At 53.6% G+C, this 139,114-nt stretch overlaps 4 protein-coding genes and 1 non-coding gene across 9 annotated transcripts; 3 read left to right on the top strand and 2 right to left on the bottom strand.

Annotated features, from left to right (window-relative positions):
* Positions 1-1,940: 1,940 nt before the first annotated feature.
* PLPP2 (phospholipid phosphatase 2) lies at positions 1,941-8,948 on the top strand. The gene is made up of 6 exons (XM_038740616.1): positions 1,941-2,106; positions 5,737-5,888; positions 6,387-6,664; positions 7,413-7,470; positions 7,745-7,921; positions 8,065-8,948. The coding sequence occupies exons 1-6, from the start codon at positions 2,055-2,057 to the stop codon at positions 8,200-8,202; spliced, it is 855 nt and encodes a 284-aa protein (XP_038596544.1). The 5' UTR covers positions 1,941-2,054; the 3' UTR covers positions 8,203-8,948.
* Positions 8,949-19,287: 10,339 nt separating this feature from the next.
* LOC119950280 (transducin-like enhancer protein 1) lies at positions 19,288-37,048 on the top strand. Of its 3 annotated transcripts, none has more exons than XM_038772539.1 (21): positions 19,288-19,418; positions 20,149-20,287; positions 21,024-21,178; positions 21,704-21,767; positions 22,049-22,093; positions 28,243-28,305; positions 28,506-28,580; positions 29,339-29,534; positions 29,836-29,867; positions 30,143-30,247; positions 30,604-30,648; positions 31,223-31,387; positions 31,535-31,667; positions 31,759-31,928; positions 32,020-32,096; positions 32,770-33,019; positions 33,264-33,511; positions 35,479-35,626; positions 35,739-35,889; positions 36,349-36,425; positions 36,594-37,048. In XM_038772539.1, the coding sequence occupies exons 2-21, from the start codon at positions 20,264-20,266 to the stop codon at positions 36,699-36,701; spliced, it is 2,331 nt and encodes a 776-aa protein (XP_038628467.1). In that variant the 5' UTR covers positions 19,288-19,418; positions 20,149-20,263; the 3' UTR covers positions 36,702-37,048. The 3 variants fall into 3 exon arrangements, with proteins under 3 accessions (XP_038628467.1, XP_038628465.1, XP_038628466.1); XM_038772537.1 differs by lacking the exon at positions 19,288-19,418 and adding an exon at positions 19,582-19,664; XM_038772538.1 differs by lacking the exons at positions 19,288-19,418; positions 28,243-28,305 and adding an exon at positions 19,582-19,664.
* Positions 37,049-39,509: 2,461 nt separating this feature from the next.
* Positions 39,510-64,844, bottom strand: TLE2 (TLE family member 2, transcriptional corepressor). 2 transcript variants are annotated; one of them, XM_038772268.1, is made up of 20 exons: positions 64,614-64,844; positions 64,368-64,465; positions 63,387-63,450; positions 62,213-62,257; positions 58,911-58,973; positions 58,470-58,544; positions 57,382-57,577; positions 56,042-56,058; positions 52,209-52,313; positions 51,864-51,908; positions 50,927-51,067; positions 49,857-49,992; positions 45,301-45,461; positions 42,722-42,798; positions 42,088-42,337; positions 41,606-41,853; positions 41,297-41,444; positions 41,034-41,184; positions 40,483-40,559; positions 39,510-40,039 (listed from the first exon to the last, which is right to left on the bottom strand). In XM_038772268.1, the coding sequence occupies exons 1-20, from the start codon at positions 64,635-64,637 to the stop codon at positions 39,932-39,934; spliced, it is 2,229 nt and encodes a 742-aa protein (XP_038628196.1). In that variant the 5' UTR covers positions 64,638-64,844; the 3' UTR covers positions 39,510-39,931. The 2 variants fall into 2 exon arrangements, with proteins under 2 accessions (XP_038628196.1, XP_038628195.1); XM_038772267.1 differs by having other exon boundaries at positions 57,382-57,574; positions 64,614-64,725.
* A 25,161-nt stretch (positions 64,845-90,005) lies between these two features.
* Positions 90,006-100,120, bottom strand: TLE5 (TLE family member 5, transcriptional modulator). Of its 2 annotated transcripts, none has more exons than XM_038772471.1 (7): positions 99,999-100,120; positions 98,973-99,070; positions 97,374-97,437; positions 95,924-95,968; positions 94,444-94,506; positions 92,090-92,164; positions 90,006-91,333 (listed from the first exon to the last, which is right to left on the bottom strand). In XM_038772471.1, the coding sequence occupies exons 1-7, from the start codon at positions 100,023-100,025 to the stop codon at positions 91,112-91,114; spliced, it is 594 nt and encodes a 197-aa protein (XP_038628399.1). In that variant the 5' UTR covers positions 100,026-100,120; the 3' UTR covers positions 90,006-91,111. The 2 variants fall into 2 exon arrangements, with proteins under 2 accessions (XP_038628399.1, XP_038628400.1); XM_038772472.1 differs by having other exon boundaries at positions 90,006-91,330.
* An 18,096-nt stretch (positions 100,121-118,216) lies between these two features.
* LOC119920308 lies at positions 118,217-118,354 on the top strand. The gene has a single exon (XR_005448064.1). It is a non-coding gene; the product is annotated as a small nucleolar RNA SNORA7 (small nucleolar RNA).
* The last annotated feature ends 20,760 nt before the right edge of the window (positions 118,355-139,114 follow it).

Below are 139,114 nucleotides of genomic sequence, written 5' to 3'. Positions count from 1 at the left end.
CTGCCACCGCCTCCCTCCCTGCGGTTGGTTGGTTGTAGGTTGGCTGCCTCAGCCCCAGAGAAATGCGAGATGGAAAATGCCTGGGGTGTGCATGGGGCCAGAGCTGAGCCGGCTGAGATAGCTCAGGAAAAATTGAGGCAGAGCAGTTTCCTATTGAACAGCATAAGGCAGACGGGGGTGGGCTGGGGGAGAGGGGGAGGTTGGAGCGGGGGAGAAGCCAGCTAAGGCTGGCAGAACCCAAGGGCCCAGTGGCTTCTCTGCCCCTCTCGGGCGCCTGACTTCATTAAGCTGAGGTGGTCCCCGCGGCTCCATGGCACGGACATGGGAAAGTTGAAGTCAACAGTGAGCTGTCATGGGTTTGGATTTTGAGCCTGTCATAACAGCCCTCTTTCCCCTACCCCCCTTCTCCCCCAACCACCAGTGCCCGTTCCCCAAAGCTGCTGACTCAAACATCACAGCTACCGATGCTATGGTTTTTTGCTCCAAATCATAGGGTTTCAAAAGGTCAATTTGTCCATTCTCTTGCCCCTGCTTTGAAATCTCACCCAGATCCTACCCCTCCTCTTTCATTGTCCATGGGTCCCTGCCACCTTGATCTCTGCCCCTCTCCCTTTAGTGCCCCATTCCCTGCCTCTTTCCCCCAAATGCCCCTCTGTTTCACCTTGTGCTGCCCTAGTTAACACCCAGGTCCAAATGGGCTCTCCCTCACCAGACTCCACTTCCTTTGATCTTCCCTGTGACTCAGTCCCTTCTCTTGCTCTCTTTCTCAGCCCTGGTGCTCAAGGAGGTGAGGAGGGGAGAGCCTCACTCTTTTCCCCCCTCTGACCTGTCAAATCTCCCAGGCCTAAGCCACTGTCCCTGCCTTTCTAGGGCTCTCCTCATCCTTCCCAGCCTAGCACCAAGGGAACTGGGGATTTGGGCAACCATCTGGATCATTTAAGCCTCTATAGACAAAGCTTGCCCCAACAGTCTGGGTGTTCATGTCAATTTGGGGCTTCTAGGGCCCAAGTGACCCCGATCATTGTGATTGCACATACCTGACCTGACCTGTCCATCCCATGGGAGATTGAAATTTGGGACACTTCAACCTTTTGCTGAACCAAGGGAGAGCTGGCCTTTACCCAAACCGTTCCCTTCTGCCTTGTCATCTTGTGGTGCAGTTCTGACTCTGGAGCTGGACGCCAGGACTCCTGAGTCCTCCATCCAGAAGACCCCATGGTCCTGGGGAGTGGGAAGACTCAGTTGTCCCTTCCCTACCTTTAGGGGTGATCAGAAGGTTGGGAGCAGAGGGTGTCCTCCAGAGGGTCTGCTTTGGAGTTAGGGCTTTCTGTTGGGAGAGGAGGGGTGGAGGAGGAGATGGTCTCCTGCTGGGCTATTTCATCTGCCTCCAACTAGGATTCATACGTCCTCTCCCTCACTCCTGGCTGGATGACTTTCCTTCCTCTCTGAGAAGTTCGACGTTCCAACTCTTCTGTATCCCACCCTAACACGCCCATGGGGCAACACCTACAACTCTGGGACCCATCCTGCCTGGAAGCAGGGGGTTGGCCCCGATGACCCCCGTCTGGCTTTCTAACCCAGAAAGTCTTTCTCTCTCCATCTTTCCTCCTCACGCCCCCTTCTCTCCTCCCTCTGGCCCCGCCTCCACCTGGCCACCTCTTACGCCTCCTCTCTCTCTCTCTCCTCCCCGCCCTCTCCTTCTTCCTCCTCCCACTGCCCCTCACCTCCCTCTTCCCCTCCTGCGGGTCGGAGGTGGGAGCAGAGTCCAGCCCGGGACCTCTCCAGCGGGCTCCTCCCCTCCGGCCGGCTCGCCGCCTCCGCCCTCTCCCCACCCCGCGCTCCTCGGCCCTCCCCTCTCCGGATCCGCCCAGGTTTCTCGGCCATGTGACACCCCCGCCACCGCCGCTCCCTCCCCATCCCCGCCCCGCCGCCGCGTCCTGTGCTGAGCTCCCGGCCCAGAGGGACCTGCAACCACCGCCGGCTTCCTCGAGACCCCGAAGTAGCAAGCGGCGTCGAGCCGGGCCGGGCTAAACCGAGCCCAGCCCCGGGAAAGCATGGAGCGGAAGAAAGTGTTCGTGTTGCTCGATGTGCTGTGTGTAGTGGTCGGTAAGAGAACGGCGCCCCCTCCCCACTGCCCCTCCCCTTCCTGGGGCTGGCTCTGGCCCTCTCTGCACGCCCTCAACCGTGGCATCCCCTTCCCCTGAGGTGCTAGAGTTAGCCCCCCCACACACCCCTCCTCTCAGAAGTTTAGGTCCCGCTGGATTACCCCCACTCCCTTCTCAGTTCTGCCCACGGCGCCCCACCCCTATACTGGGTGTGGGGCTTGGCTGGGGAGGGAGGCTGCCTAGGGGGCTCTCCCAGGGTGGTGACGGGGCTCATGGTACGATCCTGTACCTCAAAAGGCCCTTCCTCTGGCCCCCTTGCTCCTCTACTCAGAGGGTCAAGGAGAGGGAAAGGGGCAGTCTGGGGAGTGGGGCCAAGAGGGGAGCCCCAGGCTGGCAAGGGGACGAGCCTATCAACCAATGGTATTTATTGAATACTTACTGTGGGCAGAACCTAGTATTGCGGGGAGTGTTACAGAGGTTCCTTTCCGTGGGTTGAGGAAGCTAGCACATGCCTTCACTGAACAGCTGTAGCCCCTTGACCCCAGGGAGCAGCCTCCCCCAAGAACAGGACATGGGACCAAACAGGGGTGATTCAGGAAGACAGATCAGGCAAACCCTCGCCAGGCAACCCCCCACCCCGCCCCCCACAAGCCCAGCAGGCTCACCCCTGAGTTTCTTCAGTTTCCTCCAGGTAAAGGGCAGTAACTGCGTTCCCGCTCATCCCCGCCTCCCTCTCCAGCCCCTCCTACCCAGGCCATGAGGGGGGCAAGCCTGGATCTTGGGCCTGGTGCCCTCAGGGCACCTACCTGCCAAATGCCCAGATTGTCTCCAAGAATATGCTTCTAGGGGCCTGGTCCTAGCGCCCCACTAGGAAATTAGCCTGCTGGGCACTAGGACCAGACCCCCTAAGACATGCAGGATCCAACTTTGGAGGGTAAAGGAGGGAAGACCCCAGCAGTTGAGGTCGCAGACTCTGTGGACACCTGCTGTGCTCCCAGCCGGTTGGACTCTCTGGCTGAGCCTTGGGCCATCTTTGGAAAGGCCTACACAGGCACAGAGGACTTTTGAAGTGTGTGTGTGTGTGTCTCGGGGGTGGGGGGGTACTTTCTTTATGAGTGACTCCTAGAGGTTGAGAAGGGAGGGAAAGGGCAGATATGAGGGGCAAGTTCAGTGGACAAGCTGGGGAGGGAGAAGCATCGTGGCTCAGTGGAAAGAGCACGGGCTTTGGAGTCAGAGCTCATGGGTTCAAATTCCGCTCCGCCAATTGTCAGCTGTGTGTCTTTGGGCAAGTCACTTAACTTCTCTGTGCCTCAATTCCCTCATCTGCAAAATGGGGATTAAGACTGTGAGCCCCACCTGATCACCTTGTATCCCCCCAGCGCTTAGAACAGTACTTTGCACATAGTAAGCACTTAACAAATACCATTATTATTATTATCAGGCACCACCCTTCCCTCTCCCCGAGGCACCAAGTGCAGTTAAGCCTGAGGGGATGAGCAGGGATCCGGTCTCCTTTATTCCCCCTCTGTTCTAGCAAAGATGTCCTTCCTCTGCGTCCCCCACCCCCACCCCCACCCCTTCGTTCCCCCGAGGCCCAGCAGGAGTCAAGTCCGTGGCGTGGTCCAAACCTCTGGCCCGCACAGGGGTGGGAAGGTGAGTGCTGGGTCTGAAATAGCTGCGGAGAAAGACATAATTAACCCGGCTGCCCGCGGGGGAAGCTGCAAGCTTAATTTGAGCCCTGCACGGCCGAGAGAGGCAGCTCAGTTGCCTACTTTGGGCCTCTGTGGTTCATTGCCTGGAAAGAAAGTGGTCACTCCCGCCCGCCCCCAGGTGCCTATGCTTCCGCCTGATCCCCGGGGAGACGGGGTTAGCCAGCTTGGGACCCTTGTACCAAGTCCCTCTTGGCCCCACCTCTGCGGGGTCGTGGGCGAGAAGGGCAGGGCGCACGGCCCGGTGAGGGGGAGGGTTGACTATGGGGGCTCCCATCCCTCCTTCCCCTCACCCCTCCTTCCTCCTTCTCCTCTTCCCCCCCAGTGCTCGGAGGAAGACAAAGGTAAAGTGTTTGCTCTGGGGCCCATCGAACAATAGGCTAGATGGGAGCTAAAGGTGGAACGGGAAGTTCAGTCCTTTTAAGGTGGATTTGAGGGTCGGGGCTTCCGACCTAGTCTGAGAGATCAGAGGTTTGGAGGCGTGGGGGCACCTTCTCAGCCTCACCAGGACCTAGGATGGCAATGAGGGTTAAGGTTTTCCCCATAGCAAAAAAAAAAAAAAATGGTTTTGGTCCTGGAGATAACACCCTGTAACCCTTGGGACTGCCGACAGAGCGGAATCTAGGATTTGGTTTTGCTGAGAAAAAGATTGGAGTTGTGGGGGGAAAGGGGGAAAGTCACAATGAGCCTAGGGGTCATCAGGGTAGTGGGGGAGGAGGGAAGGAAGGCAGAGCCTAGCCCAGGCTGGCCTGAACCCACTGCTTACCTTCCTAGCCAACAGACAGATGTAACAATAGCACCACTCCCGAGTGGGAGCGGCCCCAAATGGCTATTTTTGCATCCCAAAAAACTGCTCCTTAATTTATCCAAACAGTCTTGGTGACTAGAGAGGGATTGCTGAGGGATGGGCTGGCAGTCTCCACCCTGGCACCCTTTAAGGGTCATGATGGATATCCTTGGGGAGGTGGGGGGGAGGGGGGCTTTCAGTGGAGGGAGCATGCTACTGACTTGGGCCCTGGCAGCCACCTCTCCCCCTTTTCCTTGTTACCTCAAACCCACCCCATCAGGTTGAGGAGTGCCAGCTTCCAGGAGGACTCAGAAGGTTAGGCTCCCTGTCCTGCCTGGGTTCTGGGTTCAAGAGCCAATGGCTGTAAAGGGATCCGGGAAACTCCTGAACCATCTGGCCTGGGGTCTGGATCCGAGCTGCCCACTCTGGGTGGGTGGAGAGGGCTGGGGTGAGCAGATGGGGTTTGGGAGATTGGCAGCCATTTCTCTGGCCTTTTCCAAGTTTGCTGCCCTCCCACCCCCATTTTGAGGATCTGGCTTTCAGGGTTCTTTGCCACGTGGGGACCTCCTGGTGGCTCTAAGTCCAAGGCTGGCACAGTGGGTGAGGCAAGCTCCAGGGTCCTGTCCAATCTCAGTGTCCTCAAATCACCATCTGCCAATTGGAGCAATGACAGCTTCCTAGGAGCAAAGGGCACAAGGGGAGGGGAGAGGGAGTCCATTGGAGGAGGACGGACTGTGGACATTGCTGTGCCTCTGGATGGCGTTGGGCTTTCTATGGCATGGGGTCAGCCCCAGCCTGGACCCCTCAGAGGGTGCAATATTTCCAAGGTCTGCTTCCTCCCCCCACCCCATCGCCCCAGAGGATTAAAAAAAGGCAGGTTGAAATTGTAGCCAGAGAACTAGGTTAGGCAGTAGGGAGGATTTTCTAAATGCCAGGAGAGACCAGGCAACTGGGGGTGGGCACCATCTCCCTGGGGATTGCTAAAGTTGACGGGCACCTGACCACCTAACTCATCTCTGCCTGGGATGGATTAGGCCAGAGGCAGGGGGAAGTCCCAGAATGGGGTTCATGGGATGGTCCCTTCCAGCCCTGGACTCTGATTCTGTCTCGGCCTCTCGGCCTCTCTCCCTCTCAGCCTCCTTACCCTTCGTCATCCTGACCCTGGTGAACTCCCCCTACAAACGTGGCTTCTACTGCAGCGATGACTCCATCAACTATCCCTATAAGCCGGATACCATCACCCACGGGCTCATGGCTGGGGTCACCATCACTGTCACTGTCCTCATTGTAAGGCTGCCTCGGCCCCTCCGCCTTTTTGCCCCCCCGCCCCCAACCTTGGCCTCCACTGTTGGCATGAGAAACCCAGGCACCACCCCCCTTCCCCACCCAACTGGGGATCAGAGCTCACCCAGTGCCACCTTTCCATCCAGCCCTAGAAGCACGCCTTTTAGGGGGTGCTAAGCTCAGCCCTTTGGAACCAGGGGTTGGGCTACTCCAGGCAAAATCTGGGCATTTGCCCAGTGGCTGGGAGAGTAGCCTGAACTTTTTCCAGGGGGAAGGGCAATAGCAGCTGGACCACCTTGGCTCCACCCCCAAATAATGTCACATGGGCTATCACCACTCCCTGAATGGCCTTGTCCATGGAAGTTCCGCCCAGTGGCTTGGCATCTTGGGAATTTCCCTGACCCTCTGGGCAGACGTCATCATCTGATCCCACTTGGGACCCCACGACCAGTGTTCCTCTGCACCCCCCCCCCCCCGCCCTGAGCCGCCCCTCCCTTGTAGATCACGGCCGGAGAGGCCTTCTTGGTCTACAGAGAGCGACTCTATTCCCGCTCCGAGTTCAACAACTACCTGGCCGCGCTCTACAAGGTGGTGGGCACCTTCCTGTTTGGGGCAGCCGTGAGCCAGTCGCTGACAGACCTGGCCAAGTACATGATTGGCCGCCTGAGGCCCAACTTCCTGGCTGTCTGTGACCCCGACTGGAGCAAGGTGAACTGCTCCATCTACATTCAGCTGGATGCCGTGTGCCGGGGGAATCCCAGGAACGTCACAGAATCCAGGTACACGGAAGTAATAATAGTAATAATAATGGTATTTGTTAAGTGCTTACTATGTGCAAAGCACTGTTCTAAGCGCTGGGGGGATGCAAGGTCATCAGGTTGTCCCATGTGGGGCTCACAGTCTTAATCCCCATTTTACAGATGAGGTAACTGAGGCTCAGAGAAGTTAAGTGACTTGCCCAAGGTCACACAGCAGACATGTGGCGGAGTGGGATTCGAACCCATGGCCTCTGACTCCCAAGCCCGTGCTCTTTCCACTGAGCCACAGAAACTTCGATTGGGCTCTTCTCAGCAATTCGAAGCCCTTCTGTCAGTCAGCCAGTGAGGTTCTAGGGGCCCACTGGAGGCAGGGCCTGTCTCCTGCTCTAGGACTCCGTGATTTAAAAAAAAAAAAAATGGGCCTGGGCCCTGCTCTCTGGACTGAGGGAGAGGAATGAATCACAGGTGGTGCTTGGGGGAGTGGATGATTGGAAGCTGAGAAGGCTACAAAAGAGAAAAGGGATATGGAGGAGAAAAATTGGGAGGCTGTTCTTTTATCTGCTCTCCCTGGGAGACAAGATAAAAGGGAGGAGTAGCATGCACCCCCCCCACGGCCCCCCCAAACCACCACATCCACTTTCATCCCAACATGGCTAATGTGCTTACAGTGACGGTCCCCGGGATTGGGTGGTGGAAGGGCACTGGAGTGGGAGCCCCTGAATTATGTGAGGTTGATTTCTTCTCTGTACCTGTCCCCTCTGGATCTCAGGTTATCCTTCTATTCTGGCCACTCTTCCTTCGGCATGTACTGCATGGTGTTCCTAGCGGTGAGTGTCATGGAGGAGGGAGACGCTTGGGTTCTTTCCTTGTCACTGTTCATGCCTCCAGGCCTGTCTGGATCTTCCCTCCCCACCCAAGATACTTCATGGGGTACCAGTTTCCCTTTAGGGGAGGAGGAGGCCTGGAATGCCTGGGTCCCTAGGGGGTGAATTTCCCCAACCTGGGGGCCCTTTGTCTCCCTAAATGGGGTGGGGGTAGGCCCTGACCTGGGTGCCCCCCCTCCATGAGCTTCCCCCCACCCACCTCCCGTGTGTCGGGCAGTTGTATGTCCAGGCCCGGCTGTGCAGTAAGTGGGCCCGGTTGCTGCGGCCCACGATCCAGTTCTTCCTGTTCGCCTTTGCTGTCTTCGTGGGCTACACGCGTGTGGCTGATTACAAGCACCACTGGAGCGATGTGCTGGTGGGCTTGCTGCAAGGGGCCCTCATCGCTGTCCTCATTGTGAGTGTTGGCCCTTTCTGGGCAGGGCGAAGGGTTGGGGAAGAAGTTCTGGGGCTCGGATGACTTCCCCACCTGGGGGCTTCCCCTCATATCATCCCTCCTCTGATGCCCACTGCCTCCCTCCCTCCTTTCTTTCCTCCCAGGTCCGCTACGTCTCTGACTTCTTCAAGGCCCGGCCCCCTCTACAGAGTGCCAACGAGGACCTGGAGCGGAAACCCAGCCTTGCGCTGACCCTGAATGAGACAGATCGCAATCACTTCAACTACCGAGGGACCTCCTGAACTGGGGAGCCTGTGCCCCTCTGCCCCTCCCCAACACCCCACCCTCCCTTCAGACTGCATCCTCACCCTAAATCTCAGACTGTGGAGTTGCTGTTTCCTCTTTGCCCTCCATCCTGTTCATCCCGTTCTCCTTCCCCCACCTCCTTGTTTCTCCCCACCCCTCCAGACTTCTGGTAGGGGGGAGTAGAGACTTTCCTCCTGCTGGGGAAGTCTGGGCTGGTGAGGGAAAGAGGTGGGTGGAAAATTGGGGCAATTGGGAGGATGCTAGGAGAGGGTCTGCTGACGTGGGGCCTGCCTGGGCTGGGAGGGTCAACCCAACCAACCTAACCTTCATCACACTTCTGGGGCCAGGGTTTGGTGGGCCACCCTGCAGAGCTCTTGCCCACAACATAGTTGGGGGAGGCTCTCTTTTCCCTCAGAGCAAACCCCAAGAACACAAGGCTTTCCTCTGTGATACCCCCGTCCCCACCATCCTTTGCTGTTTCCCACTGCTCCTCCTGCTCAGGGGCCCAGGGACCAAGGCCCAGGCTGGAGACTTCCACAAAGTTCCCTCCCTGTGGGGACATCCCCTGTTCTGGAGTTGATCTCTTCAAGGCTGGGATGCCCTCTAACTCATCTACCCCACCCCTGAGCCCTGGACATCACCCCACAGCCCACACCCCAGCTTTCTGGACACTGCCCTGAGTTTTGTATCTATACTTTTTTGTAATGTATTATATGTGTGTTTTTTTAATTAGATCAACTGTAAATAATGGCCCTGTGGTCTCTAGCCAGAGCCCCCCATATGCTCTGGCCTCCTGAAGAACAGAGATAGAGGGGGACAGGGCCATCAGCTGCCCCACCCCCCACCCCCCAACCTTCCCTCCCTCTTCCTGGAGTGGGAAGGGGCAGGGCTGGCCCAGGACAATGGGCCTGGCTCAGCATGGTGCCGTTCTGGGGGAGCAGGGGGGAAGGGAAGATGTGAACGTGGACTTTTCCCAGGAGCCTTCCTGGGAGTGCAGCTTGGCTCTTCCAGTGCCAGGCTCAGTGACTGCAGGCACAGAGGAGGGCCCTAGTGGTCTCTATAGGAGGTGGAAGTGGGGTGACTGCCCTGAGGCTCTAAGCTGGTAGGAGTGCTGCCCTGGAGGGCTCTCTCCTGGAGAGAAGAGGGCAGAATGGGGGTGGATACAGTGAGATTTGGGGGGATCCCCTCAAACTCCAGGGTAGGGATCTCCCAGGGGCACAGAAAGTCCCTTTGTCTCAGGAGCACTTCTCCCCCATTCTTCATTCCTTTCCTCCTTGCAGTGGAAGGAGGAAAGGCTTCTCAGTGGCCAATTCCCCACCTCTCACTTATCTGACCCCATCTACTTCTGCTCACTCCCCGGGAGCTTGGGGGCTGTGGGTAGGGCCTGGTTAGCCCCTTACCTCACTCCCGGGAAGCCCTGAAGACAGTTAACCTTATGCCCCAAATCTTTCTTGGGAATCTCCCCTCTCCTAGAGAGAGGGTGCTGGAGTCAGGGTTCTGGGGTACCACCTGAAGGTGAGAAGGAGGCCGATTTGGGCTCTGGTGCCTCCCCCACCCTAAGAAGAATGTGCTACCTCCTCAAGTTTTCTGCTTGAAAGATTCTTCCCCAACCGCCACCCCCCTCCTCCCTCAGCTCGGAGCTGGAGAAACCAGCTGGGCCACCTGGCCTCTTAAAGAGACAGGTCAGGGGAGGGGGGGAGTGCCCCAACCCAGGAGGGAGAGGGCGGGGGCAGCCAACTTGCTGGGGTCTTTGATGAGGGACATGAGGTTACTGGGTAGGAAGGGGGTTCCCTGGCTGGGTGGAGTGGGGCCCCCCTCAGAAGGGGGTGGCACTTCTGCAATGGGGTTGGGTGAAGAGTAGCAAACTTGCCTTGGGGAAGGAGAGGAGGTCTAGTACTCTAGCTGGCTTCTCACCAGAGGTGAGTGCAATGGGAGCCCACCACACCCACCAGATCTCCTGGCCCTCCCTCTTTCCTTCTTCCCTGCTGTGAGGCCTGGAGGGGGGTGCGGCTGTGAATCCCAGAAATTGCTGACTGTTTCTCTGGGGAGGCGGCAGCCTGAGGCTGATTTTTTTTTTTTTCCTCCCTTTGTAAACTTTCACTTTGAAAACCTCCCTGCCTCCTTCCTGCTGGGTTCCAACCCCCAGTCAACAACAGGATTGGAAACCAGCAGAGACAGGACTGGGGCCAATGCTCCCTCTTTTCCAAAATAAGTTGAGCTCGGAGAATTTGGCAGGGGAAAAATACGCTTAGCAAGCAGTCCAGCTCTGCCCCCTCTCCACCCTAGCACTCCCTGCTTACCCCTCCTTGCCTTGAAGGGTTGCCTCCTCCCACCCTAGGAAGTGGGAGAGAGACTGGGATAAGGGGAGGCTTCTGGGGGTGGGGGTATAATGGGGGGAGACATCTGAGTGAAGCGAGACCAGAAGAGCAAAGCAGGGCAAAATGACATGGGCTGCTGAGGCCCTCCTTCTCTTCAAACTTCCAACCCACCTCCAGTCAGTTCTCTGTTTCCTCTACCTGCTTTTTTGTGGTTGCTGCATATGATAGGGGGCCTGCAGTTAGTGCTGTTCCCTCTTCCCTCCAGCCCGTTTCTCCTTGGATAAGGTCAGTGACCCCATATGGGCTGGGGCTTGGGTGTAAGGGCAGCTGGTAGGGCTGGGTCAATTTCAGCCCTGGAGCTGGAGGCAACCACGGCCCGAAACAATCTTTTCCAACAACCACTGGCATGCACAACTCCCCTTGCCTCCCAGGAAAAAGCTTCGAAATCTCAAAGCACTGAATACACAGGGCTCCCTGCCTTAAGGGCCAGAACTCGACTCAGGAATTATGCCTGGCAGGCCTGAGGATTTCCAGTTTTCTCCCCTGGGGTCGGAGGGGTTCCTTCCCGAATAAGAGTTAGATTGACGACTTTCTTTTTTTGCGGGGGGGGGAGGGCAGCAAAGCATGCATTGGACTGAGGTTAGACTTGGCTTCAGACTCTGCCACTCGTTCACAAGGGGCTTGAAGTCCAGAAGGGGAGGGAGGAACTCACATAGGGACAGGTGCCGGGTGGGTGGGGAGGATTTGGGCAGCCAGAGTTGGGGGGGGGGCGGTCTAACCATTGCAACAGGGTAACCATAGACACGTTCTGCCTTCCCCTGGATCTAACGACTTGTTTCGAAGTGGGGTGCAGAGAGGCAGCTCTCTCCGGCTCATTAGCAAAGCCACAGGGCTCGGCTGAGCGCCGTGAGGAAGTATGCGGTGGGGGGGGGGGGGCGGCTAGCCCCCCGCGACCCCTCCAGGCCTCGCCCCTCCCTTCAGCAGCACCGGCCCGCCCCCTGGTGGCCAAAACTCGAAGGACGGGGGAACCGCTCCCGTCTCGAGTTCTCGAGGCAAATAAAGTCTCCCGGAGGCGGCGGTTGTGGAGCGGCAAGGCAAACCTCAGAGCCCTTTGCAAACTTAAACTCATCCCTCTTTCCCTGGCGTGGGTCAAGTGATGGCCTTGCTTGGAGGTAGGGGATGAACAAGTTGACCTCTAGACCCCTTTTAGACTGTGAGCCCACTGTTGGGTAGGGACTGTCTCTATATGTTGCCAACTTGTACTTCCCAAGCGCTTAGTACAGTGCTCTGCACACAGTAAGCGCTCAATAAATACGATTGATTGATGGGGGTATGGGCGACAATGATGCCAGCAGATGGCAGCACGAGAACAGTTTTTCCGGGCTGGGGCGGGCAGAGCCCGCATCTGCTTTTCTCCCCCTCCCAGCGCCTTCCGCTTCCTGTGCTTGGAATCGGCTCCTGGAAGACGAAGCCTTTCTCCGCCCCGAGGGAGTCGGGCAGGCCGAAGGGGTCGGGCCCAAAAAAGGACTCCTCCACGCGATCCACCAGATTGGTGCACAAGAAACGGCCCTTTTGCTTCCGGGACCGTTTTACTGCTGGTAGTTACTGTGGTTCGAGTCCAGAGCTGAACTACTAACCAACCTTCTTGCCCCTCTTCTCCTTAAAAACAAGACAAAAAGCTCACCCCTCCAGGAAGCCTGCCCAGATTGACCCCACTTGGGCTGGCTGGGAGTGACCAGAGTCCTCAGTACTTATCTCCCGTTATTCCCCACCCTATTTATTTTTAATGGTATTTGTTAAGTGCTTACTATGTGCCAGGCACTGTTCTAAACCCTGGGGCAGATTCAAAGTAATCAGGTTGGACATAGTTCATGTCACAAATAGGGCTCACAGTCTTAATCGCCATTTTATAGATGAGGTGACTGAGAGAAGTTGAGTGACTTGCCCAAGGTCACACAGCAGACAAGTGGGGAAGCTGGGATTAGAACACATGTCCTTCTGATTCCATGTTCTGCCCCCTAGGCCATGCTATTTTATCCACCTTTCCCACCTCTAAGCTCTTCTGGCCTGGAATACCCTCCTCTCTCCTCAGCACCACACCAACTCTCGCTACTCTTGAAACCTGCATCCTCCAGGAAGTCCTCTGAGATTACTCCACCTGGCCCTACTCACTCCAACAATCCATCAGCTTCTCTGCCTCTGGAAATAGTACATTTATGTCCCTTGTGGTCTTGTGTCCCTTGGAGGTGTTTCTATGACTGCGACTCTTATTCTGTCTCCATCAGGCTGTCAGCTCCTTGAGGGCAGAGATCATAGCTTCTCCCTCAGTTCTACTTCCCCAGCCCCTCCAGGTCAGGAATGGTGTTTCGTCCTTCCTCTGTCCTTCGCAGCCAGTTCTTCTTCTTCTTCAATAGAATTTATTGAGTGCTTACTGGGTGCAAAGCACTGTACTAAGTGCTTGGGAGAGTACAACAACAAACTGACACATTCCTGCCCACAACGAACTCACAGTCCAGAGGATTCAGCTGCAGGCAAGAGGGTTCAGGCCTTCTCACACCCCGGGCATCTCCGGTGGTCGCTACATGCGCCCTCACCCCCCGTGGGACTAATTGACTGACACAGGGTGCAGGACAACTGAAAATGAAATGAGCTGATCTGGGGAGAAGCTGCAGCCAGAGCCTGCCATAAGCCTGGTGCCTGACAATTCTTGCAGGGATGCCCTGGTCCCGCCTTACAAATGTCCACCCCCAGCAATATCTCCTACTCCAGCTTGAGATGCTAGTACCTGCTGTTTGTGTTCTCCCAGGTGGGGTCTCCATGGCACTTCCACAACAGCCTTCCCTGGGCACAGCCTAGCTGAGCTTGGGGTCCCCCGAGTTGGTACTGGGTGATAATATATCCCTAATGCTGCATCCCCTCAGTGTATTTCTAATCCAGCAGAGTAGTGCTAGGGTCGATCAGTAAACAAGTCCTGTGCATTCAGAAGGGACAGAGCTCTACATGGAATAAGCACCTAGTACAGTGCTCTGCACACAGTAAGCACTCAATAAATACATTTGAATGAATGAATTTGGGGTCCCTCAGTTGAGAACAGCCATGGTTCTTGCCCTCAGGAAGCTCCCTCGTTTTTTTTTGTTTGTTTTTTGTGGTATTAAGTGCTTACTATGTGCCAGGCACATTGGGGTAGATACAAAGTAATCAGGTTGGACACAATCCCTGTCCCACATAGGGCTCACAGTCTTAATCCCCATTTTACAGATGAGGGAACTGAAGCACAGAGAAGTGAAGTGACATGCCCAAGGTCATACAGCAGACAAGTGGCCAAGCTGGGATTAAAACCCAGGTCCTTCTGAGTCCCAGGCCCATGCTCTATCCACTAGGCCACCCTGTTGACAGCCTCCCTCCAACACACACAGACACACACAAATCTGGTGGGCCCCCATCCACATAAACAGACCACACCCCTGTGACAGGATTGACGGAGGGATGAAAAGGGATGGGTTACAGATGGGGCTGAGGGGTTGGAGAGTAGGTGGACTGAAGCAGGGAATGCTGCCTGTAAGTGGGGGCCTTGAACAACCACCATGTACAGGAGGGGAGGACAGTGTGGCCAAAGAAGGTGGCTGAGTTTGGGGAAATTATCACTAGTGGATTGCCTTGCTTCCACAAATGACATGATTGTGTTTTTCCTTCCTCACATGATCCTCTGAGCCCAGAAATCCCAGTGTAAGGCTTAGCTGGGAATCAGCCCAGAATACACCCCCCCCCCACCCCCCGCCCCAACCTCACCCGACACCACCAGGTGTCGGCCCCTGGATCAGGCTCCTCTCCAGGTTCTGAAACCAAACTGACCCATCCCTTTCCTGGTCAGGAAATCTTTCCCAGAGAGGAAATTGTGTGCGGGGGGGTGGGGAGAGGGGGATGGATAGACATTGCTTCAATCTATACTGCCCTCAGACCAGCCCACTACCACTTTCAGAGGAAATTCCCTGGACCCAAGGAAGGGGTCGGAAGGGGGCTGGAGAGAGGGTTGCTGAGGGGCCCGGAAGGAGTTGTTCAAATGAATAGTTTATTTCTGGTTTGCAGCAGCGTCTTGGGTTCTGGCACCGGAAAAGCCGGCCATTTCCGCTGTCAATCCCCTTCGTGGAAGGTTAACAGCTGGTAGCTGCACAGCTGCAGGCTTGTTTATTTGGTAACTCTTTCCTGCTTCTCCCAAGAAAGGAAAATGCTATTCGGGGAGGGGGGGGGGGGGCTCCTTGGCCACAAAGGGAGGGGCCCCAGGAGGAGGATCCCAGAAGCACGGCTCCTGTTTCCGGTTCAGCTATTCACCAACCCTCCCTGATCACTGTCTGGGCAACTCTCGATTTTCCAGACCCTTTCTTCCTCCTTCTCCCGTTGCTGCTGCTGCTCTCCTTTTGACTGAACTCAGAACTGTTCTTTCTGCTACTTAGCATCAGCTCGGGTGGGTAGGTGGATGGAGGAGGGAGGCAGGAAGGAGGGTGAAACAATTGCCTAAAAAAATTTTAACAAAGAAAAACTGGTTGTGATTATCCATGGATTTTAGCCTCCACCATGAACTAGGTCCTGAACAAAGGTAAAGACTATCCAGAGGACCGCATGGGTGCTTATGGGTCCCTGGAGTGATGAAACTTGCTGAAGACAGGTGGCATTAATCTAGGAGGGCTTCCTGAAAGAGATGGAGTTATATATTTTGAAGGAGGGGAGGGACCTAATTTGGGGAGAAAGAGCAGGGAGAGCATTCTGGTTAGGGGAATGACTAGAGCAATGATTCCAAGGTGAAAGAACTGTGTGTAATGAGCAGGTTGAAGACGGAACTGGAATGTAGCTATGGAACCAGAAGAGGGAGTGGAGCAGCAATAGGTGGAGGATTCAAAAAGCTGCTAGGAGGGCAGGGAACTTTTCTTCCACTGTATGCTCCCAAGTGCCTAACAGAGTATGATCCTTGACTCCTCCCTCTCTTCCAACCTCTATATTTCAGTCTGTCACTGAATCCTGTACCGTCCTTCTCGACAATATTTCCAGAATCTGCCCTTTCCTCTCCACACAAACTGCTGGTCCAGGAGCACCTCATAGCCTGACAACTACTGAATCGGCCCCTTTGCCATCCTCCCCACCTTCAGTCTCTCCCTTCTCTAGTCCATAGTTCATTTTGCAACCCAGGTTACTTTTTCCAAAATATCTTTACCCATTTCCCCACTCCTCAAAAACCTCCCATGGTTCTGCACATCAAGCAGAAACTCCTCATCATCGGCTTTAAAGTACTCAATCACAGCTTTTTACCTACTTATCCACTCTCTTCTCCTACTATACCCCAGCTTGCACTCTTCACCCTTCTCAAATTAACCTACCCGCTGTGTCTAGTTCTTGTCTCTTCTGCTCTGACCCCTGGCTAGTGTCCCTTCCCTTTCATATCCAACACACCAGAGCTCTCCCTCCTCAAAGCTCTTCTGAAATCACATCTCTTCCAGGAGGCCTTCCCTGATTAACCTCTCATATCGCCACTTTATATCTCCCTAAGTGTCACTTCAGCCATTCCTGCCACCTAAGCACTGTAAGAACTTAATACCCTGACCGGCCCTGACATGCTGATGATGAGGTTGATGATGGTGATAAAGCCCTGATTTCCCAGCCCTATTTCTCCCTTAACTGCCACTTACAAGTCACCAAGCACTTAAGTACTCACCCCTACCCCTAAGCAGTTATCTACACACTTTGATATTCTATTGTTTAGTCTCTCTCTCTCTCTCTCTCTCTCTCTCTCTCTCTCTCTCTCTCGATTGTAAGCTCCTCCAGGCCAGGATGGTGCCTACCTCGGGGAAGCAGCATGGCTCAGTGGAAAGAGCACGGGCTTTGGAGTCAGAGGTCAGGGGTTCAAATCACAGCTCCGCCAATTGTCACTTGTGTGACTTTGGGCAAGTCACTTAACTTCTCTGTGCCTCAGTTCCCTCATCTGTAAAATGGGGATTAAGACTGTGAGCCCCCGTGGGACAACATGATCACGTTGTAACCTCCCCAGCACTTAGAACAGTGCTTTGCACATAGTAAGCGCTTAATAAATGCCATCATTATTATTATTATTACCTTCGCCATTGTACTCTTCTGAGTGCTTAATGTATGTAGAAGGCTATTTTGTGTGCATGTTGAGTGTTCAGTATAGAGTCTAAATCACTTAACAGAGACAATACTACAGCTGTTGCAACAGCATCGTCCAGCTGGTGAGGCCCAGGCTGGCATTGGGACTCCTGGGTTCCAATCGTGGCTCTGCCTCTGACCCTCCCACACTGACTCAGGCTGCCCTCTCCTCTGCCAAGCAGTAAAGCTGGCATTGGCTACCAGAAACGGTTGCCGGGCCAAACTGTAGGACAGGGAATGAGGTGAAAGGTCATGGCTCCTGGCCAGGTCCTGGTTGCAGCTCCAGACACCATCCATCAGTCAATTAATCATATTTATTGAGCCCTTACTATGTGCAGAGCATTTGGGAAAATATACTATAACCAAGTTGGTAGACACAATCCCTGCCCACAAGGAGTTGACAGTCTAGAAGGCACACTACCACCCAGATATTAAAATAAATTATAGATAGGGGAAATGGCAGAGTAAAAGGACGTGTACTTAAGTGCTGCGGGGCTGAGGATGGAGTACTGCTGATCCATTAACTTTCCCCTCCCTATCCCCCAAAGGTGTTCTAGATCCCACAGAGGCAGGAATGGAGAGGACCAGGGCAGCAGCACAGAAGTGGACCTCAGTGTCCCTTGCATAGCTAGAGGCTAACCAGACTATCCAGTCCTGAGCCACCCTCTGACACTCAAGCAAGGGATTGCTGACCCCTAAACTAGAGGATCCTGCAGATGTCGGGTTTTTTTCTGCCCTAAGTAAATAGGCTAGAGGGGAGGTCTTGACGTGGTGGTGGGGGCGGCTACCTATTCTGGTGTCTTTTAGCCCTCCTCGGGGGCCCCGTTGTTTAGCCAGAATCCCGCCTGGGTTCAACAAGGGCCAGGATGGGAGTGGGTGTCGGGGTGGGGATAGTGAGGGTAGTACCGACGTCTCACTCCCACCCCTTGGCACCCGTTTCTCCCACTAATTAGTGAAAGAAGAGGGGGGGGGGGGGGAAATCTCCTGGAGGCGGAAGATTAAAAGAATAGAACTTCGGCCCTTCTCCCCTTTTTCGGGAGTGAGAGGAGGCCCCGCCACTCCTGCGTTCAGTAAAAAGGTGGGGGGGGGGGGCGATGTCCCCCTCCAAGGCCGCTCCAGATTGAACTCCTCATCTGTCCACGCCTCATCGATGTCTGCGGCCCAACCTCATCCCCGCGGAATACCAATCAGCCGGAGGAGGAGCACGTCTCTTCTTTCCCCCCACCGACCCCGCCCCGTCGGCCTTGGGAAACAGGCAGCCTCGCTCTCCCCTCGCTAATTCAATAGGAAACGGGAACTCGCCTCGGCCGCCCCCACTCCTCCTCCTGCCTCTCCTCTCCCCCGCCTTTCTTTAAATGAGTTACTAATATAGACCAGAGTAATTCCCTAGGGGAAACCTGGGGTGAGTGATGGCTCTGGAACGGGAGCTGAGGATCTGCAGGGCGGCCAACCTTACCGCCACCTCCCCCCGCCCTCCGAAAGTCGAAATGGGTCGGGGGAACCGCTCCTTTCTTCCTGGGCGTTCACACGGATGACAAGCGTCCCGCCCCGGATGAGGGGAGTCGAGAAGGGTGGGAAATTCATAATCATGATAGAAGAGAACCACGAGACGCAATGGCAAAGTCGGTGGAGATGGGGTCCAATCGCAGAGGGAAGATTTCCCCCAAGTCTCCTTAGAATCCCTTCTTTTTAAGATCACCAATTTCTTGCCTCTAAGCACACACACACACACACAACACATTATTTTGTTAGTATGTTTGGTTTTGTTCTCTGTCCCCCTTTTAGACTGTGAGCCCACTGTTGGGTAGGGACCGTCTCTATATGTTGCCAACTTGGACTTCCCAAGCGCTCAGTACAGTGCTCTGCGCACAGTGAGCGCTCAATAAATACGGTTGATGACGATGATTCCCCAGCCCCACAGCCTCAATGTAAATAATCGGAGCACTCACATACACAGCACAGCCCTCTACGCGCGCGCGTTATCACAAGCACACCACACCCCCGCAGGCCACAACATTCCTGACCCCACAATTCCCTTGAAATGAGCAGTCAAAACATCTCAAACACCCGGCACCTCTCACCTCCAGCCTCCCTCCGGGTCCTGACCCCCACACCCTCTCCCCCAACCCCTTCCCGCCTCACGTTTCCCATCCCAACACCTTCCCCCACCTTCTTCCCAGTCCCTCAACGTAACAGCCTTCACCCCAACACCTCTCCCTCCCTACGGGCGCTCGCCCATTTGCCGCCTCGCCTCTTCCCCCCCCACCCCCCTCCATTCTCGTCCCCCTTTCTGCCTCCCCCCCACCCCCACCCCCTTCCCCGCTCAAGGGTTAAAATCGAGACGGCTTCACAACATTCCACTGATTGACACATTCGGCGGACGGAACGGCCGGGCCGACCAATCGGAGGCGCTGGCGCCGGCGCCCCACGTGGGGGAGAGGCTGCTCCGGAGGCGCCCTGATTGGCCGGCCGCCTCGGCGATTGCCAACACGAGCCAGGACCCACGTGGAGTTGGCGCTCGTTCATTGATCAGTTTCCCCGCAAAGCTGCTGCCTCCGCTGCTGGGAGAAGGGAGGTTGGAGCAGCGCGGGTGGGAGGGGGCGAGCGTCGCTGTGCAACCCAGCCCCGGTCCCCGGGGCGCTTAGGGCGCTCCCGGCCTCGGCTTTCCCCCAGGTGCGGAGCGGATCGAGCCGGCCAGCTGCGGTAGAGGAGTCGCCCCCGCCTCTTTTCTCCCGGGCTCGGTGAGTCCTGCCCCAAGAGCGGGGATCTCCCCCTTCCCCATCCCGCCAGTCCTCCTCCCCACCCCCATCTCTCCGTCCTGGAGAAGGAGGGGCGGGTAGGCGGGTCCCTGGGCCTGGCGGCGGCGGCAACAACAGCGGCGGAGCGGCCCGGGAGCTGGGAGCGCTCCGCTGCTGGGGCCTTACCTGCTGCAGACGGCGGGGGCGGGGAGGAAGACGAGGAGGATGAGGAGGAGGAGCCCATTGTCTGTATGGAACTAGGGAAGGGGGGCCCCGGGAGCCGGAGCAGGCCGGGCAGAGGATGGAGTCCTGGTTTTGAAGGACTTGGGGATGCGGACCCGGACAGCGAGATCGCTGATAGAGGGGAAGGGGTGGAAGCCGTATCTGGGACGGTGCGAGACTTAGTAGTATTTGGAGGGAGGGCCAGTGGGCCGGAAGGGCATATATATATGCTGGGGGGAGGTGGCATCAGGCCAAAAGGGCCCAACCTTGAACTGGGCCAGGGTCCTTGGCAGAAGCGATTGGGGATGGCAGGTGGAGTAATAGTAATGAGAGTTAGTGGGGAGAGAACAATGAATGGGAGCCAGACAGGGTCCCAGAACAAGATTGTCTGTGGGCACATTATGGGGCCTGGGCTTCACGTGGCCCGCCAGGTGGAATACCGGGTGCAGGAGTCCCCTTCTTTTCCAACCTTTCTCCCCCCCTCCCCCCTGCTCCCCCGTATTCATTTCAGAACCCACTGTCCACAGGCTGGAGCTGCGGGCCAGATTCCCTGGGCTTCTGGCCAGGTGGTGGATCTGGTAACCAGAGAGGTGGCTGGGAGATTAAGGCGCCCCAGCTCTCTAAAGATGTTTCCCCAGAACAGGCCACCGGTGAGTGTTGTTCTTTCACTGAACCCGTGGGCCGCAGCCAGGGGACCCAGTCGAGTCCCTCTAGGCTCCCATGACTTGGGCTGTGCCGTGTTGGGAGGAGTGGGGGGGGACACAACCCTGGATCTGCTAAAGCCCAAAGCAACATTTGCCTATCGTTCTAGAGCCTGGCAAGATGGTGAACATTCTAGAGCCTGGCAAAATGGTGAATGTCAGAATAATAATAATGACAAAGATTTTGCCAAGCACTGTACTGACTGCTGGAATAGATACAGGATAATCAGGTCAGACGCAGTGCCTGTCCTACATGGGATTCACAGTCTAAGGGGAAGGGAGAACAAGGTATTGAGACCCCATTTTACAGATGAGCATACTGAGGCACAGAAGTTAAGTGACTTTTCCACGGTCACGCAGCAGACACGTGGCAAAGCTGGGATTAGAACACAGGTCTCCTGACTCCCAGTCCCGTGTTCTTTCCGCTAGGCCACATTGCTTCTCAAGAAGCAGTTTACTGGCCAGAAACCACGTTCACTTGTCCTCAAGTGTCTTTTGCAACAACTGTTGTGTCCCAGGCTCATCCCAGCCGTCTCCTCTCTGAGCTGCGGATAGGGAGATTAGCAGGCTGCACTGGCTGGGCTCCAGCCTTGGTCCTCAGGAAGCAGCCTAGGGGTTCTGAGGGTAGTGGAGGGAAGGCAGGGCCAGTTGACCACACTACTGTCCCCTGCCTCTCCTGCCTTAGACCCACCTCCAGGCTCCTTCTCTCGCCTCTGCGGCGGCTGTGGCCGTGGCCACCAGTGCAACCACCACCACGTCACAGTCCCTGAAACTGACCTACCCAGAGACCCTGGATCGGATCAAGGAAGAGTTCCAGTTCCTCCAGAACCAGTACCACAGGTGAGGGGGTATCCTTGGGCCCAGCTGACCTTTGCTAAGCCTCTGGCATTAGACATCAGACTGAGAGGAAGTGACAGTGGCCAGATCCATGGGACCTGGGCCCATTCCACTTGCCCCTGCATTTGCTCCTGTCTTCAGGAGTCCCTCTTTGGGGCCAGTTACCACTGAGTACTGCAGGAGGGTTAGGAACCACCAGTTGTAATCCCTGCCCCCAACACAAGCACATACACACCAGACCCCAGTCTCCCACAGAACCAGATTCTTCTTGCAGGATGCTCTCAACCATTGACTCAGTACTGTCAAAGTGAGAAATCTTAGATCCTTCATTTGGGAAGCAGTTGGCTGTGAGAAAAGCTGTGTTCTTGCAGGATTGGAGTCTGCCTTTTGCCCTCACCACCATGACCTCTCCCGAGCTCTTGGCATGGAGGATGTCAGGGGACTAGAGAGCGAGGAGGTTGAATGTCTGATTTGGTGGGGTGGGGTGATATCCTGAATTTCCCTCAGGACTCCCTTCTCCTTCTACAGCTTGAAGTTAGAGTGTGAGAAGCTGGTGACGGAGAAGACTGAAATCCAGCGTCACTACGTCATGGTGAGTGATGGCCCACCTGGAGCCCCTGGCTGGTTCGTCTGGAGGCCAGGAGCCCCTTGGAGTTTGGGTTTCCCAGCTTGACGTTGTCTGGCACTGCCACTCCTTCCCTTCCCCCTGCCCCGCACACCCAGCGGACACCTGATTGGCTGGGATCACGGAACCTGGCAGACACGCTCCGGCTGCTCCCCAGCCCGGAGCGTTCAGCACGGACGTGGCTCAGGAGAGCTTCCTGTGGTGGGCTGAGTGTCTTCTCCACTCAGCTCGCTCCCCTTCCTTTGCAGTACTACGAAATGTCCTACGGGCTGAACATTGAAATGCATAAGCAGGTGAGTCTCCGGCTATCCATCCGTTTAGCTTCTCTGCCTTGTCATGAGCCCTTGGTATCAGCCCCTCTCTCTCCAAAGCACTCGGCCAGGAACAGCTAGAGCCGGGACCTCGGAGGTCCCTCTTCAGCTGCCCCTGTCCCTGCACTGCCCGCTGAGGTGGGACGTTCCACATGCCCTTGGGGTGGGCAGGAGCACGGGGCGGCTCTGCTGGCTTTGTTTTGGTCCAGCTGCAGCCAGGGCCTCCCGGGCCAGCGGGTGTCTATGAGCTGCCATCTGCTCACAGGGCAGAGAGGATTGATTTGGGACCCCGAGAGACACATCTCACCTCCCCCGTCCCTGTACACTCTGCTGGCAGCAATGCCCCATCTTCCTGCTCAGCTGTTGCTCTGCCAGATCGTTCTCCCACAGTCAGGAGTAGAGTGGGCAGAGTCTTCCCTCCCCCATCCCTTTTCTCTCTCACGGACTGCCAGCCCCAGGTGCTACTTGAGAGCCAGAAACCCGCAGCCCCTATATGCCGTCTCTCCCTCCCTCTGCCCCATCAGGCGCTGAAGGAGAGCTGAAAGTGAAGCGGGCACCGTTTTTGTGTGCGGCTTTCTTCCCCCACAACCCGTCTGACCTCCCTTCCACCGCCCCCTCCATCCTCCCACCCTCCCTGTTCTCATTTCATCTGGCGGCTCTGAGCAGAGCCTTGCAGACGGCAGTATTTACTGCTGATTCCAGGTGCTGCTGGCCCGATGCCAGTGTGCTGTCTGCACTTTAACAAGGGCCCGTAAGTCTGGGCTCTGACAGCCAATAGCCGCACAGTGAAAGAGGAGAGCAGCTTCCACAGGGACTGAGGGGGTTATCACTGCTGTCGCTCTTCCACCCCCACCCCGCCAATCAGGCCGTGAGAGGGGAGGGATTTCTCTGTCAACACCCCCACCCCCCAGCTCCAGTGCAAATTTAGCTATGGTCTTGGGAAGATGAGCAGCTGTGGGTGTCGGTGTCCTGGGTGACCCTGAAGGGGTCATGTGCCCTGGGACAGGGCTCCATGCTGACCCAGAGTCATATTGGTGGCCCCTCAACCCCCTTTCTCCTCCAGCCCCAGAGAATCTCCTAGCCTCCTCCCCCCAGACACGGAGACCAAGGCCCCAAACCACCTCACCCCTGCAACTTGTCCCTTTATCCCAGCTGCTGCCGTTCTTGGGGGTGGGAAGAGAGGTCAGACGGACTGGAGCCTGGCTACTGTCCCAGAAGAGGTGGCAGCAGTATTCTGGCCCATATTGCCCTGTCAGTTGGAGAACTGGGCCTAAGCGGTGAAGGGGAGACTTTGTCATTCTCTGAGCGGAGCAGCTTTCAGGAGCCTATCCCCACTCCTGCTCCTGTCCCCACTTCTAAGAAGCAGCATGGAGTAGTGGTTAGAGCATGGGCCTGAGAGTCAGAAGGTCATGGGTTCTAATCCCTACTTGGCCACCTGTCTGCTGTGTGACCTTGGGCAAGTCACTTCACTTCTCTGGGTCTCAGTTACCTCATCTGTAAAATGGGAGTTGAGACTGTGAGCCCCACATGGGACAGGGACTGTGTCCAACCCGATTTGCTTGTATCAACCCCAGCGCTTAGTACGGTGCCTGGCACATAGTTAAGTGCTTAACAAATACCATTATTATTATTATTACTCCTTCTGTCCCCAGTCTACTTACTACTCTTACTGTTGGCTGACCCCATGAGCCACTGCCTTTTGGTTTGGAAAGGTCTGAGATATGGGGCCTGGAGGGTCTGGAGACAGAGTAGTTGTCTGGTCTTAGTTTTCTGGTTGCTGTAAGCTTTCAGGATCAAAGCCCAGGGCCAGGAGTCAGTGATGAGTTGGATCCCGTTGCCAGGTCTCTCTGGAAGCAGGGGAGTATGAGGGTTGGAAGGGGTGGTCAGAGACACCCAGGCAGGGGATCCCTTCCCCTCCCCTGCACCTCTCTACCCCTTCATTCCTGCCAGCCCAACTCTAGACTCCACCTGTTTCCCACACAGTTTTTTGGCTTATTTTTCAAGACACCCCCACCCCCCACCCTCACACCCCACCCCCCTTCTTCTGACTTCTCCACTGAGTAGGGGTGGGGTTGGAGATGGGGGAGAGATTGCCTAGAGAGGAGAAAAAGCCCAGCAAACAGCACGATCATTTTTCATGCTGAGAGCGTTAAAGTGCCAGTAAATTGCACATTAACGAGCACGAGTGAATTGGAGGCAGCACTCCCCAAGGAGCTGCTGCCCATCAGAGTGTGAGGGAGGAGAATCCATCATGTCTGGCCCCAGGAGACAGCTAAATCCTTCCCAGAAACGACCCACTGCCAATCCAGCGGCCCCCCCCCCACCCCCCATGCCCTGCCCACCCCTGGGCGAGGTGGGGGGTCTGCATGCATTCAGAGGCTGGGGGGGAGGGTGCACAAGCAGCGTGGCTCAGTGGCAAGAGCCCGGGCTTGGGAGTCAGAGATCATGGGTTCTAATCCCGGCTCCGCCACTTGTCAGCTGTGTGACTTTGGGCAAGTCACTTCACTTCTCTGGGCCTCAGTTCCCTCATCTGTAAAGTGGAGATTGACTGTGAGCCCCACATGGGACAACCTGATTACCTTGTGTCCCCCCATTCATTCATTCAATTGTATTTATTGAGTGCTTACTGTATGCAGAGCACTGTACTAAGCGCTTGGGAAGTACAAGCTGGCAACATATAGAGACGGTCCGTGCTTGGCTCGTAGTAAGCGCTTAACAAATATCATCATCAGGCTCAGAGTCAGGGCTGGTCCTATCCTTCATGTCTTTCATTTTACTCCGCCACCCTAGAGGTTTGAAGGGTCACTAGTCACCCCAGTGTGCTTGGGCTAGTGCCTGGCTGCTAGTTCAACCCACAGGGGCAGGAAGAGATGGTAATCAGGCAGCAGGAGGGATGAGGTGGGAGAAGGGTGGAGAGGTTCAGTGCTCCAGCTCAGTCCCAGGAGGCTGCTTGGTACCCAAAGGGGCCAAAGCAGGCGGCTGCTCCTGTTTGCCCGCTGCTGCTGGCCCTTTAATTCCCTGCCCCCAGCTTGGATGGGGAAGCAGTTGGCTGGAGAGGGGAGACTTCTCCCAGCTCTGGTGTGGCCTTCTTAGGGGCCAGGACGTTGATTGAAGTGCAGAATGCTGTCTGTCCTCTCCTCTATCCATCTTGTGGGGTGCCCCCTCCTCCTCTTCCCCCAGCCACCCCCCTTTCCTGCATTCAGGGCCCGTGATTGCTTGTCGCACTCAAGTGTTGCAGAAAAACAGCAGCTGTAAGGAGCAAGCCTCTCCAGGGCTTCCTGACGAGCTATTGAGAGCATCAATTAGCACTCAGCAGTAAGGGTGAAGGAGGCCGCTCATAGTTGGGGGGGAGAGAAGAGGATTGGGCCTCCCCCCTCTATCCTGTTGTGTTTTTTTAACAAATCTTCCTTCCCGACCTCTGATGCTATTTAGGCCCTGAACTCTGTCCCTTTGCCTTGGAAGTGTCAGAGGTTAATAACTGGCTCAAGATCCCTAGCCTCCAAAGGCTCTCAGTCCACTCGGGAAGCAGGACAGGCACATAGACAGTTCCCTTACATACGCCTGTGTAGATGGAGTGGGGAGAAATAGGTCACGGATGATGCTGGTGGGTTGGAGAGTGGATGGGGTGAAGCTGGGAAGGCTTCCTGGAGGAGGAGGTGGTGCATTTCAGTGTTTGGGAAGTGGGAGGAGGGGAGGAAGGGGGAATGGGGGGGAGGTGGGAGAGGCCACGCTGCTGAGGTCAAAGTTGGGAGGGAAAGGGCAGCCCAGCCACAGGCTGTTCTTTGTTTAGACTACGAGTCACAGATGGGACGGGGGCTATGTCCAGTGTGGTTATCTTGTATCTACCCCAGTGCTTGACACAAAGTAAGTGCTTAACAAGAATTATAATATTATTATTATTATCATTACTAAGCTACAGGAAGGTCGACCATCAAGGGGGCAGTGGGCTAGGTGACAGCTGGAGTTGAGAGCAGACAGGAGGGGTGTGGTCAGCTGGTAACGAGCCCTGAAGGACCCCAGCCAAAAGGCTGGGTTGGGTCCAGATGATAATGGAGCCGTTCGTGGGCTCAGGAGGATGAGGGTGGGGGCGGAGTGGGTAAGTGTCCCTCTCCCTCCCTCTCTATCTCTGGAATCTGGCCTAAGCAGAGGGTGGGGGAGAGCCCTGGGGATCCAGCCAAGCACTCAGACCTGAGGTAACTTGTCCTCCCGTCCATTTTCCACTCAAAGAAGGAAAATTCTGAGTGTATCGAACAACTGCTGCAGGATATTTGAAGAACAGACTAAAGGAGTGAAAGATGGGCTCCCTGCCCTTGAGGGACTTACAATCTAATGGAAAGGCAGTACCCCCGAGATAGACAGAGACCATAATTAAGAGTGAGAGGATAGGTATAGTAGGCACATTTATAAATCAGTAGGGACTAAACAGAAATTCATGAGTGTTGAGGAAATAGCATGGCGGAGGTGAAGGCCTTTTTGGAGGAGAGGGCTTTTTAGGAGGGTTTTGAATGAGGGAAGTAGAAGGAAGAGTGTATATTGAGTGCCCACAGGATACCATGCGTTGTACCTAAACCCTGGGGAAAAAATCCAGCAGTAACACAAAATACGTTTCCTGTCCACAAGGAGCTGGGATGTGGCTTGGTGAAGCTGAGTAGGGAGGATGTTCCAGATTGGGGATAGGTGGGCATGATATATCAAGAGTGGCAAAGCTGAGAATGAGGAACAGTTGGAGCTTTGCTTGGGCCAGGGAAAGAGCGGGAGCTGGGGTGGGGCAGGAGCGAGAGAGCTCTGGGTGAAAGGGTTTCTGTTCTATTCGGGAAGCAGGGGGAACCACTGGGTGGGGATGGGGGAGTTAGGGGGAGGATAGTGGGCTTTGATTGGTGTCTGAGATGGTCCGGACAGCTGTGTGCGGGACAGACCCATGAGGGAGGAGGCTGGGGACAGTGAGGCCAGGAAGGAGGCTGCTGCTATCAGTAATCCAGCCGGGAGGTGACAAGGGCTTGAACCAGGAAGGGGCAGATTCATGAAATACTAGGAAGAACCGATGGGATTTAGAGACTGTCTGAATGCAGGGAAGAATGGGGGTAAATGGCCAAAAGGAGTCAGAAGTGACCCCAAGTCTGCAGGCTGTTGGGACGGGAAAGGCCTGGTGGTGCTGACTGTGATGGGAAAGCTGGGGAGAGGGAAGATGGGGGATCAGGCTGGTTACGGCTCCGTGGATGGTGGCGGTCAGAGGTCCAGATGGGGATGGCCTGGAGGTAGAAGGCGATGTGGGGCCTTGGGGGTGGCATGCAGGTGAAGGAGAGAGGGGTCAGGGCTGGGGTCGCTTGCCAGGTGTGGAGGCTGGAGCTACGGGAGAGATCAGCCCCCCAAGAGTGGATGCGGAGTGGGAAGCTTGGTGGGACCCCTTTCCCCTCCTACCCAAGAGAAGCAGTGTGGCCTAGTGGAGAGAGTACAGTTCTGGGAGCCAGAAGGACCTGGGTTCTATTCCTTGCTCTGCCAATTGCTTGCTGTGTGTCCTTGGGCAAGTCACTTAACTTCTCTGTGCCTCAGTTTCCTCAACTGTAAAATGGGGATACCTGTTCTCCTTCCTACTTAGACTGTGAGCCCCATGTGGGACAGGGACTGTGACTGGCCTGTCTAGCTTGTACTTGCCCCAGGGGTTAGAACAGTATTTGACACATAATAACCACTTAACAAATCTTGTCTTGTTATCTTATGCTGTTGAGATACCATTTGAGAAAGAGAGGGGAGGGAGAGAAGGCTGAAAAGGAGCAGAAGGAGAGGCAGGAGCAGACCCAGAAGAGAACCGAGTCCCAGTTGGTCTAACCTAGTCCAGGGTGGCTGTGATTATTGGGCAGTGGGGGAGTCCCAGCACCCTACCCACTTGAAAATGGTAGCTGGGGAGATGGCCTAACAAGGGGTTTCCAAAGCCCTTGGAGAAGTTGGTCTAGGACAGAGCTGGCAGTGAGATGGTGCAGGCTAATCACTGGCTCTTCTGGGAATGTCGCTCCTAACCCCTTGGCCTCTGGGGAGCCTGGCACTTCCCGCCTGACCCCCTCTCCCCCCGCCCCCCCACCGCCCTCCAAGGGAAATAGCAGACGCCCCTGACAGCCACCTCATTCTCCTTCCAGACAGAGATTGCCAAGCGTCTGAACGTCATCTGCACCCAACTCATCCCCTTTCTGTCCCAGGAGGTAGGGGGCCCGGGTCCCACTGAGGGCGCCCAGGCAGGGCGAGGGAGGGAGGCAGCTCTTGGTAGGTGGCTGGCACCAGGCTGGAGGAGGGGGACCAGGGGACCCTTCTGCCCAGCGGCCAAGGCCCTCTGGGGTGTGGGGTTGGGGCGGGCCGGCCCTGGCCCCCTCTCTCGCCCTTGCTGATGCCTCTGCCCCCGCAGCACCAGCAGCAGGTGGTCCAGGCAGTGGAACGAGCCAAACAGGTCACCATGGCCGAGCTGAATGCTGCAATTGGGGTAGGTGGCTGAGGTGGCAGTAGGGGGGGACCCCTGGGAGTGGGGTTACCTTGGGGAGCAGAGAAGGGAGCGTGTGTTGCCGCCCTCTGTCTCTGGAGGGCTTCTACTTCAGCCCCCTGCCATAACTGGGTGGGGGTGAGATGGGAGTTGCCATCGGGATCTGGGAGGAATGGGCCTTCAGAGGTTTCTATGTCCCAGCCCTGGTTTCCGTTGCCACCCCCAAGGGCTGTCATTCTGGGGGCTTATGGGGAGGGGCAGCCATCTTCCCCCAGAGCCTCAAAACAGGCGGACCCAGGAGTTAGGGCAGCTCCCAGCCCTTTGATAGGAGGAAGAGCTCCCTATTCCTTTCAGGTATTTTGGGGGTCCCCAAGGAACCATGTCCCCCTCCACGGCCATTGCTGTGGTCTCTTCGCCGAAGGGGAAGGGGTGCTGGCTGGGTCTCCTCTGCCTGGCAACTGGGTCCATGAGGAGTGTTTGAGGAAGGGAGGGAGGTGACTTTTCTGGCCCCCTGAGATGGTTCTGGCTCCTCCAGACCCAACCCTAACCCTACCTCAGTGCTCACCTACATTGAGGTTGGCCCAAACCCTGGCTTCCAGGACCCTCCAATCTCACCACCTTCCTCCCCAACCAGTTTGCCTGGCTGCCCCGAGGACCCCACCACCAAACTGTCGCTTGCCTCTCTGTCTCTGTCTGTCTCTGTGTGTGTCTCTCTCTGTCTCTGTCTCCACTCCTCCCCCGACCCCTTCCCTCTCCCTCAGCACCAGCTCCAGGCTCAACACCTGTCTCACCACGCCCCGCCCATCCCCCTCACCCCCCACCCCTCGGGCCTGCAGCCCCCCAGCCTGGCAAGCCTGGGCAGCACCTCAGGGCTCCTGGCCCTGACCGGGGCCCTGGGGGCCCAGGGACAGCTGGTCCCCAAGGAAGATCGAGGCCTGCATGAGGCTGAGCACAGAGGTGGGTCCCTGGCAGGCGAGGGGGGCACTGATGTGTTTCCCCAAACCCCTCAGCCCTGCCCACTTGAAAAGGGTGCCAGCCCGGCTGGCATTGGGGTGGGGAAGAAGGAGGGGGCCATGGAGCCAGGCACCTGCTGGCTGCTGCTCTGTCCAGGGAAGGGGAGGCCTCTCTGGGCAGGTTTGGGGGTCAGCAGGTGGAGAGACCAGATCCCCTATGCATAACTATTAAACCTGAACCGTTTTCTCTTCCTCCTTCCTGTCCCTCCCCCTACCCACCCCTCTACCTTGCCCTGCTGCTGCAGTTGCCATGGTTACAGAGAGAGACCCAGGCCCGGTAAGTGCCGGCTGGCGTTCATTGTCTGCTCAGCTGCAAGCTGAGTGGGAGGCGGGGATTTACCCCAAGTTGTGTGTTATCTGTCCATCCGCCTCCTGCCAGCTCATCCCCTGCTGGCTGTCCCTTATTTTCCAAAGCTGGCGTGCGACTCCTGCCCAAAGGCCTTCTGTCCCTCCCTCGGGCATCTTAGGGGCTTGGAGCAGCACAGCCCGGTGGGGGGCAGCGGCTGGACCTAGAGTCCAGATTCACCCTCCTGACCCTCCGCTCCCCTCTAGAGCTCCGTGGCATTGCCCAATGGAGAGCGGCCACGCACCCTCTCTGAATACCTGAGCGGCAACAAGAAGCGGAAAGCGGATGAGAAGGACTTCGTCCCAGACTATGTGAGGAGTGAGGGGATTGGGGAGGGAGGGATGAGTAAGGGGAGGGGAGGATGGATGGCATCTCCTGGGAGGCAGTGTGGTTTAGAGGGAAGAGTGCGGGGCTTTATTGCTGGCTCCCTACCACCACCCTGCTGTGTGACCTTAGGCTAGTTGCTCACCCTGTCTGGGCCTCCCATCCATGAAGTGGAGAGAACTGTCCTTGCCTTCCAGGGATGTAGTGGAGCTATAATGAGCCAGTTGATAGGAGCATACTTTGGGAAAGGAGAAGCATACAGGTGTGGAGGATAGTGGGAAGAGGATCGGGATGGAAGGGGGCAGGTAGGAGGATAGTCATGTGTCTCCCCTCCTGGTTCCAGAGCAGTGACGCTGACAAGAGTGAGGACAACCTAGTAGTGGATGAGGTGGGTGTCTGTTCTCTACTTTCAGGAGGGTCTTGGGGGGTGTTTCGGGGGCTAAGCTCGGGGACCCTCCCCGACCCAATGTCAGAGCAGGAAGAAGCCGGAGACTGTGGAAGGGGCAGAGCTGCAGCGTTTGGCCAGGGATGGGGGTTGTCTTTGGGGGCAGCTCTTTGCTTGCTGCTCTTTTAGAGAAGCAGCGTGGCTCAGTGGAAAGAGCATGGGCTTTGGAGTCAGAGGTCATGGGTTCAAATCCCAGGTCCGCCACTTGTCAGCTGGGTGACTTTGGGCAAGTCACTTATCTGGGCCTCAGTTACCTCATCTGTAAAATGGGAATTAAGACTGTGAGCCCCCTGTGGGACAACCTGATCACCTTGTAACCTCCCCAGCACTTAGAACAGTGCTTTGCACATAGTAAGTGCTTAATAAATGCCATCATTATTACTATTATTTTGGCCAGTGTAAGATACCTGTGTCCCTCTGTCCTGGGCAACTTGAGGTGGGTGGGTGGGGGAGTTGATCCCTCCTCAGCTGGAGAACGCAGCAAGCCAATGGCCCCGTCTCCTCTCTCCTCCCCCAGGACCCCCAGTCCCCACACAGCGTCCACTCGTATTCCTCGCGGGAGAATGGGCTGGCCAAAGGGACCTCACAGAGGAAGGAGGTGGTGCCCCTCAGTCCTCCATCCGTGGCCTCCTCCCGAAGCACCTCCCCATCGCGGAGCAAGGAGCCGCCCCCACCCCCAGTGGTATGTCTCCTGGAAGGGAGGGAGTGGGCATGGGACCAGGGCTGGGGGTGTGGGGGGAGGGAGCTGGTGGCAGGGCCCTGCCCTGGACCTCAGTGTCCCCTTGAGGGCAGGAAGCAGAGCCAGGAGGCACCATCTCCCCCTTGGCAGATGGAGAAAACCGGTACGCCCGGCCTGAAATCCAGCACCCCAACTTCCCAGGGTGACGGGTTGATGCCAGGACTCAGCAACAGTGCCCAGCCTTTCCGAGCTGGCACAGGCAAGCCCAGTGTGGACTCCTTAGGTGAGCGTCGGGATGTCAAGGATGCCGGGGTTAATCCCTGTCTCTTCCCCCATCCCCCTGACTCTGCCCACTTGCTGGCCCGTCCACACAGCTCTAAGCCTGAGGAACCCACTGGCGGTCCAGACCTCCTACCCCAGCCCCTTCAGTATGGCCCACCCTGCCCTGAACGGTGAAGTGTCTGGGACTGGGGCCTACGCCAGCCTCCACCTGGTGTCGTCACAAATCAACGGGGCCTCCGCCAGCTACAGCCGCTCACCTCTGGTGAGTCTGGGCCTGGCTCTCCCCTGGTCCTCCCTCCCCCAGCCAGATGGCTAGCTGACCATGTCCCTTCTCCTCTGCCCCCTCCTCCCAGGTCAGCTACGACTCACACACCCACATGCGGGTGCCAGGGGGTTCTGCCAACCTGCCAGCCAGCTCCTCGGGAAAACCGTGAGTGGCCAGTTCGAATCCCTTCAAGGTGGGATCAGGGATGGTGGGGGAAGCTGCCGAAGGGAGCTCAGCTGTGGGGCTGGGGCATTCTCCTAGGGTCAGTGGGGCTGGGGCCAGTGCTCCCTGTTTGGGACTTGTGGGCATCAGCACTCTGCATTTGGCTGGAGGAAGAGAAGGCTGCCGGGGTTGGGGCCAGGCCCTATAGGCCCAAGGAAGAGAAGTGACCTTAGGGAGTACCCCAAGCCATTAGGGGAGGCAGGAAAGGCCCACAGCTGGCTGGCCAGCCCCCACAGGAACAGCTGGGTGGTCACAGCAGGGCAGGACGGAGCAGTTTGAGGGGTCTGGAACTGTGCTGGGAAGCCAGGAGGAGGGGTTGGTGGAAAGGGGCAGGGAAGGATGTTGACCTCTGGGTAGGGCCCAAGGTGTGAGGCTCAGGACCGGCTCTACCCTGCCTCCTCCATCAGATAGGGCACAGATTTGATCACTGTAACCAGTGCCCCGGGTGGAGTAGAAGACCCTCAGCTGCTTTCTGATCCCTAGAACTAGGCACGGCTCCAGGGCTTGTGGCCCTAGGGAGGATCTGACTGAATCTAGCAGGTGAGGGGAGGCCAGGGCTGGTCTCTGGGGTGACCCTCCATTTTGCTTCCCTCCTCCCATCTCCTGTTCCCCCCAGGGCCTATTCCTTCCACGTGTCGGGTGACGGGCAGGTGCAGCCGGTGCCCTTTCCGTCGGACGCCCTCATTGGCTCGGGCATCCCCCGGCACGCCCGCCAGCTGCACACCCTGAGCCACGGTGAGGTGGTCTGCGCCGTCACCATCAGCAACTCCACCCAGCATGTCTACACCGGGGGCAAAGGCTGCGTCAAGGTGTGGGATGTGGGGCAGCCTGGCACCAAGACGCCCGTGGCCCAGCTGGACTGCCTGGTGAGAGGAGGGGGCTGGAGGGACTCCGGGCATGGGGAGGGCAGGCCCGGACCGGTGGCCCCTGGGAGCCCCGACCGGTCCTCTCCCTCTTCACGGGCCCTCGCTGGCCCTGGGCCCTGGCGTGTGCCAACGGCCAACTGGGCCCGCCGAGGCCTGGGCGTCTACCCCGATGTGGGGCGGTGCGGGACAGGGCTGCGGTCGGGCCCCAGGACTGACCCCTGCCCCCATCCCTGCACCCCCCCAGAACCGGGACAACTACATCCGCTCTTGCAAGCTGCTGCCGGACGGGCGGAGTCTCATCGTGGGAGGCGAGGCCAGCACCCTGTCCATTTGGGACCTGGCCGCCCCCACCCCCCGCATCAAGGCCGAGCTGACCTCCTCTGCCCCTGCCTGCTACGCCCTGGCCATCAGCCCTGACGCTAAGGTCTGCTTCTCCTGCTGCAGTGACGGCAACATCGTGGTTTGGGACCTACAGAACCAGACGTTGGTCCGGTGAGCCGTCTGCCTACCCAGCTCCCTGACTTCTGCCTCCGATTTGGCACCATTGCCCCCGTTTGCCTCTTATCCCCCTGCCCCCCGTTCGTGCCCCCCACCCCCTGCACACTCCTGAGCCTGTAGCCTTGGGGTCATCTCTGACTGACTCCTTCTATCACTCCATTGGTAGGATTTATTGAGCACCTATGGCACTGTACTAAACAATCAGGAGAGTACAGAAGAGTTAGAAGACATGAGCCCTGCCCTCAAGGACCTGACAGTCGAAACAGGCAGAAAGACATTAAAATAAATTATCGGTAGAGGAAAGCAGCAGAGTGTGAAGACGGTTCCTTTCAGCAGTGAATATATCACTTAGTTATTCTGTGTTTCCCAAGTGCCCAGTACAGTGCACCGCATCAAGTGGGTGCTTAATAAATGGTGCTGCTGCTACTACTACTAAAGTGCAACAGGGGAGGTGCAAAGTATTCCAGTGCTTAGGTGATAGGGAAGTGCTGAAGTAGCAGTTAGGGGAGAAATAGGGTGGGGAGATGACAGTCTCTCAAGATGACATTCTCTAAAGCCTGCTGGTTCTTCCTCTCCAATATTTCACGAATCTGCCCCTTTCTGCCCCACCCCCTTATTGCCACCATCTTGGTCCAAGCCCTTGTCACCATCACTGCCCAGCTTGATTACTGACTGCAACAGTCTCCTTCCCGTCCTTCATTCATTCATTCATTCAATCAATCGTATTTATTGAGCACTTACTGTGTGCAGAGCATTGTACTAAGCGCTTGGGAAGTACAAGTTGGCATCATATAGAGACAGTCCCTACCCAACAACGGGCTCACAGTCTAGAAGGGGGAGACAGACAACAAAACAAAACATATTAACAAAATAAATCGACCTCCAGCCTCCCCCATCAGAGGTCGGTCCTGCACATAATTGCCCAGATTGTCAGATGCTAATCAGAGCCTGTCTTTCCCTCCCATCTCACCCCCCTCCAGTGGCTCTCCTGCTTCCTGAATAAAACAGAAACCCCTGACCCTCTGCCGGTTTCCAGCTCCACCCCCTTCTGCCCCCACTTCACCCAATCTCAAAGCCCACCCCCCACCTTCTGAGCTCTTTGACAGAGCCTCCTCCTCCTCCAGGAAACCTCCCTGATCAATCCCTCCCCTTCACTGTTTGATTACTTCCAAGCCACCCATGCAGGTATTTGTTTCCTTATCAGATATCGATGTATCCACTTGCTCCCAATCTTATTCTCTTTTAACTATTGAATATTTGTCAATTTGTGTATACTGCCTACCAGTTAGATTGTAAACCTCTTAACAGCTGGGAGCGCATCTCTTGTGTTCCCCAGTAGAGCTTTGAAGGCAGTAAATACTTGGTTCAGTGCTCTGCCCTCAGGAGATGTTGAGGATATGCACAGTTCAGGGCCTGCCTCCCAGAGGGCATCCAGTCCGTACCAGTGTTCATTGGAGACAGTCCCTCTTCCTCTGCCTTCTCAGAGGACAAGCAGCTCGTCCTGAGCTCCCCCACCCCGGGAGGCTGAGCCCAGGAGTTAGTGGCGGAGTCAACCCCTGCCCCTCAGTCTAATGAAGCCAAGCTCAAGTCTATCTTCCAAAAGCCAGAGAGCGAAATTATAAAGCTGGGTTCCAACCAAAAGTAATGGCTGGGGGGTCTCAGGGGGTCTCAGATTTAGGAGCAGCCCTTCAAATCCCTCCTCCTGGAATTCTACTCTGGTGGAGCCAGGGACAAGTCTTCTGTCCCATCCATGCCTTAGCCCAGAGCTGCCGGATGGCCTTCTGTTTGGGTTTGGTGAAAACGCCTGGAGGGAGAGAGGTGGGCTGGCAGATAATGGGGTCAGGGCTGCTGAGTCTGTCCGGCCCTTATGGGTAGATCTACCCTAGTCGGTGTGCCCATCGGGGTGGGTGGGGTGTTGGGAGGTGAGGGGTAGCCAAATGCCTATCCCTCCACCCCCCCAGGCAATTCCAAGGCCACACGGATGGTGCCAGCTGCATTGATATCTCCAATGATGGCAACAAGCTGTGGACAGGTGGCCTGGACAACACTGTGCGCTGCTGGGACCTGCGGGAGGGGCGGCAGCTGCAGCAGCATGACTTCAGCTCACAGGTACCCGGGGCCACGGGGCTGGAACAGAGTGGGAGGAGGATGTCTCTGGCGAGGTCCTGGCTGCTGGGGGCTGACTGCTCTGTTGGATTTTCTCCCTCACCCCCACCCACAGATCTTCTCCCTGGGTCATTGCCCCACTGGGGAGTGGCTGGCGGTGGGCATGGAGAGCAGCAACGTGGAGGTGCTCCACGTCAACAAGCCCGACAAGTACCAGCTGCACCTGCACGAGAGCTGTGTCCTCTCCCTCAAGTTCGCCTCCTGCGGTAGGAGCGGGACGGGACCAGGGACCGGGAGAAGGCCCCAGGCTGCCTGGACTTCTCCACTCCCCCCTCTCCCTCCTTCCTTTTCTCCCTTTCTGCCCTAAAGGCCAGGGCCACTGCAGAGTCTGGGGGGAGAAGTGGGAGCAGCCCTCCTGTGTGGGCCCAGATGGTGGGGAGCCCGCCGGCCACTTCAGTTCACCCCAGCGGGTGGGCCACCCCGGCTGATGGCTCCAGACAGAATCGACTTCCTCCCTAACCCTCCCCCCCAACCCTGGGGGGCAGGAGGGGAGTGGAGCCGGTGGAGAGAGGTGCTCAGCTTGCCTTCTCTGGCTCTGTGATGAATGCCCCCTCGCGATGCGGGGCAGGAGCAACTGGGCCCTGTAGGAGCCAAGCTGGGCTCCCTTTGTGGGGGGGGGGGCTGACTCCGCTGATCTGGCCCCTGCCCCGCGCTCTGACCCGCAGGCAAGTGGTTTGTGAGCACGGGCAAGGACAACCTCCTCAATGCCTGGAGAACACCCTATGGGGCCAGCATCTTCCAGGTAGGGCAAGGGGGCGTGCCCCTTTTCCATCTGCCCTGTTAGGGCCACCTCCTCCTTCTCCTGCCTGCCCCCCCACCCCAGTTCTGCAGTAACTTTGTTCCTTTCCCTCCCCACCTCTCTTCTCTGCATCCCCCTCCCCCCATCTTCTCCCCCCCAACCTCACTGCAGTCAAAAGAATCCTCATCTGTCCTGAGCTGTGACGTCTCCACGGATGACCAGTTCATTGTCACCGGTTCTGGGGACAAGAAAGCCACGGTGTATGAGGTCATTTACTAAGACAGCAGCCAGCCCGTCAGCGACGTCCCAAAGATCTGCCCCAGCCGGCTTGGGTGGGGGGCAAGAAAGCCCCCAGCGGGTCCAGCCGGCAAAGGGGTGTAGGCAAAATCTGACCAACAACCCTCCCTCCCCCCCTTCCTCCTTTGCTTCTCTTTCCCCTCTCTCCACCCCCACCCCCCCACCTCCATGTGGGGGTTTCTCTGAACCTGAACTGTTTAGGTTTCCTGTGATTGGGTTATTTTTTCTACCTTTTAATTTTCACTTCTTTTTTTTGGAAGAGGGTTTGTGATCTCTTGGCCAGGATTTTAGTTTGTATTTAATAAAAAATCTGAGGTGTGTCAGCCACAGGTGTCTGCAGCCGAACCAGGTGCTGGCCTCTGCCCTCGCCCCCACCTTTTGGTCCCTAGCTTGTTGCCCGTCTCCATGGACTCAAACCACCAGCTTCCCTAGCAGCTCCACCTCCAGGGGTTAGTTTTTTCTCCCAACTCTCCCCTTCTGCCCCTGCTTGCCCCACCAGATCCCCCGTGCCTGCTCGTGGCTTGCTAGTTGGGGCCACCAGGATATGGTATATACTGGCTATATGGGACCAACCCCTCTGTCGTAACACCCCCGGGCTGCTTATTCTACCCTTTGTGGGGAAGGAAACTTCAAGTGGTGTTAATTGTTTCGTGCTTGCTGAGGGGGCAGAGCATTGTACTCAGTGTGTGGGAGAGTACCACAGAGTTGGTGATCCTTGTTATCAAGGAGCTTACAGTGTAGAGGTAACCATAGCTCCCAGACCTGGTTTTGAAGTGCACTGAGGGGGTACCACTGTTGAATTGTGGTTATACACGCTCCTCTGCCCACCCCAATTCAGGGGGATGGCAGCTTCCATGGGTGAAAGCCTTTACGGGAGAGCTGGGGCAGAGAGGGCAGGGCTGGGGTTCATCTGAAAAGGCTTTGTGGAGAAGGTGGGATCATAATAGGGCTATAGACGAAAAATTGTGGTCTGGGGGATTTGCTGGGGAACGGGTGGGAGTGATGGAATCGAGGGTAAGGAAGTCAGTTTTGGTAGACCTGGTGTGTATCAGAAGCAGAGAGCAGGATTGGAGGGGGGAGCATGTGAGGGTGAGGCTTGAAGCTGGGGGTTTGGAGTACCAATGGGGCTTTGTAGAGGGGCAGTGGGCATTCCAGAACAGCAACTTGACCTGCAGTGCTGAGAGGAGCAAGAGCTAGGGAGGCTGTTGCTGCAGATGTAGGCACAAGGGGGCTAAGGTTTGGGTTAGGGTTGTGGCTTGGGGGGTGAGAGCAAGGAACAGAGTTATGAAAAATTGGCATGGCTCAGGCAGATTGGAGTGGGTTTGTGGGTGTGTTGGGGGGTGGATGCTGAGTGTGAAGCATCAGTGATAGCCACAGGTCTGATTTGGGGGAGGAGGGGAGAAGAAAGCTGGGTGGGAGGGTGGTTGAGGAGTGATGATGGGGAGCTGGGTCTGATGGCAGCTCGATATCCAGGTGGGGTTGGCACAGCAAGGGGGAGGGGAGGGCAGGGTAGTGAGAGAAAAATCAGGGCTAGAAGTCATCTGCCCAGAGGTGGGGCTGCTTCCATAACAGAGGATCAGCCCCCCAAGAGAGTGGGAGGCCTGGGGGACCCAGAACTGAGCCTGGCAGGACCCTCCCCCTAGTTAAAGGGGGGCGGGAACGTAGTCAAGAGAGGAGGCCAAGAAGGAGCAGACAGGGCAGCAGGAGGCGTCCCAGGAAGGTTTTGAAGCGGAGAGGGTAGCAGATGGCATCAAAGGTCAGAACGGTCAAGGAGGGTTAGGGCGGAGGAGAAGCCATTGGCCTGCATGGGAGAAGGTCACTGGAGAGAGGAATCATCATGCTCAAGTAATGTGAAATCTAGGCTTGGGCATGGGTGGCTCAAGAGGGTGGAGAGGAGGTGAGGCAGGTGTGGACAGCACAGGTGGAGGGGCTTAGATGGAGGGCATTAGATGGGGGTGATACAGGAATGGTTGATTTGGTGGAAGAGCGGAGGGATGGAGCAGGGGTGGGTGAGGGCAGAGTGTGAAGGAGGAGATGGGGCTTTGGGAAAGGAGGGGCACTGCTGGACCTAGGAGGAGAAGGTGGAGGTGAGGACGGGAAGGGGCTGGCTTCCATCTGGGCAGGAGTGAGCAAAAGAGGGAGGGGATGATGGCCTGAGGCAGGAAGTGGGGCTCAGTGTGGGAGTTGCAGGGCAGGTGCAGAGACTTGATGACAGAACGTAACACCCCTGTTCACCCCTCCTTTGCCCATTCCCTTCCAGCTGGCCCTGCCCTCGGAGGGGTCACCCACGTTGGTGGGTTATAACAATGATTGTGGTATTTGTTAGTGCTTACTATGGGCCAAATCCTACTAAGTATGGGGGTAGATAAAATGGTTTGTCTCCCGAACAGGACTCAGAGCAGGGAGAAAGGGTGTTTAAGCCCCATTTTATCGAGGAGGAAACTGACGCCCCAAAAAGTGATTTGCTCAAGGTAACCCAGTGGGCAAATGGTGGAGCCAGGATTAGAAGCCAGTTCTCCTGCCTCCCTGTCATGTGCTCTTTCCCTTAGGCCATGCTGCCTCTCTGGGTTGAGTGAGGTGGAGGTGAAGGGAGTGATAGCACTGACCATTTGAGAGTGAGAATTAGTCTGGGCTGGGGAGAGCAGGGGGGTGAGAGCTGGGGGCCAGATGCTGCTGGAAAAGCAGCAAGGCCTCCATGGGTATTGGGGGCTAGGGACCCCCTAACCCTTTCAGCCTTCTTCCATGGTAGAGAGCAGTGAACAGCAGAGGGAAGAAGAGCCGGAACCAAGAGAGAGAAAAATCACCTGCCTTTATTACAGGATTGAAAACACTGTGGGATAAATACATTTATTAACGCACAAAGAACTTAGAACTGTCGCCACCTCAGCCCTCCCTTCCTCCCAGGGTGGCACACATGGCAGACAGGGGCAGCGCTGGGCTCACAGAGCTTGCTCCTGAGCCAGCTGGCCCCAACAGTGGGGGCCTGTGAGGCTGGAGCCCAAGAGAACCAGGGAGGGGTGTGTTGAGGGGAGCTCAGGGGTGTGGGGTGGGGAAGAGAGGTGCTCACAGACACAGGGGGAGAAGGGAGGGCACAGGGAAGAGAGGAGGTAGGGCTGGACTGCCCCACTCTTGCCAGGAGGATACCACAGACTGAAAGAGGATGGGGAGAAGCTGGCCCTTGGCCGGGGCCCTGGGAGCCGGCTGGCTGGGCCTCAGTATACCACCTCGTAGACGGTTGCTTTCTTGTCCCCTGACCCTGTCACGATGTACTTGTCATTGATGGAGATGTCACAACTAAGCACAGAGGAGGATTCTTTGGACTGGAAGGGGAGGAAGAGAGAGGGTGTGGCAGCCCCCCCACCCCCAGAGTCAAGATCTTCCACTTTCACTCCACACCCCAAACCCACCCTGCCCTTTTTCAGCATGAGCATCAGTTCCAGACTCTTCTCCCTGCTCCCTTGAATCTCTGCCCAGAAAGGAGAGACTGGCAATGATCTCCCCTACTCCCCCACCCCCCATATCAGAAATGGATAAAACAGGCCAAGAGAGGGGTAGGGCCTGGTCTGTGTTCACACAGCAGGGCAGCAGCGAAACCAGAAACAAAGCCAGGGCTTCTGATGCTAGCCAATCAATGTGACTTGGGAGAGAAGGGGGTTGGGACTGCCCTGGGGCCTGAGATCTATCTCACCCCCTCTCCTTGGGGGCAGTCACTGCCTCAGACCCCACTTGCAGCCACCTCCTAAGGCATGTTCCCGTGCCGTACCTGGAAGATGCTGGCCCCATAGGGAGTTCTCCAGGCGTTGAGGAGGTTGTCCTTGCCTGTGCTCACAAACCACTTGCCTGCGGGTTGGAGCGTGGGTCAGGGGTCAGGTCAGCAGAGTCAGCCCCCCACCCGCAGTGGGGGCCCGGCTTGGCTCCTACAGGGGCCTAGGCGCCCTTGCCCTGCACCGTGAGGGGGCATTCATCATAAAGCCAGAGCAAGCGAGCTGAGTGCCTCTCTCCACCGGCTCCACTCCCCTCCTGCGGGCCTAGGACGGGGGATGCGGGGGGTAGTGGTGGGGGCGGGGGGAAGTCTACTGTGTCTAGAGCCACCAGCCGGGGTCACCCACCCATTGGGGTGAACTGAGGTGGCCAGTGGGCTCCCCACCAGCTGGGACCACACAGGCCGCTTCCACTTCTCCCCCCAGACTCTGCAGTGGCCCTGGCCTTCAAGACAGAAGCTAGGGGCAGGGCAGAAAGGGAGAAATGGGAGAGGGGGGAGCGGAGAAGTCCAGGAGGCCCAGGCCATCACCCTGTCCCTGGTCCCGCCCCTACCGCAGGAGGCGAACTTGAGGGAGAGGACACAGCTCTCGTGCAGGTGCAGCTGGTACTTGTCGGGCTTGTTGACGTGGAGCACCTCCACATTGCTGCTCTCCATGCCCACCGCCAGCCACTCCCCAGTGGGGCAGTGACCCAGGGAGAAGATCTGTGGGTGGGGGTGAGGGAGAAAATCCAACAGAGCAGTCAGCCCCCAGCAGCTAGGACCTCGCCAGAGACATCCTCCTCCCACTCTGTTCCAGCCCCGTGGCCCCGGGTACCTGTGAGCTGAAGTCATGCTGCTGCAGCTGCCGCCCCTCTCGCAGGTCCCAGCAGCGAACAGTGTTGTCCAGACCACCTGTCCACAGCCAGGTCCCATACTCAGAGATGTCAATGCAGCTGGCACCATCCGTGTGGCCTTGGAACTGCCTGTGGCAGTGAGGGGTGGAAAGGAAAGAGGGAGCAAAAGATGATAAGTTTGGGCCGAGAGGCAGATGTCCACTCTCCCAGACAGTCTCCCACGTTGCAAGGGGCCACCCCCTCGCCCAGCTGGAACCTGGCACCCAGGGCCACATGGACAGGCGGCTCACCGGACCAACGTCTGGTTCTGCAGGTCCCACACCACGATGTTGCCATCACTGCAGCAGGAGAAGCAGACCTTGGCGTCAGGGCTGATGGCCAGGGCATAGCAGGCGGGGGCAGAGGAAGTCAGCTCGGCCTTGATGCGGGGGGTGGGGGCGGCCAGGTCCCAAATGGACAGGGTGCTGGCCTCGCCTCCGACGATGAGACTCCGCCCGTCCGGCAGCAGCTTGCAAGAGCGGATGTAGTTGTCCCGGTTCTGGGGGGTGCAGGGATGGGGCCAGGGGTCAGTCCTGGGGCCCGACCGCAGCCCTGTCCCGCACCGCCTACAGACGCCCAGACCTCGGCGGGCCCAGATGGCCGTTGGCACACGCCAGGGCCCAGGGCCAGCGAAGGCCCGTGAAGAGGGAGAGGACCGGTCAGGGCTCCCAGGGGCCACCGGTCCGGGCCTGCCCTCCCCATGCCCGGGGTCCCTCCAGCCCCCTCCTCTCACCAGGCAGTCCAGCTGGGCCACGGGCGTCTTGGTGCCAGGTTGCCCCACATCCCACACCTTGACGCAGCCTTTGCCCCCGGTGTAGACATGCTGGGTGGAGTTGCTGATGGTGACGGCGCAGACCACCTCACCGTGGCTCAGGGTGTGCAGCTGGCGGGCGTGCCGGGGGATGCCCGAGCCAATGAGGGCGTCTGATGGAAAAGGCACCGGCTGCACCTGCCCGTCACCCGACACGTGGAAGGAGTAGGCCCTGGGGGGGGACGAGGGGGCAGGAAATGAGGAGGAAAAGACATCATCAGACACCTGCACCTTTCTTACCTACTACACTGTCTTGATCCCCCCCACCTGCCTGATACTGGGCAGCCAGGTGGCCTGCCCTTCGATATCTCAAGAACAAAGTGGGGTTGGGAGGAGGCTGGAGAGGGATCTCTGCTTGAGTTCCCAGAATGCAGCCTTCTCTGAGGCAAAGCAGATTCCTCCCGTTGGGCCCCCGGTTGGGGGGAAGACAGGGTGGGTTCCACCGGGTCCCCAGGGTCAGCCCCTTCAGGGGCTCTGGTTACAGGCACAGGCCTGGAGCGGGCCTTTCCAGAATATATCCTTATCACCTCCCCCCGCCCTTCGGGCTGGCACTTACGGCTTCCCACCGGGGATGCTGGGGAGCGAGGAGGAGACGCCCGATGCCCGGAGGTGGGGGTGAGACTCGAACGCCATCTGCCAATGGCGCAGAGAGCGGGTCAGAGGGGGAGCTGGGAGACTCACACCCGACTCACCCCCAGCCCCGGGGCCAGACATCCTGTCCCCCTGGAGAACAGGTGTCTCTCCATGCCTTTTCGCCCATCTCTGGGGCCTGCCCTTGCCGTTCGAGCTGGTGAGAGCTGTCCTGAGCCGGGGGAGCCCTGCATTAACAGGGACCCCCGCTGGGCAGGTAGGCCAGCTAGAAGGGAAGGGCCTCGAAGGCAGGGGCTGTGCCTGTTTCTAACATGGGACCCCCAAGCCCTGAGGAGTCAGTTCCATGGCTCCGAACAACTGACTGGCAAGCAGCGTTCTGGCCTTCCCAGCCCCGGGGCAAGACCCCACCCCCACCCCCAACACCTCCCTAAAAACATCAGCTCGTGGGCACAGCTACTGCCAGGTGAGACTGATAATCCATCCCATCCAGGGTTCCATCTCCATGGCAACAGGATGCCAGAAAGAACCATGTTCAGGTTGCCCTCTTCAATGCCAATTCTCCTGGTTATTAACAAACCATCCAACACCTCTTTCTTTCTAATAACCCATTATGAACTGCACTTGGATCTGTACCATTTGAGGACTTGATATTCACCACACCCTCAGTCCCACAGCTTTTATGTATATATCCGTAATTTATTTATATTAACGTCTGTCTTCCCCTCTAGACGGTGAGGTCCTTGAGGACAAGGATCCTGTCTACCAATGCTGTTGTATTATACTCTCCCAAGCGCTTAGTATAGTGCTTTGTGCACAGTAAGCACTTAATAAATACCATTGACCAATTGACTGCTCAATCATATATTGGATAACCAATCCCCTTCGGAACCTTCTGATATTTTTGCCTTGCCCAGCTTCCTGCCCGCTGGGGATGAAGAAGTGTTTCCTTCTATTTGTTTGATACCAAAGACCCTCTAGCTCCAATGGGTTTCCCCTGTCCTGCTGCTGTGGCACTGGGGAAGCGGCAATTCCACGGTGGCCCTGTCCACCCCCTCCATGACTTTGTCCCCTCCCAGCCTGCATCTTTCCAGATTGAAGAGTCCAGACCCTTTCAGGGTCTCCACACACAAAGAAGCTTCTCCATCTCCCCTGCCATCTTGGCAGGCCTTCCCTACCCCAGCTCTGGCTCTGTTCTGGCCGGGCCATGAGGCCATTACCAGAACAGCCTGTGGTCTTCCAAGTGGGGACTGACAGCAGCCAACTCCAGGGCCCAGGCCGGCTGGCATTGGGGTGAGGAAAAACCCACAGCCACCAGCAGCCCCAGAAAGTATACCCTTGTACCTGATCAGAACTAAATGTCATTCTCTCCTCCTCATGCCCAAACACACACACACACACACACTCTCTCTCTCTCTCTTTCACTCTCTCTCTCTCTCTTTCACTCTCTCTCTCTCTCTCTTTCACTCTCTCTCTCTCTCTCTCAATTCCCTTAATGCTGGCTTTGGGTCAGGATGTGTTCATGGAGAGAGGGTTTACAACATTGCAGTGGGGCTGGTTGAGACAGCTCTGCCTTCTGGATTGAGATGGGAGGGAAGAAGGGAGGGGAGGAAGGAGAGAGGAAGCAGGGATTGAAGGGAAAATGTAGCAAAAAAGAGTGGAACAGGGAATGACAGAAGGTGAGGGGAAGCTCTGACTCGCAGCAGTCACATCTAGGAATTTTTATGTCATCTCAACAAATACCACAGTTATAATAACGATGTTTGCTAAGTGCTATGTGCCAAGCACTGGGTAGAGACAAAATAATCAGGTTGGACACAGGTCTTGTCCCACATGAGGCTCCTAGTCTAAAGTATGAGGGAGTAGGATTTAATCCTCATTTTACAGATGAGATATGAGGCACAGAGAAGTGATGTTATTTGTCCAAGGTCACACAGCAGCCAGGTGGCAGAACCAGGATGAGAACCTCAGTCCTCTGGCTCCTAGGCCTGCCTGTGCTCTTTCCACAAGGCCACCCTACTTCTTCGAAGGTATTTAACCCCCCATTTTACAGATTTTACAATTATCATTATCCTTAAACTGGGAGCTCCTTGAGAGCAGTCACTCTGCCTCGTCCTCTCCCATGGACACCTAGTACCCTGTGGGTGTTTGGTGCAGATTTGTTGATGGGTTCACAGAGGGACCTTCCAGGGGCACCTCTCTGGGGACAGTAAATCCATGGCTCCCAACTTCACAGTTCTTTCCCCGACATCCATCCCCCCCATCCATCCAGTGGGGAAACAGAGGCCTGAAAGAGGATAGAATGCAGAGTCCCTGACTCCAATCCAGGCTCAAGACTCCAGCTCCCTGCCCACCCACTGGTCTTCCCAAGCCCTTCAGCCCATATCCCTCCACATGGCCCTGCAGACCAAGGCTAACCTGACCTGAAACATCTGGGTCCCTGAACCCTCCTCCATCTCCTCCCCCTGCACCCCCCCACCCACTCGCTGCCCCTGAGGGCGGGGTAGGGGAGAGGCGGGCTAAGCTGTCTGGCATGGCCCAACTCACCATGGTGGAGCGGCCGTACACAACGGTGCCGCTGACCTGGGGGGAGAGGTGGAGGCTCATGTAGGAGCTGGGCACGGAGAGGTCTCCATTCAGGGCGGCGTGGGGCACCATGCCAAAGGAGGGTGTGTAGGCGCTGGACACTGTCAGCGGGCTCCGCAGGGCTGGAGTGGGAAGGGAGAGATGCCACAGCTGTGAGGGGCCCCCAAACCCACCCTGGACCCGAATCCCAGGAGGAGATGGGGAATCAGTCAATTCCCTAAGATGCACACAAACCCAAGGGAATACTGGCGTGGAAAATCCCAAAGCACACAGATAAAACGACACAAGGATGGTGGCTCAGGCAGGCCTTGGCCTACCCAGGGATCTACACAAGCTCAAGTAAGCCCAGCCTGGCTGGGTTCAGATCCCTTGGGTTCAGATCCCATGTGGAGCTAGGGGGCCCCGGGGGAGCTGCAGAAGTACCGCACAGATGCAATTTCCTCACATTTGCAGTTGATCCCAAGTCCCAGCAAAGTTCTGAGACCATCACATATCCATGAAAACACTGCACATGTGATCCTGCTCCACAGAAGAGAGGCCATGGGCCCCTTCGGTCTCACCCAAACCCAGGGCAGACTCAGTTATTGTGATCCAAGGGCTAGGCTTGAATTGGAAGGACCATGATGGGAACAGGAAGAATTGGAGTTCTGAAAAATCGAGTCAGGCAGGACTGTTTCCACTGGACACTGAAAGGAAGGGGCTCCAGGATCGATTGACTCAGGGAAGGAGGGATGGAGGGAGGGGAGAATGCATAGATGGAGGGAGGAAGAGGAAGAGAGAAAGGGAGGGGGGAGGTGGTCCTAGGTCCCCCAAACCTGGAGAGACCCCCGTTGGCAAAGCAGACTGCAGCAGCCTGGGAAAAGATCAAAGGGCAGGCAGGCTTGCAATTGTGGTTAATCCACCCACAGATAATTGAGACCCTGACTAAATTCCTAAAGCAGCAGGGAGGACACACACTTCTGTGGAGAGAATGGTTACCAATGCTTACTTCCCTGGACGTGCCTCTTTGCCTGGCTCCTGGAAGGACAGTGGGTAGGAAGGGATTCACCTATAGATTGGTGCTTTTAGGGAGTCCTAAAAGGACTCTCTCTCAGAGGGCTTTAAGGCTCTCCCAGTACCCCACCTTACCTATCTGTTCTCTTCTGCCATTCCCCAACCTGCTCTCTTTCATTCCTTCCAAGCCAACCTTCTAACAGTACTTCGCTCTCACCTTTCCCATCTCCGTCCCCTTGCTCAGGCTGTTCCCCCAGCCTGGAACTCCCACCTCCTCTAATCTGACAGATCACCAACTTGCCCTACATTTAAAGCTCTCCTAAATAACAAAATAATGACTAATGATAAAAAATAATAATAATAATAAGAAGAAGAATGGTATTTGTTCAGCACTATGTGCCCAGCACTGTACTAAGCACTGGGGCAGATACAAGACAATCAGGTCTGACAGAGCCTGAATGCCCTCCTCTTCCAACAAGCCTTCCTCAATGAATTCTCAGCACCCCAAGCCATAGAAACCCATCCATCACCTCTAGCACACACGTACTTATAGCCAGACTTGACACTTACGCATGCATGTTTACTCAGTTGTACACTCGACTATTTATTTTGATTACTGTTTGTAAATGCTTCTATATCTGCCTCCCCCATTAGAATGTAAGCTCCTGGTGGGCAAAAACTGTGTTAGTTGTTTGTTTTGTACTTCTCAGGTGCTTAATACAGTGCATTGTACCCAGTGGGCACTCAAAAATTGCTATTAGTACTACTATTACTATTTCTACTACCTCTCTTACTACTACCCTTACTACTACTACCACTACTACCTGGGGTCTTGGAGAGCCCGGATAATTGAGAGCAGGGACAGACCAAAAACTTCATGCTGGGCAGTTTGGCAACTGAACAGTTCCCCTTTCACTCCAAGCACCGAGCTTCCCCCAGGCCAGCTGGGTTTAAATTGCAGCAAAGGGGACAACCCCAAAATCTGGGGGTTTTGTCCTGCCTCTCTGCTTTGGGGGTTTTGGGACACAGCAGTGAAAGAGGAGACAAATGGAGGGTGTGAAGCCTTCATCCCTGGAGGGTTTAGGCATTGATACGCCTCGAGGCAGGGAGCCTGACCGGGTGACCTCTCGAGATCCCTTCCCAGTTCATTCATTCATTCATTCATATTTATTGAGCGCTTACTGTGTTCTGGGATGCTGGCTCTTTTCAGATAACCTGACCATCCCTCTCTCCAGCCTTCCATGTCAGCCTCTTCAGCATGCCTCTCTGGCTATTTTTAAGGCCCATACTCTCTCTCTACCCTCTGGATGCCTCCTTTCTCTGTTCCTTTTTGCTTTTGATCCTGCCCTTCACTAAGTGTTCTGGGGCTTGCATCTTCCTGAAGGTAGCTGGGGCCTCACTGGGCATTTGAACCCAGGTGTCCAGCCTCCTCACCTTCATGTCTGAGGTTTGGGCACTCCCAAAGACCCTCCTCTCCCTCCCAAGACATCTGGCCTGCTGCGGGCATCTGTCTTTCTCCACTGTGGCTTTGACCCTGTTTGCTCCGAAGGGGTCCAGTGTCAGACCCTCTAGTTGAACAGCTCCTCTGGTCCGTGACAGAGAAGCAATTGAATTCACCCTGGCGGGACCCTGCCCTTTCTACTGAGCATGCCGCAGGCCTCTGAGTCAAGCTGGTGATGACCTTTGCCCTTCTGCAGCTGACCTCTCCTCTGCTTCTCTGTTCAGCTCTCCCTTCCCCCAGCCAAAAGCCCTGAGCCTGCTAATGGCCCCATCTTTCGCATTTTTTTAAGGTATTTGTCAAGTGCTTATGTGCCAGGCACTGTACTAAGCGCTGGGGTAGATACAAGCTAATCAGGTTGAACAGTCCATGCCGACGTGGAGCTCACAGTCTTAATCCCCATTTTACAGATGAGATAACTGAAGCACAGAGAAGAGAAGTGACTTGCCCAGGGTCAAACAGCAGACAAGTGGCAAGATGACGACTTTCCCCCTGCCTTTTTCGGAACTGCCCTGTAATGATCCTCCTTTGGATTTTCCCCCTTTGAGAGTCGGCCCTCAGCCTCCTCCGCCTCAGCCCCAGACAGCACTGGCATTGCTGCCTCTTGGCTGCCGTCCCTAAAGGCCACTGGCCCCGGAGTAGACTCCGGTGTCTGAAGCGGCCCCGGATGACACAGCCTGCCTCAGGAACCGCTGCTTTAGAACTTAGGCGGGGTGGTCCCGGTTCCAGCCTGGGTCCTTTCCCCAGTCCCCAACCTCTTCTGACCCCTGAACCTGGGGAGAGAGATGGACCCGGAAAGCCTCCCCTTTTTCTCTCCCCTTCAAAGTCTTGTCGAAAGCACGTCTCCTCCAAGAGCCCTTCCCTGACTAAGCCCTCCTTTTCTCCCACTCCCTTCTACGTCACCGACTTGCTCTCTTTATTCATATTTATTACTCTATTTATTTTATTTGTACATACTTATACTCACTACTCTATTTTATTAATGATGTCCATGTAGCTATAATTCTATTTATTCTGACGGTTTTGACACCTGTCTATACGTTTTGTTTTGTTGTCTGTCTCCCCCTTCTAGACTGTGAGCCCATTGTTGGGTAGGGACCGTCTCTATATGTTGCCGATTTGTACTTCCCAAGCGCTTAGTGCAGTTCTCTGCACACAGTAAGCACTCAATAAATGATTGAATGAATGAATGAATTCATCCCCCTTCCCAGCCCCACGGCGATTATGTCCATATATGTCATTTAATTATTTCTATTCATGGCTGTTTCCCCCTCCAGACTCACGTGGGCAGGGAATGTGTTTATTGTACTCTCCCAACTGCTTAGTACAGTGCTCTGCACACGGTAAGTGCTCAACCCCAGACTGAGCCCCCTCTTTCCTCTCCCCCTCCCCATCCCCTCCGCCCTACCTCCTTTCCCTCCCCACAGCATCTGTACATATGTTTGTACAGATTTATTACTCTATTTATTTTACTTGTACATGTTTACTATTCTATTTATTTTGTTAATGATGTGCATCTAGCTTTACTTCTATTTATTCTAATGACTTGACACCTGTCCACATGTTTTGTTGTCTGCCTCCCCACTCTAGACTGTGAGCCCATTGTTGGGTAGGGACCATCTCTATATGTTGCCAACTTGTACTTCCCAAGCGCTTAGTACAGTGCTCTGCATACAGTAAGCGCTCAATAAATACGATTGAATGAATGAATGAATGGCAGAGTGGGGATTAGAACCCAAGTCCTCTGATTCCCAGGCCCGTTCTCTTTTCACTGGCCACTTTGACCCTGCCCCTGCCCCATGGCCCCTGGGACCCAAATAGGCCTGACTACTGACTCCAGGAATTGGTCCAGGACAGCCCCCTTTTCCCAAGCACAGACTCTTCCCCTGAAGGTCAGAGGCTGGCAGGAGGACAGTCTTCCTTGATCCTCAATCTCTGATCCAAGCATGAAAGTACATCTCAGGAGTGGGGAGAATGCCCGTGTCCAGGGGAGCGAGGGCAGGAGCGGGCAGAAAGGGAGACTCACCAATAGTGTCTGTAGAGGATGGCTTGGTGGCAAGCTGGCGGATGTGGGAGGCAGAGCTGGGACCCGGGGTGGAGGCGTCACGTGGTGGAGAAGAGCTGCTGCCCTTGGAGGCAGGTGTAGTGGACAAAATATCATTCTGGAGAGGAAGGACCACTCTTTTAGGTTGGTTTGGGGGTGTGGGGGGGAGGCAGGGGAGCGGGTTGGAGGCTGGACCTCTTCTGCCCGACAGGGCCCCTGACATGAGGTGGGGAGATCAGCCCCTTCCGACTGGATTACCTCAAAGGAACCCCAGTCAAGAACAGGTCATACCCAGGCCCCATCCTGCCTCACAGATCCCCCAGCCGTCAGCAATAAAGGCCGCAAAGTCTGCCTACCCCTAGGCTTCTAATCCCACAGCCCCAGCCCCTCTGGCCCTGCCCTGCTGTTGCTGCTACTCCTTCAGCAGCCTGCTCTTCAGGCCTTTTTAAGCTCCCTCCCTCTGCTCTGCTCTTCACCTCCCTCCCTCTCCCCGCCCCCTCCACCTCCTCCAGGACTGGCCATGCCAGAGTGACAGGGTAATCGATATGGTCCCGGCGGGGTAGCGCTCACGCTGATGTTTCAATCTGAGAATCTGATTTGGTCGGGCAGATCGATAGCTAGTCCCAGGCACGGGGGTCCCGGGTGGGTGAGGAAGCAGCCGTGCAGAAATACCTGCAGAGCCTGCGGGGGCGGGTGTTGTTGCTTGAGGCATCCATTCCCATCTCCAGGAAATGGGTAGGGTGCTCCAGTTCCCACTTCCCAGGCCACAGTCTGGGCCAGATTGGGAGCATTTCCTGCCTGTGTCCCCATGCCCCATCCAAGAGAGCACCAGCACCGCATCCCACAGTCAAGGCACCTGTGGCCAGTGCCACTGTTGCCACATTCTCTGCCCAGCTTTTTGACCACCCCCTCCCCTCCCAACCACAAAACAATTGTCGCCTGTTGGTTTAGGTGGTTCTGCAGTGTGGAACCATACAGCAGGTTAATACGGCCTTCCCCTCCATATCCTTTTCCCCAATCCGTCTTTCCTCCCCACCCTCCCGGTCCCTTACCAGGCCAGGATCCCTGGATTTGGGGGGTGGTGTGCTGCGGCTAGAGGCCAAGGAGGCAGGGCTCTCTGGCAGTTCCCGGCGGGAGGCGGCTGGCTTCCCTCCTGGGGTGAGAGTGGGGCTGCTGGGCTCCGAGGGTGGGTCCTGGGTGCAGGAAGACATCACTGAGTGAAGGAAGCAGAGCAGCTCCCGTGCCCTGAAGTGGCTCTGACAGGGCAACTTCCCCCTTCTCTCCCCCGAAATGGGAGTCAATCTTCCTGACCTCTTGGGCACCTTCCCACGGGCTACTGATTTTCCAACCTAACAAAGACCAAAGGGGTGAGACAGGAGAGCCAGACTAAGGATTCACCACCATCTGGAAAGGGGAAAGGTTAAGGTAACTGGGTCTGTTTAATCTGGAAAATGGGCTGAACAAGAGGAAGTAGGCTTGAAACACAACGAGAGAGTTAGGTTAGATATAAGGAAGGACTTCTTCACTGTTCACCCTCACGGGGAATCAGACACTGGATGATTTGACTGAAGAAGGGTACGGAGTCTCCATTCTTGGAGACCTTTAGAAATAGTGTAGTCAACCCACCTCTGTTCAAGCACTCACCTACGTAGAGGCAGGGGACTGGATGAGATGATGTCTGAGATCTCTTCAAGGTCACAGATTCTAATGTCGATGTAGTGCGCATGTGTCTGTCTGGGGTGGGGGGGAGGTGGCCTCAGGCTCTCTCAGTAAGTTAGGTAGGGCCAAGGAGTTATAAGTTCAGCCTCTTATCACCCTAGCTCAGTTCTGAGAGGTGTGGCATCCATGAGACTGGGTGGGGTCTCCTGTTCTAGAAAATCTCTGGTTTCTTCTCTTCCCTTCCCTTCCTCATCTCCCACCCCAGATCCCCGGCAGGGAAGGGAAGGGAAGGCTGCCCATTCCCCTCCCCAGTTCAGCAGCCTCACTCACCTCATCCACCACCAGGTTATAATCACTCTTGTCCCCGTCACTGTCCTGCAAAGGGGGGGTGGGGGGGCGAGGAATGGTCAAAGACCCCAGATGGAGACACCCCTCCCACCCGCAAGGCTGGTGCATGCAGCAGACAGCATCTGCTACCTGATAGTGGTCCTGATCTAAAGGCTGGTGGACTCACTCTAGGGGGTTCTTCTTGCAAACAGTTACTGGCCCAGAGCTACTAGGTGAAGTCGGCCAGTAAGGGAAAGGGTTGGGCTGGTAAATAGTTGCAAGGTTCCCAGATAAGAGGAATGGAAAGGAGTGGGGATTAGGGTCATCTTCCACGCTCCAGGCACTTACATAGTGTCCGAGGGCATCCTTCTCCTCCTGTTTCCTCTTCACCCCGGCACTGCTCAGCCGCTCCTCCTCCGCCACCAAGCTCTCTGGGGGTGAAGTGGAGCTACTCTGTGGGGGTGAATCCGACAGTGGGACAGGATTCTGCTACTGGGAGGGGAGCAAGGAGAAGCTCCGGCCCTCTCCCGCCCAACTTCCCCCGGGACCCCCAGCTCCGGGCCTCAGTTCCTGACTGGGAAATGGGTGGAAGGGAGCCACCTGTCGGTGGATGGGAATATCTGCGTCAGGCCCCAGAGTGCGATCAGCTGGGCCTCAAGCCGACATGGGGTGGGGTGGGGTGGGATTGGAGTCGCCATCTCCAACCCAAATCCTCTCACTCCTCCCCGCTCCCCAACTGCTGCGGCAAACAAGCCCCGGGGATGAGTTGAGGCGGGGAGAAGTTGTGCCAGGCGGGCGCCGGACCATGCCAACCCCGCCCTCCCGCTGCAGGTGTGCCAGGCCGCCTTCCAATGCCCTATTTTTAAACTCGCCAGTAAGGAACAGCATTAAGAGGGGCAGCAAAGGGCACAGCCTGGCCGTTCTGTTCCTCGGGACAGCCAGTTCCAGGAGGGGGGGGGGGGAGGGGGGGAGGGGGGAGGGGGGAGGGCAGGCTCTCCCCTCTCTCCTTCCCTCCCTCCTCCCCCAGCCCTCTCCCCCAGAGATGTTTGTTTTCGCCTCCAATTAGAACAACAGAGGGGAGGAAGGAGGGGAGAAGAGGGGGAGGAGGGGGAGCAGCCAGCCTCCCTCAGTCCAGGACTTGAAAGCAGTTCCGCCCCCTGGGAGATAATGAGGCGTGACAGGAATGAAAACTCCCGGCAGCCCTCACCACTGTGTGTGTACTCCCTGGGCTCCCTCCCGTTAACTCCTTCCGCGCCCCCCTCCTACGCCTAGCCCGGGCCAGAAACTCCTTCAGGGGCCTCGTCTCTCTGCCTTTCTCTCATGTCCCCCGCGACCAGGGGCGTCCACCCTTAACTGGTTATGTGCCTCAGTTCGATTTGTACTTCCCAAGCGCTTTGTGCAGTGCTCTGCACCCAGTAAGCGCTCAATAAATACGATTGAATGAATGCATGGATGAATAAAATGGGGATTGAGACTGTGAGCCCCCTCTGGGACAGGGACTGTCCAGCGCGATTTACTTGTATCCACCCCAGCGCTTAGTACAGTGCCTGGCACACCGGAAGCGCTCGGCAAATACCACAATTATTACCGTTCAGGAGGGGCTGGGGGGCTCTGGGAAGGCAAGAGGAAAATCCAGTGGGACTCCCTCATTGCTACAGCCAGATGACACCAGCCAGCCCACTAGACCAGGGAGAGGAGGGTGTGAGCCCACTGTTGGGTAGGGACTGTCTCTATATGTTGCCAATTTGTACTTCCCAAGCGCTTAGTACAGTGCTCTGCACATAGTAAGCGCTCAATAAATACGATTGATGATGATGATGACAAAGGGACCGTGCCTCCTCCCCAACCCTCTCCGGTGTTGGGGGACCCTTAGGGGTGGGGGAGGTAGGTAGGGTCAGGCTAGGTGTTGGGTTTTTGGGTTTTTTTTGGTATTTGTTAAGCGCTTACTATGTGCAAAGCACTGTTCTAAGCGCTGGGGTAGATACAAGGTAATCAGGTTGTCCCACGAGGGGCTCACAGTCTTCATCCCCATTTTACAGATGAGGGAACTGAGGCCCAGAGAAGTGAAGTGACTTGCCCAAAGTCACACAGCTGACTTGGGTTCTGCTGAGGGTGAAGCAACTTCGTTGACTGCCACAGGCAGCTACCTCTGGGGTGCGGGGGGGTGTCCCATTCCCCCCACCCTATTCAACCTACCCAGAAGAGGGTGAGGTAGATATAAGACGAGAGCAGACCTTGTGGAGAATTGGGGGACTGTGGGGCTGGCCACTTTGGTGAAAAAAGGGACAGAAGTGTGGGGGTGCTTGCACATAGGGAAAGGACTTTACCTTGGTACTCAAATGCCAATGCTGCAGCATTAGCAGGATTTTTTTTACTGGCTTTGGGAAGGGTAAGAGGGTCCCTGCCTCACTTCCCCCTTACCTAGCTGTAAACCAGGTGGCTTCCCCTCCCAGGGTACCGAGGCTGGAGGGGACACTGCCTCAAGCAAGGGGTCCCCAGGGGTGGCTGGTGAGATGAGCACCAGAGAAGTAGCGTGGCTCAGTGGAAAGAGCATGGGCTTTGGAGTCAGAGGTCACGGGTTCAAATCCTGGCTCTGCCAATTGTCAGCTGTGTGACTTTGGGCAAGTCACTTAACTTATCTGTGCCTCAGTTACCTCATCTGTAAAATGGGGATGAAGACTGTGAGCCCCCCGTGGGACAACCTGACCACCTTGTAACCTCCCCAGTGCTTTGCACATAGTAAGTGCTTAATAAATGACATTATTATTATTATTATTACTATTATTATGAGAGAATGATGATGGTCACAGGTAGGGAAGTGGTGGGGGGGATGGGGTGGAGGGAGAGATGGGAGGTTTCTTCAATTCTTTCTAGAAAACCCACCTCCTCCAGGAGGTTCATTCATTCATTCAATCATTTATTGAGCACTTACTGTGTGCAAAGCACTATACTAAGCACTTGGAAAGTACAATTTGGCAACAAATAGAGACAATCCCTACCCAACAAGGGACTCACAGTCTAGAAGAGACTGTCTGTCTCTTCAGAAGAGAGGTCTGTCCTGATTGCCCCAAGTGACCATAATCACTGCAGTCCCTCCCTCTTCACCACTTACCTACACCTCTGTAATTATGTTGCTCTGTTCCTATCAATCTCTTGTACTCTGGGCCTCTGTCACTTGCACTTAATGCCCAACTGTCCATCTGTGTCTGTGTTTGGCTTGTCCTCTTGCATCACACTGTCACTTCCTCGAGGTCAGGGACTGTGTCTTCTCCCTCCTTCCCTCCCCTCAGAAGCCATTAGAGTGTGTGTGTGTGTGTGTCCGTCCATCCATCCTATCTCCCCCATTAGACTGTCAGCCCCCTGAAGATTTCTCCCTCCTTCTCAGGGTCTTCTCCCTCTGACCCTTCCCTCACTGCCTGCAACACAGCTGACACTCAGTTTGAACCACTGACTGATTTACACATAGCCACCAGTGTACTCTCCTGGAGCTAGTGTCCATTTATCCTGGGTGAATAAAGGAAAATAACTGATTGTATTTCTTTTTTGGCTGGAGTCCCTCCTGGGAGAAGCTGGGTTGATGAAGAAATATGGATGGACTAATAAGTGTTTTTCTTCCTTGCAAGTCTGTGCTAGGGAAATTTCTGGGATTCAGCAGGATCAGTGGGGAAAGTAAGGCAGAGCACAGCATATCCATGCCCTGGTGTGAGGCTCCCTGACTCTCCACTGTGGAGCCTTGGGGCCCCTGGAAGCAAGTAGCCAGAAGTTGAAGGCATCAGCTACCTCTTTCTGCAGATGGCCTTTTGGGGTCCCCCCCTAGATGTTTGCTTTCCATCCTCCGCCCCTCCACCACTCCCCCTCCTCCTTCTGAGTTTCTCATTACGAGGATCTCCCCTATGTTCAACACTACTCATGGAGGGGACCTGGGCCAAGGAGAGTGAGTGGGTGAGAAGGGGGAGAAAAGAGGAAAATCAAAGTCCCCTCAAGAACCAAAATAATGCTTTAACTCAACACAAACAGCCACGGCCACCAACATGCAAATGGTTGCTAATATTATGCAAATGACACACAAATGTCCAGGTATGCGCTCTCTGAACAATTTTGTCCGTCTGAAGGTGAGCAGTCTTTGGGTAGGCCGAAGGCCTTGGGCAGCACCAGCCCAGCCCCAGGCCTTAGGTACTTACCCGACTTGGTGCTCTTTCTGCCGCCCCCCAGAAGTATGTGTCCATCCCAAGGGAGAAGAAGAGATAGAAGCAGAAAACGGTGATTGAGGAGGTGTCCTATCTCAGAACTACTACCTTCTACTCCCTTTCTCCCCCTCCAGCTTGCAGACCATCCCCTATACTAGATGGGTATTTTCCAAGTTCTCCTTGAGCCTTGGCTCTTCTGTGTTGGTAATATTCTCTGCCTCTGCCCCTCTTGCTTTCCTGTTTCTAGGTGAACTGCCTTCCCCCATCAGACTGTCAGTTACTTCAGACCAGGGCTTCTCCTTTCACCTGTCTCCCCAGCCCCCCAGTCTAGAGCTCTGCCTGCGGTGGGTGCTCAGGACAGACCTGGGGCAGGCCACCTGATCTGGGCTGATGTACCTGCCACCCATAGGAAGCTCCCTTCCTCCCAACCCAGGGCTGATATCTTTCCCTGGCAGTGACTCCCGGGTGCAAATCAATTCCCAGCCCCCTTCCTCCACAATCTCTCCTTGTGAAAAGTGCCACTCAGAGTCAATCCCCGACTTCCTCTCATTTCCCCACCCTGGGCCCCTCTCCTCCATGGGGCCCTTTCTCTCCCACCTCCTTCTCCTTGCCCATCCCCTCCACCCTCAGTCATCTCATGGGCTGCTCCTTTCCCAGCGGGAACTTCTGAGTCCCCGGGTCGGTAAAAGAAAATGAACATAATTTAGGACACAGTAATGGTTTCACTGTTTAGAGAAGCAGCATGGCCCTCTAGACTGTAAAAGGGTTATGGTCAGGGAATGTGCCTGTTGTTCTCTCCCAAGCACTTAGTAGAGTGTTCTGCACACAGCGCTCAGTGGACATGATTGACTAATGGAGAGAGCATGAGCTTGGGAGTCAGAGGACATGGGTTGTAATACCAGCTCTGCCACATATCTGCTGTGTGATCTTGGGCAAGTCACTTACCTTCTCTGGGCCTCAGTTAACTCATCTGGAAAATGGGGATTAAATCCTACTCCCTCCTCCATAGACTGTGAGCCCCCATGTGGGACAGGGACTGTGTCCAACTTAACTTGTACCCACCCCAGGGCTTAGAACAGTGCTTGGCACATAGTAAGCACTTAATAAATACCATAGTGATATATAATTATTAATTATTATCATGTCCCTAAGACTGATAAGTTGTGCAGCTGGCCTGGGGCAGGGGAATGTCCTCCTACCTTTGGGTGGCCCCTCTGCCTGAGGCTACCACCTGGCACTGCCTGGCACCCCCTGGGGAGCCAAAGGATACCAGCTCTAAGGGGCACCCTCCCACTGGGTCCAGGTGCAGACCAACCCCCACCACTGCTCCTCACCTCGAGTGATCTCAGTCTCCTGGGCCCCCCTGTCCTCCTTGGCCACCAGCTGAGACTGCGCCATCAGGGCCCCCGACAGAGCCAAAAGCCCAGAGGCCCCACCCACCCCGGCCAGGCTGGGGGCCTGCATGCCCGAGGGGTGGGGAGTCAGAGGGATCTGAGGGGCATGGTGGGAGAGGTGCTGGAGCTGCTGCTGCTGAAAGAGAAAGAGCAGAGGCTTGGGGACACTTCCCAGGATTCCCCACCTCTTCTCCACCTCTCCTGCCTTGACAAAGAGGGTGTTCGGTACCCCATGCTCTGATCCCTGGGGCTTTGCCACCACTCCCAACCCACTTCCTGTGACCACCTCATCCAAGGACCCCTGGTCTCTTGTCTGGGAAGCTGGCGCTCTGGACGGAGAGGCCACAGTGGGCACTTCCACAAGGTGCTTCCTTGGGAAAGGCCGGGATATCATGGGGTAAAGTGGGCAAGGAGCAGGAGGGCTCTTGTGGCTTCTCTCCCCTGGCCTCCAGGTTGGGGCTGTCTTACGGGTCTGGCTTCACATTGACGCCGGCTGCCCCATCTGTTCCCTGCTCCTCAGAGGGGAACTTTGGGACGGAACCGTGCCTGGCAGAATCCCTGCTCTACTGGGCGTCAAGGACTCACTGGGCATCATCACTCAAGGGCTCCCTGGGTCTCATTTACCCAGGCTCTAAGGGACATGGCCAGCCCGGCAGTCTGGGTGGGAGGCTGGGGGCTCAGCCTGCAATACCCAGGTTCCAAACCTCAGCTCTGAAGGGCAAATTGATGAAACTCCTTGCCTGCATTTATTTGAATGTCTGTCTCCCCCTGTAGACTGTCAGCTCCTTGTGGGCAGGGAATCGTGTCTACCGCCTCTGTGGTACTGGACTCTCCCAAGCGCTTAGTCCAGTGCTCTGCACACAATGAGCGCTCAGTAAATATCATTGATGGCACCACCCGTCTCCACCCAACCACGGGCCCTGGGGGGTTAAGGAATCATCTGCCAGGTAGCAGCCGCCCTTGGCACAGAAATCTCCCTGCCTCCCCACTCCCGTCAGTGCCCGCCGCGTGCCTAGTGAATGACTCACCCCAATGATGCTGTTCAGCTCCCCCATTGTCACCTGCTTGGCCCGCTCTACAGCCTGTAGGACCTGCTGTTGGTGCTGCAAAGGCAGCAGGGTGGGGGCAAGGAAGGAAAGAGAGAGACGGCACAAAGCACATTGTCCTGGGGCCCAGAGCATCTGGACTTACCTGGCAGTCTGCCCTGGGAGGCACCGGCCTCCGGAGCACTCCCTCCCCTTGGGCAGTCCTGAATCGGGCAGGCGAGGGGGCAGTGGAGCGGACTCTCTTCGCCATCCCCTCTCGCCTCCCTGAGTCAGGGCTCCACCAGACACCTTCTCCTCCACCCCTGGATCCCTTCCCCCTCCCAAGAAAATAGAAGCGCTAGCCCAGGATGACCACATTCTCACCTCACTCCCACACCCCTCCCTGCCTGCTCTTCCCTTCCTCCATGCAGAGTTCCCGCTTACCTCTTGCGTCAGGAAGGGGATTATCTGGGCACAGATGGCACTCAGCCTTTTCACAATCTCTGCCTGCGAGAGAAGAGACAGGGCTCGTTCAGGCCGTAGGGAGGGAGAGCTCATGCTGGGGACAGCCCACCTCATACTGTCCCCTCTGAGGGGGAGCGGAGGAAAAGAAGGGCTCACTGCTTGGGCTGGAAACCGGACCTGGGTCCAGGCCAAGCCTGGAGACCTTAAGCCCCCAGGCCTAGCTTTTTCCAAAGCGCTCTGGCATCCATGCCTCTGATCCACAAAACATCCCTCTGAGCTAGGAAGAGGCAGCTGTTAATTCTTATGCCAGCTTTCCAGCTGGGGAAGCTGAGGTATGGAGAGGTTATGGGACTGGCCCGAGGTCACCCAGCAAGCCAGCGGTGGGACTAGAACCCAGGTTTCCCAATTCCCAGACCAGCACCTTTTCTGATAGACCACATTGCCTCCCAACCCCACCAAAGATTTCTGGGATAAATCAGGAACCCCTGCCTCTCAGCCTTATCTCCACGACACCACAATGACTGTGAACGTGTCCCCAGAAACCAGAACCGGGAAGGGTTTGAGGTTTGCTATTTCAAACCTGGCTGTCGGCCTGAAGAGTTTTAGGCAGATAAAGAGTTTAAGGGGGATAAAAGTGTTTCAATCAGAAGGAAAGGAGTGGGGAGGTGTAGCAGGTCCGACTGCCTCACTCGCCATTGTTCTACCAGGTCTTGGGACAAGAACGAAAATGGCTGAAAGTCGAATCCAAGTCCTGACCCCAAGCTGGCCTACTCTAGGCTGGAAACTCGAGATGGCTACTCTGACTCGCAGGTTTACTGCTGTTCCCCTTCTCTGCCCTGGATTCAGACTGGCCAATCTGAAGAGCCAAACTCCTGAGCTGGGACTAGCTCAGCCTCCAGGTGCAGAAGCCCCCTGTGGACTTCGCTCTGTGCCTGCTTTTTCCAAGCAGGCTGTGCTCCCAGAGCCTGCAAGATTCCAAATTCTTCTCTTCTGGCCCATAGCCTTTCATAGCGTTGCCTCTGGGAAGAATCATTCTAAGACCATTTAGAAACCCAAATCTGATACTATATTGCAGAAGACTTTCTACACTGCCTAAGTTATGAGAGAAAAAACTTATTGCTAACGGTCACATCCTCCACCCACTATCTGGCCACGGTGCCATTGCTCTCTCAGAGGTGATATTCTGTTTTATAAAAGAGCTTTGAGATCCTTAGATGTAAGGCCACAATGTACACTGGGGGCAAATGCCACCGGCTCCAGGCCATGTGTACTGGAAGGGACTTCGAGCCCTCTTCCTCTAGGCTTTTTCTACAGCATTTCACCAAAAGGGCCGGGATGGCTTGGCAGGCTATGCAATCTGGCAGCATTTTTTCCCCAAAATGCTTCACTCTCCTGACCCCTGAGGGAGTCTGGCATCCTGAGAGGGAAGAGTGTATTCAAGCTACTTTCTGGTCTATACCTCTAGCTCCAAATGCAGGGAAAGGATCTTTGCCCAGCCCCCGACCACCCGGACTGGCTGAACCTGACCTGGCCACTTATCCCCACTGTGGAACAGAAACCACACTACCGCCACATGGGCCTCAGAAGTAAGCTATTGGGCTGAGCAGAGATGTGGCCGTGAAGGACTGGGAAGTGTTTTGAGTATTTTCATTTCTGAGATGAAAGCCCAAACATTCCCATTACCTTGCCCCTGAGAGTCACCCGTCACCCCCTGCCCTGGAACAGGGGGTTCTGGGCCATGGCTCTTCGTCTTCCCAGCCTCAGCGGGACCAATGAGGAAGCAGAGAAGCCCTCTCTGCCTCTCCCTCTCTCCCTGTGCTCACAAAAGGAGCAAATTTGGAGGGCCGCGCCAGCTGGAGAAATATGGCTGTCGATTTGCCACTTTGTCAGGCACCATTCCAAACTAATTTCCCTGGCAGCCTGCCCTGTGATGACTAGATTGATAAATCTGAAGAGCGAAAGCAAATTACCGCTGGAACAAAGAGACTGGGATGGCGCAAACACGCTAACCTCTCTGGAAAGGAGGAGCAAAGGGGATAGAAGGGGAAAAGAAAAAAAGAAAAGGTCCATCTCAGCTCAGGCCTTGGTAGCCTCGTTGGTGACTGATCAGGAGAAGGGTGGCAGGGGAGGGATATATCAAACTTTCTAGCTCTTCACTAAGGTTTCTTGTTGGTCTGGAAGTCATCTTGCCAGTGGTCGGTGTCCAGATTTGGGCAGAGCGTGAGGAGTGGACACAGTCTCTCTCAGTGTCAGGAACTCCACAAGGTTCAGAGGGGTCCCAAAACTGGCAGGTATGTGTGTATATTGGGGGGTGGGAGGGGGTTACCCTTCGTGTCAGGCTGACTTCCCAAATTTTCTGGCTGATGGGGGTGGGGGGGTGGGGTGTGTGTGTGTGTGTGTGTGTGTCTGTCTGTCTGTCTGTCTGTCTTTGTAGAAGGGGTTGGGAAGGGAAGGGGGCTTTAGACCCAAGAGCTGCAGATTCAGGGCCAGGTGAGAGGAGGCATATAGACCTCTGAGTCCAAGGGGCACCAGACAGTGGTTGACCTACAGCTTCCTCCCTCCCTCCAGCCCTGGAGTCACTGTCCTGTTGGGTTCCCAGGGGCTGGGTAAATCAGAACTTTGAGGCTTTCCTTTCCAATCTCACACTGACATTGCCTCCCCTCTCCACCCCCTTTCTCCCAGCCCCCTGCCTCCCTCTCCACTCCATTTCTCTGCCCTTAGGAATTTGCCTTCCGGGAGGGGGGTACATCTACCTTGGCAGAGGGCACAGTAAACGGCCTGTCCTCGGCTTTGTCTCAGCCAGAGAGCCAAAGAGACTCAAAAACTGTTATCTGGTGGAGACAGCCGAAAGGAGTATGATTTGGGCCTCACAGTGTTAGTTCTGGGCCACAGGCAATGAATTAATCAGTGGTATTTACTGAGCACATACTGTGCTCAAGAGAAAGTTCTTGGGAAAATACACTGTACAAAGGAGTTGGTAGACACAATCCCTGCCCCTAAGGAGCTTACAGCCTAGAGACCAAGAGCCTTTCCCTCTCTGTTTCTGCACCTCTCTGTCACTCTCTGTTTTTCCTCCCCTGTCGTTTCCTCTCCCAGCCTCCAAATCATCCTTCAGCCTAGAAAGCAGAGGGGGCTGGGGGGGAAGGAAACCGAGAAAGATCTCTCCTTTCCCTCTACCCCCAGCTTCCCCCCATCCATTTCAACCCACCTTAACACCGCCAGACTGATCAAGGAAGCAGGGGCCCCCAAGCTATCTGGCAGCTTCTCCTCTCCCCACTCACCTGCTTGTGCATCTCGATGTTCAGACCATAGGACATCTCGTAGTACTGAAAGACACACACATAGCACGTGCAAATGCGTGCACACACACGCACACACACACACACACACATACAGTGTGGTTATGCCAGGCCCCTGCTGCCCTGCTACCAGCCGCCTCTCCGTCAAATAAAATAATTAACAACTTAATGGTGCGCAGAGCTCATTAGCTAGGCAGACAAGTCCCCACGTTCAGCCCTTTATTTATGTGTTTATTCCTTCATTAATTGCCTTGGGGAGTTCAAAAGCATGCATTCCTGGGGCTGAGGGCTTGCCACAGTGGGCTTTGGGGGGGATTTAGGGTTTCAGCTTCCAGAAAGGTCAATTTTCTCTTCCCTCCACTAAGTCCTGGGCTAGAGAGAAAGAGAGAGAGAGAGAGAGCAGAAAAACAGAGAGATTTCCCGTCTCTGGGGAAGAGAGGAAACTGGTGGGTGGGGGTGGGAGGGGATAGAGGAGACAGTGAGAAGGTAGGAAGGGGATCAAAAGAGGGAGGAAGTGGAGGGTAGAGTGGAGCCAGAAGGAGGAGCTAGGGAAAGGGCAGGGATGGGGGAGCCAGGGGACCCCACCCACCCCCTCAGCTTGTTAGTTCTTTGGTCTCTCTCTGAGGCTGCCATACCTGAGTTCTGTCAAAAGACCTTGCAACTCAAGGCTTAGCTAACTCTACTTGATGGGAAAGGAAGCCTGGAGCTCCAGAAATACCACCTGTTCTAGGTTCTCTTTGAACTTTGCTAGTGGGGGCAAGGAGGGAGAGTCCCTGTCTCTTAGGTTTCCCCCACCCCAGCCCTCCAGCTAACAAGGGAGCCACCACGGTGGGCTATAAAAAAAAAAAAAAAAGGAAACCATCTGAAAGCAATTAGGCCCAAAGCTCAGAGAAATTCCATGGGGGCTAATGGGGCTAGTCTCCCTACCTTGGATCCTGGGCTGACCTAGGTGAGCAGGTTAGGGGTAACATATCCAGGTTCTTTTTTTTTTTTTTTTTTTGGATCAGGCAGTAGGGGATCTAATGGGGGCAAGAGTTGGCAAGTCACAACCCATGAACAGTTAACCCTTTGCTCCCTGCCCTGAGATAGTGAGCGACTTGGGGGCAGGGTTGGGTTGGGGGAAAACAATTTTGCCGGAGGCAGACCTCCACCTCACCATGACATAATGACGCTGCATCTCTGTCTTCTCACTGGCCAGCTTTTCACATTCCAGTTTGAGGCTGGGGAAGATGTTCATACTCAGATCCCACACTCTCCCCCCCCCCCCACCCACCCAGTGCCTGGAGGCTTCTCACCCCAGACACTACCACTGGTTCTCTCCTCACCCCAGTGAACCTGCCAGGGAACTTAGCCCCCATATCAAACACATTCCTGGTGGGCTTTTATGATTTCCATCTGTTCAGCATCCTGACTCTAGCTCCTGGGGACTAAGTTACTGCATCCCCTCCCAGCCCACCCCCTCCACTCCGAATCTCTTACCATCATAAAGGCTTATTTTCCTGCCTCCCACCCCCCCCGCAGGAATTCCCTTCCTCACCTGACCTCTCCTTCACAGAAGCTCCTGGCCCCACCTCCCCCATCTCCCTCTACCTTGGATCCAATCCCCTTCCTATCCCCCAATCTTACTGGCTTTCAGCACCCCAGGCTATTTCCCCCCCCACCCCATGCCCCTCTCCTGGACCCTCACCGCAAAAACCCCTAAAAGGCCTGTGATAAAGTCTTCTCTCAGAGATCTCCTCCAGTCCCTCAACCTGAGTTCTCAGAGGTCTCCCCTATTATCTCATCTTACCCCAACTACCCTACTCCCCCTCTAGGTCCCAGGTTCCCCTTCCACCTCCCCAGGTTTCAACTCTTCCTCGGGTCCTTACCCTCCCCCCTAACGATCAACCCCTGGATTCCTGTTTACTTGTTTCGATGCCTGTCTCCCCCCTTCTAGACTGTAAGCCTGTTGTGGGCAGGGAGTGTCTCTTTATTGTCGAATTGTACCTTCCAAGCGCTTAGTATAGTGCTCTGCACACAGTAAGCGCTCAGTAAATACGATTGAATGAATTCCCTCCTCCCCCACCACCCCTCCTTCCTCCTCGCTCTCTCCCTCCCCCGCTTCCCTGCCTTCTCGCCCCTGCGCCTCCCGCCTCACCTGTGGTACTGCGCCTGCAAAAACTGAAATTCCTCTTTGATCCGGTCACAGATCTCTAGGATCGAGAACTTGAAGGGCTGTCCGGACTGAAGCGGGGTCTAGGGGCAGGGGAGGACGGAGAAAGGGGAGAGGTCAGACCTAAACCCTCCTGCCCTGCCCTCCCCCCAGCTTGGGTCCCTCTCCCGCCCCTGAGTCCTTCCCACCCCACCCACCTCGCCCACTGGCCCCGGGGGCGAGGATACTCACCGGGTGCCTTCCCTGGGGGTACATCCTGGAGAGCGGCCCCTGCTCCTCCCTGCGCCCCCAGCCCCCAGCTGCCACTCGGCAAAATGTTTCAACAAGAAAAATAGGAAGGGAGGGAGTTGGGTTGGGGGGGAGGTCTGAAATTGTTAAAAAAATGAGAAGAAAAATGAGGGCAGAGGCCGTGCCCGGGACCCAGGCGTCCACCGTTCCCCGCGGCGAAAGAGGGCGCGCGGTTCCGGGCAGGGGGGGCTCCGGGGGGCTTCAGCGCCGGCGGAGCCACCCCCCCGTGCAACTCGGGGAGATCATCTGTCTTCCAGGGAGAGGAGGAGGGGAGAGAGAGACAGAGAGAGAAGGGAAAAAAAAGCAAATGCAAGAAAAAAAATGAAGGAAAAAAAAAAGCAGCAGGCAGAGAAGGTCAGGAGCAAAAGTGGCCAGATTTCAACGGCGGTCCCCGCTCGGGAAGCCGCCTCCCGGCTCGGCGAAGGGCGCCGCTGGCACCGCGTCCTTAAGGTGGCTCCCGTCCGGCTTCCTCTTCCAGGCTTGCCGCAGGGGGCAGCCCCCTCCCCATCTCCTCCCCTCACCCCCACAAGCTCCGTAGCTGAGGCAGCCGCGACAGAGAAAGGGAGCCGGTGTTAACTTCCTAACGACCTTCCTGGCTAGAGTAGGGAGGAGATAGGGGTAGGAGTTGTGAGGGGAGCTTTGAACCTTCAAGCCAATGGGCCTGGAACCCCTTCTTGATCCTTTCCAGTCATTCCCTGACACCCCCTACTCCCTAGATCTGCACTGATTTTTTCACCTAAAGCCACTTCCCTCTCCTCTCCCCTTCTCTCTCCCATACCAAAGGCTTAAAACCTTATGGACTTGATGGGCACAAATTACTTAAAATGGCCTACAGTGATTATTTACTGGGGGGAAGCAAAACTGTGGGCTGTGGAGACACCCATGGACCTCAGGGGAAGCCCATGCCCAAGGGTAGCCCAAGAGAAGCAGTCTGGCCTAGTGGAAAGAGCACTGGCCTGGGAGTCAGAAGACCTGGATTCCGCCACTTGTCAGCTGTGTGACTTTGGGCAAGTCACTTGACTTCTCGGTGCCTCAGTTACCTCATCTGTAAAATGGGGATTAAGACTGGGAGCCCCACGTGGGACAACCTGATTACCCTGTATCTACCCCAGGGCTTAGAACAATGCTCCGCACATAGTAAGCACTTAACAAATACCAACATTATTATTCTAATGCCACCTCTGACACCTGTGTGCTGTGTGACCTTGGGCAAGTCATTTAACTTTTCTGTGTCAGTTCCCTCATCTGCAAAATGGGGAGGCATTACCTGTTCTCCCTCCTATTTAGACTGAGGGACCTGAAAATCTTGTATCTACCACAGTGTAATTGGCACATAGTAAGTGATTAGCAAATGCAAAAACTTTCATTTATTTATTTTACCTCTGGTTTCCAAATCTTCATCAATGGCATATTTCTTTTGCTGGGTGGTACACTTGGTTCCATGTTGGGCTTGAACCCCAGGACTTTGGTTGGGCTGGGCAGATATCAAAGCCCAAGCAAGTGACTTCCCCCCTTCTGGACTGTGAGCCCGTTATTGGGTAGGGATTGTCTCTATCTGTTGCCGAATTGTACTTTCCAAGTGCTTAGTGCAGTGCTCTGCACACAGTAAGCGCTCAATAAATACAGCTTTCACAGACTGAGCCCTCCTTTTTCCTCTCCTCCTCCTCCTCCCCTCTCCATTGCCCCCCCCGCCCTACCCTCTTCCCCTCCCCACAGCACTTGTATATATTTGTACATATTTATTACTCTATTTTATTTGTACATATTTATTACTCCTATTTATTTTATTAATGATGTGTATATAGCTGTAGTTCTATTTATTCTGATGGCATTGACACCTGTCTACTTGTTTTGTTTTGTTGTCTGTCTCCCCCTTCTAGACTGTGAGCCCGTTGCTGGGTAGGGACCGTCTCTATATGTTGCCACTTTGTACTTCCCAAGCGCTTAGTGCAGTGCTCTGCACACAGTAAGCGCTCAATAAACACGATTGAATGAATGAAAATGAATGAACTTATTGTCCTGGAAAGACACCTCCTTAAGGGCTTTGTCTTTACCAGCTCATATCTTTCTGAGTCTGCCTCACCACCTCCCCAGAGTAGCCCAGGGAGTGAAATGACTAAGATCAGATTCCTGGGCACAAAATCATTACTTACCCTGGGCGAGTGGGTGACTGGCTCTATGCAAAAGCTATTTAAGGGCTCAAGTTCATAGGCCCCCATTAGGGAACTCTGCTAGCATAGGCTCTGCCCCAATTCAGTCCCTCTTTTTTCCACCCTATCTTGCACTGGACTTGCTGGTGTTCAGTGATGGTTAAATCACAGTCTTGGAATCTTGGACCTTGGGTGGGGTGGGTTTTGAGGTGACTCCTGCCTTCCGCTCCCCAGGGCAAGCATCTGGAATCTGTGCCCCTCCTTCTTCTTCCTCCTTTATTCATTCATTCAGTTGTATTTATTGAGTTTTTACTGTGTGCAGAGTACTGTACTGAGTGCCTGGGAGAGTACAATTCAACAATAAACAGACACATTCCCTGCCCACAATGAGCTTTCTCTTCAGCCCTTGTCCAGGAAGATCCTGGGCTGTCCCGGAAAATCCTGCCCCCCACCGATCCCAGGCTCCCTTCCATCCTGAAAACTTGGGGTTGGGAGCTGGGAGTTTGACACTGCCAGGTACTTGAGATTTTGTCTTTGGTTGGGAGCACCGGTTCCCCCAATTCTTCCCGAGTTCATGGTCCAGGTGAGATTGGATGGGGAGGGTTGTGTGCTCTGTGCTGGTGGGGAGCAGGAGGGAAGTAATTTAGATGCAGAGGAGGGGTAACTCTTCAGCATGTTCTGCTGTAAAGGGTGGGAATTGCTCCAGCCCCTGGTCCGCCTCTGCCCTGGGAAAACAAACCCTAACATTGAAGAAGAAACTAAGCCCCCCCCCCCCCCAAAAAAAAAAAAAAAACCAAAACCCCAACCGCGCCACAGGTATTTAGCCCTCCCGTTGATTCTTCCAAAACCTTAAGTCGCTTCGAGCCTTGTGCGGCCCGGCCCCAGACAGCTACCCGCCCGAAAGTTTATTATGTCAATGCATCTCTGGGAGAGGGGGAAGCGGATTCAGGAGACCACCTTAAACAGCCTCCCAACCCAGGCTACTGTGGAAATTCCTTCATTGGCTGCGGTTGGTTGGCCGCTCTGTCCAATCCACAGGAATAGTTCCCACATGGGTCTATGATGTCAGAATCGAGAGTGGCGAATCAAAAGCGAAAAGACCGGGCGGCCAATCGCAGCCGGTGCCGGGCAAGGGAAGGAGAGGCCGGGAAGGGCTTGGGAGCTGTAGTGTGTCTAGGGCTGCGCCCCTTGCTTTCCCTCCCTACACGCCCCCCCTCCCCCCCCCATTCCGTTCACTCCCGCTACTTCTGTTACTCCCATCTACGGCGCTGCTCTGGGACGTGACTCTTTTTAGCATCTCTGGACGCTAGGCTTGAACCAGGCCACGTCCCAGGGATGCCCTGACCAAGGATTGGGTGTTTTTCTTGGTTCCAGGTGGAGATGTCAGGGATTGCTTTCTGATGGCCTTATCGATTTGGATCTCCCACCGTTCGAGCTCTTGGCTTGAACCTTTAACTCCCTCTGGTCCCCAGTTGTCATGGTTCCTGGGCCCCCGCTGGAAGAAAGCAGGGTTGGGGTGGGAGCAGAACCAGGCTTTTGCTGACAGACCTGGGAGGGGGTCAGACCCAAGCCGACTACAAGCCCCACAAGCCTTTGCAAGCGGTCTCTTCAACGCTGTCAATCAAAGTAACGTGGGGCCAGTTCTTTCTCCCCGCCCCCCCTCGCCCCACCCCATTCCACTCCTCCCTCTTCCCCCCCAAGCATCTCTGCCCAGAGTGGCTGTACGGTATAATTACAGCACATTGATCTAACTGAGGAAGGCTTTCCTGCTGCCCATGAATCAGGCTTTTCTGAGAGGAGCACATCCCTTTAACATTAAACACAGCGGCACCAATGGCACCTTCCGTCTCTATGGGGCCCTGGGCAAAACCACCACCCACCCAAGCATGTTCCAGAAAAAAGATCAGGTTGGTGGGTCCCAGATATCCACTCTGGACCCTGATACCCATCCACAGGGGAGGAGGCAGCAGGGTAGCTCTGAAAGGCCCAACCTGGCTGTAATCTTATTTTTCTTTCCTGAGGCTAGAGTAGACAGTCGTCCAGTCTTATACTGGACAGTTAGGTTTCAAATGATCTGTCTCCTGTGGGGTACTGATATGTAACTAGATACTTTTCTGCCAATTTTTTTTTTTAATTTTCAGCACCCAGTCTCCCTCTGCCATGGCTCCTTCAAGGCGTCAGACCTCACACGGACCTGGGAGAGGAATGCAAAGGCTTTGGAACCAGTGGTGGGAGTGTATGGGCAGGTGGTTGTTCAGCGGCCCCCTAGGAGAAACACTAGGACCATCCAAAGTCGGTTGTTCTCTGGAAAATGGTGCCCATGACATCAGCACGCTTCATCACATGCCCATGTAATGCAGGTTACGTCATGAGCATCTCCTTGTCTGGTATCAGCGAGGCCCTTCAGGGGTCACCCTATCTGAGAACCCTGGACCTTCCCCATTCCTTATTTATATTAATGTCTGTCTCCTCCCCTCTAGACTGTAAGGTCATTGCGGGCAGGGAATGTCTGTTTATTGTATTTCACTCTCCCAAGCGCTTAGTACAGTGTTTTGCACCCAGTAAGCACTCAATAAATACAATTGAATGAATGTCCCTGGCCTCATGAGGCCTGCCAGGTCCAGAAGGGAGAGGAGCAAAGAGCCCCAGAGCTGCTGAGGACCTCCAGAGGTAATCTGACCCAAGCCCTACCTCCTGGTGGGTGACACCAAAATCAGCTAGGACAAAGAGACGTATTTCTTCTGTTTGTAAGCTCTCCAGGGATGGAGGCTCCAAACCTTTCTCGGAGGGAGGGGTGTATGTAGGAGGACTGATCCACTGTTAAGTCCCCTTGAAGGAGCAAGAAGTCCTTCATCATGTCTCACCCAAACTCTCTCGCTGCAGTTTGGCCCAGGTAAGGCTAATACCCCAGAGGCCAGAATGAAAAACTCAGGATGGGAGGGATCTGAGGTCCTTGTGGGGTTAGCAGGAGAAAGAGAGAGAGAAAGAGAGAGAGAGACTTCAGCTCCTTCCCTGGCTCCCAGGCTCACCTGGCAGTCTGCCCTTGTCAGCGCCTAGGTCATTTCCCTCCCCTAATAATAATAATTGTGGTATTTGTTAAACACTTGCTCTGTGCCAGCCACTGTACTAAGCACTGAGGTGGATACAGTCTGTGTCCCACGTGGGGCTCGCAGTCTTGATTCCCATTTTACAGATGAGGTAACTGAGGCACAGAGAGGTGAAGTGACTTCCCCAAGGTTACACAGCAGACAGGTGGTGGAGCCGGTATTAGAACCCATGACCTTCTGACTCCTAGGCCCAGACTCCATCCACCACATCATGCTGCTTCTCATCACCTCTGGATAATCTCTTGCTGATACTTTCACCTGCCTGGATCTGGGAGCAATAGCATTGGCTCCCTCTTTCCTCTCTACCTTCTACGCAGCCTTCTCTTATTGCTCTGCTCAGACCCCTTAGAGTGGGTAAACTGAGGCATGAGATAGTGCTGTATTTGCTCTGGGTAGCCTGATTGATACCAGGAAACTAACAGACTGGTTACCCGAGCAGCTTAGAAGTGAGTTCAAATCTCTTTGGTGGTATTATCTGTCCATTCACTTGGATAGTGTAGACCAACTCAACCAGTGGTGGCTAGTGTGTAGACACAAATAACCTGAAGGCCCCAGAAGTGGGTCTTATTGGCTTGGTGTAGACCTCCACCCCAAACCAGCCCTCTTGGTCTAACCACTGCACCGTCCTCCCTTCTTGCAGAGAGAGCCATCCAGAGGGCAGGGATGGCTCTGCCTTCCTTGAGAGTTCCTGTGTCCCAGCTCTAGAGATTGAAGCAAGAGACCCGAATCCCCCACCAGTTTCCCCTTCTCTGATGGTTCTGCTCCGAGCCGCTGTAACCTGCTGAAAGATATGCCAATCACTGCTCCCACTGACACCAGGCCCCGCCTCTCCACCCCCCCCCCCCCCACGGAAGAGTGAGGACGGAATTCCTTGGGGGGGGGGAGGCTTTGCATATTTATTGTCTGGAAATATAAAGGCTGCAATTAGAGGCCTCGTTACTGTAGGTCACCCAACATCAATACCGCTAGAGAAATTGGTCATAACCACAGCGAATTCCCTGGATTTTAGACCATTAACCACACACGGCTCTGCTTCGGTCTCTTTTCCTGCCTGCTGGTAACCGCGGGTGGTTGCGGGATTGTCGCCCAACGAAAATGGGGATTTGCCCTGAGCCCGGCTTTCAGGGGCAGAACCGGTCTCCACCGCAGTCCCATTCGACATTACCATTCCCCCCTCCCCACCCCACCCCCGTTTCCTCCTTCCTCCCCCCCCCCCCCGCCCCCCACTGCGAGTTCTTGGAATCTGGATGTGTAGGTTGCGACAGAGAGCGGAGTGGATGGGGGAGGCGAGGGAGAGTGAAACAACAACATTGTCAGTCAGAGAAAGAAGAGTTTGCAGGCATGAAGTGGCAGGCACCCTGTTTCGGGGGAGGGTAGGCAGAAAGAGTCAGACCCAGACAAGCAGACAGAGACAAAGAGAGAGAGAGAGAGAGAGAGAGAGAGAGGCAGAGAGAAAGATGAGAAAGATGGACTGAAAGACAGAGATCGAGACAAAGAGAAACAGAGATGGGGAGATAGAAAGCTGAGGAAGAGACAGTGACAGTCAGAGACTGAAAGACGGTGGAGACAGAGACAAAGAGAAGGAGACACACAAAGAAAGATGGAGCATCACTGAGAGAGATTGGGAGACAGAGACAGCCAGAGAGACAAAGGGACAGAGATAGACAGTGACAGAGATGCAGACACACATAGTGAAAGACAGAAGGGCAGACAAAACAGACAAAGGCAAAGAAACAGATGCCTAGAGATAGGAAAAGAAATGGAGAAAAGGGGAGAGGGATGGAGAGACAGGGAGGGGGAAAGAGAGGAGATAAACCTACAAAGGTGAGGAAAGATGGGCACTGTGAGGTTAGGAGCGATGCAGGGACTCAAACCTAGAGGAAGGAAACCCTAGGTGTGAGATTCACTCATGTTCCCCCAACCCCCCAATGCAGTCCCTCCTCCCATCCAACCTCATTAGGCTAAATCTAGTTTAGCGGGACCCCTTCCCCCTCATCTTGACTTGTAATCCTAAAAAAGATAAACTTTAAAGGGGCCCTCTGAGGGGAAGGGGTTTCTTGCTTATTCATTCTCCCGTCTCCCTGAAATCATACAATACTTTTTGGTTGCTCTTCTACTTCCCACAGTAGGGTTTTTTTTTTCCCCATCAATTGTTCCATTGTCCCCCTGCCATCTCCCAGAGTCAGGGAGGAGCGGGAATGATTCACTCCATTTCACAGCTGGGGAAACTGAAGCCCAGAGCCGCTAGAAACTTGTTCGAAGACACCCAAAGGAGCTGGGGCTACTAGAGTCTACATCTCCCAACCCCATGCTGACTTTGCTGCCTCCAGACTCAATTCTGGCCTCCTCGATCCCTTGGCAGCAGGGTAAAGGCTGGCAAAGGATTTCTGAACTGGCATGACTGGGAGGGGGAAACCAGACTTGATTTTAACCATTCAAGCCTCAAGGTGAGAGAGTTAACCCCCTCCTCCCCATCCAGCTTCCCCCAGCTCAGCTCAGCAGAGTGAAGATCGAAGGAGACACTGCAAAAGGAAAAACCTTAAATATTTCAGGCAGCAGCTGTACCTGGCCCTCTGCGAGGTTAAATATTTAATGTGTCACATTCCTGCCTCATCTTTTATTAACGATGTTATTTATTTTCTGACTGAGGGGTTATCTGATCATCTCTGCCCCTCCCTGCCCTCCCTCTCCACAGTCTGCAGAGGGCCAGCTCCAGGCATACTGCCCAGGGCACAGAGTAGTTGGGCCACCCCTTGGGACCCTTTGGCATGTACTGGCTGGGGCAGGAGCAGGTTTGAATCGGAAGCTAGCCTGGCAGGACTAGTCCTCCCCCACACAGCTGCTCGGCCCTCTGACCTCTCTCCCCTCCTGTCCACCTGGCACAGTCTCAGCCTTCTGAGAGGATCTTATTGGGGGGGGGGGGGGGGCAGCTGGGTGCTTTGAGAGGGAGAGCTAGAGATCTGAGGGGCATTGTAGAGACCAGCAGGGGGTCATATGGCAGCTTGTGCCTAGCCCTTCCTGAGACCAAGGCCAAGCTGAATTCCCCACTAGTATTTAACCTCCCCACTCCCTCCTTTGCCCCTGGATTCAGCAGCCTCCACCTCCACCTACCCCACCCAGTCCTGGAGGTATTTTCAAATGCTTCCAACTGAACAATTGCACCCTGGTGTTAGTCTAGCCTTTCCCCCACCTCACATGCACACGCACACGCGTGCACACACATATTCTGCCCTTAGTCTATGGCTGTTGCTGCACTTGCCCCACATTTGACTGGGAGTTAGTAGAAGAGAATTAGTAGTTAGTAGGTCTGAGGGAGTGGTGAATTGACAGGCAGAGGCCTGGAGACTGAGCAAGATCCCATGCTGAAGATCCTGGCTGATAAGGAAGCCAGGTATATAAGAACCATTTTACCTGCCAGAACCCAGGCTTTTTCTGAGTCCCATCCCAGGATCATCTCTCCTTAGCACTTTCACCTCCCTGGGAACAATACTACTGAATGATTGATCGATTGATGGAGCAGAGGTGGCCCTTCCTGGGAGCCCAGGGTGTACTGGGCCATAGCTTGAGCATCCCTGTGCCCATCAATCTGAGGATGGGGTAACCTGGTGGGTAATTTGTGCCTCCTGTCCCCCAGCCCAGCTCTCTTCCTCCCCAAACCTCCCCCAGCCTCCTCTTCTCCTGGGCTGAGTGGGCTCAGGGCTGGGTTTGGAGACAAGATGGGGCTGGCCCAGCTGGGCCCTGGAGCTCTAAAGCTCTGGGTCCCTCCCCTTCACAGCCTCTGATTCTGGAATGGGAGCCAGAGACGGGAGGGGTGGATGCTGGAAGAGTGCCCGCCTTGGCATGCCAGGGCTTCTCCCCATTCTGAGACTCCCGCAGGGACCTCCGTGAAGGCCAGGAGTGCCAGCCCTTAAAAGGGTTCATAATGGAAGAATGTATTCTCCAGGGGTGGGGCCCAGTCATGGCAGGAGTACAGCAATAGTGGCACTTGCCATAGACATCACCCTCCCCGAGGTGCAGTCATGGAGCCTCAAACCCCGCTGCAGGGAGGGGTGCCTTGTTCCTATCAATTGATCGATAAATTGAACATTTATTGAATGCTTACTTGGTGCAGAGAACTGGCTGTATAGAGCACTTGAGAGAGTCCAGTCGAATAGGTAGACACGATCCCTTGCCTTCAAGGACCTTCCAGCCTAACAGCCATCAACAACATTTTCCCTATTCTCTCCTATTCACTGCCATTGCCCAGCAGAAACGTGACCAGAGAGGGATGATCGCTTAGTGCAGTGCTTTGCACACAGTAAGTGCTTAATATATATGATTGAATGAATGAGGGGGTGGTGGTTGTTGCCACAGGCATAGCCCCAGCCCAAAGGTCCTGGGGAGGGGGGAGGAAGAGTAGCAATGGAACGGGAAGAGAAACCCCCACAGACAGTCCCTTCTCTTTGACCTCCCAAACTGCCCATCTCAGGGCTCTCCGCTGGCTTGAAAGATGGCAGCTGGGCAGTGAGCAGCCCGGATGCTGTAAGATAGAAAGATTTGTGGACAGGATTAAGAGTGGGCTCCCTTCCCTACAAGCCAGCAGCAGAGGACAGCTGGGAAGGAAGGGCGGGAATGACCGCTCTGCTCCAGGCCTATCAGTTAACTGCATAATCCACTTAAGTGCATAGCCAGCCTGTGTCTCCCTGGTGCCCCCCACCCCCACAGCCCAGGCAGGAACAACGGCAGACACTGTTGGGTTCTGGCTTCATGTAAGAGGACAGTGTCCCCTTCCCTGAGAACTCCAACCCCCACAGCTAGGGGCCTGGGAGGAACCCAGCTGGCCGTGGGTGTGGTGGGGATGGCACCTGCTGTGGGCAAATACTTCTTTGCTGCCTGTGTGGAGGGGGTTTGGAGGGATCCTGCTGGTCTGGGAGAGAACCAGGGCAGGGGGAGGGGGGCTGGGACAGTCTCTGGAATGTCCCTGGGGGTCCTCGTGATAGTAACAGTAATAATAATAGTATTCATTAAGCACTTACTATGTGTCAGGCACTGTTCTAAGCACTGGGGTAGATACAAGTTTAATCAGGTTGGGCACGGTCTTAAGTCGGAGTTCTCTCTCACTGAGTTGAGTCCTTCCTCAGATCACTCAATCAATAGTATTTATTGAGCACTTACTGTGTGCCAGAGCACTGTACTAAGTGCTTGAGAGAGTACAATACAATAGATTGGTAGGCATGATCCCTGTCCTCATGGAGCTTACAGTCCAGTGGGATCGGTATGGTCTGGGGGCAAGGGGAGGCAGGGGAACAGAGGACTTGGGATCAAATGGAAAATCCTGCTGGTCTGAGGCAACAGGCAGAGTGTAGGGTGAGGGTCTCTTAAAATTTCCACTCCACTCTTTTGGTTGAGGGTGAAAGGGGTACGAGCTAGAGGGCAGGGAGCAGACAGAAGTCCTGGACCTCCTATTCTAGGTGGTGGCAAAGCCATTCCCGGGCACAAGCCTATCAATCACACATTCCCTTCCCCATTTTCCTTTATGGGCACCAGCTGCCGCCTCACAGGCCCTACCCTCCGCATAGAGGAGGGTAATGTTTACGGCCCCGGGCAACAGGCTTCTTGTGAAAAAGGCTGGAGCAGTTGATCCCATGGCAGAGATGGAGGTTTGCATCTTCCTTTGCAGAGCATTGGCGTGGGGGTTCTCTGACAGCCCCGGGCAGCTGCGGATGCATGTGGCGACTTGGGGTTTGGCTGGTACAACTCCGACTCAGCACTGCAAGCCTGCCTGGCCTGGGAAGGCAGGGAAAGGGATGGGATGGGGGAGCTAGGTACAGAGGAGACTGTACCTGGCTCAGAGGAGACACTTCTGCAGCCCCATGGCTGGAGCAGGGCCCCTGCAGTCCTCAGAGTAACAACAGGGACCCCAGTCAAGGCTTATAGAAGAAAACTGCCCTCCTTGTTTTCTTAGGTTGCTTTGTTGTTTTTGTCATTTCCACCTTTCCTTATGAAATCAACACAAACCCCTCCCACCTTCACTCTCATTCATAGATTATGAACCCTCAACTAGTTCTGATTTATTATCCTATATTCACTCATTCACTCAATCGTATTTATTGAGCACTTACTATGTACAGAGCACTGTACTAAGTGCTTGGAAAGTACAATTTGGCAACAGATAGAGACAGTCTCTACCCAACAACGGGCTCACAGTCTAGAAGGGGGAGACAGACAACAAAATGAAACAAGTAGACAGGTTTCAATACCATCAGAATAGAATTATAGATGTATACACATCTATAGAATAGAATTATAGATATATACACACCATTAATAAAATAAAATATAGTAATAAATATGTACAAATATACACGAGTGCTGCGGGGAAGAGAAGGAGGTAGGGCAGAGGGAGGGAGTGGGGACGATAGGGAGGGGAGGAGGAGCAGAGGAAAATGGGGGGGCTCAGTCTGGGAAGGCCTCCTGGAGGAGGTGAGCTCAAAGTAGGGCTTTGAAGGGAGGAAGAGAGCTAGTTTGTCGGATTTGTGGAGGGGGGGGTATTCCAGGCCAGGGGTAGGATGTGGGCCAGGGGTTGACGGCAGGACTGGCGAGAACGAGGCACACTGAGGAGGTTAGCGGCAGAGGAGCGGAGAGTGTGGGCTGCGCTGTAGAAGGAGGGAAGGGAGGTATGGTAGGAGGGGGCAAGGTGATGGAGAGCTTTGAAGCCAAGCTCTTCCTCCATGCTTAGTACAGTGCTCCACATACAGCAGGCTCAGAGCTACTGATGCCTTTTTGCTTGGTTTGATGTTTGCCTCCCCCTTTCTAGACTGAGCCCATTGTGGGGAGGGATTGTCTCTATTTGTTGCTGAATTGTACTTCCCAAGCACTTAGTAAATGCTCTGCACACAGTAAGCACTCAATTAATATAATTGAATGAATGAATACATACATTGAATGAATGAAAGGGATCCTATGACTGTAAGCTCCTTGGGGACAGGGAGCATGTCTAGTATCTACCACTCTGTTGTATTATACTCTCCACACACTTAGCACAGTGCTCTGCATACAGAAATCACTCAATAAATACCTTTCAAGGCCCTGCTGAGAGCTCACCTCCTCCAGGAGGCCTTCCCAGACTGAGCCCCTTCCTTCCTCTCCCCCTCGTCCCCCTCTCCATCCCCCCCATCTTACCTCCTTCCCTTCCCCACAGCACCTGTATATATGTATATATGTTTGTACATATTTATTACTCTATTTATTTATTTTACTTGTACATATCTATTCTATTTATTTTATTTTGTTAGTATGTTTGGTTTTGTTCTCTGTCTCCCCCTTTTAGACTGTGAGCCCACTGTTGGGTAGGGACTGTCTCTATATGTTGCCAATTTGTACTTCCCAAGCGCTTAGTACAGTGCTCTGCACATAGTAAGCGCTCAATAAATACGATTGACGATGATGATGATGATTGATTGATTGATTATAATCTTCGGTAAATTGTTACGATGTCATTTGAATTGCTTAGAAAGCCCCCAGCCCCTGCTTCTTTCCCCAAGACCTCCAGGCCACTATGTTAGGTTGCCTTCCCAAAAACCCTTTTCTTCTCCTGGTTCCCCCTTCCTCCCCGCCCAATTCCTTTAACCGTCCCCTGTAGAAACTGTTTTTCAGCTCTCTGCTGGGTCTCTTTACCTAATAATAATAACAATAATAATAACTGTGGCATTTACTACGTGCCAGGCACTGTACTAAGCACTGGGGTAGATACAAGCTAATTGGGTTGGACACAGTACCTGTCCCACATAGAACTCACAGTCTTAATCCTCATTTTACAGACGAGGTCTCTGAGGCCTCGAGGAGTGAAGTGACTTGCCCAAGGTCACACAGCAGACAAGTGGCAGAGCTGGGGTTAGAACCCAGGTCCTTCTGGCTTCCAGGCCCATGGTTTTTCCACTAGGCCATGGTGCTTCACTCTGCTCTCTCTGCCTTTGCTTCTCAGCTGCCAGTTTAACATCCACCAGTTCATGCCTTGTGCATTTTCCAACCCCATCCCCACCCAACCCTCCCCAACCATCCAAGAAGGGAGGCCTTGTTAATAGCCTAGTTGCTGAAGCGCCTGAGGTCTCAGTAGGTCAAGTGATTTGCTCCAAGGTCACCGTGGCTTGGGAGATGGAGGTTGGGGAGGAGGTGGGGAGCAGAAAAGCAGCACGGTCTAGTGGATAGAGCCTGGGCATCAGTAGGACCTGAGTTCTAATCCTGGCTCTGCCGCTTGTCTGCTGTGTGACCTTGGGCAAGTCACTTAACTTCTCTGGGCCTCAGTTACCTCATCTATAAAATGGGGATTGAGAGTGGGATAGGGACTGCGTCCACTCCGATTATGATGTATCCACCCCAGTGCTTAGTACAGTGCCTGGAACATATTAAGTGCTTAATAAATACCACAATTATTAAGGAGATAGATCACCTCATCTAGTAGGACTCATCTCAGAGTCCTACTGAAAGCATATCCCCTCCAGGAAGCCTTCCCTGATGAACCTCTCCTATCCCCACCCTATGCTCCCTTTCTACATCATTTATGCAGTTGGGTCTGTACCCTTTAAGCACTTTGTTACTCACTCCACCCCCAGCCCCACAGCCCTTATGTTCTGTAAGCCCATTGTTGGGTAGGAACCGTCTCTATATGTTGCCAACTTGTACTTCCCAAGGGCTTAGTATAGTGCTCTGCACACAGTAAGCGCACAATAAATACGATTGAGTGAATGAATATCTTTAATCTCTGCTGCTTCCCCTATCTGTCATTGATTTTAATGCTTTCTCTCCCCTGTTAGACTGCAATTCCTTGGGGCCAGGTATCGTGTTTACCAGTTCTGTTGTATAGTACTATCCTAGGGGCTTAGTACAGTGCTCTGCACATCATAAGCGCTCAAGAAATATGACTGACTGACTGAATGAATAAACTATTGATTGATTGATTGATAGAGCTCAGAGAAACTGTTCAGGATGGGCAGAGCCCCACCATCTATGCCCAGCCCAGTCATCACTACAAAGCTCAACCATCTGCCTGTTTTTCTTCTGGGTCTCAGGTTCCTGCTAGCACAGCAGGCAGGCAATCTGGACGCAATCTCAAAACTAAAATGAGCCTGATCCCCTGTCCTGGAGACCCCTGTCTTCTGACTGCCAGTTGTAGTCACTGGGCTATTCTGGAGAGGGGCCAATCAATAATCAATCAGTGGAATTTACTAAGTGCAAAGCACTGCACTAAGTGCTTGGGAAAGCCCATACAATAGAGTTGGGCCACCCCATTTGCGGGTCCCAAACTTTGCAGAAGGTCCCTGAGCTGGAGGATCCTTCTCCACCTGTATTCCTCCCCTCTGGAGACCTCCCAGCCTGGCTAAGCAGTCCCCTTCCAGACCTGGCTTCATCAGCACCTTTCCAACCTAGTGGTTCATTAGCGGCCCATCCTCTCAGGCCTGCCTGATCATGCTTTAAGCAGAACTACACAAAATGTGAGAATAAAACTTGCAGGCTCCCCCAGGGTCCTGGGCCTCCTCCTTCCTCTTCCCTTCTTGTCCCCTGCCCACCATCCCTACCCCAATCTGGAAACACCCTGAACCTTCTGAGGCACAAACCAAAGAGACCTAGGATCAGGGGTATTCACCCAGATTTCCTCAGGCCAGGCTACCGGGCAGGGCAGAATGGGACAGGGTGGGATAGGGTGGGGCAGTGTGGTGCTTGATGTTTTGCCAGCACCTGGGATTTGACTCTATAGACTCTATAAACCCCTCTAGACTGTAAACTCGTTGAGGGCAGGGACTGTGTCTGTTTATTGTTATATTGTATTCCCCCATGTGCTTAGTACAATGCTCTGCACACAGTAAGTGCTCAGTAAATACGATTGAATGAATGAACGAATGAAAACGCTGCACAAGCTCATCACTCATCCCTGGAACTGGGCTGGGTGGCACTGGGCCACAGGCTGGGCATGGGCAGCCCTTCAGCCCCCTGCAATGCTTCCCCCCCAACAAGTTTCCAGCTACTGGGTTTGACTGGAATGCACTGCAGCCAGAACTGGAACAGGCCATCATGGGCAGGATTAGGTGCTGAGTGGGCCAGGCTGAGCTCTGGATTTCCAGACCTGCAGGCAAGCCATTGGAAGAGACTTGCCTCAGGGGAGGGGGGAGAAGGTGGGGGCTGGATGTTCAGACTTTGTGACCAGTAAGTTCAGGGGACTGAGGCGAGCTGGCACAAGGACCAGAAATGGTGCAAGTCCTAGACTACATTTCAGCCTTGCAGGTAAATTACCAGTTCTCCAAGTATAGTAGCAGCCCACTCTCCCCCTAGGTTTCCTGCTGAACTCCAGGCTAGGTTTAATCCATAAGAGCAACACTCTTTTCTCCAGGCCAGCCCACCCTGCTCACCGGCACCAGGGCTCTTTCTAAGACTAGAGCCAACCAGGTGGGAGGGAGGATTGTGGAGTTCCCCGGATCCTGGCCTCAGGCCCTGGGAGCAGATCAGTCGGCCAGAGTGACCCGGGGCAGTGTCTTTCCTGGCCTCAGGCCCTGGGAGCAGATCGGGTGACCCGAGGCGGTGTTTCTCCCCTGCTCTCCCGGAGGCGAAGACAGGAGGGAAAGTGTTGGGGGGCGGGGGGGGGGAGGATCATCCTCCCCCGCCCTCCAGAATCCCCCCTTAAGTCCTTCCAGTCACGCCAAAGCTGACAGCCTCTCAGCTCCTTCCTCTTCGATCTGCGTCTTGGCTCCCGTCCTCCCTTCCCGTGCTGCTGAGTGGGGGTTTGAATTATTGATGTTTCTCTTAGCTTTTATCTTGGGTGCGTCGCAGTAGGGAGATGGCTCGGCGTCTCTGCATCAGTGATGAATAGGGGAGGAGGAAGGGAGGGCGGGGGTTGCGTGTGTGTGCGCGCCCCCCGCCCCTCCCGCTGCTGGCTGCTCCCCTGACAACGCGCCGCGTTATCTTCTCCCGAAGCGACAGTTCCTTGGCTAGCCGAGGGTGGGGGGAGGCGGGGGATGATGGGTGGCAGGGGGCTCCCGTCCCAGCCCCAGGCTTGTGACCTTGGCCATTAACCGGAGCCCCGGCGAAAGATCGCCGCCTATTAGCGGTGCAATTAGCCACGTTCCGCTGACGAGCTAAGCACCGTGTCAGCGGCTCTGAAAGGTCACCCGATGATGGAGCATCCGCCGCCGCCGCCGCCCGGCTCCCCCTCCGGCTCCCCGCCGCTCGCAAGCCAAGCCTCTGGCCGTCCAATCAGAGCCTCAGGCCAACCGGGCGCTTGGCCAATCCCAGCCCGGCTCGCCGTCCTTCCCCGCCCCCACTCCCCACCCGCCTCCCAGCCTCAGACCCCGTCGCCATTCACACTGTCTCTGCTGGGCTCCGTGGTCCCCGCTGTTTGACTCGAGCGACCTGGGCCGCCCAGCTGGAGTACGGGGGCTATGACATCCCCACAGAGAGACCCTGGAGGATGGGGGCGGATGCAGCAGAGAAACCCCAGGAATGAAAACTGGGATAAAGGGCTCCCTCTCAGCCCCTGGCACTCCCTCCCTCGCCTGTTTCTTGGGATTCCCCAGTCGTCTGGGTCATTCCTTACCGCCAGCGGCTGCTCCCCTGTGTCTGTGTCTCCCAGGGTCCCTGGGTGGAGTGGGCCATCTTTGTCCGTGTCAGGCCTCAGGCGGGAGAGGGCATTCGGCTCCTCATTCCAGAACCTCTGAGATGATGGCACCCCCTGTGTCCAGAGTGTGGTGGTCTGAGAGCTAACATTCCCAACACAGGAATCTCCAGGATCCACCCCTCCCTTTCCATCCAAATGGTGACCATGCTGGTCCAGGTACTTGTCATATCCCCACTTGACTCCTGCGTCAGCTTCCTCTCTGATCTCCCTGCCTCCAGTCTCTTCTCTTTCTCTGCTGTCCCAATCATTTTTCCAAAACGTGATTCTGCACCCATCTCCCCACTCCTTGAAAACCTTTAATACCTGCCCACCCCTCTCCACATCAAGCAGAAACTCCTCACTGTCGGCTTTAAAAGCAGTCCATCAACTCTCTCCCTCCTACGTATCCACTCTCTTCTCCCAGTACACCCCAGCTTGCATTTTTTTGTTCCTCTCACTTCAACGTACTCACTGTGCCTCTTTCTTATCTCTCCCACTGCTGACCTCTCACTCACACCACTCCCCCAGCCTGAAACTAACCCCCCCATTAAATGTGACAGACCAGAGCTCTCTCCATTTTCAAAGCCCTTCTGAAATCACTACTCCTTCAGAAGACCTTCCCCGATTCATTTCTAACCCCTCACCTTACTACCAGTTCAGCACTTCTGTGCCACCTAAGCCCATAAGTACTCCTGTAGCACTTTTATAGGCACCTTCCATAGCCTATTTCTTAAGCACTCACCTGTGTACATAGTCCCTTTTCCTTCTTCCTCCTACCTCTAATTTCAGGTGTGGGGAAGACCCCCAACAATGACAGTGTCTGTCCCCACCACTAGATTGTAAGCTCCCTGAGGGCAGGGAGTGTGGCTCAGTGGAAAGAGCGCGGGCTTTGGAGTCAGAGGTCAGGGGTTCAAATCCTGGCTCTGCCAATTGTCAGTGGCTGTGTGACTTTGGGCAAGTCACTTCACTTCTCTGTGCATCACTTCCCTCATCTGTAAAATGGGGATTAAGACTGTGAGCCCCCCGTGGGACAACCTTATCACCTTGTAACCTCCCCAGCGCTTAGAACAGTGCTTTGCACATAGTAAGCGCTTAATAAATGCCATCATTATTCCAGCGCTTAGAACAGTGCTCTGCACATAGTAAGCGCTTAACAAATGCCGTCATTATTATTATTATTATTACTTATTCTAGCTATTCTCCCAAGTGCTTTGTACAGTACTCAACACATAGTAGGCACTCAGTAAATACCACTGATGGATAGCTCACCGTCCATGGGTCAGTACACACCTACCTCTGTCACTGGTCGTAGAATCCTCTGTGCAAAATGAAGACTCTTTACTTCAAAATTCTCTTCCTCCGGAAGTCTTCCTGAATGCACCCCTCCCAGTACCAGTCATTCACTCATTTATTCATTCATTCATTCATTCAATTGTATTTATTGAGGCTTACTTTGTGCAGAGCACTGTATTAAGCGCTTAGTACACTCCAACCACTCTGAATTGTTCGATGGCAACATAAATTGGGGTTTTGAGCTTGTGTAAATCTTTTTACTATTTTAAGTCTCTTTTTAGCCTCAATTCTTATGTTCATTTGTCTGCTTATTTGCACCTGTACTGTCTCCCCCATGAGACTGTCAGCCCTCTGAGTGCAGGGACCATGTTTTCTCTGTCTGTCCCTCTGCACTGCACACAGTCCAGGGTGTGCGTGTGTGTGTGTTTGTCCCCTTTCTCCCCCATCAGAAGGTCAGAGCCCCTTGAAGGTAGGGACCAGGCTGTTCCTCCCTCTGTCCTACCACCCACAGTACTGACTGATTACTGAGCAGTGGACACCTGTCCACATGCTTTGTTTTGTTGTCTGTCTCCCCCTTCTAGACTGTGAGCCCATTGTTGGATAGGGACTGTCTCTATATGTTGCTGACTTGTACTTCCCAAGTGCTTAGTACAGTGCTCTGCACACATTAAGCGCTCAATAAATATGATTGAATGAATGAATGAATGAATGAATGAATGAATGAATGAATGAATGCCTGGAGGTGGAGAGTTGAAGGAAAGTCTCTGCTCCAGGGTAACAGAGTGGTCCAGTGTAAATGGGCCAATGCCCATCCCAGCACCAGCTCCCTTCCTAATTTATGGAATTAATGTTGATCCTGAGGTCAGGGGTCAAGGGATGAGGAAAGAGTTGCAGGGAAGACAGCGAAGAAGAAGAGAAGAGGTGCAGACCAGGTTCCTCAGACCTCCTGGACCCTGTTCTCCCCAAGAAGGGGAAGTAGCGTGGCTCAGTGGAAAGAGCCTGGGCTTGGGAGTCAGAGGTCATGGGTTCTAATCCCAGCTCCACCACTTGTCAGCCGGGTGACTTTGGGCAAGTCACTTCACTTCTCTGGGCCTCAGTTCCCTCATCTGTAAAATGGGGATTAAGACTGTGAGCCCCTTGTGGGGCAACCTAATTACCTTGTATCCCCCAGCGCTTAGAACAGTGCTTGGCACATAGTAAGCGCTTAACAAATGCCATCATCATCATCACTCATTCACTGTAAGGTCCCTGAAGGATAAGAATGTAGGAGGGAAAATAGTTCATATGTCAGTGGAATGAAAGGCCTGGCCACCACCCTCCACTGGTCATCTGGAACCATGGGAAAACCTGGGAGGCCTCCCTGGGCCTAATCAAGTCTCTCCCCAAGCGAATCTTGTGCCCCCACAAGCAGGCCTGGATTATCACAGCAAAGCTGCAGCTGCCCCGGGCCCTGCCCCTTCAGCAGCTCCACGGGTGTTTGGGGACAGCAGCAGTGCCCGGTCGAGCAGCTCTTGGAAGTGCCTTTACTTCTGCCCCTCTGCTCTCCTTGGCTTCCAGCCGAGGAGCCACCCGGAGCCAGGTAGGAGAGAGGCCTCTTGACTGGGAGCCAAGTCAAGGGGCCAGAGGGAAACAAAGGAACTGCAGCTCCTCAAACCCTCTCCCAACACCGTCTCTGCTCTCCAGTTCCTTCCCTGAGGGGCCAGCCCCTTGCTCTGGCCTTGCTTCGGAACAACTGCACTCCTAATCTGGATGGAGGCCAGGCATGGTTCCTGCCCTCGAGGTGATCCCATTCTGATTAGGGAGACAGAGCAGGTATTCAGACAGTCGCCATCCATTTGGACAGACAGACCCGACCATGACCGGTGTGGGTCCCAGATGGCGGGTGAAAGAGAATGGGTAGAGTGAGTCTGGGAAGGCTTCCCGGAGGAGGCAGAATTAAGTAGTGATTGAAAGAAGGGGAATGGCGGGGTTAGACAGGAACAGGGAGTTCTCAAAGGTGGCAGAGGGAAGACCTGAGAAGTCAGAAAGGCCTGCTGGGCGGGGAAAGAGCAGGAATAGAGCAGGCAGGTCTTCACGGGGAGAAGAGAGCAGATAGGGATGGTGGAATGGTGGAAAGTTTTCAAGGTCTCAGCCAGAGGCTCATATTTGCTCAGATGCACAGCAGTGTTCGAGGCCTGGGAGAGGGTCAGCAGCACCACCATCCTGCCTGCTGCCATTGAGCAGAGGAGACTGACCCTAGAGCTGAAGCCAGACACAGGGTCAGGCTCCCAGTGGGGGAGAGGATCAGCAAGGGTGACCCCAGACAAAGGCAGTGGAAATGGTGCTTTTACTCTTTGTGTGGGAGTCGAGAGGGGGAGGGGGACTCAGAGACACATCCAGCACACATGATAATGCTGATAGGATAACTAAGATCGCCCTGGAATCTGACTGCAGGCACCAGTGCTCTCTCCTCTCCACCACCTCGGCCAGAGGGCAGCTGGCCTTGTCAACTTCAACAGTAAAAGGCAGATCCAGGGCCCGGCTGGATGTATGGTAGGTTGCCATTAGCCACATTTGCCAACCTGGTGTGGTGGTGCTGGGAGTAGGGATGGCACTTCTAGCTATGTTTGTTATTGGCTCTGGGGGGGTGTCTTCCAGCATGCCTGCTCCCTGGCTGAAGAGCTGAGGGCCGAGGAGGAGCTGTCAGACCAGTATCAGAGATGTTTGTGGGCTTCCCTTGGGTACCACCACAGAACTAGAGACCCAAAGAAGAAAGGTCCAGTTGGTCTGATCTCTCTTCCTCCAGATCCTCCAGCCCTGCTTGGCTCCTCGGGTAGGAAGGGACTTTTCCAGGTCAATCAATCAATCAGTCAATCAATCAGTCAATTGTATTTATTGAATGGTTACTGTGTGCAGAGCAGTATACTAAGTGATTGGGAGAGTACAATATAACAGTATAAGACGCATTCCCTGTCTACAGTGAGCTTACAATCTAGAGGCAGAGATAGACATTAATATAAATAAATAAATTACGGTTATCTACATAAGTGCTGTGGGGCTAAGGGGGAGTGAATAAAGGGAGCAAATCAGGGTGACACAGAAGGGAGTGGGTGAAAAGGAAATGAGGGCTTCATCAGGGAAGGCGGGTAGAGTAATTGTCTGTCAGATGTGAAAAGGGAGGGCATTTCAGGCCAGAGGCAGGACATAGTTGGTGGTGAGGGAGACAAGATCAAGGTACAGTGAGTAGGTTGGCATTATAGGAGCGAAGTGTGTGGGCTGGCTTGTAGTAGGAAAGTAACAAGGTGAGGTAGGTGGGGGCAAGGTTATTGAGTGCTTTAAAGCTGATGGTAAGGAGTTTCTGTGTGATGCGGATGTGGATGGGCCACCTCTGGTCATCTCATTCATTCATTCATTCAGTCGTATTTATTGAGTGCTTAGTTTGTGCAGAACACTGTACTAAGCGCTTGGAAAGTACAATTTGGCAACAGATAGAGACAATCCCTACCCAACAACGGGCTCACAGTCTAGAAGATCTCATCCATCCCCCTGCCTCAAGGCAGGAGCTTATTCCACCCCAGCTACAGAATCTCCTCTTCCTCCTCACCCTTCTCCTCCTCCTCCTCATTAAACATTTGAGTGCCAACAAGAGGAATGGTGTGGTATTCGGTAACACACAATTTGCCGCGTTTAGAGTGGAAGCTCCTCTGAGGCAAAGCCCACATCAAAGGGGAAAATGAGAAGGCAAATGAGTAGCATGACAAATTTCATGGAAGCAGCAAAGCCTAGTGGAACTAACGTGCTACTGAGAGTCAGAGGACCTGGGTTCTAATCCCACTCCCACCACTGGCCTGCTGTGTGACTTTGAGCAAGTCACTTAACTTCTCAGGGCCTCAATTTCCTCATCTGTAAAATGAGGATTCAATACCTGTTCTTGCTCCCCCTTAGACTGTGAGCTCCATATGGGACAGGGACTGTGCCCAACTTGATTATCTAGTACCCACCCCACTGCTTAGTACAGTGCTTGGCACATGATGAGTGTTTAACAAATACCATTATCATCATCTAAGACACCTTTATAATCGCTGCCTTTTAGACCCTGAAACAAGGAGATTTCTTGGTCTTGGCCTTGCTGCCTGTGGAGAACCTTTTCCTGCTGCTTTTCTTTCTCCCTCCTCCCCTACTCTCCTTTTGTAGAGGGTTGGCAGTGGCTGCCACATCTGCATCTCGTCCCAGCCCCAGTGGAAACAGAGAGCAGCTGGCCACCCTCCTGGAGGTGGGAAGAGCCAGGTTCCCAGTCCCCGGAGAGACTGGACTGCTTCAGGCCTCGGGGTCAATTTTAGGCCTCTGATTCCCCACCTCATGCAACTTTGAGATGCCTGCCCCTGAGGTCGGAGGTCAGCAGCCGTGACACTCTCCCAGACCCTCCTGGGGGGGCTTTACCAAGACCAAGGGTGAATAGAGGGCAGAGAAAGTAAGAAACAGGCTAATCCCCCTCAATGGAAGCAGCTGGGGCTGGAAATTTGCCATAGGAACGTACTCCCCCCTCCCCTCTATCCCCTCAAGTCACCACTGCCCCCATTCTCTCTTATGGCCTATTATTGTTTGCTCCTTCATGGCTGCTGTCAGGCAGGCGCGTGCGTGTGTGTGTGTGTGTGTGTGTGTGTGTGTGTGTGTGTGTGATTTCAGAGTTTGGGAGAGAAATGCCTGAGCTCAACGTCAGACTGTCCATCAACATCAGCAGCAACATCCTTTGAGCACGTAATGGGTGTGGAGCCCGGTACTGGGACCTCGGGAACAAACAGCAGAAGTAAAAGACACGGTACCTGCCCTCCAGGGGCCTCCACTCTAATGCAGGAGACAAGCTCCTTATAGCCCCGGAACGTGTTACTTCTCTGTTTTGTATTTCCCAAGAGCTTAGTACAGTGCACTGCAACCAAATGGGTGCTCAATCAATCCCATTACTTCTCTTACTACTAGTACTAATAATAATAATTATGGTATTTGTTAAGTGTTTACTACGTGCTAAGCACTGTTCTAAGTGCTAGGGTGGATACAAGGTAATCAGGTTGTCCAATGTGGGGCTCACAGTCTTTATCCCCATTTTACAGATGAGGTAACTGAGGCACAGAGAAGTGAAGTGATTTGCCTAAGGTCCCACAGCAGACAGGTGGCAGAGATGGGATTAGAACCCATGTTCTCTGACTCCCAAGCCCGTGGTCTTGCCACTAGGCTATGCTGCTTCTCCTCTTCTTCCTCCTCCTCCTCCTCCTCCTCCTACTATCACTACCACTACTAGCACAAGCTCTACATGCAGAAACAAATTCATTCATTCATTCATTCAATCGTATTTATTGAGCACTTACTGTGTGCAGAGCACCGTACTAAGCGCTTGGGAAGTACAAATGACCAAATATGCAATGGATTGAAGAGTAAGAGCAAGTGCTAGAAACCAAATTCATTAAATAATGAATTGACTGATTGACACATGAGTTCTGAGGTGACTGATGGAATTCCAAGGGCAGGGAAGCAGAGGGCTTGCTAGGAATGGCCTCCTGGAGGCACTACCACTTAGAAGAGGGAAGCTTTGAGAGGAAGCTCCCAGCAGGGGGAAAGGCTTGGGCCGGGGGTTGGAGGTGGGAGTGTCACAGACAAGTGACTGTTAGTTTTTCTTTGTCCAAGGGAAGAGTGGGAACTACGGTGGGGTGGGAGTGAGAGAGCACTGGGTGAGAGGGAGCCAGTGGCAGGACAGTCTGGAAACAGGCGGACAGTCAGGGGTTTCTGTTCTATTTGGGAAGCAACTGGGTCACGGTGGGGAGACGATGGGCTCTGATTGGTGTTTGAGAAGGTCCGGGCAGCTGTGTGCAGGACTGACCCATAATGGGGGTGGCTGGAGGCAGAGAGGCTGAGAAGGAGGCTGCTGCAGTCAGTAATCCAGTCGGGTGGTGATGAGGGCTTGGACCAGACTGGTCAGTAAGGGCCAGAGCCTCTTTTCCACTGCTCCCAGACTCGCTAGGAGAATCTAGAGACAGACACTCCTCCTCCAGCCCCTCCAGATGTCCGTTTTCCCCTCTGTGGGATAGGGGCAGAGACCATTTCCAATCTTTGGGTGGGGACGAATGAGGTCAGTACTTGGGGCTTCTTAGAGAACAGGTGCTGGTTCAACACAGGACAACAGAAGCCAACAACTCAGAAGGCCAGAGCTTGGGCTGAGTTATTTCCGTCCGAAGGCACAGACAGCAGCGTGTTCTTTCCTGCTGGCCGGGATTCAATCGGCCCCAGGACCCCCCACTCCCACGCCCAGACCCCACTCTGCCCATCTCCCTCCCACCCCCAGGGCCAGGAAGCAGCAGGTTCCGGAATCTGCCCTGACCAAATCCGCCTGTGTGCTCAGAGGGACAAACGCATAGTTTCCTGATTACGCTGGAGCCAGAACACCGGCCTGGAGAGGGAGGGTAAGAGCCGCTGAAAGCAGTTCCCGGGGCTGGGGGGCCCGGGGAATGTGGACTTGGACACATGCTTGGGCTTGAAGGTGCAGGGACCTGGGAGATTGTCTCCCCCCGCCCCCCCCAAATCTCTCACTTCCTGAGCAGGGCAAAGAAGAGAGGTGCGTGTATAAGGTCCCAAGGTGGGGGAGGAGGCCATGTGAAGGGCAGGGCAAGGTGGGCATGTGCCATGGGCTCACACCACCAGGGGGAGCAGCCCCATGCCACACACCCACCACCAGGGAGAAGCCCTTTCTTCTTCCTTCTCATGCCAGTGCCCCGGGCATTGCCACTGCACCAAGCAATCACTGCTGCCCCCAGCAGCTTCCTTTCTTTGCCCAGCTGGCCTTAGACAAGAAACTAGTGGCAAGGGCTGCAGAGTGACAGAGGAATCAGGGCACCCTATAATTGGGATCACAAAGTTCTCACTGCCTTAGGGCAGTGGCAAGAACAGGCCAGAGGTCCTTGTGTGGCCAGAAGGCCCATAATGTGAGGGTAAACACACACCCGCAAGGGAGGCAGAAGACCCCGCGGCTCCTCTCCTGTCCCCAGTGAGCTATGCGACCTACACCAAGCCACTTGACCTCCCCGAGCTTCTTCTCTCTCTCTGGCTCTAGAGGGAGTTGGGGCAGGGGGTTGGGGGGACAGGGCTGGAGAGAGGAGGTGGGGAGCAGATAAGGGAGGACAGCAGGAGGCGGAGCTGTTTAAACCAACCTTCTTACTTTATTTGAAAGGCACAGCTAGTACATCCTCAATACAGCATCTTCAGTTCCTCTTTAGTATAGGTCAAATGATTAAAACACAAAAAGCAAACAAGATCGTCTAAAGGACTATATACAAACACAAGTTTTTTTTCCTTTTTTTCTTTTTTAAGACAGGCTAGCGCACTGAAAGAAAAACAGAGAAAGCTGCAGTATCCTCATCTTTATTGGGGAAGTAGGGGGAGGAGAGGAAGGGGGAGGAGGGAGAAATCCAAGCCAGATCCTGATCCACTCCGCTGCCCTCCTCCCCCAAACCCCGACTCCCCTACCTCCCCGGCTAGACGAGTTTACAACGGAAAAGGTTGCCACTGCCCCCTTCTATAGAGCTCGGGGGTTCCTAGGGAAGCCAGCTGGGCACCCACAGTGCTAGCTCTGGCCCTGGCAGGAGACCCATGCAGGTAGCAAGGTGCGAGACGGGGCCCTGGGAAAGGATGCGTGCTGGGAAGGCCAAAGAGTTGGCTCTAACGACAGAAGCTGGGGTGGGGTGAAGGGGAGCAGGCAGAGCAACCACCTGGATTTGTTTTTTAAATAGGGAAACATCGGGGGAGGGTCACCCTTGTGATGGCATGCAGTGCCCACTGGGACCTGGGAACTGCTGTGTTGGAGGGCCAGGTTCTCCACAGACTGGGCAGCTGGGGGGGGGGGGGGGGGGGGAAGGGGGGCAGGAAAGAGGAGGTCCAGTAGGGGCTTGGGGAAAAATGTGGCTGGGGAGGAAGAGAGGGGAAGGCAGCAGTAGGCTTCAGGGTGCTTGGAGCAGAGACAGGCTTCTGTGTTCCATTGTGATCTGGATAGGTCCTGGTCTAGGACTTACCATAAAGGGGGAGGGGAAGGGGGCAGGAGGAGAGGGGGGCGGGAGGGTGGAGGTTGCTCCATGTAAGCGAGGCAGGGCAGATGAGAGGAGACTACCTGTGCTCAAAACCCAGGCTTGCTTGCCCGCTACCATAAATACTAGCGCAGTTGGGTGGTGGCGGCCGAGCAGTGGCCCCAGCACCCCTGCGGCTCTGCCTGACCCACTCTCTCCTCTGCCCCTGCCCTGGCCCTGGCTTTTAATCCGACTTGTCACCGTCGTCGTCAGCATGGGCGTCCGCGTCATGCCCGTTCTTGTCCTCCTTGGAGAGGTGGGCCTGGGAGCCCAGGGCCGACAGGGAGAGGAGCCCGGTGCCAGCACTGACGGCCGGGAGGGACGGGGGCTGCAGGCCGACGGGCAGTGGGGTCAGCGGCAGAGCCAGAGCCTGGAGCTGCGAGAGCTGGTGAGCTTGAAGCTGCTGCTGTAGAGAAGGAAGAGACGGCGACAGGGGCGGGGGAGATTTATCACCTGGAAGAGGCCCTCGGGTGATACCCCAACAATGGGCAGGCGGAGCCCCCAGGTGGGGCAGGGCGGCGCAGGGAAGTACGGGCTCCAGGCTGACCCCCAGCAGACACTCAGGGCCAAGGACTCTGGGGAAACAGGTTGCCCCAACATGACAGTCCGAGTAGGGGGTGTGTGAGGAGGGGGGGATGAGGGGATGCGGATTGGTCCACACTCCCCTCTCCCCCCAACCCCAACCTCCCACCAGGGCTGCCTGGGCCCTGAGCCTTTTCTGCCCCTCCCCGCCCCCCTCCTCCCCCACTAGACCGAAACAGCAGCTGCACTTTGTTCCAGCTCCTGTCCCGGCCTGTGGGGGGAGAGGGGAGAGGAGCCAGGGGCAGGTAGGTGGGGAGAGGCGAGAGGCGGAGAAGGCAGACGATGACCTCTGCTCCCCTGCGAGGAGGGGCAGCCAGCAGGATCGGGGCTCCCCTTGGGGGGCCCAGTCACAGGGCCAATGGCGCCCGCCGCCTGCGGCTGATGCGCCTGCCTGTGACTAGATAGATCACTGCCCAGGCCCTGCCGCCCCCAGTGCTGGGGGGGGGGGGGCGGCGGACGGGAGGGGAGAGCAAAAGGGTCTAGGGCCTCGGCTGACACTGGCTCCTTTCAGCAGCTGGGTCACGTTTTCCCCTTCTCATGCCCCCCTCCCCCGCCCTCTGCTTAAACGTGAGTCACGTACGCGGATGATGGAGTTCAGCTCTGGAGCCGTCACCTGCTTGGCCCGCTCGATGGCGCCCAGTACCTGCTGCTGGTGCTGGAGAGAGAGACCCAGAGAGGGTGGTGGGTTAAGGTACTGGAATGACAAGGCTGAAAAAATCAGCAGCTGCAGCTGGGAGAAGGAGGCTCAGCTCAAGCCTGGGGGTGGCTGTGGGGGCAAAGGCTGGTGGCTACGGGCCAGTGGGCCCTCTGTCGTCCTCCAGGTCAATGCCCGCTTTTGGAGGAAGAGTTCCCCTCCCTGACATATCCCCTCCTTCTAGTGGGGAGGAGGCTCCACAGCAGGGCATCTCTTCCAGATGCTGTTGCTGTCTGCCTGGCCCAAGAAGCAGGCGGGCTTGGTGTGGAGGCAGGGGGTAAGGGGTGACGGGGACATCCACCAGAGCCCAGAGACTCCTCGTCATCCCCCTTCTCTCCTGCCCCAACCTGCTAGGGAAGAAGACTGATGGGACAGCCATCCAATTGATGACTCCATAGGAGATGAAGTGGGAGGTCCTAACCCTCCCTACTCCTGCAATCCTGGACATGGGGCGGGGGCGCAGGGAAAGAGACAGTGGGGGGGGGGGGGGGGCAGAGGGGGAGTCACATCCCAAGACTCCCCCTCTGCCTCTCTAGGCAAGGCCCAAGAACCTCCCTGTTCAGGAGGAGAGAGGATTCAGGGAGTGGGCGGGGTGTGGGGGGTGTGCTCGCTTAGGTTCCCAAGGAGTCATCTTAAAAGATTTTTCAGGTTGGTGGAGGTGGGGGGGAATGAAGGGTCGGGGGGTGACAGGGGAAGCACCAATCTCCCAGGCGTCTGACTTCTAAATATAAAATGATTCACTTAGGCTTGGAAGGCAAAACCACAACACCAGGCCAGAGCTCATCTTCCTCAACCGCCCCTGCGGGGGCTGGCGGTGCCAACAGTTGACCCGTGGGGCTGACGGGCCATGACCCAGCTGCCGTGTTGTCTTTCCTGGATGTACAGGGAAGAGGACCATCAGTCTAGTCCCCGCAAGTCCTTCGCACAAAAGGAAAGTCGGGGGAGCAGGGGGGTCGAGGGCCAACCTGCCCAACTCATCCATTCCCAGTCTTGGGGTGGGGGGGTGGGGGGGAAAAGAAAGGGGGGTGGGGGGCAACCATAGCCGTGGGGTGGAGCAGGGAAGGGGCTCCTTGCGCCTGGTGACCCTGCTCCACTCCAGAGCTAGCCGCACGCAGGGTGGCTTTCCGCACATCAGCCTAAATCCTTCACAGGACCAACGTCCGAGAATTCATGTGTTCCTGAAGATTTCATCCCAAGGTCTGTAAATTCTTGGTAGCACGGTGGCAGTCTGATCTTGGGTTCTCCTCCCTTGGGCTGAATGCTGCAGACAGTGAGTAGGAGGGAGAGGATGCGCCAGGCCCTTTCCAAGAGCAGGCCCGCCTGCCCGTGATAACGAGAAAGTAACAAACATCATCATTCATCCCAAGGTCTGTAAATTCTTGGTAGCATGGTGGCAGTCTGATCTTGGGGTTCTCCTCGCTCAGGCTGAATGCTGCAGACAGTGAGCAGGAGGGAGAGGATGCACCAGGCCCTTTCCAACAGCAGGCCCGCCTGCCCGTGGTGACGAGAAAGTAACAAACATCGTCGTTAAGCGTTCCATTCCCTTGGGGTCCGTTCAGGGCGGAAACGCCAAGTCCGATGCTCTAGGATTTGATCAGCTGCTTCTGATTCCTCTTCCATCTTGTCTCCCGAGGCTTCATCTCAGGTCTCGTAGGCCGGGTCAAGTCAGTGTGCCAGTGGGAGGCGTGCATGTGGGGGGCTATGGGGGTGTTCACCCCACTCCCAGCTTCTTGTCGTGTTCCTGTTTCTGTGTCACACCACTTTTGACTTGCAGGGCTGGGGGAGGGATGGGAGGAGGAAAGCAGAAGGCCCCTCCCTGGCCACCCTCCCCCGAGTCTTGACAATCCTTTGAAGAGGCAAAAAAAATCCATCCAACTCCATTAGCTGAGCAGAGGGGGTGTGATCTTAGAGGTACAGCTGCAGGCAGAGAACTTTACGGGCTTCCATCCCCTAATTAGCTGCCGTGATACTTTGGCGATTCCTCAGAGCAGCGGGCGGCAGTGGCAGCGGCAGCAGCGGCAGCACCCTGGGAGAAGGTGGGAGAGGAGTCCAGATCCTGGTGCCTGGGCTCAGAACAAAGGGGCGTTCACTGGCTTAGGCCAAACGTGGGGCTGGGGGCAGGATGTATCCCCAAGTCTTGACTGGTCCCCGCCCCATTCGGGAAGACTTGTTCAGTCCCCACCCCGGCCCCACCCCATCTCCCCCGTCCCCAAGAGAGCCCCCCACTCGGTTGGCTGTACCTCTTGCGACAGATAAGGCAAGACTTGAGCACAGATACCGTTGAGCCGCTTGACAATTTCAGCCTGAAAGGAAAAAATGAAAAAAAAAAAAAAAAAACCCAGATCAAACTGAGTGGCTTTTCCTGGGGGGGGCAGATAAATGACCCCAATCAATACTGGGATGGCCCCAGCAAACTCCCTCTCCCCTCGTGTCCCTCCCCCACTCCCCCATCCCTCCCCCCAACCCTGGGGATGGGGGTGGGGAGGGCCACTCGGCTCCCTCACCCTGGTGGTCCAAGGGAGTGGGGGAGGCTGAGGAGAGTAGAGATGGAGAGAAAACACTAGAAATTCCATAAATCCTCCTGCACTGAACAACTCCTCAAAATTCTCTCTGGGGTACTCAAATATTCATTTAATAAAGGAAGTGGGGGAGTGATAGGACTGAAATTTATTAGAAACCAGGTTGAGCAATGTTGAATTATGTAAGAGGTTCAGAACTGGATGCTAATTTGGTCTCTGACCTTCCTTGCAGCGGTTCCCCCACTTCCCACTCCCCTACCCCTGTGTGGGGAGCAGGTTGGGCACCTCAGGCTCCAAATGCTCACCAACCCATCAGGAAGAAGCCCTCTCCCCAAGCCCGCCACCCCTCCCCACTTTCCGCCCCGGAGACAGAAGATCAGATTCCAAAATGAAATCTGGCTGGCTTAGTCCCCGGGCTCTCCTAAAGAGGTTTTCAGTGTTCTCATAATGCGACTCTCTCGGGAGGGGCCTATCCTAATGGATGAGAACAGGCCCTGGGCAAAATTGGGGCAGGGGAATGGTTCTTAAGCCAGCAGGTAGGAGCCTGTGACTCCAGAGATGGAGGGGCAGGGAGTTAGCCTACCTAGCTAGGTGGCAAGAAGACTGTGCTCCATGCCAGCCAGCAGTGTCAAGGACAGAGACGTCAGCCCCAGGGTTTCTCCCAGAATTCCTGGTTCCCTCCATAGCTTGTCTCCAGATGGGCCCCATTCCCTCCCTCCTCAGCTGGCTGTCCGGTGAATAGTGTAAGCTCTGCTTTATTTCGTCTTCTCCCTCAGCCCCAAACCAGGAGCCAAGCCTGGCTAAGGCCCCCACGCCTGGCTGTGCCCTGGGCATTTATTCAGTCTCACTTGCCTCCCTGACTTCAGCCTGACTTCAGCAATTCCAGGGCCTCTCACCTTGGTGTGTTTAGACAACTGGGCCATTTTAGAGCAAACAAAAGGGGGAGGTGATGAGTGTGGGAGGAGGCCACTTAAGAGTTTCCACCTCCAGTGGAGAGGAGGAGGAAGAAGAGGAGAAAGGACGGGGGTGTCATGGGCTTCCCACACAAAGGGTGGCAAGAAGCTCAGAGAACAAAAAGCCAGCGGCAGTAACAACCGGCTAAGAGGGAGGAGGGCTTAAGAGGAGTCTTGCCCGGGGGAGCCTGCCAGGGAGTGCGGTTTGTACCTGCCAAAGGCGGGTGAGACCCAAAACCAGATCTTACCTGTTTGTGCATTTCAATATTGAGGCCGTAGGACATCTCATAGTACTGGAAGGGGGGTGGGGGTGGGAGGGAGAGAAAGAGAGAGAGAGAAACAACAAGGAGGGAACAGCTCAGTATGAGGAGGGGGGGCGGGGAGGGAGACGGTTAGTCATCACTCCAACCGCTCAGAGCACCTTGCCAGACTCTCCACGCAGGTGGCAGTGCACTGGGGCTCCCCCCACACCACACCAGTGCTGCACCAAGCAGCCTGCTCTGCCTCACTACAGAGAACCACTGCCCCTGGGGCACCCTCTCCTGCCCCCAGCCCCCAATTTTTTCAGCCCCTCCAAACCGTGGAGAGCCGGGGGTAGGGAGGGCCACAGCTTTATGGTTTTCACCCCCGGGGAACATTCTGCCAGGACCTGGCCCCGGCAACCCTCTCCCTGCCAGGGTGGGTGGAGGCACCCAAACCCATTTCCCTTCTGATATTCAGATTTAGACAAGGCCTCCAGGTTCTCGTGCCAGTCAGACACAGGACAAGCCACCGGGCCCATCCTAGCATTCCCTCCCTATCCTGGCAGGACTCCTCACGCCCAGTAGCCAGACGGGGCTCTCCCACCGGGATGAGGGGAATCAACCAACTTGTACTTCCCAAGCGCTTAGTACAGTGCTCTGCACACAGTAAGCGCTCAATAAATACGATTGAATGAATGAATGCATGAGCTAACCAGATGACATCTCAGGGCAGCACAGAGCCGGGTTGAAAAAACTCACTGCTCTGCCCTCTCTGACCCTGAAAGAGTAGAGCAGTTTTGGGCGGGAGTAAAACCGAGCCGGGCAGGCAGGTGAAAAGGCAGAGAGGGAAAAGACGGCTGGCCAGCCAGCCTGGCACTGCCAAAATGTGCTCCCAGCGGGTGCCGGCCTCACCACCCACGATGTCTGAAATGGTTGATCGGGGCTGGTCCTGGCGGCCGGGCTCTGGCTTGTGGGTTGGTTGGCAGCTGCCTTCCCAGTCCTGTCGTTAAGCGGTTTGAAAGCTTGGCACCCGCCCTACTGCCCGGAGCCGGGCGGCAGAGTCCAGAGCGTCAGCCAGGGTGTCAGGGTTTGGGTTTGTTTTCAATCTCCACCCCAACCCCAGCCACTCTCTAAAGCCCAGGCATTTCCGGGCCCGACTGCCTCCTCCCATTTCCCAGAAACAGGTTGGTTTTAAGCTCAATGGGTCACTCTGGCCAGGGCCAGATGCTCAGAGCTCTGCTCAAAACCCTCTGCCCTCCATCACCCTCATCTACCCGCCCTTGTCCACCCCCCGAAAGCTGCAGGTTGATTTGCAATATATGTCCCACCTTGGGAAATGTGGGCAAACAACTCTGCTCCTTGTGACGTGAAGGCAGGGAGGGACACTGCTCACATGCCCCCTCAAGTCCAAGCCTCTTACATCCCCTTGGGGCAGTAGGGAGGAATGGGAACATACCATGACATAGTGACGCTGCATTTCCGATTTCTCACTGGCCAACTTGTCACACTCCAACTTCAAGCTGGAAAACAAGAAAAGGGTCCACGGGGTATGGGGTGTTGTGGGAAAGCGGGATCAGCAGGGGGCAAGTGGGAACAGAGAAACAGTGTGGAGAAGCAGCATGGCTCAGTGGAAAGAGCACGGGCTTTGGAGTCAGGGGTCATGGGTTCAAATCCCGGCTCCACCAACTGTCAGCTGTGTGACTTTGGGCAAGTCACTTAACTTCTCTGTGCCTCAGTTACCTCATCTGTAAAATGGGGATTAAAACTGTAAGCTCCCCATGGGACAACATGATCACCTTGTAACCTCCCCAGTGCTTAGAACAGTGCTTTGCACATAGCGCTTAAAAATACCATTATTATTATTATAAACAGGTTGACTGGGAGGCAGGGGAGAATCACCTGGGGAATGCCAAGGAGGTTCCAGACACTTCACCGCCCTCAAGCCTCTGCCTACCATCCATCCCTCCCCTCCAGTTTCTTTTTTAAATCTATATTGTCCAGAGCCAGAGGCAGGTCACACCTCCCCTTGTGGCACCTCCCTAGGACCAGGCAGAGAATTTGCAGAAACTCAAAGTGAGTGTCCTGGCAGTGTATGAGTGCACGCACACACACACACACGTGTTACTTATTCTCCAGCCCCCCCCCCCCCCCATGACCCAGTTCCCTCTGGAGCCATTATCTAGTGCTGGGAGACTGACGGAACCGCCACATAAACTCCTTCTGGGAAAGATTAAAAAAAAAAAGTCTACTGCACTTCTGGAAAGTAACAATTACTTGTCAATTTCCTGGTAATGGAAACACCCCAAGAAGTGGGGGCATTTTCTACCACTTAATCTGCTTAAACTCAATAAAGCAGGTGATTCCAGAAGCCAGGACTGCAGCAAGTGTGTGCCCAGTGTTTCTGATCTCTGCATCCAAGGAGATTTACATTTACTCACACTGACCTGGTTTGGGATAGGATTGGGGGGCGGGTGGAAAAGGTGTCTCCTGGTCACTAACCACACCTCCCCAGTTGCCCCAGGAGTGCCTGAGCCTTCCCCAGGGACCTCACCACCTTCCCAAATCTTTTTCCAGGAACCTCTGCCCTCCATGGGTCCCCGCCACACCCTCCTCTGCCAATGGGAGGGAGGCAGGCAGGCCTTGTTCCCCCACCTGGGAGAACCTGAAACCTGAGGGTGGCAGCGTCTATGAGAAAACCCCGGCTGGTTGGAACAAGTCCCTCGGGAACCAGAGGCAGGAGATTATCAGGGTCAGATGGCTTAACTGCGCAGTCGAGTGGTGCCCAAGAGGGAGCCTTTGGAAACAGAGGGCACGGAACTGGTGTTCTGATGGGTCTGGAGGAGGAACACACTCTGGCATGGTCCAAGAGCCTATGGTCAGCCCCAGATGGAGGATTCTCTCTGCCCCAGCTACCAGGGACATTGTTTACCAGGGGTCAAAGGTGTTGATATAAAAAACAACAACAAAAAAAGGCATGGGGAGAGGTGAGGCTTGTCTGGTTGGCATAGGACCGTTGAGAGGGGGAGGGGAGAGCACTTGGTACCCCCAAACTCACCTGTGGTACTGTGCCTGCAGGAGCTGAAACTCATCTTTGATTCGGTCACAGGAGTCAGAGGTCGTGAACTTGAGCTGCTGCGGCAGGTGAGAAGAGCCCTTTGAAGGGGACAGAGGGAAATGGATTTGGGATGCCTCAGGCCAGGATGGGCCCAGCCGGCATTTCTGTCTCAGCTCCGCTGGGTTTCGGGATGGGGAAGGCAGGGCTGGTAAGGCTGACTTTATCAGAGGAAAGCTCCTTCACACCTCTGGAGGAATCGAGAGAGCTCAGGCAGGGGCAAGGGCAGGGGGCGGGCTCTCGAGAGAAGTGTAATGGGGGGAAGGGAGGGAGAAGAAGGAGAGAGTGTGATCCGACGGTCCCCTGGGCCTTACGGAAACAGCTTCCATTTTATTGACAGAGGGAAAACAGGCTGTCGGCTAGAATCAACCCCCGCAGACGCCAACCCCCCCGCCGCCAACCCTCCCCCCCGCCTAGGCTCGGGCTCCCGGCCCGGAAGGCGGCGGCGGCGGTGGCGGCGGCAGCAGCTGCAGTTTCGCCTTCGCCGCTCCTCCGCCCCCGGGGGCTTCCAGGGCTCGGCCGTCCCGGGCCGCCCGCCCGTCAGCTGATATTTACCCCCGAACCCTACACACAGACACACTTCTCCCTCCAGCCTGGATCTCGCTCGCCCATGTCGTCCCCCGACCCTTCCCGAAGGAGGGGAGGGAGAGCGCCTTATAACCGTGCAACTCTCCCTCGCCATACTGCACCCCCCCCCCAACCTCCCATTGCAGCGCGCCTCCCCCCAGATCTAGCGAGAGAAGTACTTGCGGGGGTGGTAGTGGTGGGGGCGGTGTAGGGAAGGATGGCCTACTTCAGTTTGGGGCGTGCTTTGGGGGTTTAAAATCTTTTTTATTTTTACCCTCCCTTTCCGCACCCAGAGCTTCTCTGCTCAGCCTTCTCCGCATTCCCACCGGGGGCGGGGGTCGACGCGTTATAGCCGAGGTTCGCCTCCCCCCCCCCTCCCCACCAAGCCCCAAGCCTCCTTACCGAGTGCCTGCTTTGTGGAAACATCATGTCACTCGTGGATGTGGGGGAGGGCGATGATCTAGTAAGCAGCTGCGGCGACGGCGCCTCCTCTTCCTCTTGCAGCAGCTGCTGCGGCGGCGGCCACTGGCCGGGTTCGGCGCCCCCCCCCCGCCCGCCCTCCGCCCCGTTTCTCGGGCCCCTTGGCTGCGCTCCGCCTCGGTCGGCCGGGTTCAGCCGCTGCCTGCGTGCCGGGCTCGGCGCGGCTCACGGGGTGGTGCGGCTCCCGGCGGCGGCGGCGGCGACGACGACGACGACTGCGGCTGCTGCGGCTTCTCCTCCTTTCCCCTCCGCCTTCTCTTCTTCCTCCCTGTCCCCTGACTCAGCCCCCACTGCGAGCTCGGGCTGCTCCCGGAGCTCGGCCGGCTCCCAGGCGACGGCGGCTCTCCTCGGCCACGGCCAGCGACTCCGACTCCCTGCCCGCTGCGGCGGCGGCGGCGGCGGCGGCTGCTCCTATTGTTTAATGGCGGCTGCAGGCTCCTGTCCTGCGGCTGATTAGCACCACCTGCTGCTGCTGTTGCTTCTGCCGCTGCATCTCCCTCCCCGGACTGTGTGCATGCGTGCGGGGGTGGCGTGGGGCTGCGGGGTTTTGATGCAACTCGCGGCCCGGTTCGGATTCGGCTCCGCCGTTGCCTCCCCCTCCCCCCGCCCTCTCTTTTCTCCCAGATTGGGTCTCGCGCTGTTCCCTCCGCTGTGGAATGCTCACACCCTTTCCCTTTACATCTTCCTTCCTTCCTTGCCTCCTCCCCCCTGCTCGCCTGGACTGTTGCAATTTTCTCTCCACCTCCCCGGGCTCTGCAGTCGCCGCCCTCCTCCCCCGGCCTGGATTCTCCTCCCCTCCCTGGAATTTGGTCATTGCATCGCCCTCTGTCTCTCTCCTGAGCTGACCTCCCCCTCCCCCCCCGCCCCGTCCCCTCGCCTCCCCCTTTTTCCCTGGTTCTTCCACGATCTCGGCCTCCACAGCTGCTAATCCATTTTCTCCCCAGGGGACCAGCACCTCCTCCCTCTCCCCTAAACTCGATCTTGATAAGCTATGGGATTCCCAGCTCTCTCTGGATGACATTGCCTGTCTCCCTCTAGGTCTTGACAACCCCCCTCTCCTCCCAGCCAAGGTGGGTTTGATCTGTCTCCCCCAGGTCCTTGTTGAACAGGGCCTTCACGCTCCCCTTTCCCCCTCACCCCCCCACCATTGTGGTTTCCGGAGCCACCAGCGTGAAGAAAGCGTTTGGCCTCTATTCACGGAGGCCTCGGTGTGTTCTAATTTATTCCTCCACCAGGGCCTCTCAATATATCATTTGGGTCTGGGTTACAAATTAAAATGGTACCAAGTGGGCTCCCTGTAGGAAACGTTGCAGGCAGCGGCTGCTGGGTCCCATGATATATAGAATCAGAGGTTGGAGGAAATTAGCAGATGGCCCCCTCGTGCCCTGGAAAGCCTCCAAAGCCTGATTTGGGGAGCAAGGATGTGGCTGGGGGCTGTGTAGAGACCCAGTGCACACACTTCACATCTTTCACACCAATTTACTCTCTATACCTCCATCTCATCTATCCCACCGCTGATCCCTTGCCCACGTCCTCCCCAGGGCCTGGAACTCCCCCTCCCTTTCTCGCCCCCTTACTATCTGACACTCTTTCCGCCTTCAAAACCCTCCTAAAATCACATCTCATTCAAGAGGTCTTCCGTGACTAAGTCCACATTTCCCCTATCCACCCTCCCCTCTGCTTTACCTATGCACTTGGCTGTGGACCCCTTAAACGCTTCTATGTTCACCCCGGCCCCACAGCACTCATGTCCATTTATTAATTTATTTGAAGCTGTAATTTATTTGAAGCTCCACCTCCCCTTGTAGACCTTAAGCTCCCTGTGGGTTGGGATTGCATCTACCAAAAGTCTATTGTGTTGTACTCTCCTAGGTGCTTAGTCCGGCATTCTGCACTCAGTAAATACCATTGATTGATAGAAGAGGGATTCCTTTTAGGGGTCCTCTCTCAAAGCAGGGACCAGTTTCTCCATGGTCCAACTGACCCTGCCTGTGTGTTCTCCTGGGCAGCCTCTGCTGAGGGCCAGTATCCTTTGGATTTAGGGATGGATTGACAGAGCAGGAGGTCCCAGTCTCCCTGTCTCTGGGAGTACAGCCAATTTGAGAGTGAGGGGATGGGGAGTGCCAGAGTACCCTTCATATCCAAGGTGCTCCTGGGCCTTGTCGTTCTAGGGCTAGAGCATGCACAGTAGTAGCTAAATTCCCCACTCACATGCTCTAAGCCCAGAATATGGAAGTCCAAATATCTTCAGAACTGCTCCAGGGGCAGTTCCACTTTGGAGGGTCTGAAATTAATCCTCCAGTATACTCATACCCCAGGGATCTTGGGATGAGCGTCCTCAATGCTTTCTGGATAGCCCTACCTCTGGGTCCTTACCAGCTGCTCTCTGTTCCCTGGAAAGAGCCAGGCTTTGGGCCCTATTCCTGGTCCTGCCTGTTGGGGCTGGGCCATCAGGGGTGAAGGCTTCCGACCAAAAAACCACCTGGGACGCCCCGCGAGGTGGACAGGCCCAGCAGGAATCGTGAAAAGCAGCTGGCCGACATGGAGGGCAGAGACCTCGGCTACCGAGGCAACTGCCCGTCCGCCTCCACCGTGCTGCAGTCACTTGGGCCATCAGTGGGTCCTGTGTATAAGACATCTTTGTGTGCCCTTTGCCATGCGCTGCATCCTTGCCCACCGACTCGCTCGCTGCACCCTGGGCCCTGGCAGGAGCACCACTCGCAGGGACGGGAGAAAGCACACACGGCATTGCACAAACGACTAACTTTAGAGTCAACTTCTCAGTGCAGGTTCTCCGTCCGTCATAACTAATGGGAGGCGCCGTCAGCGGCTGTGATGTCCGAGGCCAAAGGTGTAGGTGGGAGCTCAACTCACAGCCCAGTCCCCAAACTTCCTAGTTCAAAGAGGGGAAGGGAAATCCAAGCATTTAACAGCCTGAGGTCTCTGCAGAATGGAACGTGCCTGATATGTTCAAACAGCTCCTAAATGTTAACAGGGGGATATAAATGGGATTAATAGAAGAGAAAATGGTAATATATTAAGATTCTATAAAACCTCGTTGTGGTTGATGATTGGTTTTAAGTGGTCCCCTGGTCAGTTTAACAGAAAGCTGGGTTCTAGAATCAAGGTAACCAGGAAGTCAGGTTTTTCCTGTTTGCTGAGCTCAACATGGGGGAGACTGGGGAGGGATGTGTGAAGAAGTGGGACTTGAACTCTACCCCCCCAACCCCAGGAAAAACACTGACTGCTTGGAAGGAAGTTAAACCCACTTCCATCCCCAACCATCCAAATGGGCTCAAACCACTTTAGGTATGTTGGGGGATGCGGGGGGGGGGGGGGGGGGGGGGGGGGGGGCGCTCTGGGGTGGGTTACACACTTCCTGTGGGGGTGGGGGTGGAACCTCCCTTTTTTAACTGTTTAGGTCCCAGGGCCAAGGGAAATGTCCCAGCACTCAGCAACTGTGCAGTGATGTTAAATGATAGGCTCCAGGTCCTTAGGGAAGCCAGTGGCCCCAAATGTCTGCCCTTGAAACCCCCCCAAACCCCTTCTCAAACTCTCTTGGTCAAGAGGTGAGGGGCAGGTCTGTGAAAGCTGGAAACAACCTCCCTTTCTCAGCGCCCTCCTCCATCCCTGCTCCCACCTTCCCTGGGGTCCTTGAATTTCCACACCAACCTCAAAGCCAGCCAAATCATTTAACCCCTTCAAACCTAGGGGATTTACTTTTGATTTATAGAACACCACTGAGTGGAGGGATCTAGGAACTGTTGAACCTCTGAGATCAATCAATCGTATTTATTGAGCCCTTACTGTGTGCTGGGTACTGTACTAAGTGCTTGGGAAAGTATAGCATAACCATATAATAGACACATTCCCTACCCACAACTAGCTTAGTCTAGTGAGGGAGCTAGACATTAATACAAATAATTACTGTTATGTACACAACTGCTGTGGGGTTGGGGGCAGGGGTAGTGAATAAAGGAAACAAGTCAGAGTGGCACAGATGGAGGAGGGAAAGAGGAAATGAGGGCTTAGGGAAGGCCTCTTGGAGGAGATGTACTTCAATAAGGCTTTGCAGATGGGGAGAGTAATTGTCTGTCAGATTTGAAAAGGGAGGGTGTTCCAGGCCAGAGGCAGGAGTGGGAGAGAGGGTGGTGGTGAGATAGATGAGATCGAGGTACAGTGAGTAGGTTGGCATTAGTGAAGTGTGCGTGATGGGTTGTAGTAGGAGAGTAGCAAGATGAGGTAGGAGGGGGCAATGTGATTGAGTGCTTTAAAGCCGATAGTAAGGAGGTGGATGGGCAACCCCTGGAGGTTCTTGAGGAGTGGGAAAACTTGGCCTGAATGTTTCTGTAGAAAAATAATCTGTGCAGCAGAGTAAAGTATGGATTGGAGAGGGGAGAGACAGGAGGCAGGGAGGTCAGCAATGAGGCTGATACAGTAATCAAGGCAGGATAGGATAAATGCTTGGATTAACATAGTAGCAATTTGGATGGAGAGGAAAGATTTTAGTGATGTTGTGAATGTTGAACCAACAGGATTTTAAAATCTCAGTCCTCTTTTCTCCCCACCAGTCAACACTAGCCATTGGCTCTCAGGACTGGGGGTCAACCTAGGAGATTTGGCTTATATCCTTTTACTCAGGTCCTTGGACTGAAACTTCCTGGAGTTGGAAGCGATTGAATAAAAGGAACAATAACAGCATTTGTTAAGCACTGACTATGTGCCAAGTACTGGACTACATGCTGAGGTAGATACACAGCAACCAAATCAGACGCAGTCCCTGCCCTGTACGGGGCTTGCAGACTAATAGGGAAGAAGAACAGGGATTTAATCCCCATGTGAGAAGGAGCATGGCCTAGTGGAAAAACCTGGGGCCTGAGAGAGGATCTGGGTTCTAATAGAGAAGTAGCGTGGCCCAGTGGAAAGAGCATGGGCTTGGGAGTCAGAGGTCATGGGTTCTAATCCTGCCTCCACCACTTGTCAGCTGTGTGACTTTGGGCAAGTCACTTAACTTCTGTGTGCCTCAGTTACCTCATCTGTAAAATGGGGATGAAGGCTGTGAGCCCCATGTGGGACAACCTGATTACCTTGTATCTCTCCCCCCCCAGCACTTAGAACAGTGCTTGGCAGATAGTAAGTGTTTAACAAGTGCCATCATTACTATTATTCTAATCCCAGCTCTGCCACTTGTCTGCTGGCTGATCTTGGGCAAGTCACTTAACTTCTCTGCACCTCAGTTAACTCTTCTGTAAAATGAGGATTAAGACTGTGGCACATGGCCTGTGTCCAACCTGATTATCTTGTATCTACCCTAGCACTTAGTAAAGTGACTGGCACACAGAGAGCACTTAACAAATACCATTAAAAAAACTGGAGATGAGGAAACAGAGAAATTAAGTGCCTTGCCCAAGGGCACAGAGCAGGCAAATTTCAGAGCCAGGATTAGAACCCAAGTCTCCTGATTCCCAGGCCTGAGCTCTTTCCACTAGGCCACTTCTTATGTGGGATTAAATCCCTGTTCTTCCTTCCTCTAGGCTATGCTGCTTCTCACTTGAAAGGTCATCTGATCTAGCCCCCCTGCCTTTAAGCAGGTGAAGACCTTATCCCTTAGGCTCTCTAGAGGGGGAGATTCCACAACCTTCCAAAGTGCCTGTACTAAGGTTTAATTAAACACATTCTCTCTCTCTCTCTCTCTCTCTCTCTCTCTCTCTCTCTCTCTCTCTCTCAGGAAGTTCTTCCTCATATCTAACCCAACGTTCTGCTATTTCTATATGGAGAATGGTTTAGGCTCTGGACTACTGCATCAGCTTCCTCTCTGATCTCCCATCCTCGTGTCTCTCCCCACTTCAATCCATACTTGATGCCGCTGCCCGGATTGTCTTTGTCCAGAAACGCTCTGGGCATGTTACTCCCCTCCTCAAAAATCTCCAGTGGCTACCAATCAATCTGCGCATCAGGCAAAAACTCCTCACCCTCGGCTTCAAGGCTCTCCATCACCTCGCCCCCTCCTACCTCACCTCCCTTCTCTCCTTCTACAGCCCAGCCTGCACCCTCCGCTCCTCTGCCACTAATCTCCTCACCATGCCTCGTTCTCACCTGTCCCGCCTTCGACCCCTGACCCATGTCATCCCCCAGGCCTGGAATGCCCTCCCTCTGCCCATCTGCCAAGCCAGCTTTCTTCCTCCCTTCAAAGCCCTACTGAGAGCTCACCTCCTCCAGGAGGCCTTCCCAGACTGAGCCCCCTCCTTCCTCTTCCCCTCGCCCCCCTCTCCATCCCTCCGTCTTACCTCCTTCCCTTCCCCACAGCACCTGTATATATGTTTGTACATATTTACTACTCTATTTATTTTACTTGTACATATCTATTCTATTTATTTTATTTTGTTAATATGTTTGGTTTGTTCTCTGTCTCCCCCTTCTAGACTGTGAGCCCAGTGTTGGGTAGGGACTGTCTCTATATGTTGCCAATTTGTACTTCCCAAGTGCTTAGTACAGTGCTCTGCACACAGTAAGCGCTCAATAAATATGATTGATTGATTAGGCTCATCTGTCATGAGGGTTTTGCTCACAGCTCAGGACCCCTTAGGGGTGTGGTGGGGGAAGGGGCTGTGTTGCAGGGGTAAAGTATGGAGGAGGTGATTTGGGGATGGTTCAGTATGGCCCCCTATTGTCTTATGTGACCTTGGGCGAATAATCTAACCTTTCTGTGACTCAGTTTCCTTGGTGGCAAAACGAAGACAGCATAATTCCCACATCCTCTTCCTACCTCCTAGGAATGTTTGAGGACAAGTGAGATAGAAATGTAGCAGGGCTTTATGCTCTTAGGAAGAAATTGCTACTGAAACATAAGGTTTTGTTTTTATTACTCACCAGTGGAGAGGTCACAGTCATAGCAATAATAATAATGATAATGATACCATGAATTTGTAAAGCACTTTTATTTTTCCAAATGCTTTTGCAACAGTTATCTCATTTTGCATGTTATGCATTCAATTGTATTTATTGAGCGCTTACTGTGTGTAGAGCACTCTACTAAGTACTTGGGAAGTACAAGTCGGCAGCATATAGAGACGGTCCCTACCCAACAACGGGCTCACAGTCTAGAAGGGGGAGACAAACAACAAAACAAAACATTTAGACAGGTGTCAAAATCGTCAGAACAAATAGAATTAAAGCTATATGCACATCATTAACAAAATAAATAGTAAATATGTACAAGTCAAACAAATAGAGTAATAAATACAAATATATATACACAGCTGCTGTGGGGAGGGGAAGGAGGTAGGGTGGGGGGGATGGTGAGGAGGAGAGGAAAAAGGGGGCTCAGTCTGGGAAGGCCTCCTGGAGGAGGTGAGCTCTCAGTAGGGCTTTGAAGGGAGGAAGAGAGCTAGCTTGGCGGATGTGTGGAGGGAGGGCATTACAGGCCAGGGGAAGGACGTGGGCCAGGGTCGACGGCGGGACAGGTGAGAACGAGGCACAGTGAGGTTAGCGGCAGAGGAGCGGAGGGTGCGGGCTGGGCTGTAGAAGGAAAGAAGGGAGGTGAGGTAGGAGGGGGTGAGGTGATGGAGAGACTTGAAGCCAAGAATGAGGAGTTTTTGCTTGATTCGTAGGTTGACAGGCAGCCACTGGAGATTTTTGAGGAGGGGAGTAACATGCCCAGAGCGTTTCTGCACAAAGATAATCCGGGCAGCAGAGTGAAGTGTAGACTGAAGTGGGGAGAGGCAGGAGGATGGGAGATCAGAGAGGAGGCTGATGCAGTAATCCAGTCGGGATAGGATGAGAGATTGAATCAGCAAGGTAGCGGTTTGGATGGAGAGGAAAGGGTGGATCCTTTCTCACAAGTTATCTCACAACCTTCCTGAGAGGTTGGGAGAGGCAGTATTTTTATCTTTTAAAGATGGGGGAACTAAGGCCCAGAGAGGTTAAGTGACTTTCCTGAGGTCACACAACAGGCTAGTGGCAGAGCTGGGACTAGAACCAAGGTCTCTTGGCTCCCAGTTCCTTGCAATCCAGCTCCTAGGAGTTCTCCCCCCAACCCCCCAACCCCATCCCCCTCCTCCCCACCCCCACCCTACCTCATCTCTTATTTTCATTTCCCTCTACTTCTGGGCTTGTGGTTTCGCGTTTTTGCTTTCTCATCGGGTAGTTTGGGGTTTGGTTTTGTTTTCTTCCCCTGTCTGTCCTCTGTGGTTTTTCTTTCAGATGTGCCGACGTGGGGTGGCATGTCTGGGTTTTGAAATAATGCTCTAGGAGAAGTCTACAACCTAAAACAAGCTCTTTCTAGTCAATCCTGCCTCAGCCCAGTCAAGGGCCTGCAGCAGTGCAAATGCGAGAGAGTGTAAGAGAACCCGGGGAGGTTTTCCGGAGGAATCTGGGACATTTCCCCCTCCCCCACCCACCACTAAGTCCCCTAGTCAGATCTCCTCTGGCTTTCACTGCTTGGCGCGGGAGGAAGGGACTGCGATTAGAGTTGGGCCGCGGCCACTGCACTACCTTCCCTGCCCTCAGGGAAGCCGTTAGTGTTTTGGAGGGGCTAACGGACAGGTGGTTTTTTGTTTTGTTTTGTTTTTAGTATTTGCTAAATTCTTATTATGTGCCAGGAACTGTACTAAGCACTGGGGTAGATACAAGGTAATCAGGTTGTACACAGTCCCTGTCCCACATAGGGCTCACTGTCAATCTTCATTTTAATAATAATAATGGTATTTGTTAAGCGCTTACTATGTGCAAAGCACTGTTCTAAGCACTGGGGAAGTTACAGGGTGATCAAATTGTCCCACAGGGGCTCACAGTTTTAATCCCCATTTTACAGATGTGGTAACTGAGGCACAGAGAAGTTAAGTGACTTAACTTCCTTCCTCTCCCCCTCGTCCCCCTCTCCATCCCCCCATCTTACCTCCTTCCCTTCCCCACAGTACCTGTATATATGTATATATGTTTGTACATATTTATTACTCTATTTATTTATTTATTTATTTTACTTGTACATATCTATTCTATTTATTTTATTTTGTTAGTATGTTTGGTTTTGTTCTCTGTCTCCCCGTTTTAGACTGTGAGCCCACTGTTGGGTAGGGACTGTCTCTATATGTTGCCAACTTGTACTTCCCAAGCGCTTAGTACAGTGCTCTGTACACAGTAAGTGCTCAATAAATACGATTGATTGATTGATTGACTTGCCCAAAGTCACACAGCTGACAGTTGGCAGAGCCGGGATTTGAACCCATGACCTCTGACTCCAAAGCCTGTGCTCTTTCCACTGAGCCACAGTGAATGAGTTTTACAGATGAGGTAACTGAGGCACAGAGAAGTGAAGTGATTTGCCCAAGGTCACACAGCAGACAAGTAGCAGAGCTGGGATTAGAACCTAGGTCCTTCTGACTGCCAGGCCTATGCTCTATCTACTAGGCCACACTACCAGCTTTGGGCTGGTGGGTGTGGGTGGGGAGAAACCCTACTCTGCCACTTGTCTGCTATGTGACCTTGGGCAAGTCACTTAATTTCTCTGTGTCTCAGTTACCTCATTTGTAAAATGGGGATTGAGACTGTGAGCCCCAGGTAGGACAGGGACTGTGCCCAACCTGATTACCTTGTATCTACCCCAGTGCTTAGAACCGTGCTTGGTACATAGTAAGCACTTAACAAATACCATTATTATTTTTGTTATTATTATTATTGTTGTTCTTCAGTAAAAATCCAGAGGCCCATCTTTCTGCAAGCCTTTCCAGCCTCCTTTCCCCCCACCCCCTCCAACTCCTGACAGAACAGCCTCCTCCGGTGGCTCAAGGTTGCCTCCACCTCCTAGGTGTTGGATGTTTGGTTGATTAGGAGCCGACCTTGACTTTGCGTTCCACCCTGGGTGGCCCGCTGCCCTCCTCTGCCTGGTTTGGGATGAGGCCAGGAGCACCCACACCTCTCGATGAAGGCAGGGCTTCATTAGTGGCAGAGCTCCTCCTTGTCTCTCCCTCCCTTGCCTCTCTCTCCCCATCCCTTGCTCCCTCTCCCTTGCCTCTCCCTCTTGTCTCCCCTTCCTCCCTTGCCTCTCCCTCACTCTTGTCTCTCCCTCCCTTGCCTTTCTCCCCATTCCTTGCTCCCTCTCCCTTGCTTCTCCCTTTTGTCTCCCCCTCCCTTGCTTTCCCCTTCTCTCCCTCTCCCCTGCCTCTCTCTTCCTTGCCTTTCCGCCCTTCTTGCCTCCCCCCTGTCCCCACCTCTCCCTCCCTTGCTTTCCCCCATCCCTTTCCCCTTGCCTCCCTGCTGGGCTTGGTCTCCATCTCCGGGAGTATTAGCATTTCTCTATCGCTCGGCTTGCGGTAGACTTTGCTCCGGAAAACAGGTCTTTGTTCCTCTCAAGGAGAGGAGAGAAAGGGGGAGGGGGTGGGCAGGTGTTCTAGCGACAGATCTCCCCTGGCTCCCTTTCTCTAGGTCAGAGTACAGAGTACAGGTCCCCCTAGCTCCCCCTCCCCTTCCTTCCCTTAGGGCTTCAAATCCAGCCGGGCCTCCCCTCCCCACCCTGCTCACCTGGACAACTAGGGACTCCCCTCCCCCACTTTTGCAGCTTGACACCTTTAGGGCGGACTAAATTCTGCTCCTAAATTCTACCTCTGCCACTGAAGTGCTGGGTAACCCCGGGTGTTTCTCTGTGTTACTCTGTGTTTCGTTTTGCCCCCCACCCCTTACCCCCAGGTAAAGTGGGCAGGACCATAGCTGGGTACCTATGGGTCTATGGTATAATCTTTCTGCCTATGCCCTTCCCACCCTTCCCCCATCTCTTTTCCTTACCTCCTTCCTCCAGGCCCCACCCTGCCTTGCACCTGCTTCTATCCCCTGGCAACAGTGGGGGTGTGGGGAGAAAGCCGACACAAATGGCTCTCCCAACAGTATGATCCTGTGGTGAGCACCAAACCTGCCATATGCTGAGCACAGCTCTGAGGTGACGCAAGATTCTTGCTGCTTTCCCCTCCCTTCCTGCCCAGGGAGGTGATCATGTCTGCCAAACCCTTGGAGCTCCTGAGGGCCAGGCTCTGAGGTTGTTGTAAGTAGTAGGAGACATAGGTTCAAGTCCTAGCTTTGCCACTGGCTTGTTATGTGATCTTGGGCAAGCCATATAAGGATGATAATAATAATAGTATTTGTTAAGTGTTTACTCTGTTCCAAGCCCTGTATTAAGCACTGGGGTAGATACGAGATCATCAGGTTGGACACAGTCCCTGTCCCACCTGGGGCTCCCAGTCTGGAGGAAGGAGGGAGGACAGGGATTTTATCCCCATTTTACAGACGAGGAAACTGAGGCCTAGAGAAGTTTAGGGGCTTGCCCAAGGTCACACAGCAGGCAAGAAGCCGAGCCAGGATTAGAGTCCCGGTGTTCTAACTCCCAGGTCCATGCTCTTTCTATTAGGCCGCGCTTAACCTTTCTGGGTCTGTTTCCTCATCTGTAAAATGGAGATAATAAATACCTGCCTCTTCCTACCTCACAGGGATGTGTGAGGGTAAAAAGAGATCATTGATGTGAAAACACTTTGGCTAAATGAAAGCGCTACAGGATTGTCATGATTGGCAAATCAAAATGCTAAATAATCAAAGGCCATTCCCCAGCTCCTGTGCAGGACGTGATTGATTGATTGATTAGCTGCAGTAGGTCTTCAGAGGCTGCCCAGCTCAGAAAGGCATGTTTCATCTTCCTCTGGGACCAAGCATCTGACTCCCTAAGCTCTTTCCATTTCATTTGCATAATTGGTTGCATAAATCTGCATGTATTAGGTACCCATCCAACCTCTGCTTCCAGATTCAGGCTTCAAATACCCTGCTCATCCCTGCTATTCAGAGCAGGAGCCCGGAGTGCGTTCTGGGGTGAAATGGGTACTTAGAATTGGGAGCAGGTTGGGAAATGGCTTGGAAACTGCTCAGGCTCCCGGAATTCCAATGGGTCAGGCCAGTAAATAAATACGAATGAATGAATGAATGAATTGGGCCTGGAGGAGTAGCTAAGGCCTAGAAGGGCCAGGACAGGAAGTCAATCAATTGTATTCATTGAGCACTCACTGTGTGCAGAGCACTGTACTAAGCGCTTGGGAGAGGGCATCACAACAATATAACAGACATGTTCCCTGCCCACAGTGAGCTTACAGTCTAGAGGGGTCCTGCTTAGGGACACCTCTCGAGGCAGAGGAAGTGAGAAAAGGGAGTGATGCTCTGAGCTGTAATGAAACCAGTGTCCTGGCTGCTGCTCAGGAAATCCCCTGACTTCACTGTAGAACCACCAGCATTTTACCTTGCTGCTTTCCTACTACTACCCAGCCCATGCACTTCACTCCTCTAATGCCAGTCTATTCACGCTGTACCTCAATTCCATCTATCTCACTGCCAACCTTTACCCACGTCCTGCCTCTGGTCTGGAAAGCCCTCCTTCTTCATATCTGACAGACGATCAGTCTTCCCACCTTCAAAGCGTTATGGAACGCACATCTTCTCCAAGAGGCCTTCCCTGACTAGGCCCTCACTTTCTCTTCTCCCACTCCCTTCTGCATGGTCCTTGCACTTCGATTAGCACCCTTTATTCACCCTTCCTTCAGTCCCACAGCACTCATGTCTCATCTTGTCTTATGTGTTGTCACACATAGCTGCAGTTTATTTATTTATATTAATGTCTGTCTCCTCCTCTAGACTGTAAGCTCGCTGTGGGCAGGGAGTGTGTCTTTTGTTACATTGTACTTTCCCAAGTGCTTAGTACAGTGCCTTGCACACAGTAAATGCTCAACAAATACAATTGATTGGTTATTAATAATAATATTTATGATAAATGAAAGTTCAAGGACAGGGGCTGTTTCCCAAGAACATCAGAGCACTTCAAAGCATGTGGAAGTGGGGTGCTTTAGATTTGGAGAAGGGAAAGCTGAGGGTGGACTTGAAGCCAAAGCAGAGGAAAGGAGAAGCAGCATGGCACAGTGGATAGATCATGGCCCTTTGAGGCAGAAGGTCATGGATTCTAATCCCGGCTCTACCATTTGTCTGCTATGTGACCTTGGGTAAGTCAGTTCACTTTTCTGTGCCTCAGTTACCTTATCTGTGAAATGGGGATGGGGACTGTGTCCAACCCAATTTGTATCCACCCCAGTGCTTAGTACAAAGCCTGGCACATAGTAAGGGCTTAACAAATACCATCATCATTAGTATTATTATTATTACCATAAGACAAAATTGGGATAGGAGTGGTCAATCACCCGGTTTTATCCCCAGCAGTATGGATTTCAGCTGTCCAGTCCCTTGCTTGGGATGGATGGCTCAATTCATCAATCAGTCAATCAATAGTATTTTTCAAACACTTCCTCTAGCAAAGCACTATACTGGGCGCTAGGGAGAACGTGGCAGAGTTGGAAGGCCCAATCCCTGCACCCAGGGATATGGATCTGGAAACGCCATCCACTAGGCCATGCTGCTTCCTCTGCCTGAGTCCTCTACTTGTGATGTGCCTTGAGACCAGGTACCCCAAGCTGGAACAGTGTAGGTGACGTGAGCCAACAACCCACGGTGATGGGAAACATGATACCGCAGGGGCCCTGGATGCAGATGAAATCAGTGTGAGAAGCAGCATAGCCCAGCATGGAAAGAGCACAGGCCTGCGGGGGTCAGAGGACCTGGGTTCTAATTCCGACTTCGCCACCACTTGTCTGCTGTGTGACCTTGGGAAAATCACTTTTAACTTCTCTGTGCCTCTGTTTCCTCATCTGTAAAATGGGGATTAAGGTCACGAACCCCGTGTGGGACAGGGACTGTGTCAAACAATCAATCGTATTTATTGAGTGTTTACTGTGTGCATAGCACTGTACAAAGCACTTGGGAGAGTACAATGTCCAACCTGATTAACTTGTAAGCTTTTTCTAGAATGTAAGCTTGTTGTGGGCAGGAAATGTGTCTACTAACTCCATTTATTCATTCAATCATTTATTGAGTGCTTACTGAGTGCAGAGCACTGTACTCAGCGTTTGGGAAGTACAAGTTGGCAACAGATAGAGACGGTCCCTACCAAACAACGGGCTCACAGTCTAGAAGGGGGAGACAGACAACAAAACAAAATGTATAAAGGTGTCAAAACTGTCATAATAAATAGAATTATAACTATATGCCCATCATTAATAAAATAAGTAGAGTAGTAAATATGTACAAGTAAAATAGAGTAATAAATATGTACAAATATATACAAGTGCTGTGGGGAGGGAAGGAGGTAGGGTGGGGGGCAATGGGGAGGGGAGGAGGAGAGGAAAAAGGGGGCTCAGTCTGGGAAGGGCTCCTGGTGGAGGTGAGCTCTCAGTAGGGCTTTGAAGGGAGGAAGAGAGCTAGTTTGGCGGATGTGTGGAGGGAGGGCATTCCAGGCCAGGGGAAGGACGGGAAAGTCAGGGAGAGGACAGGGTTTGGGAGGGAAGATAAGGAGTTCTCAACGGTGGAACAGGCGAGAATGAGGCCCAGTGAGGAGGTTAGCGGCAGAGGAGTGGAGTGTGCGGGCTGGGCTGTAGAAGGAGAGAAGGGAGGTGAGGTAGGAGGGGGCGAGGTGATGGAGAGCCTTGAAGCCAAGAGTGAGGAGTTTTTGCTTGATTCGTAGGTTGACAGGCAACCACTGGAGATTTTTGAGGAGGGGAGTGACATGCCCTGGGTGTTTCTGTACAAAGATAATCCAGGCAGCAGAGTGGAGTATAGACCAAAGTGGGAAGAGACAGGAGGATGGGAGATCAGAGAGGAGGCTGATGCAGTAATCCAGTTGGGATAGGATGAGAGATTGAACCAGCAAGGTAGCAGTTTGGATGGAGAGGAAAGGGCGGATCTTGGCAATGTTGTGGAGGTGAGACCGGCAGGTTTTGGTGATGGATTGAATGTGTCGGGTGAATGAGAGAGTGGAGTCAAGGTTGTGGGCTTGTGAGACGGGAAGGATGGTAGTGCCATCTACAGTGATGGGGAAAGTCAGGGAGGGGACAGGGTTTGGGAGGGAAGATAAGGAGTTCAGTCTTGGACATGTTGAGTTTTAGATGGCGGGCAGACATCTAGATGGAGACGTCCTAAAGGCAGGAGGAGATACGAGCCTGGAGGGAGGGAGAGAGAGCAGGGGTGGAGATGTAGATTTGGGTGTCATCAGTATAGAGATGATACTTGAAGTCGTGGGAGCGAATGAGTTCACCAAGGGAGTGAGTATAGATAGAGAACAGAAGGGGACCAAGAACTGACCCTTGAGGAACCCCTACAGTAAGGGGATGGGAGGGAGAGGAGGAGCCTGCAAAGGAGACTGAGAATTAACAGCTGGAGAGGTAAGAGGAGAACCAGGAGAGGATGGAGTCTGTGAAGCCAAGGTTGGATACCATGTTGAGGAGAAGGGGGTGGTCCACAGTGTCGAAGGCAGCTGAGAGGTCGAGGAGGATTAGGATAGAGTAGGAGCCACTGGATTTGGCAAGAAGGAGGTCATCGGTGACCTTTGAGAGGGCAGTTTCGGTGGAGTGTAGGGGACGGAAGCCAGATTGGAGGGGGTCTAGGAGAGTTGGAGTCGAGGAACTCAAGGCAGCGAGTGTAGATGACTCGTTCTAGGAGTTTGGAAAGGAATGGTAGGAGGGAGATAGGGCGATAACTAGAAGGGTCAGTGGAGTCGAGAGGGTTTTTTTTAGGATGGGGAAGACGTGGGAATGTTTGAAGGCAGAGGGGAAGGAACCAGTGGAGAGTGAGCGGTTGAAGATGGAAGTTAGGGAGGGGAGGAGGAAAGGGGCAAGAGTTTTCATAAGATGAAAGGGAATGGGGTCCGAAACACAGGTGGATGGAGTGGCACTTGAGAGGAGGGAGGAGATCTCATCTGAAGATACTGCTGGGAAGAATGGGAGAGTAGCGGAGAGGGTTGACAGCCGGGGGGATGGGTGACTTTGGGGAGCTCAGACCTGATGGTGTTAATTTTACTAATGAAGTAGGAGGCCAGATCATTGAGGGTGAGGGTGATCGTTGTATTGTACTCTCCAAAGTGCTTAGTACAGTGCTCTGCACACAGTGCAGTGCAAATACCAATGATGATGAGGATGCTTATAGATCTGGTTAGAAAATTTGCTCCAAGGCAAATGGAGGATGGGGTGGGTCGGGGCCTCCTCGGAGCAACAATGTAGGATCATGCAAAATTGCCCTACTTCTACAAAATAGCTCGGGTCACGTCATCACACTATGCTGCATGCCTAGCGTCACATGGGCGGCCATTATGGGCAACTCCTCGTCCAGAATTTCACAGGGTCGCTCTCAGTGGTTGCCCTAATTGGGTTAGACTAGGGGAGGCATTTCCTGACTGCCTTGGGGACTCTACACTAGAACAGACAGCCAAGGGAGATTGTGGAAGCACCATTCCCCAGGATCTTAAAAAAGAAAGAATGGATCCTCCTCCACCCCCACCACCTTGCCCAGAGGCAGGGGCCTGGATCAGATGACCTCTAGAGGTCCCCCAAGATGCTATCTTTCTGAGGCTAGGAGCAGTGAGATCCTGGGAGGATAAGCTCTTTAGAAACCCAGAGAGGGGGAGAGGCAGCCTAGCAAGGTAATGGTGTTCGTTAATTAGTCTTTGTTGTGATATTTAAGGTACTTTAAAATTTCTCAGTGATTTACTGCTCCGTGTAATTAGAATATCTAGGCGATTACCCTGTCCTTTCCCTGGGAGAGCTGAGAAATGGTTCCATGAGGTGAAACCCACAGCTGCTTCTCCTGCCACAATCACACACACAATCTCAGAAGAAAGGAATGCAGCCCAAGGCCACGCTCTGGTTCTCTCCTGTCTTATCATGGGATTATTGGTTTTTTCTATTAAACTTTTTCCATCCTCTAAAAAAAACCAGCCAGGAGGTAGGCTGGGCTGAACCTTTCAAGTGCTGATTTATAAACAAATTGCCTCACTCTTGTCTCTGATGCTGGGATTCAGCATGTCCTTATTACAAGTGAATTCCCAATTCTGCTACCCTCAGAGGGAGATAAATAAAATTAAGAACTATCTTTTCAGGAAGCCAGAGGTTTCAGCTGAGCTAAGGATCCCAGTCTTCAACTGGGATGAGATCCTGTTTCTGTCGAGTAGGTTTCTCAGTAGCAAAGCTAAAATGAGCTTCCACGCATCTTCCATGCTCACTGCTTTGACCATGACATTGACCCCCAGTCAGTGGGTCCCAATCTACCGTTCTGCTCTCATTTCCAGCGCTTCGTACAGTGCCTGGCACATAGTAAGCACTTAACAAATACCATAATTTTTATTATTATTATTTCCCAATACAGTGAACTCTTCATTTTTGCTCCTAGTCCTTCCTTCCTTTTAACTTTATCCCATCATTGTAGACACCACCATCCTCCTTGCCCACAAACTTGCAACCTTGGTGTCATCCACAATTCCGCACTCTCTTTCAGCTCTCACTTTTGATTACTTGCTAAACCCTGCTGGTTTTTCCTTTTTTTAAAAAAAATGGTATTTGTTAAGTGACTACTTTGTGCCAGGCACTACTAAGCACTGGGGTAGATACAAGCTAATCTAGTTGGTCACAGTCCGTGTCCCTCGAGGGGCTCACAGTCATAATCCCCGTTTTACAGACGAGGTAACTGAAGTACAGAGAAGTTAAGTGACTTGTCCAGAGTCAGCCTGCAGACAAGCAGTGGAGCCGGGATTAGGACCCAGAGCCTCTGACTCCTAGGCCTGTGCTCTTTCCATTAGGCCATGCTGCTTCTCTAACAACTCAGAGCTCCGCTCCTTCCTCTCTGCCTTTATGGCCACCTCAGCCCGGTCTAAGCCCTTGTCACTGCCCGACTAGATTACTGGCTGCAGCAGCCTCCTTCCCCGCCTCCCTGCCTCCAGCCTCCCCCTTTGTAGGTTGGTCCTGCACAGACTGCTCGGACCATCTCAGATGACCATCAGAGCCCATCATTCTCCTTTGAAATGTCCAATGGCTCCCCCGACTTCTCCTATAAAACGGAAACTCCTGACCCTCAGCTTCTAGGCTCTCCACCTGATGGCTTTCTCTTCCTTAACTGTTCTCTCCCATGCCATCCCAACCAAGCACTCAACTCTCTTGCCTCCGGCCCATGCTCATGTCTCACCCCCTGCCTGAAATGCTCTAACTCTTCAGCTCCCCAAAAGCATGGTCCTAACCATCTTTTTCACCCTCTCAGGGTCGCTCCTGGAGAGTTTCCAGTACTCTACCAGTCTCGGCTATGGGTGGGAGAGTCAAGCAGAGGCATACCTATTCCATTCCTAGCTTGGCCAGTGGCTATCGAGTGGAAGGCAATCTGCTACAAGTCAAAACTCACCCATGTTGGGTAGCAGTGGCATGAGAGGGAGTTTACTGCATGGAAGGCGGCAATGGTAAACCACTTCCGTATTTTTACCGAGACAACTCAGTGGATACAGTACCAGAACTATTGCAGATGGAGAGCGGGGTATTCTGGGAGAGATGCGTCCATGGTGTCGTTATGGGTCGGAAACGACTGGACGGCATAAGACAAGTCAACCATCTTTTTAAGCCTCTGGCCCGTAAAGGCTACCTCCTTTAGGGAGTCTTCCCTGATTAACACCTTCACCTCCACAGTCATGTGGTCTCATCAGTTACCTCTTAGCCGTTCCTTAGTAATCCATTCACTTGTGTCTTTTATTTATATCTATTTTCTCATTCTTCGCTCTGGCACATTTATCAATTTATGTCCTCTCTCCTCCATTAGATTGTAAATTCTTCTAGGGCAGAGATCACATCTTTTACTTCTTTTGTAAGCCCCACCCCCTGACAACTTCTAGTCAACTGTTTTCCAAACATCAGGCATTCAGTAAATAATAATGATAATAATAATAGGAAGAATTATGTTACTTGTTAAGCACTTACTAAGTGCCAAGCACTGTATTAAGCACTGGGGCAGATACAAGTTAATCAGATTGGTCACAGTCCCCATCCCACATGGGGCTAACAGTCCAAGTAATAGGGAGTGTAAGATTTAATCCCCATTTTACAGATGAGGTAACTGAGGCCTGGAGAAGTTAAACAGCTTAACCAAGGTCACACAGCAGACACCTGGCAGAGATGGGATTAGAACCCAGGTCCTCTGACTCCCAGGAGCATGCTTGTTCCACTAGGCCAAACTCCTTCTCTTCTGTAGAGTCTGCTGATATTGATACATCCCAGACTGGACTCTCTGTCCCTGTCTCTTCCTGTAGTGTCCCCATCTCTGAATTTTCACTCATGCTGTCCTTTATGCCCTGAACAGCCTCCCTCCTCATGTCCATCATTTCCCTCTCCCCCTCTCCCTTAAATCACAACTCAAAGACCACCTCCTCCAGGAACACAGAGGTGTTGTTCCCCAAATCCTCCAGCACCAAGCTGAAGGGGAAACAACTGGAGCTAGAAAGTGATTGATTCCAAACAAGCCAAAGGAAACATCGCTTTCCCTAGAATTCATTACCCCAGAAAGTGGCACTTGCCAGAAATATCAGCGGGTCCAAGATGGATTTGGATAAACTGATGGTTGAACAGCCAGTAACAGATCACTAGAAAAATTAGAGATGTTGGGTCCCCTATCTCTTACCATGAGGATGGGTATCCAGGAAGGCAACCATTGCATGATTTCTCTGAGCATCCTGTTGCTATGGAGACCAAACCCTGGGTTGGGTGGGTTGTGGGCCTGACCCAAGTGATGGGATTGTTATGTTCTTGATTATAATACTAGAGCTATGAAAAGAGAGAGGGAGGGAGGGAGGGACACCCTGAGAACACAGCCATTCCACGATGCACTCAACTTGGGTATACTTACTCCAGGTTCTAACTCTGTTACATAACTCCAGGTTATATATCTGTAATTTTATTTGTATTGCTGTCTGTCTCCCCCACTCTAGACTGTGAGCTCATCGTGGGCAGGGAATGTCACTGTTTAGTGCTCTGCACACAGTAAACTCTCAATACATATGATTGAATGAATAAATGAATGAACCCCACCATGATTTGATCATCCCAGGGTATTGTTTGTCGCCCGACCCCATGCAAAAGCCCAACCTCCCTGATGTTTCAGCTGAATGCTACAGCTAAGTACATCCCTCCCTGCCCCCTCCCCACATTAGAGTGGAAGCTGCGACCGTTTCTCCCCAAACTCCTTGAGTGAGTTATCTACACCCGCTGCCTCCACTGCCTCTCCTTCAATTCTCTCCTTGATCCCCTCCAAGCTGGCTTCCACTCCCTTTCCCTCCATGGAACCTGCCCTCTCTAAGGTTACCAATGACCTCCTTTTTGCCAAACCCAATGGCCCCTACTCCATCCTAATCCTCTTCGACTTCTCAGCTGCCTTGACAATGGGGACCACCCCCTTCTCCTGGAAACTTTATCCAACCTTGGCTTCACTGACACTATCTTCCCATGGTTCTCCTTCTACCTCTCTGGCCACTTCTCAGCGTCTTTCCCCAGATCCTCCTTTGCCTCCCACCCCCTAACTGTGGGTTAGTTCTGGGTCCCCTTATAGTCTCCATCTACACCCACTCCTTCAGAGAACTCATCGCACCCATGGCTTCAACTACCACCTCTCTGCAGATGATTCTCCAATCAACCTGTCCAGTCCTAACCTCTCTCTTTCTCTGCAGTCTCTCATTTCTTCCTGGCTTCAGGACATCTCTACTTGTATATGCCTCCGACACCAAAACGGAACTCCTCAGCTTCCCACCCAAACCCTTCCCTTCCCCTGTTTCTCGCAGCACCACCATCCTTCTTGCCTCACAAGCCCCACATTTTGGCAACATCCTTTACTTATCTCTCCCATTAAACTCACTTATTCAATCTGTCACCAAATCCTGTTGGTTCTACCTTCAAAACACTGCTTAAATCCCTTTCCATCCAAACTGCTACCATGCTGATCCAAGCACTTATCATATTCCACCTTGGCTACTGTAGTCAGAAAAATGATCTGGGCAGCAGAGTGAGTCAGTCTCCTCACTGACCTCCCTGCCTCCTGTCTCTCCCCTCTCCGGTCCTTACTTCACTCTGCTGGATCATTTTTCTAAAAAAGCATTCAGTTGGTATCTCTTCACTCCTCAAGAACCTCCAGTGGTTTCCCATCCACCTTCACATCAAACAGAAACTCCTTACCATCGGATTTAAAGCTCTTAGTCAGCTCACCCGCTCCTATCTTACCTCGCTGATCTATTCCAGCCCAGCCTATGCACTTTGCTCCTTTAATGCCAACCTACTCACTGTACCTCGATCTCATCTATCTCCCTGCTGACCCTTCACCCACATCCTCCCGCTGGCCTGGAACTCCCTTCCCCTTCGTATCCAAGAGATCACCACTCTCCCCACCTTCAAAGCCTTATTAAAATCACATCTCCTCCAAGAGGCCGTCCCTGACTAAGCCCTCATTTCCCCTGCTCCCACTCCCTTCTATACCACCTATACACTTCGACCTGTACCCTTTAAGCACTCTGATATTATCCCAGCCCCATGGTACTTATGTAAACATCTGTAATTTATTTTAATGTCTGCCTTCCCCTCTGGACTCCTTGTGGGCAGGGAACAACTACCAATTCTGTTGTATTGGACTCTCCTTAAGCACTTAGTTCAGTGCTCTTCGCACAGTGAGCGCTCAGTAAATACCATTGATTGATCGAGTGATTGTGGGCAGGGAATATGTCACTCGCTTGTTTTGTACTTCCCACTTGCTGATTACAGTGCTAACTTGCTGTGAGTACTAAATAAATGGTATTACGAGTACTCCCTGGGCTGGGATTAAACAATCAACAAGGAAGAGATCTTGGAGGAAGCTCTGCCCTCAGTTTTCAAGGCATGGAAGAGACCCTTGAGAAAATAATTAAAGAAGTTGTCAAACTGGGAAGAAGCTTAATTTAGGAATTATCGACGTGGACGGCGATGGGTTCATTGGATCTCATTTAGAAGAATCATTGTCCAATGAGGACCTCACTGAATCTCAACAATCCAGCTAAGATTTGGGGATGAAGAATTCTTGCATCAATTTCCAAGAAAAGCAATTGAATTTAGAAAAATGACTGGAGAATATAACTGTGTTGGAAAGAAAAATTCAAAGGTGTGCAGAAGGAATTAGTCTGCTAGGGGCTTTAAGAAGTCCTGTTCAACCTAAAAATGCTGTTAAACATCACTAATGTTTTTTTGATGATATTTGTTCAACGCTTACTATATGCCAGTTGCTGGGTTAGATACGAGCCAGTCAGGCTTGACCCAATCCATGTCCCAAATGGGGCTCACAGTCTTAATCCCCATTTTACAGATGAGGTAATGGAGGCACTGAGAAGTGAAGTGACTTGCTCAAGGTCACATAGCAGACAAGTGGCGGAGCCAAGATTAGAACCCAGGTCCTTCTGACTCAGGAGAGACACACAACTGTCACTTAGTGTTTGTCACTTAATAAGTGCATAAATTATTATCATTATTATCATAATTATTACTATTAAGAAGCAGCATGGCCTAGTGGAAAGAGCTCGGGCCTGGGAGTCAGATGGACCTGGGTTCTAATCTTAGCTCCGCCACTTGTCTGCTATGTGACTTCGGGAAAGTCGCTTTAACTTCTCTATGGCTCAGTTACCTCATCTGTAAGATGGGGATGAAGACTGTGAACCTCATGTGGGACGTGGACTGTGTCCTGCCTGATTAGCTTGTATCTACCCCAGTGCTTATTACAGTGCCTAGCACATAGTAAGTGCTTAACGATTACCATAAAAAATACGACTACCACACTACTACTATCACGCTAATCCAACCACTGATTCTATCCTGCCTTGACTACTGCATCTGCCTCCTCACTGACCTTCCCGCCTCCAGTCTTTCCCCACTCCAGGCCATATTTCACTTTGCTGCCAGGATCATTTTTCTAAAAAAAAAGTTCAGTCCATGTCTCCCCACTCCTCAAGAACCTCCAACGGTTGCCCGTCCACCTCTGTATCAAACAGAAACTTCTTCCATTGGCTTTAAAGCACTCAATCAGTTTGCCCCCCACCCCCCACCTTACCTCACTGATCTACTATAGCTCAGCACGCATACTTTGCTCCTCTAGCGCTGGCTTACTCCCTATTGCCTTGATCTCATCTATCTCACTGCCGACACCTTTTCCACATCCTCCCTGTAGCCTGGAACTCCCTCCCGCTCCAGGTACACCAGACCGCCACTCTCCTCAACTCCACAACATTATTCAAGTCACGTCTCCTCCCAAAGGCCTTCCCCAGTCAAACCGTCTTTCCCGTCTCCCCCTCCCTTCTGCATCATCTATGCTGTTGGATTCACCCCACTCTCAACCCCACAGCCCTTGTTTCTTGCCTTATGCTGTCGAGTCGTCTCTGACCCATAGCGACACCATGTACATATCTCTCCCAGAGTGCCCCACCTCCATCTGCAATCGTTCTGGTAGTGTATCCATAGAGTTTTCTTGGTAAAAATACAGAAGTGGTTTACCATTGCCTCCTTCTGAGCAGTAAACTTGAGTCTCCACCCTCGATTCTCTCCCATGCTGCTGCTGCCCAGCCCAGGGGAGTTCTGACCTGTAGCAGATTGCCTTCCACTCGCTGGCCACTGCCCAAGCTAGGAATGGAAAGGATATGCCTCTGCTTGACTCTCCCTCCCATTGTAGAGTACTGGAAACTCTCCAGGTGCGACCCTAAGAGGGGAAGCCCTTATGTACATATATATAAATTATTTATATTAATTTCTGTCTCTCGTTCTAGACTGGAAGCTCGCTGTGGGCAGGGAATGTGTCTACCAACTCTGTTGTATAATACTCTCCCAAGAGCTTAGTAAGTGCTCTGCACATTCATTCATTTAATCGTATTTATTGAGCATTTACTGTGTGCAGAGCACTGTACTAAGTGCTTGGGAAGTACAATTCAGCAACAAAGCACACATAAGCTTCTAGACTGTGAGCCCGTTGTTGGGTAGGGACCGTCTCTATATGTTGCCAACTTGTACTTCCCAAGCTCTTGGTACAGTGCTCTGCACACAGTAAGCGCTCAATAAATACGATTGAATAAGTGAATGAATAAGCTTCAATATACACCGATGGGCAATGTATTGGGTAATATATACCGATGATGATGATGATACTTCTCTGGAGTGCTCTTCTAGCCTGGGACATTGATGAATTAGAGTTGTTAACCACAAAGGAACAGCTTATTGGTGTCTCCTATGCCATCAGTGAAGCATGACATGGGGGGCAGTTCAAAACTTGTGACCCTTCTTGCCCCCAAACATTCTCCCCCCACAAAGGGGAATAAGGATGCTCTCCTCTGGCTTGCCATGTCAAGTTCCACCTCTTCCCATCCTCAGGCAAGTCTGGTATTAAAACCCAAGATGGCTTCCTTTCCAGATCCCCTGATGGGAAGTATTGCAGGAGGAGGGAATGAGGTTAGGCGGCAGAAAGAATTTACTAACCAAGGGACAGGGGAGTCCAGTCCCCTGGAGGGACATCTGTCTTCTTCTCAGTCAATCAATCAGTTGTATTTATTGAGCGCTTACTGTGGGTAGACCACTGTTTTTTACTGTCTTTATTTCCCATGGCCCTCCATCCTAGTGACCTGTTGGCACCCAGCTAAGTGGTTGCCAGATTCTAATGAACTCCTTGAAGAACCGTGTCACCCAAGCCAGCGCGGATCAGGCCAGTACCAGTCCCACTTGGGGATCCTTGCTCATCGGCAGCATCCCTCGGGTGGGCGTGCCAGGTCGCCTCTGGTCTGAGGACCCTGGAGAGATGGGCTAGGGGGGTGATGCTCCAGACTCCCAAAAGAATTTGGCTGCAGTCTGGTAGTCCTGGGCAGTGAGGCTTAGTGGATAGAGCACAGGCCTGGGAGTCAGAAGGACCTGGGTTCTACTCCTGACTCTTTCACAGATCTGCTGTGTGACCTTGGGCAAGTCACTCAACTTCTCTGGGCCTCAGTTACCTCATCTGTAAAATGGGGATTAAAGCTGGGAGCCCCATGTGGGACAGGGACTGTGTCTAACCTGATTAACTTGTATTGACCCTAGAGCTTAGAACAGCGCTTAGCACATAGTAAGTGCTTAACAAGTACCATAATTATTATTATTCATTATTATATACACCCCTCTCCCAACCCCAAGCTTCTGAACAGAAGAGAAGTAGTATACCGTTGCTCCCCGTGGTTTCGGGGGCAACGGTATACCTAGTGGAAAGAGCATAGGCCCAGGAGTCGGAGGACCTGGGTTCCAATCTCAGCTCTGCCACTTAATAATAATAATAATAATTATAATAATGGTATTTGTTAAGTGCTTACTACGTGCCAAGCACTGTTCTAAACACTGGGGGAGATACAAGGTAATCAGGTTGTCCCACGTGGGGCTCACAGTCTTAATCCCCATTTTTCAGATGATGTAACTGAGGCACAGAGAAGTTAAATGGCTTTCCCAAGGTCACACAGCAGACAAGTGGCAGAGCTGGGATTGGAACTCACTCTCTCTGACTCCCAAGCCCGTGTTCTTTCCACTGAGCCACACTGCTTCTCTGCTGGTCTCACTTGTCTGCTGTGTGACCTTGGGCAAATCACTTCACTTCTCGATGCCTCAATTCCCTCATCTATAAAATGGGAATTAAGACTGTGAGCCCTGTGTGGGACAGGGGCTGTGTCCAACCTGCTTAGCTTGTATCTACCACAGTGCCTGGCACATAGTAAGTAAGCACTTAACAAATATCATTTTAAAAACCCAAACCAAAACCAAAAAACTTCCAGGCAGCCCTGCTGACTGTCGACGGCAAGCCCATGCTTTGATCAATCTCAGTCCTGGCTGGGAGCAGATGGAGCTTAAGGTTGCAGGAAGTCTGGCAGCAAGCCAAAGGCTACCTCAGCCTCCAGAGGTGTCACAGGGGGCTTTGGATAGCAAGAGCTCAGGCGTCCCCCTACGGAGCCCCTTACTGAGGACCTGGAGGGAAGCTTGTTGGACTGGCAGGTCCTGGCCAGGGACTGTGTCGGCTCCACACTCTCCCTGCACCCCCATCAGGCTTTAGTAAAGTGAGCCAGACATCCAGGGTGTTCTTGATAAATACTTGATGGTGGTGGTGACAGGCCACCTGGTAGATCGCTCAGGAACTGAGTGCAGGGTTGAATGGGTGGGTGGATACTGCCATCTCTCGATTGTCCGGGAGTGGATAATCCATAATAATAATAATGATAATTCAAATAACAGTGGTATTTCTAAGCACGTACTATGTGCTACACACAACGCTGAGGGATGTTCTAGGTGACCCAAATCCGATTTCTCATTTCTCACTGGCTATGACTTGGTGATGTGCCTGTGAAGCAGCATGGCCTAGAGGATAGAGCATAGGCAAAGCAGCATGGTTCAATGGAAAGAGCATGGGCTTTGGAGTCAGAGGTCATGGGTTCAAATCCCGGCTCCACCACTTGTCAGCTGTGTGACTTTGGGCAAGTCACTTAACTTCTCTGCGCCTCAGTTACCTCATCTGTAAAATGGGGATTAAGACTGCAAGCCCCCTGTGGGACAACCTGATCACCTTGTAACCTCCCCAGTGCTTAGAACAGTGCTTCGCACATAGTAAGCGCTTAATAAATGCTATCATTATTATTATTATGGGCCTGGGAGTCAGAAGGATCTGGGTTCTAGTCCCAGCTCCGCCACTCATCTGCTGTGTGACCTTGAGCAAGTCACTTCAGGTCTCTGTGCCTCGGTTATCTCAACTGGAAAATGGGGATTAAGACTGTGAACCAAATGTGGGACAAGGTCTGTGTCCAACTTGATTGGCTTGTATCTATCCCAGTGCTTAGAACAGTGCTTGACACATAGTAAGCACTTAACAAATACTATTATTATTATTAATACTGATAATAATTCCCTCCCCCAAAAAGGTGGGGCACACAGTCTCCACCCAGGGTTCTCTCTGGCATCTAATAACTCAGACCAGCCTTCCCCTCCTCAGAGTTGCCTCACTACCCGGCTGGAACCTAAATTACCTCTCCCATTTTGGATTATCTGTTGGTTTGCATTTTCTGCACCACTGCTCCCCTCCATTCATGTGGCTAATCCAGAATTGACTGTATTTGTGAATTCACTCGTGTGTAAATGGGTCTATGTTTGTGCAAACTCATAGATAGCTCAGAACCTGGGGCCCATGGGGTTGGCCAACATCTGGATGAGTCTGTGGGCACAGAGGATGTGTTTGTGTGCATGTGTGTATATAGACATATGCAAACAGCCCAGCTCCTCGCTCAGCCTAATGGAAAGAGCCCTGGCCTGGGAGTAGGAAGACCTGGGTTCTAATCCCAGCTCTGCCACTTGCCTGCTGTGGGATCTTGGACAGAGTCCTGAAACAGGCACATAGAGTACAGTTACAGCCCCTACCTCCAGGGAGCTCTCAGTCTAATCATCAGTGGTATTTATTGAGCAATTACTGTATGTACTGTACTAAGCTCTTGGAAGAATATGATACAACAGAGCTGGTAGACATGTTCCCTCCCCAGAGTGAGTTTGTAGTCTAGTGGAGAAGACAAGGGCAGACAGACAGCAGTTATACTCCTCTCCAGTTATAATGATAATTATAATAATAATCATGGTATTTATTAAGTGCTTACTAAGTGCCAAGCACTGTTCTAAGCACTGGAGTAGATACAAGGTAATCAGGTTGTCCCACGTGGGGCTCACAGTTCTAATCCCCATTTTACAGATGAGGTAACTGAGGCACAGAGAAGTGAAGTGACTTGCACAAGGTCACACAGCAGACAAGTGGCAGAGATGGGATTAGAACCCACATCCTCTGACTCCCAAGCCCGTGCTCTTGCAGATAAGCCTACCCAGGAGGGAGCTGAGAAGGAGGAGTGGGGTGAATCTGGGAGGGCTTCCTGGAGGAAGTGGCCTTGTGGCTCGATGGAGAGGAGAGGGGTTAGCAGAAAGATGCAGGGCAGGTATTTCAAGCCAAAGGGGCGGCTTGGGTAAGACAGGAGGAATGAGTAGCTGAGGCTCCAGGTTTGTTTGTTTTATAAATGGTGTTTGTTAAGGCACTTACTATGTACCAGGAACTGTACTAATTTCTGGGGTCGATACAAGAGAGTCAGGTTGGACACAGCTCATGTCCCACGTGGAGTTCACAGTCTTAATCCCTATTTTACCCATGAGGTAACTGAGGCACAGAGAAGTGAAGTGACTTTCCCAAGGTCACACAGCAGACAAGTGGCGGAGCTGGGATTAAAATCTAGGTCCTTCTGCCTTTCAAGCTTGAGCTCTATCCACTTGGCCATGCTGCTTCTGTGTGGCCTAGTTCCCATGAGAGCCTCCAGATCTGGGATTCCTTCTGCAGGCCTCTGGCAGCCATAGGCCACCAAAACAAGTTGGGAATTATGAATGCCTGGGGCTTGCGGAATTGAGGAAAACAGGATCCACTCATCTCTTATCAAGGGGGATCAGGGCATATGGTCTTGGGAAATGGGGGAGAAGCAGTGTGGCCTAGTGGAAAGAGCACAGGCCTGAGCATCAGGACACCTGGGTTCTAATTCCAGCTTGCCTGCCGTGTGACCTCGGGAAAGTCACTTTACTACTCTGTGTCTCAGTTTCCCCATCAATAAAATGGGGACTGAATACCTGATCTCCCTCCCCCTTAGACTTTCATCCCCCATGTGGGACATGGACTGTGTCCAATTTGATTCTCTGTTTCCCAGCACTTGACAAATAATTACTGTTATTATTATTATCATTATTATTAATCAGGCCAACAGAGGGCTGCAGGCTTCCAACTGTTCCTGGCCAAGGTGGGAAGGAGGAAGAGCTGGAGAGGGTGGCTGTGAAGAGTGGGGAAAAGCCAGTCAGTGTCTGGCCCTAGAAAGACAGAGAGAGAGGTACCAAGGAGAGGGGCGTGGAGCAGAGAGGGAGGAGAGAGTAATTGGGTCTCCTGGAAAATGAAGCTGGGAAATATCATTTTAAATAAAAGACTTCCAGACTGATGGCCCCATGAGCTTGTCAGAGCTGCTCTGCCCTATATGCTGTCATACTACTACTACTACTACTAATTATGGTGTTTGTTAAGCACTTACTATGTGCCAGGCACTGTAATAAGTGCTGGGGTGGATACAAGCAAATCGGGTTGGGCACAGTCCCTGTCGCACATGGGGTTCACAGTCTAGATCCCCATTTTACAGATGAAATCACTGAGGCACAAATAATTATAACAATAAAAATAATTATGGTATTTGTTAAGTACTTACTATGTGCCAGGAACTTCACTAAGTGCTGGGATGGATACAAGTGAATTGGGTTGGACACAATCCCTGTCCCACGTGGAGCTCACAGTCTCAATCTCCATTTTACAGATGAGGTAACTGAGGCACAGAGAAGTGAAGTGACTTCCCCAAAGTCACACAGCAGATAAATGGGGGAGCCGGGGTTAGAGCCCATGACGTTTTGACTCCCAGGCCCGCGCTCTATGCCGCCTCTCCTTGACCTTCTGACTCCCAGGCCTGGGCTCTAGCCACTACACCATGCTGCTTCGCTGCACGCACACACCCATCCATGCCTGCACAGTGCTCTGCACACAGTAAGCTCTCAATAAATACGATTGAATGAATGAATGTACCCATTTGTACCCCGCTGCTCCCTGGACCCGGCTGCTCCCTCCCAGCCTCAATCTCGGGCTCTGGAGAATATGGATGGTAGGACGGACACTAAAGAGCCCGGGCTTTGGAGTCAGAGGTCATGGGTTCGATTCCCGACTCCACCACGTGTCTGCTGTGTGACCTTGGGCAAGCCACTTAACTTCTCTGAGCCTCAGTTCCCTCATCTGTAAAATGGGGATTAAGACTGTAAGCCACACGTGGGACAACTTGATCATCTTGTATCCCCCCCAGTGCTTAGAACAGTGCTCTGCACATAGTAAGTGCTTAACAAATGCCATTATTACTTTTAGACTGTGAGCCCACTGTTGGGTAGGGACTGTCTCTATATGTTGCCAATTTGTACTTCCCAAGCGCTTAGTACAGTGCTCTGCACAAAGTAAGCGCTCAATAAATACGATTGATGATGATGCCCCGCTGGGTTCTTGTCTCTGTCTCCCCCACCGTGCTCTGGCCCCGCAGTGCAAGCACTTAGTACAGTGCTCTGCACACAGTAAGCGCTCAATAAATACGACTGAATGAATAATCGAGGCCCAGGGCTGCACTGATGCCCGCTGTTAAGACCCAAGGGCACTCAGGTTGCTGTTGCAGATATGTCCACTGGGAGGCAGTGTCCTCCCAAAAACGGAGCGGGGACGTACCAACGTGGAGCCCCGGCTGCCGCCCTATACAGCCCTCCAGGCCTCAGGTGGCAGAGGCAAGCGAGTTCCCAACTCCTGCCCTCAGTTTCCCTCCATTGTCCCTGAGGACAGAAGTCCCGGATGTGGGAGGGCCCCAGGAAGCAGCATGGCCTAGAGGATAGAGCTCGGGCCAGGGAATCAGAACGTTCTGGGTTCTAATCCTGTCTCCACCACTTGTCTGCTGTGTGATCTTGGACAAGTCCCTTCTCTTCTCTGGGCCTTAGTTCCCTCATCTGTAAAATGAGGATTAAGACTGTGAGCCCTATGTGGGACAGGGACTGCGTCCAATAATAATAATAATGATGATGGTATTTGTTAAGCGCTTACTATGTGCAAAGCACTGTTCTAAGCGCTGGGGGGATGCAAGATGATCAGGTTGTCCCACGTGGTGCTCACAGTCTTAATCCCCAATTTACAGATGAGGTAACTGATGCTTAGAGAAGTTAAGTGACTTGCCCAAGGTCACATAGCAGATATGTGGCGGAGCTGGGATTTGAACCCATGACCTCTGACTCCAAAGCCCGTGCTCTTTCCACTGAACCATGCTGCTTCTCAAACTGATTATCTTGTATCTATCCCAGAGCTTAGAACAGTGCCTGGCATGTAGTAAGCACTTAACAAATACCATTATTATTATTAGGAAGGATAAGTTCAAGGCCCTACTGGGAGCTCACCTCCTCCAGGAGGCCTTCCCAGACTAAGCCCCCTCCTTCCTCTCCCCCTCCTCCCCCTCTCCATCCTCCCCGCCTTACCTCCTTCCCCTCCCCACAGCACTTGTATATATGTTTGTATGTCTTTATTACTCTATTTATTTATTTATTTTATTTGTACATATTTATTCTATTTATTTTATTTTGTTAATATGTTTTGTTCTCTGTCTCCCCCTTCTAGACTGTGAACCCACTGTTGGATAGGGACTGTCTCTATATGTTGCCAACTTGTACTTCCCAAGTGCTTAGTACAGTGCTCTGCACACAGTAAGTACTCAATAAATACAATTGAATGAATGAATGAATGAATGAAGTCAAATGGGCTGAAAGTTGCCAGGCTCCCAGGCCAGCTGGGCAGAGGGGAACCTCGGTGGGGACCTCCTCTAGACAGTGAGCTCTGTTGTGGGCAGTGATTTTCTCTCTTTATTGCTGTATTGTACTTTCCCAAGTGCTTAGTTCAGTGCTTTGCACACCGCAAGCACTCAATAAATACAATTGAATGAATGAATGAATGGTGGTGGTGAGGGGACTAGGGTGGGGGCGGTGATCAGAGAACAGAGGAGCAGAATGTCTGCTCCCATTTTTAGATGGTAATATTGTTGTAATAATAATAATGATGATGGTATTTGTTAAGTGCTTACTGTACACCAGGCACTATATTAAGCACTGGGGAGGGTACAAGCAAATCGGGTTGGACACAGTCCCTGTCCCAACTGGGGCTCACAGTCTCCCTTCCCATTTCACAGATAAGGTAACTGAGGCACAGAGAAGTGAAGTGATTTGCCCAAGGTCACACAGCAGACAAGTGGCAGAGCCTGAATTTGAACCCATGACCTTCTGACTTCCAGGCCTGTACTCTCTCCTCTACCCCATGCTATCCTTTAAGCACCATTTAAGCGGAAGGAGCGTGCCCTGGGGGAGGCCAGGAGAGAAACATGGAGCAGGGTCAGCACAGCTGACCTGAGCCTTGGATCATACATCTCCCACCTGCTGAAGTGGCAGTTCCCCCACAGCCCATTCAACGGGGAAAATCTAGAGAGGAACCAAGCACCTTGGCTCAAGGAGGGAGCCAGCTGATCTCTGGGTACAGCCCCTGTTTGAAAGTGGCAAATCGCTGCTTAAATATAGAGCTGGTCAGGGCAGGAGAGAAAAGCTCGTCAAAGAAGGAGCTTTCCTTTCCATCCATGGGAAAGAAGACGGCTCCTTTGGGGGATGACAAGGGGTGCTGAGGGACCGTGGCCACAAGGAACTCAAGCCAAATAGGAACGGGCTTTGGCCTCCAGCCTCTGCCCAACATTCCCCCGCCCATTCCCTGGAGGATGGAGCTACTGGCCCCTATCCGCTCCAAGGTCGATTGCTGACCTTCTGGAGGGAGTGGGGTGGGGGGATGGCAGTGGTCAGGAAGCAGTGCATGCTGGGAGCGGCTGCTTCACGAGCCTTACAGCTAAGGGAAAAGCAGCCAATGGAGGAATTCACCAAGACAGGGAAACCTGTTGGGGTATGAAAGGGATATTCTCCACAGGGAACCTGTCTAGAAGATGGAAACCTCACCCAGAAGGTTTTTGGGCCTGAGAGAACCAGATCTTTCCCGGGAGAAGGAAGAAAGGAAGCTAACATGGAGACGTCACTTCTGCCTCACCCTGTTTCCAGTCCCCTACTGCCATCATTCAAGCAACCCCACTCACAGATGTCCCACCCTTCTTTATCTCCACCTAGGCACTTCATTTGTTTTTGCCATTTTTTGGTGATGGTTTGTGCTCTAGCCTGGTTCCCATGGAGCCAACTGTGGGCAAGAAGGCTGATAGGCATAGAGGGTGCTGGGTAGAGGTATTCGGATGCTGATCAGTTGTCCCTTATCAATCAATCAATCAATCAATCGTATTTATTGAGTGCTTACTGTGTGCAGAGCACTGTACTAAGTGCTTGGGAAATACAAGTTGGCAACATACAGAGACAGTCCCTACCCAACAGTGGGCTCACAGTCTAGAAAGGGGAGACAGAGAACAAAACCAAACATATTAACAAAATAAAATAAATAGAATAGATATGTACAAGTAAAATAAATAAATAAATAGAATAATAAATATGTACAAACATATATACATATATACAGGTGCTGTGGGGAAGGGAAGGAGGTAAGACGGGGGGATGGAGAGGGGGACGAGGGGGAGAGGAAGGAAGGGGCTCAGTCTGGGAAGGCCTCCTGGAGGAGGTGAGCTCTCAGTAGGGCGTTGAAGGGAGGAAGAGAGCTAGCTTGGCGGATGGGCAGAGGGAGGGCATTCCAGGCCTGGGGGATGATGTGGGCCGGGGGTCGACGGCCGGACAGGCGAGAACGAGGCACGGTGAGGAGATTAGCGGCAGAGGAGCAGAGGGTGCGGGCTGGGCTGTAGAAGGAGAGAAGGGAGGTGAGGTAGGAGGGGGCGAGGTGATGGAGAGCCTTGAAGCCGAGGGTGAAGAGTGTCTGCCTGATGCGCAGATTGATTGTTAGCCACTGGAGATTTTTGAGGAGGGGAGTAACATGCCCAGAGCATTTCTGGACAAAGAGAATCCGGGCAGCAGCAGGAAGTATGGATTGAAGTGGGGACAGACACGAGGATGGGAGATCAGAGAGAAGGCTGATGCAGTAGTCCAGACGGGATAGGATGAGAGCTTGAACGAGCAGGGTAGCGGTTTGGATGGAGAGGAAAGGGCGGATCTTGGCAATGTTGCGGAGCTGAGGCCGGCAGGTTTTGGTGATGGCTTGGATGTGAGGGGTGAATGAGAGAGCGGAGTCGAGGATGACACCAAGGTTGCGGGCTTGTGAGATGGGAAGGATGGTAGTGCCATCAACAGTGATGGGAAAGTCAGGGAGAGGGCAGGGTTTGGGAGGGAAGACAAGGAGTTCAGTCTTGGACATGTTGAGTTTTAGGTGGCGGGCAGACATCCAGATGGAGATGTCCTGAAGGCAGGAGGAGATGCGATCCTGGAGGGGGGGGAGAGAGCAGGGGCAGAGATGTAGATTTGGGTGTCATCAGTGTAGAGATGATAGTGGAAGCCGTGGGAGCGAATGAGGTCACCAAGGGAGTGAGTGTAGATCGAGAACAGAAGGGGACCAAGAACTGAACCTTGGGGAACCCCCACAGTAAGGGGATTTGAGGGGGAGGAGGAGCCTGCAAAAGAGACTGAGAATGAACGACCGGAGAGATAAGAGGAGAACCAGGAGAGGACGGAGTCTGTGAAGCCAAGGTTGGATAGCATGTTGAGGAGAAGGGGGTGGTCCACAGTGTCGAAGGCAGCTGAGAGGTCGAGGAGGATTAGGACAGAGTATGAGCCGTTGGATTTGGCAAGCAGGAGGTCATTGGTGACCTTTGAGAGGGCAGTTTCCGTGGAATGTAGGGGACGGAAGCCAGACTTCAGGGAGTCGAGGAGAGAGTTGGTGTTGAGGAATTCGAGGCAGAGCGTGTAGATGACTCATTCAATGAGTTTGGAAAGGAAGGATAGGAGGGAGATGGGGCGTTAACTAGAAGGTGAGGTGGGGTCAAGAGAGGGTTTTTTTAGGATGGGAGAGACACGGGCATGTTTGAAGGCAGAGGGGAAGGAACCAGTGGAGAGTGAGCAGTTGAAGATGGAAGTTAAGGAGGGGAAAAGGGACGAAGCGAGAGATTTCATGAGATGAGAGGGAATGGGGTCAGAAGCACAGGTGGCCAGAGTAGCACTTGAGAGGAGTGAGGAGAGCTTCTCTGAGGATACTGCTGGGAAGGATGGGAGAGTAGCAGAGAGTGTTGGGAGCCGGGGGGTTGGAGAAGCAGGGGGAGTGACTTTGGGGAGGTCGGACCTGATGGATTGAATTTTATTAATGAAGTAGGAGGCCAGATCGTTGGGGGTGAGGGAAGGAGGAGGGGGAGGAACCGGGGGCCTGAGAAGGGAGTTGAATGTATGGAAGAGCTGACGGGGATGATGGGCATGGGTGTCAATAAGGGAGGAGAAATAGTTTTGTCTGGCAGAGGAGAGGGCTGAGTTAAGGCAGGAAAGGATAAACTTGAAGTGAACGAGGTTGGCATGGTGTTTAGACTTTCGCCAGCAGCGTTGGGCAGCTTGAGCATAAGAGCGAAGGAGACGGACAGTGGCAGTGATCCAGGGCTGTGGGTTAGTGGTATGAGAGCGGCAAAGGGAAAGGGGAGCGAGCGAGTCTAGCTGAGTAGAAAGGGTAGAGTTGAGAGCAGTAATCTGATCGTCAAGACTGGGTAGAGAGGAGAGGGAGGCGAGGTGGGGTGTGAGGCGCTCAGAAGGATGGATGGGGTCAAGAGAGTGGAGATCTCTGTGAGGGAGTAATATGGATTTACAGGGGAAAGGAGTGTGAGTGAGGAGGCAGGTGAGAAGATTATGATCAGAGAGAGGGATTTCAGAGTTGGTGAGGGTGTACACAGTGCAGCGGTAGGAGATGATGAGGTCGAGGGTATGACCAAGTTGGTGAGTGGGTGAGGTGGGGTGGAGCAAGAGGTTGGCGGCGTCAAGGAGCATCTCCTCCAAGAGGCCTTCCTGGACTAAGCCCTCATTTCCCCTACTCCCTCTCCCTTCTGTGGCACCCTGGCATTGGATTTGTACCCATTATTCATCCCACCCTCAGTCCCACAGCACTTATATCCATATCTGTAACTTATTTTAATATCCACCTCCCCCTCTAGATTGTAAATTCCTTGTGGGCAGGGAACATGTCTACCAATTCTGGTGTATTGTACTCTCCCAAGTGCTTAGTACAGTGCTCTGCACACAGTAAGGACTCAGTAAATTTGAGTAATCGATTTACAGGTGCCACAGGGAAGACATAACCCCTGCTCTCTATTTGCCCACAACCCACCTAAGATTGCTCCAACATACTTAGACAGGAATTATTATACAGACTTTTTTATTCATTGTTCCTGGATCTATAGAGAACCCTTGTAATCAGGGAAGACTTCCTGGAGAAGGCAAGCAGAGTTGGACTCTGAAGAAGGGGAGTGTTTTAGTCTGGTAATTGAGGTGTTTGTTAGGCACTTACTATGTGCCAAACACTGTACTAAGCACTGCAGTAAATGCAAGATGATCAGATCAGACACAGTCCCTGTCCCAAATAGTGCTCACAGTCCAAGTAGGAGGGAGAAGCAGCATGGCCTACTTGTATCTATCCCAGAGCTTAGTTGAGTGCCTGACACATAGTAAGTGCTCTAACAAATACCATGAAAAAGTCCCATTTTACAGGTGAGGAAATTGAGGCCTAGAGCAGTTAATTGACTTGACCGTGGTCACACAATAGGCAAGATGAGGGACTGTGTCTAACCCAATTTACTTGTGTCCACCTCAATACTTAGTACAGTGCCTGGCACATAGTAAGCACTTAACAAATACCACAACTATTATTATTATTCTCTCTGCCTCACTTACCTCATCTCTATTGAGAATGTGAATCCTATGCAGTACAGGGACTGCATCCAAACCGATTTGCTTGTATCTACCCCAGCGCTTAGCTGGCACATAGTAAGCGCTTAACAGATGTCACTATTATTATTATTCTAAACTCCTCGGGGGCAGGGAATGAATTATTCACTTCTTTTGTATGCCCACCTAGGGCATAATGCAGACCTCTGCCTAGAGTAGGTCCTCATTCGGTTGAAATGGGGGGGCGGGGGGAAGGCTGACCATGGAGGTAGGAGAGGTTTGGGTTCAACCCAGGTGAGGAAGGGTATTGTGGGTCTGATTAGCAGAGCTCCTAGGGACCACCAGCTGGGGTCCTCCCAAAGCAGAAGGATTTAATGGAACAGACGATGATGATGGCATTAGGCGCTTATTAGGTGCCCAGCACTGTACTAAGCACTGGGAATAGACGCAAGATAATCAGGTTCATTCATTCATTCAATCATATTTATTGAGTGCTTACCGTGTGCAGAGCACTGTACTAAGCGCTTGGGAAGTGCAAGTTGGCAATATATAGAGACGGTCCCTACCCAACAACGGGCTCAGAGTCTAGAAGGGGGAGACAGACAACAAAGCAAAACATGTGGACAGGTGTCAAGTTGTCAGAACTTGAACATAGTCCCTGTCCCACATGGGATTCACAGTCTAAGGACCATGTCTTGTCTTCCCTCCCCATAGCCAGGGCTCTGCTCAGTGTGGGCTGAGGATGCACTGACTCTGGGCCACAACAGGGAGGTGATCAGACTCCTCAGGGTCAGCTCAGGCCACGCTTCCAGGTTGAGGAGTCCCCAAGGAGGAAGGGGTGCTGTCTTAAGATGGGTGATAAGATGTCTGTCTGAAGGCTGTGTAATGAGCCTTGGGGGCCTGGTGTGTGTGTGTGCAGGGAGTGGGGATGGGAGGGGTGTGTCGGGAAAGGCCCAGCAGAATGCAAAGAAGTATTATCTGCTGCACAATACCCACCTTGTGTATGAGGGGCTGAGGCTCTGCCAGGCAGGTTCTGGGTTGTGGGGACGGGCTGACCCTGGCAGCTGCGGGAGCCATGTGAGGCTATATAAGGAGATGGTTGGAAAGTAGAGAAGCACTGAAAACTGGCTGTGGGGGCTTGAGGGGAAGTGGGGAAGAAGGGAGGGGGTGGGTACTGAAATGACAAGCCAGAGTGGAGGAATGGAACAGTCCTATTGCAAAAAGCGCTTGCTTTTGCTGAGGGATTAAGGGGAACAAAACCAAAAGAATTTAAATTGTGGAACATTTTGCAAGTTACTCATTTCCAGCAATCAGGATTTTCTGAACATTAGTGGATCTCCCGCTCTTTTCCTTTTGTCAGTCAATCAATCAGTGATATTTCCTGAGCACCTACTTAGTGCCAACACTGTGGCACGGAACTGGGAGTCAGGGGACCTAGGTTCGAATGCGGGCTCTGTCACTTGCCTTCTGGGTGAACTTGGTCAAGTCACTCATTTTCTCTGCACCTCATTTTCCTCATGTGTAAGAACAGGGATTCAGTCCCTGTTCTCCCTCCCTCTTAGTCTGTGATCCTCGTGTGGGACAGGGACTGTCTGTTATGATTATTCTCTATCAACTAGGCAACGGTATTTATTGAGTGCTTCCTATGCTCCATCAATTGATGCTATTTCCTGAGCACTTACTGTGTGCAGAGCATGCTACTAAGTACTTGGGAGAGTACCGTAGAGGTGAAAGGCACTATCCCTGCCCTCAACGCTCAGCACACAGTAAACATTTAACAAGCATCACAGTTATTACTACCATTATTACTACCATATACAAATTCTATGGTACCCTCCCAAATGCTTAGTACAGTGCTCTGCATACAGTAGGCACTCAATAAATGCTATTGCTGTTCCTCGATCTCATCTATCTCACTTCGGACCCTTCACCCACCTCCTGCCTCTGGACTGGAAGACCCTCCCTCCTCAAATCCACCAGATAATTACTCTCCCCATCTTCCAAGCCTTATTGAAGGCACATCTCCTCCAAGAGGGCTTCGCCAACTAAGCCCACTTTCCTCTTCGCCCACTCCCTTCTGCATCACCCTGACTTGCTCCCTTTGTTTTTTCCTCCTCCTAGTCCTGCAGCACTTACGTACATATCTGTAATTTATTTATTTACATTAACGTCTGTCTCCCCCCATCTAGAGTGTAAGCTCATTGTGGGCACGGAATGTGTCTGCTTATTGTTGTATTGTACTCTCCCAAGTTCTTAGTACAGTGCTCTGCACATGGTAAGCGCCCAATAAATATGATTGAATGAATGAATGAATGAATGAATGAATATTGCTTGACTGACAGCTAAGTGCTAAGGGTGGGTATTCTCTGGTCACTGGAGCCAACTCAGCTTGGAAAACTTACTGGTTGAGCTTCATGCCCCACAGCACTGGACGTGGGCACTGGAATGAGGGTAAGGTAGGGTCTCATGTATTGGATGAAGGTTGGAAAGAAGAGGGGAAATGACCTATCCTCCATCTCCTCTAAAGAGATGCATGACCTTGTAGCTGACTCAATCAGTAGCATTTATTGAGGGTTTTCAGTGTACAAAGCACTGTACTAAGTGCTTAGGAGAGTTAGGAGATTACAATAGGGTTAGAAGACATGATCCATGCCCTCCAGG

This window comes from Tachyglossus aculeatus, chromosome X1, assembly GCF_015852505.1.
Source record: "Tachyglossus aculeatus isolate mTacAcu1 chromosome X1, mTacAcu1.pri, whole genome shotgun sequence".
Taxonomy (NCBI): Eukaryota; Metazoa; Chordata; class Mammalia; order Monotremata; family Tachyglossidae; genus Tachyglossus; species Tachyglossus aculeatus.
This window is presented reverse-complemented; position numbering and strand designations above follow the sequence as displayed.

Coding starts and splice junctions, on each gene's coding strand:
- TLE2 (XM_038772268.1), bottom strand. CDS start 64,637: ATGTACCCCCAGGGAAGGCACCCG. Junction 41,854..42,087: donor TGGCCCAGCTGGACTGCCTG/GTGAGAGGAGGG, acceptor TGCACCCCCCAG/AACCGGGACAACTACATCCG. Junction 41,445..41,605: donor CAGAACCAGACGTTGGTCCG/GTGAGCCGCCTG, acceptor TCACTGCCACAG/GCAGTTCCAAGGCCACACGG.
- PLPP2 (XM_038740616.1), top strand. CDS start 2,055: ATGGAGCGGAAGAAAGTGTTCGTGTTGCTCGATGTGCTGTGTGTAGTG. Junction 5,889..6,386: donor TCACTGTCACTGTCCTCATT/GTAAGGCTGCCT, acceptor CCTCCCTTGTAG/ATCACGGCCGGAGAGGCCTT. Junction 7,471..7,744: donor ACTGCATGGTGTTCCTAGCG/GTGAGTGTCATG, acceptor TGTGTCGGGCAG/TTGTATGTCCAGGCCCGGCT.
- TLE5 (XM_038772471.1), bottom strand. CDS start 100,025: ATGATGTTTCCACAAAGCAGGCACTCG. Junction 97,438..98,972: donor CTGCAGGCACAGTACCACAG/GTGAGTTTGGGG, acceptor CTTGTTTTCCAG/CTTGAAGTTGGAGTGTGACA. Junction 91,334..92,089: donor AGCTGAACTCCATCATCCGC/GTACGTGACTCA, acceptor CCTTCTCTACAG/CAGCAGCTTCAAGCTCACCA.
- LOC119950280 (XM_038772539.1), top strand. CDS start 20,264: ATGTTTCCCCAGAACAGGCCACCG. Junction 31,668..31,758: donor GCCCAGTGTGGACTCCTTAG/GTGAGCGTCGGG, acceptor CCGTCCACACAG/CTCTAAGCCTGAGGAACCCA. Junction 32,097..32,769: donor GCCAGCTCCTCGGGAAAACC/GTGAGTGGCCAG, acceptor TGTTCCCCCCAG/GGCCTATTCCTTCCACGTGT.